This window comes from Pezoporus wallicus, unplaced genomic scaffold, assembly GCF_028554395.1.
Source record: "Pezoporus wallicus isolate ANWC-B61680 ecotype Strahan unplaced genomic scaffold, APGP_CSIRO_Pwel_v1 contig_2372, whole genome shotgun sequence".
NCBI classification, from domain to species: Eukaryota; Metazoa; Chordata; class Aves; order Psittaciformes; family Psittacidae; genus Pezoporus; species Pezoporus wallicus.
The window spans coordinates 1286036-1430214 of NW_026635198.1; the positions used below are offsets into that span (position 1 = coordinate 1286036).

At 38.3% G+C, this 144179-nt stretch overlaps 1 protein-coding gene across 1 annotated transcript; it reads right to left on the reverse strand.

Moving 5' to 3' along the window:
* Window positions 1-41561: 41561 nt before the first annotated feature.
* Window positions 41562-103008, reverse strand: PRKX (protein kinase cAMP-dependent X-linked catalytic subunit). Its single transcript, XM_057411953.1, has 9 exons — window positions 102569-103008; window positions 72240-72408; window positions 67756-68019; window positions 60802-60921; window positions 56185-56280; window positions 51175-51232; window positions 48825-48902; window positions 42756-42903; window positions 41562-42249 (listed from the first exon to the last, which is right to left on the reverse strand). Exons 1-8 carry the CDS (start codon window positions 102750-102752, stop codon window positions 42778-42780), a joined length of 1095 nt encoding a protein of 364 aa, XP_057267936.1. The 5' UTR covers window positions 102753-103008; the 3' UTR covers window positions 41562-42249; window positions 42756-42777.
* Window positions 103009-144179: the final 41171 nt, after the last annotated feature.

Below are 144179 nucleotides of genomic sequence, written 5' to 3' on the forward strand. Positions count from 1 at the left end.
ATCCTTCCACTGTGGCTAAGAACATGCCCTAAATGTAAGAATTTTGAGAATGTAAACCCCAGTACTCTCTACAGAATATTCCAAATGGAAACAAGAAAAAGAAAAGAAAAAACCCCAACTTTAGGTGGAATCTGAATTCTAGTATCTTATATTAGAAATTTGCTAATATAGCTTTAAATTTCCCATATGAAACCCATAAAAAAATGTAAAGGTAACCATGAATCTTACTGGCTCTGCTGTAAGAACCTATACAGATAGTTTTGCTGGGTCCAAACGAATCCTATCATTGACACATATATGGACTGAACATCTGCCCAAGTGCCCAAATAGTTGCATGTGTAAATATATATATCTTATGAATCTAGATAAATATAGCTAAATATAGACATATATATATATATATCTTATGAATCTAAATGGTCCACTGTTTAAAAAAAAATCAAACAACAATCTCCACTCAGGATTTCAGGATTCTGACACTAACAAAGGACTCAATATTACAGGATGCTCTGTATTGTCAATTAATATTCAGCTGGGATTCATGTGTGGATAAAGAGAAGGGGTGGAGATGGAAAATTATGTATATGCAGCCTCTGCCACAGAAAAAACTTTTCTAAATTTTTTTTTTTTTACTGCGATTCCTGCAGGAATTGTTTGTATTATAAGTAGTTAGCTAAGTGACTGAACAGAACATTTTCCTTGAAAATCCTAAAGACCTGAAGTGAAGAGCTAGCTCCAATGAAAGTAATTGCAATACATCATAACTTCAATTACTCCTTGGGCATTAATGATTTTTTGTTAAAATTGTATGTCTTCTCTCAGAAGGCACATATTTGGAAACACAAAGCAGACTACTTTGCTGTTTCTATTATTTTTAAAACTAACATTAAACACAGTTCACTTTATATAGTTAACAGGGAAAGAACCTTTCATGTAGTGAGATCATCATTTAATACTTACCAACCTTTCATTTGTTGTCATGAACATGTGCACAACTGTGTCAATGAAAAGAAAACCTATTTTCAAGAAAACACTTTCTTTGCAAATTTTGAAAAAAATATTTCATGAGAAAGTGATGTACAAATGGAATGTGGTTTAGATTTTCCCCTGGGAAAGAAATCCAATTTTTCTGAAGTGTATGGTGGCCCCTTGTGGCTCCTGCCTTTAGACAAAAATATGACAGGTGCCATATTTTAAAAAGTACTTCTTGGAATGGTTTATTTCAAACATATTATGTTAAGCTAAATGACATATTTATTAGCTCTGTATGTTTATAACTGTACTTAGGTGCCAGACGTTAATCTTCTGGAAGGAAAGTTGCCTAAAATAGAAATACATAATTACATATATGTAAGATATATAGTTATACATATATTTGTATACATGCAGTATATGTAAGATACCTATAAAACAAAGATAGGCTTGAATCCAACCCCTTAATTTAAACATCATTATAAAAAGATTAGATTGGGTTCACCTTCAAATTAGCTCCAAAAAGTCTGCACCTCAAATAGCCATGTGATATTCCTTCATCTTAACTTATTATTGCAATGTAAACAACAGTTGAAGAGAAAAAGATTGCGGATGATGGGCCTCCAAGACCAAAGTATAAATTCTCAACATTTTTGCTTCAGTCTCATCTAATCCAAGAGGTGCATAAAGCTTGTGGGAGCCTTGTGTCTTTTCTATTACATATCCTAAAGATCTTCACAGTTCTGATTTGGGGCACACAAACAGTCACCTGAGTCCTTCAGTGCTGAGCAGTGTAAGAGTATCATATGTTGAGTCAGGACACATAAACTAGGTATGGATTTGCCTTGCTTACCTCAAGGGAAAAGAGGTTTTCTTCACAGAGTACCACTTGGCAAAATAATCTTTATGCAACATGCAGTGGGAACTACCTCTTTACTTTTCATTTCCTCCTTTTATTTCTTATTTCAGTTGGAAGGTCTCACCAAAAGTAAACTCCTTGGTAAATATGGGAAGTCAAAGAAGCAAGTAGGACACCATTGGGCACCTTCCTGCTCTGCATGAAAGGATTCAGACTGATCCCTTAGCTCCCACAAATGGCCAAGTATCCACATTCTTCTGTGGTAGTGTAGAATTGTTCCCCATACTTACTGATGAATCTGACAGTTACTGAAATTCACCTTGGATGCCAGAATTGGTGTCAGAAAAGCAGCCAAAGCAATGCTGACTCTCATAGCCCCTAAACCCATTGTGGACTTAGGACATGATGCAGTCATGCAGTTTTAAAGCCCTATCAGCACCATAACACAGCTAGGTCAAAGTGCCTGAATCACAAAACCACTAACATTTTTAGTATTGTTGGAATATAAATGTTTCTCTAAAACTGGGATTAAACCTTACTGGGCATTTAAGATATGTATGGCAGAGTCTTTGAGTGGAGCCAATCACTTGGGGACCCACAGTCATCAACAGAGGGAATGGGTGCTCCTAGGGAATGGTTCATCCAACTGGTTAGAGAACTTCTTAGGGGTAATCTGAATAGGACACCAGTGCAACTGCTCAATTAATTGTACTATTATTCAGAAATTTTCATAATTCACAAACAGGATTTGAGCCCTGCAGGAGCAGAGTATGGAGGCAGTTAAGTCTATGGACATATTAATAAATTCCCACAAACTTTTTATTGGTGTGAAGTTGGTGCCTTGGTAGGCTGAAAAGTAATAGATCAATTATTTATATATCCCTGTGGAATCCAATGGAAAAAAAAGTAATTAATCTGAAATAAATATATTCAGTTTTCTCCTTCTGGGTGCAAATAATTTTTTTTTTTTTAAATCTGAGAATACTGAATCATACAAGTCATACAACTCTCTCCTTTACCTCTTCTGCCAGCCTAAGTAGTATTTTATGCAGTTCTGTCTGGATGAGCACTGCTGGACACGTTACAGAACATCTCCTCATATGGAGATTTTTATCTCAAAAGCAGAGGCAGCAAAAGCTATCATTCTCATCCCTTGGCTGTTTCTGTGCTCAGCACTATACATTGATGAATGTCTGAGCATATATCTTCTCCTTCAATCATGCTAACATATTGGCCATACCTCTCTGTCTACAACAGAGGTCTTTCACATTTTATTCACTCTGAACTAAAAAAAAAATCATAGGCAATTCCCAGTAGATCAGGGGAATATATGTGCCCAGGAATGAGTTGAGAATGAACTGGGATCTTCAGTGGTAAATATTTTGACCTTTACTTCTAGAAAACAAAAGACAAAACAAGTGACATCTGCACCTTTGAACTTCAACAGACCTTGCCATACTGACAAAACTTAGCCCCTAGTAAGTGTGTGAGGGCTGTGTCTTTCACAGTGGTTGCATATCCGATGGAGCTCTTTACCTTAAGACACAAGTGTCCTAACTTGCCTCTGGAAGCCCACCACTGGTAGTGCCCTGCCAGGCAGCTGCTTGCTTTGCTCCTGGTCCAAGGCAGAAGAGAGGTCCCAGTGCCATGCCGTGAGCTTAGCTACCTGCAGAGCCCCAGACAGAGATCTGTGGCCACATCTCTTCTGCCATCCCCTGTTCTCCTTCCCACCTCCCCCCCATGCAAGTGGGCAAATGGGTCATGAGTATTTTGGGAAAAGAAATTTAACAAGTCTATTTACATCTGCTCAATTACATCCCTTACTTACAAGAGGAAATCTCTTCCCTTTTGAGATTTCTTTGGTATGTATACAATCAATTATCATTGTAGGTTAATATTCCCATAGAATCAGCCCAACATCAGTCCATACTCTGTATCGACTTCTCCATAAAACTATTTTCCCCAAGAAATTCACAAACTCCTAAGCCCTGAACACTCTGTGATGATAATCAATTGGCTGTTAAAGCAGAGAAATTCTACAGTTATTCTGAAATATGTGTTTTCTGCATATAAATATCTTTCAGATTAATACATACATTATGTCACCCCATATCACATCATGAGGAAAGTCAGTAAACTATGTAATAATTTCAAAACACTAGGGGTAGCACCACATTTCCTGGTGTAGCTACTTAGGAGTGTTTACAGAAACAGTTCCAGGGATAGTATCCAAACTTTTTAAAGGAATGCAAGAAGACAGGTTTTGGATATGCCTTGTATGAAATTAATACCACTTCTTGCATTTGAACCTCATATCCGCATAAAAAAATTAAATTGATATGGGAAAAGCTCAGATTTATAAACTTCCTGGTAAAATAGATTTCTGCTGCATACTGAGGCATCTAATTCAAAACTGGTCTCTTACAGTATTTAGGAAATGTGGAATGTGTTTCTGGCATCCTTGAATGGTAATTCAATCATTTCTAGTGAGCTTGCTCAGAAAAATTGCTCCCTCCAAAGTGTTTGGGTGTGCCTGCTCATACATGAATTCTGTACTTGCAAGTGTCCACATGTAAGTGTCCAGTAACACAGACCTATAAATCCTGTTATGACATGTTTAAAAATAGAACCTATAGAAAATACTTATCAAAAAAAGCCTTTGTTTTTGACAAATTTTCCCAGTTTCTGCGGGGAAATCCATGACTAGGATTTGTAACTTCCACAGCCAGCCCCCTGCAACTATTGTTTGGTCATCTAAAAAAGAAAAAACAGTGGCTGAAGAGCAGGAAAAAAAAAAAAAAGAAAAGTGGGAAATATAACTTAAGCATATATGTTGAGGTTGTGATGGCTTATATCTATTCTAGTGGAGACATTTTGGTTTAGTTTTGTTTTTTTTTTCTTTGAAAATGCTCTTCAGTCTTCCATAATGATATTAGTAAATATCACACAAAGCCTGTTTCTTCCCTGCTTTTCACCTTATGGAACCATGACATAAAATGAATAAGCAGAAGGTGTCAGACACCACTTAATCACAATGGGAGCACAGTGACCTTCCTGCTGAGTGGTGTAATGACTATTCCAGGTGTGCATTAATGGTGAATTAAATTAACATCTTTTCAACATGCTTATTTGAAATATCTCCAGAGGGATTTTCTATTAGCTATTTCTTTGTCATTTTCTCAAATATCATTAACACTTATGCTGTATTAGTGTACAGTTTATACCTATAAATCTTTATCAGGAATATTAAGAGAACTCGTGCCAGGTCCATATCTGAGACAACACCATTTCACCTCCTTTTAACAGAGAAGCATTGTCTCAGGTAGCTGTTGGTCATGGCCCACACAGCTAGCACCAAATCACAGTCTGTGTTAAATAATTTGTGATACAAATGGTGCTGGGAAGAAAATGATGATCAGTATTGTCCACCACCAGTTGGAGTGCAAGGAAAATCACATGGACACTATTCTTACGTATGCTGGATACATCACCTTCACAATTACTGAAGTAGTAAAATAGACTATTGCTGCACATGGTCAGCTTCATGAGTTCTGACAACCATATGCTGGCCAAATGCCAGTAGGTGCTGCCTCAGGCAAACAGTATCCATGACAACCCACTTTTGTGTATTATCATACTTCGCAGCTAAAGATCTTATTTCATAAACAGTCGACATGCCCACCGCCACCCCACCCCCAATATGATATCTTCAGTAATAAGTTTTTTCAATACTGCCACTGTGAGCCTGGGAGGATTGTGCTGATGAAATTTTTAATTCATCATCCCTAAAATGAAACTGGAATGTCAGTATATAACTGAAGGAGGAACTCTGATTTGGCATTATTTAAAATGTTCAGTAGAATTCAATTTAGAAGAAAACCCTTAGACAGTTACAGACTTCTGTGTATGTATGTAGATAGATATCATTTATATATATATGTGAAATTAAATTAATTCAACATCTACTTCTGCTATGATAAATGCACACAGTTGGGGTTTCAATTATGCTGGTAGATAAAACAGACCTGTTTTCCTACAAGCCTTGACTACTCAAAAGATATCTATGTTTTCACTCTGTGTTCATCATCTTGCAACCTAAGCAACTGTATATTTCATTTAAATATAATATTTTGAGTGTTAGCACTAAGGAGAACAGAAAAATTTCTTCCCAAAAGCTTTTATGACCTTTAGGGGGCTCAGGTCCTTCTCTCATCTCTTCCTTTGCTCTTCCTTTGCTCTTGTGTAGCTCTTGTATAGCAGCGTAGAGTTTCTTAAAAAAGAAAATGAAAATAAAGCCTCTCCTGAGATATTAGAGTCTGCAAGCTGCAAATGATTTTATGAATCTTCATATGTCACAATTGCTGCTACACAGCATCTCCACAAGTAGCAATAACTTGTTTCTATCACTGTGGGAGGATAAAGGACAACAATGAAAAAACACTTTCTTCTCAAAACACATTATGAAGTATTTCTGAAATCTCTTCTATTGAAAGCATGTGTATTTAACGTCTACTCTTTTTGAAGGTAATCTTATTATTCCTGTTTAGTCATTTTTCTGCTGCACAGTCTGTGAGATCTAATGTGCCAAATATGTCAGATGGTTGTATAACAACAAGGAAATCTGAAAATACAAGCCAGTTCTGAAGAATTGACACCATCTTTCTAAGCTTTCTTCTAAGTTAAATCTCACCCAAGTGCTGCATAGCCTAATCTAGCCTGAGTCATGAGTTTGCACAATGCACATCTCCGGCATTTCCTGACAGATATCTTTATCTGCAGGGAAGTGGAAGTCCTGCTTCCAGGGTGTTCTTTTTTTTTGTTAAATTTAATCCAGGTTCATCAAGATCAGCATTTTGTGAACTGACAGACTATCCTAAAAATGTGCTTTGTTCTCATGGCAAAAGCCAGTCTCGGATATATTTAGCATGCTGTCATATTGCAAGATATATCATGGAAGAATAATAGGCAATGCTGGAGAGAGTTTCAAGTTATACCTGGATACATTTGCCTCCTCAAGCTGCTCTACTTCACTGTCACATCTAACTTGTTTTTAAAAACTACAACTCCTTAACCTTCCTCAGTGACCTACTCCAGTGCTACAAAAGCTCATCTGTTTACTATTCATGTAGCCTACAGAGGCATGGGAGTGATCTGAAATAATCATTGGCAGGTACAAAAAGTAGCAGGAAAACTGAAAAAAGCAGGTAGAGCCAAGTGCTCCAGTAGTACACTCATAGCTTGGAAACCCCCTGCCTGTTCTCGGACCTTCTCCTTTGCCTTTCCATATAGACACAGCTGAAAAAGCCAGCTGGAGCAGCTTGCACTTTTTATGCAAAAGATCAGCTTACAAAATACGGATCGGCCAGATGTCTGCCAGCAAGGGTCCCTGTGTTCCAAGCACTTATCACATAAAAGATTTCAGAGAAAACAGAAGTTTTTAAAGCATAAATGCATTTTTCTTTCTTCCAGAAAAATGCTGAATGAAAATAATGAAATAATTAATTATGATTAACTGCCAGAATCTGAGGCAAAATAACTTAGGCCTTCTGAAGTACAAAGTAAAAACAACCACCAGAAAGTTCATAAATAAAGACTAAGTAAGACTTAGGGAAACTAAAAGAAAAAGGTTAATTAAATCAAGTAATTCATTTGTCCCTTTGAAACAATTAGCCCTGTGCTTACAGCTGCAGTAGAGAGGTGAATGATCACAAATAAAAAGGAGGAACAATTAAAAATACATAAATGAATGACTTCTGCTGCTGTAATTTTCCTCGGTCCAGGCACTGAATCCAGACCTGAATTCATAATGGAAAAGAAATCAGTAAGCCAACAGATCATTAAAAGGAAGAAAAATTAAATCCATGCTGCTCATTAAACATTAACTGCTTCACACTCATACCAGATATGCTTTGAGCTATGAAAGTAACCCTGCTGTTTGCAGATGGAGATCTACACCAATCAACTCTGCAAAGGGTGTTTATTGAACATTTTCAACAGATTTGGACTTGGTCCTGAGACTGAAGGAGAAGAGTATTGGAAAAGACAGTGTGAGTGCTGGTTTCTGGTGTTTTCTTTTTCTTTCCTTCTATTTCTTTATTTTGCAAGGTTTCAAAGAGTTTCTGAGTTTCCGTATTTCTCCTGATTATGTCTATGGAGTTGCTATTCAAAAATTGAGTTAAAGGACAGAATTTTCCTGAGAAGTATTCTTCTTTTTTTCTCTCTATTTTCTTTTTTTCCTCTCTGTTTTCTTTTTTTCTTTACTTCTTTTCTTTTTTCTCCAAGTAAAACCTGTTTAAAATATGTTTACTGTCCTAGAAAACAAAATACCCTTTTTTTTTTGCCCACAAGTCAAGATCATTACATCACCTTGTCACAGAAATGGGCCTGAGTTACAAACATAAGCACAGATCCCAAATCCCAAATTTCTGGATATTTTTTCTTCCTGAATGTTCTGTTTTATCCTTTTTTTTTCATATAGATGCCAAATCCGTATGGAAATGTTTCCAGAGATTCTCACTCTAAATGCAAAACTAAGTCATTCAGCTCCTTGCTGTGTTTTGGCTGCTAGTGATGTCTTCTTTTACTACAGAAAAACCCAAGAATCCTAAGCTCAAATCTTAGCCAAGAAGAGGACAACAATATCACTTTAATATATTGCCTTCCACTTGCAAATCACCTTTTCAATCTGTAGATCATGTAAATTTGGGCTTTAAAATCCTGTCCTGTTTCTATCTTTTGTTTTTCAGTAAAAATAAAAGAAGTCCCACTACTGTTATTTATTAGAAAAAAAGGTAGGATTGTCCTGGGTTCAGCAGTAGCAGTCATTTTTCTCCTTCTTAGTAGCTGGTACTGTGCTGAGTTTTTTACTTTCAGCCTGGGAGCAGTGCTAATAACACCGATGTTTTAGTTGTTGCTCAGTAATTTTTAGTCTGACCAAGGACTTTGTGAGCCTCATGCTCTACCAGGGAGGAGGGGAAGCCGGGAGGAAGCAGAGACAGGACACCTGACCTGAACTAACCAAAGAGGTATTCCATACTACAGCACATCATGCCCACTATATAAACTGGGGGCAGTTACCCGGAAGGGCTAGATTACTGCTTGGGTTGGGCTGGGTATCTGTCAGCAGGTGGCGAACGGTTGTATTCTCTTCCCCTGTTATTTCCCTTGTCATTATTACTATTGGTGGTAGCAGTAGTGGTTTGTGATACACCTTAGTTATTGGAATGTTCTTATTTCAACCCATGGGAGTTACATTCTTTCGATTCTTCTCCAAATACCCCCAGGAGCAGGGAGAGGAAGAGGGGAGAGTGATCAAGCAGCTGCATGGTTCTGGGTTGCTGGCTGGGCTTAGACCACGACAAGGATCTAGCAGGAAAAAGAAAAAAAAAAAAGAGTGGAAAAAAATTGATTATATAAAACTATAAAAGAAACATGAAAGCAACTGACAGAGAAGTATTCTCTTGGTCATTTAGAATTTGTGGAGGAAAATTGCTAGAAAGATGCTGTGCATCCAATAAAACTTCAACCTCAACACTGGTGATAAAATAAGGCTATCATTTTACGTCTTAGTTTTCTCTTACTTCCCAGACAGATCTCTTTAAGTGTAGACTCACACAAAGAACTGTTGAAACAGGCCAGCCTCACTGAGAAGAATGATCTGTGTGAGTTCTCTGTTTTTATAAGGGTTTGATTTTCATATATCAGCTGTGTATATGGACAAGCGTTCCCACAGTTTTACGGCTCAATCCACTCGGCAAAACTTGCAGTCGGTGGTTTAATGGGTGTTACCATTTCTCCATATTTAGCAAACCATTTCATGTGAAAATATTTGAAACTGTAAAAAGAAAGACTGCTTAATTTTTATAAAAGTCAATGGTGATGTCTTTTCCAGACAAATAACTCATCAGCAGGCCTAAGTCTTCCAGGAAAATTTATACTGTCCAGGTTAAGATCAAATCAGGTGCCTTCACTTTTTCCAGAAAATTCTGGGTGTTTTTGAACACCTTTCAAAAGATAACACATCATCTACTTTTACTGTACTCACTGTATTTGTCACGGAACAACCTACAGTAGTCATGCATTTACAGGATACAGGAAAGGAGGCAAAAACCAGTCCATGTGACAGTCAGAAGATGATATTATATTAAGAGGTTAAAACTATCATTTGCCAATGAAAGATTTATTTGTTCAAATACTAAAACAAACAGAACAACCAAGTTGTGTGTAAACCAAAAATGTTTAGACTCACACATCTGTAGCAAGTTCTGCATCCTTACTGAAATTATTATGTCAAAAGATTTTTTTAATAAAATACCTCATATAAGTTTTAATTGTGTCTTAAAGATTTTAGCTGAAGTGTATGTCATGATTCATACAGCTCTACCCAGAAGAGGCAACAACTTATGACCTTTAGATTGCTAAAATATTCAAAACCATTTCATGTAGACATATGAAAAACAGCCTTTTTGGTTTTATACCCTCAATTTTCAGGAAAGGAAGATTACTAATATCCAGTTATACATTGCTGTGTCGCTGGGATAAATGGTAACCAATGTCTTTGTCTCTTTCCCTTTGACTTTAGGACTTTGGAATTATATCTGTGAAGAATTACTGAGAAACCTAGAGACATCAGTTGTATGTTCTCATCTTGTCTTCTATTTATTTTCCTTCCAAAGTGCTACTTCTGAATCATACCTATTTTCTCACACTGCTCTGGTGGTCCTGAGCTAGTAGGGAAAAAAAGAAAAAGAGGTAATCTTTGTTATCATTTCATTTTGGCCTACTACCATACTCGTAGCAATAAGTTAAGAAAAAACTCCAACATCTATATCCTTTATCCTTTCTCCAATATACTTTCTGAGATACTGATCTTTCTAAAAATACAAACAGAAAAGCCTTAGTTCAAATTTTTTTAGAATAAAACCACCACACTTCTGCTTCCTGTAATAAACCGTTTCAATACAAAATACTTCTTTGGGAAATCAAAGCATGTGATGCTGAAAAAAAGTCAATATAGAAACACCCTAAGAAGCAGTCTAAAAACCAAGATGTTACGTCGACTGAGCATTACTCTCAGTAAAAATAAACAAAGTCAGTACCAAATGGCAAAACTGGCATAAAGTCTTTTTAAGCCTGGAATACAAAACTTTGGTTTTTCCCAAAGAATAAAAATATCAGTACAGGGTTTTTTTTATCTGATATAAGTAGAGGTACTTAACCACACACATGGTGAGAGCAGCTGAAACTGTAATACAACTTTGCAAAGAAAAGCACTAGTGTTTCTATATTTCCATGAACATCTACCCTGAGTCCTACCAAATGTAGGCCTACAGAGCTGGCAGTGGTCTATAATTTTTGGAAAACAGTTATTCAGGATGTACTATTGGAACATGGTGTGCTTTCAGGAGAAGCTAAGGTAGACATGGGATTGCTAGGGTCTGTCTGCTCAAATATCCTAATATTCCATCACTACAGGTAACCTGGATAATACAAAAAGACAAGTAATACAAAGCAAATATACAAAACAAATATACAGAACAAATGTCATCTGGTCTAGAACAGGGAAAGAAATAAGACATAGGTGGTTTCATCAGCCGTGGTGTGAAGAAACTCTGAGCTGGAGATAGCCTGGGAGGTGGAATCCACACACCACAGCAGTTCTCTGAAGGCTGTATTCTTTCATGTAGGCATATGAAGTGAAAGCTCTCTGCATGAATAATGCAAACCCCATATGAACCATATGTAATGCAGACTTGACTATAATATTCTCAATGATCATGGGCTTAATGATGGATTTACTTCAGGGTATCTCAGAAAGCTCTCAAGTTGAATTATCCTGGAACAGTGCTCTTAATCTTATTTTCTTCCCTAAAAATGTGGTTTTCAGAAAAGCTTAATTTTGAGTGAGTATAACTAGGAGCACTTCAGTGTCTTCAATGAAGTTCAGCACATTTAGATGATCAGAGAACTTGGTCATCAAACAGTCATCGACTCTTGAGCAAATGGAAAATAGTTTTCACTGGTATTATTTTTTTTTTTAATGTAGTAGCCTTCCCCACCTCTTATTTATGTAGCTGCAACTGAACTCACAAGGAGTAAGAAAGCTAAGACAATTAGAAAATGAAGATTCCTTTTCCAGAAAGATGGTAATAAATAAAAGAGGAGAACTACTGGTTGGACAGAACCTTGGGAGACATGGTTTAGTGTAGTGTCCCTGCCCATGTTCAGAGATCCTGGCTGGAAGTGCTTAGAGCAAATCAACAAGGAAACCTCTCAGAAAATCAACAGAACCACTAATCCTCAGAGGTGACTGTATGAAAGTCATTGGATTTGAAGATTGTTAAGGCTTTCACTCCGCTTGTTATTATTCTGAAGGCCTTGTTTCCTTTCCCATTTCCCAAGTTACAAGGAAGGGACATTGGAAGATAAAACAGTACACTGCATTCTACTAGAACACTGTTTTCTGGAAGGCTTCATATAAAACAGGCAAGAGCATATTGCTGGCAATAAAATCCTACAATAGACACCATTGTATGTTCATTCCCCTAGCTTTCCTCTTCATAGAGCCATGCTCAGCTGCCAGCCAGCTATTCAAAAGAGAAAATTCATTAGAATATGCTTTATAATGTATCCACTGAGATCACATCCATTACTATACTTGGTAGCTATTTCAGCAATATAAAGCAGACATCATACTGACTTGCCCTTCTCCATTATGCTTGGGGGTCTATTGTATTATTAAAGCAGTGGAATGTAATAAAACCACACCTATTTTAAAGTTCATATAAAATACTGATCTCTGTTGGGTAAAGCCTTTCATTTTTAATGTCTTACACAACATTCCCGACTTTAGTGGCAGAGGTTACAGTTTAGGTTATTTGAATTTATTTACAGTTTTCATATGAAAAGGGATTTTTCTCTTTGGTTTCTGCAAAAGCAAGCAAAACTGTTGAGATGCCTGCATCTTCTGGGCTCAAAGAGCCAAAATGTTTGCTTAATAACAAATTCAGTTTTCATTTCTTAACTGGCATATTGGTAAGTGAAATTTTCCTCTGTTCTCAGGTATAGGAGGTACCTTAGCTTCATTCAGGAAAAAGATACAGGCATGCAACATTTCCCAGGAGTCTGATTTCTGTAGGAAAGTACATCAGCATCTTCAAGAGATCCCCAGGATCAGGGGATCAAGCCTATGCCAATATGGTCATAGCCTCACTCAAGTATAACTCTCATTAAAAGTGTATCCAGGGAGACTTTAGCCCTTTCTAACAGTTTCCTTCTCTGATTTTTTCTGACCTTTTTTTTTCTCCTTTCATATTTTACTTTTTGATCTAGACCTGGTACTTGATACATGTTAAGGACAGACCTTGTTTAAAACAGGCAAAGGTGGGAAAACTGAAGGGAAGGCAAGGCAGGGAAAGGTGAGGAGAGGCAAGGCAAGGCAGGAAAGGAGAAGAAATTGAAAGTGAAAGAGAATGGGAAAGTGAAAGGGAAAAGGAAAGGGAAAGAGAAAGAAGGGAAAAGGAAAGGGAAAGGGGAATGAAGAAAGAAAGAAAGGAAAAGGAAAAGAAAAGGGAAAAGGAAAGGGAAGGGAAGGAGAAAGGCAAAGAAGGGAAAAGGAAAGTAACTTTTTATAATGTTGTCAGCAGTCCTTGAGTCAAGGCACATCAAACCAGGTTATTTGCTGACCACTGATTTTATTAAGCTTTGTAACTTTTTTTTTTTTAATCATTTCTTTCTCACAATTCTAAACTACTGCTTTTCTGTTTTGTTTTGGTTTTTTAGGCAATCTTCCTTTTCTCTCTCCTGGTATTACCAAAGCTCATTTTTTTTCTCGTATGTTGCCTAAAGCAGGCTCTAGCCAGAGAACTACTCAATAAATTAGGTGAAATGTCTGTAGGTATTTCCTGAATCAGTGTAAAACAAATTATCAGAGTCAGCAATGTACAGAAGAAATACAAGCTAGATCAAGAGGAACTTGGGACAAGTTTTGGAGAAAAACTGTATACAACGCTACAGTTAATAGCTATTTTGGAGCAGGAGGAATTACAAGATGCAGATAGTTTGGTGTGCTTTGAAATTCAAATTGTCAGAAAGACTATGCAATTTTTTTTCCAGTTCAGAAATGTTGCTTAGAGGAATGTCAGTAAGACACTATTGCACCTTCACACAAATTCTTGGTGGCTGTGTGTAGAGAAATCTGGTGAAGTACTATGAGTGACAGGTAATCTGTGTAGTAATAGAAACAGGCTTTCCAGGGAAGTGAAAGTATCACTGTCCCTGGAAGTGTTCAAAAAAAGTGTAGATGAGGCCCTCAGTGACATGGTTTAGTGGTGGCCTTGGCAGTGCTGGGGTAATGACTGGACTTAATGACCTTAAAGGTCTTTTCCAACCCACTTGATTCTATGATTCTGTGATTCTAATGTTATATTTTTGACTAAACCAGAAATTCAGACCTTGGTCAGGGCCAGAGCTCAGCTTTTCTGAGCACGGGGCAAGTACATAAGCAAGAAGCCCATGTTTTTCTGTGCTCGCAGCTGAGGACACCTGTATTGCTTGCTTCTCCCACATAGCTTAAGGATGGAATGAGTTAAGTAATCCCACTTGGCAAATGGACCACAGATGCAAAGAATCTAGTGAAGGAAAGGCTAAAAAAACTCATACTGTAAAGTATGTACCCCTTGTAACTCATTCCCAATAACCTGATCAAGCTTTTAGAGCTTTTATGTGTTGCAGGTTCCCATTCAGTGAACGCTGGACAAACATCAGGAATCAAATTATAAAAACGTCAAAAATTACTGGTTTGTAATCCCTGATTGATTCCATTGATAATAAATAATGACAAACAAGGACTTGAAGATAATGCTTGTGGAAAATTGGCCTCCCATGTGTATTGTTTGTTTTCTCCATTAGTTTTTCTGTATTTATGTTCTCCCTTTATGTGGCTGGCTCATCTGTGCATTAGGGTTGGAGTGTTGGCTGTGGGTTCTCTAGAGTGAGGCCACTTTTATGTGAAACAGAAGAGCAGAGTCTAATCAGGCATTGTAGCTGTACTGCAAGGAAAGTAAATATGATTAATAAAAAGATTTAATTTTAGTAAATTTTTCCAACTTAAAAAACAAGAAAGTTATTTAATAGGCTATTCTACTGAAAGTAGTATAACCACAAATATGTATATATTTTTCTCTTCTGACAAGTATATTCCTCCATATGCCAGGATTCTAGAAATACTACAATAAAGGACAGGCATTTTGGATTTTTTCATGTTATTTAATGCATTCAATCCAATGGGATAAAAGGATTTTTAAAATCCTGCAGTATATCTCTGGTTCTTTACATAGACTAAACCCCATATAACTACATCTAAGGAATTTACAAGGTAAGTGGGAATTTCAAAAACTTGTTCTGATATAAAGCTGTCATGTTCGGAGAGGAAGACAGTTCAGTGCACACATGTGGTTAAAATGGGACAGTACATCTGGAATATGTCCTCATGCTTATTACAATATGAAATACCATTTTTGTGTTTACTGTGAAAAACCCTATAACTTCAAAATATGCTTTGGAAGAAGATCATCTCTAGAAAGAATAGCTTACTGAATATGGATTTTAAGTCCTAGAAAAAAATGGCAAGATGAGAAAGGAAATTCACAGTACCTTATAACATACTTAGATCACCTAAACATTTCTTCTGTTCCCCCTCTGAATAGGCTTGATTTGCCATACTGATTCCCTTTATTCCTATTCACTGTACATTTATCATAATCATAATTTCTATTTTTGAAAAATCCTGGCATGGTGAAAGTATGTTTAATTTGCATTTCATATCTTTTACAGTGCCCTTCTTGCAGAACATGATTTTGGAAAAGAGGCTAGTGAAGAGCAGGTCTAAAAAGCTTTGAGACAGGCCTGTGTAACTCTAGTGCAATGGGGTCTCCTTGGGGGTGATGGTAATACAAATAATAATAAAATGCTAAAAATTCTTCCTGTCCGATTTCCTTCTTCAGGATATTACTATAGTGCATCTGAATGCGCTTTGACCTGGCCAATCCTTTTTATTTCCCTATTATGGGAACTGTTTATTCCTTCCTACACATTTGTGACTTTCCATTAAGAGAGACGTTAATGATTGAACAGATTTAACCTTATTTTGGCCAGAAAAAGTCAATGAATTGCTGAAGATTCCTTTTTAATTCTTGGTTTCACAGAAGCTTCAGAGCTGCCAAAGGAAATACTACACAAAATATTTCTTCTGAAATCTTGGGAAAGCCATACCTTTAGTCATTTAGCTAAGTGTTAAGAAACCATTCAGATGCGGTCACTGTAAAATTTATAACCAGAACCTACCTTTAATTGAAACCTTACTGCAGAGGAACAGTGGGCTTTTCCACCCAGCCAAGTGCAATCTGCACATTCTGGTTTATAATTCAATTTTTACAGTGCCTTTTAGAGGAGACTCTCTTCTCCTTCCTGTCTGTCTTTGATTATTGCTGGGCTGGTGCCACTATCATGGTCTGTGCACCGCAAGACCAAATTTGAGTTTACGCAACACAAAAGAGCTGGTCCAGCTCCTCAGTCACTCCAGACTTCCATCTGACAGCACTCTGGAAGCACAGACCTTGCACAAACTGCCAATAAAAGCTAACCTTCCCAACTGCGTTCTTTTAAAAGCCACTATTGTTCTCATTCATGACTGAACAGCTCAGCCTTCATTCCAAATGAAAAAAAGAAGTCCAGGCTGCACTGAACAACTTCCAGACTTTTCCTCCACCCTCAGAGAATTTGAGTCCTATCACAAGGCTTTTGTGTGTGCAGTACCCCTGAAATGGGTATGGTTGTTACTATTCTCTCCGACAAGACAAAATCTCCCTAGTTAATGCCAGCTCAATATTTCTTTAATATTTTAAAGAAAGTTTCTGTATGTATGACCATGCAGAACTGGAAGGACTGAATAGTAAATACATGCAAGGCATAGTTTTACTGGCAGACAAGTAGGCAATGGATTAAACATGGCGGTACTTCAGCTTCTTCAGTAATAAGCCATTTTCATTGTGATCCCAAATTATTTGTCTAAGTCACATTCTGGACTTCAAAACAATGCAAGCAATTGTAATTTATTTTCATTTTGCTCAGTGTTATGATAGAAAAACAATGAGACCCAGGAAGATGTCATGAGCTGAAGTGCTTTAAACACAAAGACATCTAGATAACAGTTTTCATCTATTTCTTATGTTTCTAAATTTATCCCTTTATTATAATTACTATCTAAAAATATGCTACCAACTTCCAGTATGCTAGAAACCAAAGACAGAACATGCTTTTTACCCAGGAGACTTAGCAATGTAAAATGCAATGTAATTAGGCAATTAAAAAAAACCTGCCAATATATCCATTTAAAATAAGCAGTTGTATTTTACTTCATCTGTTTTCTTTTTTTTGACACATTACATTAGTAAAAGAAAAATGGTGATATAGATTATTTCTATTGCTTGACAAAAGTTTAGATTCAATACATATAAAAAAAACCCAAACAACTGGTTTCTCTGTAGTGAACCAGCAAGGATGGAACAGGTCAGACAGGATCTGGTGCTTTTCTTCCCATTGGAACAGGAACCAAAACACTGAGGCCTCCCCTCCATAACACAGGGGAAACACTAGGTAGATTCAAATACCATTATTTAAAAAATCCAACCCTGTCAGTAGGAAAGCACTTACGGGAATATGCAAAGTAGAAAGGCATTCAGTCCTGCGTTCTGGTGCTTAAGTGCCTTTTACTATGAGGAAAACCACCTTAAAAACCAGAAGCCTCTGCTAAAGGTGAGTCCTGGCACAGGTTTTCTTTAAGCACGGCCCATGGAGGATATAAGGAAAGAAAGCTTCTGTTGAGCACACTCCTGGACAGAATTAAATCCTTGGTGTGGGAACACTGAAAGTCTCCTTCCACTTGGAGGGATTCAGGCCCAAAGTTCTGATGAAGCTGGGAAGGGAGCATGCCTCAGAACCCCCAGTGAAGCTGTGCGTAATAACCACTTAAAGCTCACTGTAAGAGGAAGCATGGAGACATAGAGCGAAAGCGTATTACACTTTTTGCATGAGCTTGCAAAGCCAAATCCATATCCCCAGCAAAGACCACTCCTATGAACTGCACGGACACCTAAGCAGGAGATCTGTACAGCCCTGTGGAGAACTACTTGAGCTACCTAGTAATAAATGCCAACATTAAGGAGCTGTCCCATGTCATTGCGACATCATGTTGTCCCAGATCACCAGTGTTTGTCCTCATGAGCTGGGCACCAGCTATCTCTGGGATCCTCCCCAAGCAACTGTCATCTCTAACAGCTAATGGTCAAGTTGTTCAGTGTTTACATTGAAAATCATAAAGAAGGATAACCTGGCAGACCAGTTTTCCCTCACAAAAGCAGATAAGTTGGGTTCCATGCTCTATATGGTTGAGTATCAAAGAATTTTTTATGTAGTATAAGTAGCAGTAATTAGCCATCAGGAAAGGACTTTTCCCAGTGCTATGCCTACTGGACAAGAGGTGACATTTCAAATCCTGACAAGCAAAGAAGAAACTGAACTGGATCCTGCACAAACTGGATTAATTTTCTCTCCACTTACATAGCAGGAAATCCAGAAGCCACTACTTTGGGCACAATCTTATTTAGTCCAAATGCTCAGAATGTATCTATAAAACGAGTCCCCTGGACAGCATTAACTAAACCATACTGATTACTGTGTCTTGCTGGGACATTGATGGACTAAATATACCTACGCTGGTCTGGCAGTGGAAGGTACATGCCTGTGAGATAAAGTGGCAGATGAAGGAGAGTTTTGTGCATCTCATGAACACACAATGCTGGTGTAAATTCCTTCATACTAAAGAGATGCACGTTGGCTGGGAAAATAAAGTACGTAATGGGATGAATAAGGTCTGCTATCCTAATCTCTCAAGAAGAATAATATAGTAAAGCATTGTCTACCTACACCTAAATTTAACATAAGGGAACCCTATTGTCTTTATTTAGTGGATTAATAGTTACCTTATCCAAACATCCTTTTCCCTCTCACTGTTTCCTTCCCTTTTCTACAGCTGGAAGGAAGCACCACTTGGTCCTGCAGGACTGTCCATTGGGTCACACTGCACTTGGCCAGTGCCCCTCACCCCAATTTGAGCTGAACACACATATCTTAGAAGTTCCATAAGCCTAAAATAGAGGGACAATGGTAAATAAAGATTAGACACCAGGAACTGGGGAGAGAGGAAGTTTGTCATGAAATAGTGGGTTGAGAAGTTATACCCTCCATTCCTCTCCTTGCTGTCAGGAAGGAGAGATGCTCAGGAAGGTTTCTCATTTAACACAAGTCTCTCAGCCCTTGTATTGCTGGAAATGGGTATCTGATGAATGCAGAGCTTAATTTCCCTTCCCTGCCACCCATACCCAGCTCCCCCCTAGCTGCTAGAAAGGAAGGAAATCTCCCTTTCTCCCTGCTTCTCTTCCTCCTCAAACAGATGTCCCCTGGCCACTCTCCCATTACAGCACCTTTCAGCAGCTCTGACTGGTGCTCCCAGGTCACTGGCATGTTTGAGAGACTGTTCTCTTTCAGGAAAACTCAGTGACATGGGGCCAGACATTCTGCACACAAAACCCTGGAAGGTCCTAATGTGTTCAGCATGTGCAACTTGATTAACTTCTGACTACAGGGAAACATATAATCACCTGCATATAGTTGGAGGTAGTAAGAAGAGAAGTTATTAAACATGGTATAAGGGAGTTTATTACAAGTAATAGGATGAAATTGAGAAAGCAAATCGCTGAACATATGGAAAAACTGCCTGACAATGAGATCAACTCTAAGTATGAAAGGTTAGTGTAAGGAAGTGGTAGAAACCACATTCAGAATTAGGCTTAACACTAGAAAATGCACTGTGGGGAACACGCCTGCCCTGACAGAGAGATGTGCAGCTTGATGGAGTATATCTTTTTTCTCTGCACCTAGCATTTCCTGCTCTGAAAACAGGCCAAATCACAACAAAACCAGACTATATTTTGAGGCTTCATTCCATGTCTGCTATGGTCAGGAGAAAAATGTTATCTTTGTAATATATGGTAGGAACTACTTGAAATTGTAGCCGAGCTGAAAGTCACAAAGATGATGGGGAAAATAAACAAGGGGGATGAAGCCATCCTTGCACTTGCAATGGCCAAAAAAAAAATCTTACAGGACTGTAATAGTTACTTATTTCCAGATTTGCCAGCTGTGCTTTGTCTAAAGATTTTATTATGCATCCAGTATTTTCTAGATGGAGAGGGGAGTGAAAGGAAACTGCGATATGCAAGACTAAAAATGAAATTCCTTAAAATTATGTCCAGGCTCTAGGAAGCTTGTTTTGCCTTTGTACATTTGTAGGAAATACGTTTTGTCTTTCTTGCTTTCAGCATTAGGAGAAGAGAGCTGTCAGGAAAGTCTGGCTTGGTTATTTTTACAGCTATATGTCTATTGCTAAACAGAGCATGTAGACACCGCCAACTGGAAATACACACACACACACACACACACCCCCCCACGTGTTTATTGTGAAACCAAGGCAATAGCAGAAGGCACTGGTGCTGCTGTTATTAAGTCAGCTGGGAATACCAGCAATTCCCCCACCCTCTCAGCAGCCATGCTATTCTGCAGCTCCAGCTAGGTAGTAAAATCTTGTTTCTCAGCTGATAGAAGTGTATATACGGGTCTAAGAAGGCTTGAATTAACTTCCAGACATTGCCTCAGGACACAAAGATGCATAGATTTTTCCAGTCTCCTTTTTTGCAATCTCCCTGCTTAATCCCACACAGCAGTTTCAGTGAAACCTGATAGGTCAGTGGTGGGTTGCTTCCTACAGCTCCTGCTTTCTTCCTCTGCAGACAATCCCAAATGAAGCAGCTAAATCAGGTTTAAGTGTCTGGCATGCAAATACCAGAAAAGAGCAGAGGTTTGAGTGGATATATTAATTGGCATACAGATTTTAATGGATGAATAGTGCTTTTTAGGAGGTAAATACAGAAATAGCTAAAATTATTGTGCAATATGGTATTTTTGGAGGACATTCTGGTTTTAGGACTAGAGATTTATAGTTTTGAAAACAATCTCTTGCTCTATTTTATGCTATGTTCAGTTTTACATCATCGTTTATGGGCTTTGGGGGTGCCTTTGTCCTCTTTTGTACAAATTTTTATGTACAAATCAAGAGTATTCCACTGTACAAACACACACTCAAATGAGGCAAATTGCACTGTTTCTGTTCCCAACTACCTGCTTTATTTTGGAGTCCCCACAAAACAATTACATGGCTAAATATAATATCTGTAGAATTTGATGCTTTTTCAGTACAAAATATTGGCTAAGAAATTCTGACTTTATATTTAACATCGTTACTGCTGAAGACTTCAACAGCATTACATAAGGAAATCAAGTAATGTCAGTTTCGTTATTTTATCCAAATGATATACGTTTTCATAAGTGTGGTTTTTAGAAAATATTGTCAATAAAATGCCATGGGGAGTCGACGGAGTACTTCCTCATCAATATATCCCAAAAACAATAGCAGGTGGATGCTAAAAAAAGACCTTTCAGAAAATGGTCAAAAGATTTCTGTAGCTGTGTAAATTCACTGATGTTGGAAAAAAACCAATATTTATATTAAAACTCATACATGTTTTTTCTTGATAATACTTCTGTTCAGATGCATACATAGCCAAAAGAACATCAGGAAATACTACAAGTTTGTGTTTGCTCTTCTGTAAGTGAGAGAAAAGACCAGTGTGTGTTTACATAACTTTTCTGAATTACATTTTCAGCTGGCCTGTAAATGCAATGAATCTGTCTTCACTTCTATGTAATCTGAAAAACTTTTCCCCATCTAGGTTCCAGATCTGGCCTCTGACATAGGTGACAGGATGGGAAACGGGTTCCTCTTAACAACTGCAGAACACGTTCTTAAAAGGTTGTCAAGAGTTATCTCAACTGTCCTGAAGTCTTTGGTAACTCAACTCCATCATACTTCTTACTTTTCATTTAGAGTAGATGCATGTGAACAGAAGCTACACGGTGCCTTTTTTCCTGCTGTGCTCTTGTGTCATGTGGTATTACCAAGTGACTGATTAGAGAGAAACAGGCTTTGGAGGTTAGGAGTCCTGGATGGCAGGCTGAATTTAAACATTTAATTGAATGACCCTCAGCAAGTCATTTCGTTCTGCACATCAGTTTTCCCTCACGGCTGTCATTTGTAATACCCAGGACACAGATTTCTGGGTGGGTGGCAGTGTTATTAATTATTTGCCTGACTCACATCCAAGAGCTCTGGTCACAGAGTAAACCCATCTGCAATGAACACAGTACAAAACTGACAAATGCATATACACAGATTGTAAAATCGGTGCTAAGAACAAAGTAACAATAATCCATAATGCAAACAACATTAACATTAGCTGTCTTTCATGACTCTTGCAATAGAAATCCCAAAGGAAGCAGAGTTTTGAAAATGAGACAAATAGATGAAGCATCCACTAAAAATGAGTTGATCACAAGTTCCCTGATCACCAGCAGATTGTTTTGAGAAGCTGCTATCTGGAATATTTAAGGCAAAGCAGCTGTTCCAAGCCACCCTGCTCCACAGTAAAGTCCGCATAGAAGGCTATGGCAAGGATACATGGAGGCAGCCAGTGACTATATGATGTCACCATGAAATAATCAGACATGAGTTTTGTTTTATTTCATAACGCTTTTTTCATTAACAAAGCCAAAGGTCATATTCTGTTATCCTAATCCTTAGCACAAAAGGATTATAGCTGTCTAGTTTATCAGAGTTCATTTTTTGCTAATGATGCCCATGTTTCCTTCTCTTTACAGTATGGCAAGACATTAATCTTTATTTTCTACTCATCGGTCCAAGGGTTTTAATACTTTATGCATGGAAAGCAAAGAACTGTCAGCATGATCTAATTAAATTCTCTTTCACTGACCCTTACAATGTTTAACAGCACTTCTTGCAGTCACATAATTACAGTAAATTGCAAGAATAGCTTCCAAATTCAGTCATATCTCCTGACTAACAACGGCATTCTGCATTCCTGAACCCACATCTGTTAGCACTGCTGTCAAGAAGCATTTGAAGAACCTTGAGAGAGTAACAACTATATAGTCACAGAAATACTACATAGAAAATCCTACTTACGTCATGGGAGATTTGTCAGATATCAGAGATCTCATTGGAAAACATTTGATTTTCCATTCAGAACACAGTACCTAGGATTTAATCGAAACAATTTACTGGATGTTGTCTCTCTGCTCTAGTTACTCAGTAACCAAATGTACACAAACAGAAATCAATTACAAACACTTCTGATTAGAGATACTCAAGGAAGTATCAATGAGTTTCAGAAGAAATGACTACCATCTTAGGGCCTTTAGAGGTAAGACTCAAGAACAGGTATATGAAAAACGAAATATCAAAGAAAACTTTAAGACTGTTTGTCAGTCTCACAGACATGGAAAGGAAGCCAGGGTACCAACTGTCCTAATCCTGGGAGAGCCTTCCCTTCATGTTCAAGAGAGTGCCACCTGATAATACAGTTCCAGACATCCTAAATGAAGACTTTTTCTTTTTGCTGTTTCTTAAGATTGCTAACCCTCATTTTGATTCTCTACATGTACTGTATGGGTAGGATTGCACAGACAATTTTGAATTGAAAAAAGCAAGGTTTTTCTTTATTCAAATGTTCTCTTTCACAATTCAGAACTTCCATGCAGTGACAGCTGGGATCATCATACATACCACCCTCCCCCCACCCCCTACAAACATTGTCATTTAAATAACTCTGAGAAGACATTGGTTTGCCATTTGCATTTTCTGCAGGTCCATTTCTTGGCTATTGATTTACCAGAAATTCCTTCCCTCTCCGAATTCTCCACACAGGACTGACCATTCACAACTTCACTGAGCAAGTGAAGCAGAGGACCTGTATTTCAAGGGACATCACTGCTGAGCGAGAGCAGCCATCCTTCTGATTCACACCAGCAAAGCTCTGTTCTCCATAAATCTGATTTCCCTAGACTTTTCCTGCTGATCAAAGTATTGCCCAGTGATAATGTGGAGCAGAAGTGGAAGTTTCTTGGCTGCTAGATGCAGACACGACAGCATTCAAGGTTAACAGATGTTTTTGCTTTATCAGAAAATGATCTCAGCTTCCACCTCCTAAATTTCTCATGCTAGGGGAAAATCAGACCAAATCAATGGAGCAGGTATTTGAGGAGTGGGAGAAAAGCTATGCTTCCTTTAAACTAGGCACCACAAAGAGCCCCAGCCAGCTCTGGCACATCTATCCTCTAAATGCTGTGAGCTTTTAGGATGGGCAAAAGCTGTTTTCCTCTATCTTACTCCACAGCATGTTCAGGGCAGTTTTCAAGGCTGTTATATGTTTCCCCAGCCAGACATAACAGTTGGGTCTGGGGCCAGGAGTCCAGCTCATGATCCAGAAATGTGATTCTGATTTGGACTTTGCAACGGGTGAGGGAGCTGTGCTGAACTTCCTTGGGGAAGAAAGGAGCTTGGCCAAAGCCTTTGTAACACAATGCAAGTGTAAACCCCAGAACTGAAAAAGGCATAGTGATAGAAGCAGTTTAGGCCAGCCTCATTTATATCACTTGCAGCACTACTATGACTTGCAGATGTACCACAATTTTATTGGACATAAATGCTAATACGTCAACACTGTGTTCACAACCATGAAAGGGCACAGGAACCCTTTGACTTATGAACCAGAGTAAATGCTTCACACTGACCTCACAGCTGTTTGCCCCTACTTTGGAAGAGGATTAAAAACACAGAAAGCAAGGAAAGGGGCTCCATGCTGGTATCCTGCTTGTGCAGGGCTCTCCCCCTTGAAAACTGTAAATGTGGGAGAGGAGAGATGCAGGCAAGTACCACTTCCATGAGTACTGGCTCTTTGCACATTCAATGGGGTGTTAGGTGGATGGGGACAGAGAAATTCCATAAGTCAGGCTGCAGAGGCTTGGTGGCACAGTTGTAATTATTTGAGCTGTTTGCATTTTGTTCATTTTCTTGATTGTTATATGATTATATAAGTAATCTGTTCTTCATTATTTATTCCTTATCCTTCCAGTTTCCTCAGGAAAGAAAGGAACAAGAGAAATTTAATAAGCAGAAAAAGGAACCTGATGTATTTCCAAAGTCTTCTGTCCTGCAGGCTCAGGACTAGAAAAAGAAAGAAAGTTCCTGAATGTATAAGTACAAACTACAATGACTGAAAAAGTAGTTAGGATGCTGAGAAAGCAGGGATATGTGTCTCCCAGTTACACTGGTTTATACGGCATAGAAATAATCTCTGGTGCAGGGATGGAGCCCAAAAATCCCTACCAGGGATGTAAACCCCTGAGGTTTTCTCTCTTCCTTATTCATTTGTACTAGAACCTTGCCCCTCTAATATCACCTAGTTTGAAGAAAAAGCATGGTCATAGCTGAGAAAGTAAATGGCAGTCTCTAAACTTCTGTTTTCATCTTTTGGGATAAGTAATCACTCCATTTTACAAAAGATGGCAGCAGCAACATCTCCTTGGGAGACTGGGTTTTCATGGTGATTTGTGCCAACCTGTATGATGGGATATGAGGCTTTCACTCAGTCAGACTGAGGCACCTTGTGAGTGTGCCTCTGTGTGCTGCCTAAGCTCAAAAAAGGAGAAGAAACTCATCCCCACGACAGAAGTATGCCTATTGTTTCTAGCGAGAGCACTTACGTGCTTTCTCAGATACACACCCAGCTTTTACCAGTTTGCCATTCCTTCAGTAATTCTATGTGAGTAACCATGTGCTTCCATTTTAGCACTTCTCCTAAGATGTGAAAGTTTAACTGTGTTGGGATGGTGAGCAGGCAGAGTGGAATTTTGGAAAACCAGCACTCTTTCCTCAGTCACAATCTCTAGGAAATTCATGGCTCCACATCTGCAGGTAGTCTTTTACCAGAATTATCCTGTCAGGAATCACACTTCTCACACCAGTGGGATCTTGTTTGACTTTGTAGGGTTCTAAAAAAGGAACGGATCTTTCTTTTTAATTTGTGGGGATCAGACAGGACCTGGTTATAGCTCTAGGTAGGATATGACGTTTCATGCTTTAAAAAATAAGACCTTTATGTAGAGCAAGTACCAGGTCTGGATTCATTCACACAATAAGACTTTACATCATTCTCTTTTTAAGCTTATCCCATTGGATTTTTGAATCCCATTTGAAAATCTTTCAAATAATTACCCTATACTTTATGCTGAACTTAACTCCTGACCTGTACTGTTACCACCAGACTATCATACTGCAAACAAGTGGGCACAGCAGTTCTCCTGTAGAAAGGCCAGAAAAGGGATAGACAGACACGGGAGTTAAAAAACAGAGCAGAAACTGCTTCAGGACTCCCGGGGAGGTTTTGTTTAGCCAACAGCAAAAGTTAGTTATTAGTAATTAGCCTTCAAACCCAGCTGCCTGCTTACCCGGTACTGTAATTCTTCTGGTGTTTTCTTCATCTCTGGCAACAGAAAAATATTCAGCATTCCTGTCTCTAAATAATTTTATCTTCTCTACCACTATAGTCTTTCTGTATATGTTTATCTCAAGAGTACTGAAAAATATAAATTCTCACATGGCAGTCAAAGCTTATATACTTTGTACTGCTAGGCAAAGGTACCAGGCAGATACACTTACCCGTAGGATATCTAGCACGGGTAGCACTAATATAGGGTCTTACTACAAAAACTACTACAGCTAACGAGGTTAAGCCATCTATTTATACTAGGAAGCAAGCTGTAATTTAAAGTTCTGGTACTGCACTATGGATAACAGATACCTAATAAGGAAGCTCCCTTCTTACCGTAAAATCTGTGGGAGTGAAGGAGAGGAGCCTGTATTATATATATTAACTATATATATATATATATATTAACTATATATATATAAATATATATATTAACTATATATAAAAAATAAATATTTATATATAGTTAATATATATTAATATAGTATTATATGTTATATATTATAATTATATTTAACATATATTTATGTATAAAATAGTATATTAATGTATACATTAATATATATAATATATATTAACTATATATATAAATATATATATGTAACTACAGTAATATATATGTTTATTTAAGTTACCCACAAGATAATGAAACAGTATTCATCAAAAGCCACCAAAAGAGAGAGCCCTGCAGGGAGAATGCAAACCGCACATTTACAGCCTCCAGATCCAAAGAAGCCAGGGGTTCCCAGCACAACAATCAGCTTTGCTAAAGGAGCAGCAGCAGCCGCCAGAAACAGGAGCCTTGCCTGCTGAAGTGAATGGGACTACACCACTGTGAAGCTAGGTGGGGTGAGGCAGGCCTGGCTTCCTCCGCAGCTCCCCTCAGAAGGGGATTTTTCTGCAGAGCAGCCTATGCCGTAAGAAAAGGCCTACTCTGAGGGAGCAATGTGTTAAAACCACTTTAAACATATTTTTCCTTTCTAGGGAAGTTGCTGCTTCATTCAAGAAGAGGCAAATGAAACCTCTCCATTCAAGTCCTTTCAGCCTTGTTCCTTCTTATTTCATTTTGGCTCTGTGACAGCTTCCCTTTCCTACCCTGTTGCTCTAAGATCCTGCCTCTTCCCCCAGCTAGCTGTCAGAGCTCCACTTTCTGGCTGCTGTTTAACATCTTTGTTCATACCCTAGACCACAGGTTCTACCCCACAAGTCTTTTTCTTTTCTTTCCCTTGGACTGTGCTTGCAGACTCCTGTCTTACTGAAACACAATGGAAAAAAAACACTCCTGACTTTGGCTCTGATATTTATGCTACCGTTATAGAAACAGTCTGCTGAAAGACAGAAGAGGTGTGCGGGTGTTTGGCTTTGCACATTGCCCAGCAGAATGCTTCGACACCTTCACCACAAGCACACTTACTAAAAAAGCCCTTCCCGGCTGTGTGCCTGCTGACAGGTGGAGGCAACCGCTCTGCTGTCCCTGTTCCTCTGGTCTGCACTATGCTACTGCCAGCAGGCTTTTACCCTCCCCAGCACTAGCTCATCCACCTCCTTCCACTTCATATGCTGACATGTCCTTGTAGAGATAAAAGTTAGCAAGGAATCTTAAGTTCTAATTTCACTCCAGAAGGACATTTACAACAACTGCTGATAGCAAATGCTGGGTAACCACCTGGAAAATGCTAAACCTGGAGTCCAGCTGAAATATGTGACTCAAGGTGCAAAGGCTCTCTTCTGGCATTCCAGCAGCATGAAAAAGTCTATTGTACACAGTCCTTCAAGAGAATTTTTACCCACTACTTGGATGTATTGTGGAAAACTCAGATTGAAAAAGGTTTGCAGAAGCTCTTTGTTGAATCAAGGCACTGTCATTGTACCCAAGGATGATGCACTTCCAGCCTGCTGAATCATACGTTTTAATGATTGCCTATGGGACCTGGATATGAAAATATTTTGCTATATTAGTAAAAGTTTCTCTCATCTATGAAATCATGTGTTGAAGCATTCTTATGAGTCACAAAATCACTTTGCCCTTAATTTATCTCTCAGCTGTTTCTCTGGACACTATTTAAAGTAAAAAAAAACGAAAAAACCAGAAATTTTTATTCAGATTTTGATTTTTTTTATTTGTTTTTCTTCACAGTATTCTGGTGCTAGCCCAAGTACCACACATTTTTCCCTTCAAAATGCCCGATTTATACATACAAAGTTGATAACCATTGTTTTATTCAGTTAAAAAAGAAACATTATGATGTTAACTCACCATGACTGGTTTAAGGGAGATAGACTCACAGAGAGGGGAAGAAATTTATCCTGTTTTTGTGAAGTGCTTTGAAACTCCTGAACTATCAAGGAAGAAATAATCTTTTTAATCAAATTACCATGTTAAAGTATAAGCCAAATTTACAGGTGCCATTAATGTGATGATAAATACATTTTCAGTGAGTAAAGGAAAACTAAAAGGATAGCAGAACATATCCACATCACAGGCTTGTTAAAACACTTGCCATCTGCACGGCCTTGACTTAGCTTGAATAGGGAGTCTTTAATAATTACTCAGTTAAACAACTGCACAGTTTTAATATGAATAAACCTATAATTGCCACTTCTCAGATGATATCAGAAAAACAAATAAACAAAATTACCTTTGATTTTGAAAGTGCTCCTACTAAATGGACTGTTTCTTGAGTGTTGTCTACCACACTTACTGATCCCAGTGATGCTGTTACTTTCAGAATCACTAGAATTTGCAGACATAAATACCACAAAATATATATTTCAAGTTCGGCATACTCAAATCTTGTGACTGAAGTCAAAAAACCCTTCAGCCTCCTTATAATCTAAGTCCACACTTTATGTCTCAAAGAAATCCTTGATGCCCCATGAGAACAGAGACACAGCCCCTCCAGAGGTCACTGCAGTCTCCTTTTGTCTAAGGTCATTCTGAAGCTTCTTGGCCATTTACTTCAATTGTTGGGGCAGAGTTTTCATCTCCTGGCTCATTTATATCACTCTTTTTTGAATCAGGACCATTAGGAGGAATCGGAGCACTTGGCGCATGATAGTTAATGCTATCTCACTCTGCCTTGCTGCGCTTTTACACTATGGATTATACTTTAAAGGTAGTGACTGACAGCATTAGAAGGCAATATATAATGCGTTCAAAATACCACAAGCTGAAAGTGGAATAATTTCTGTACACAGTATGAGCCCATTAAGATGTTTCTAACAGTGGTGTGGCTCTTTTTAAAGAAAAAAAAAAACAAAACAACCAAAACAAAACCCAAACAGCTTTTTTACAACACACACTGGATTATAAATTCATGCTTTTAATGTGAGTACATTCTGTGATCCTTGACTAAACAGGACAGTTCATGGGGGAGTAATGTTTGCCAAGTTAATTAAAGAGGACCCCAAAGTCTCATCAATTCACACAGGAAACGAGAGAGGAAGAGTGTTTTGCTTTCCTGCACACAAATTAATTCTCTAACTCCAAATTTAGAACTGTTTGGAACTATGCCTGGTTGAAACAATTGAATGATTTACTATTGTTTAAAAATAAATATGATGACTCTGGCATATACTATAAAAGCACTTCTGTGGTTATTTTATTACTGAACTCATTTGGGGGGGGCTTGGTTTGTTTTCTGTCTGGTTTTCTTAGAGGGAGAACAATTCTTCTCTATCTTCCTGTCACCAAAAGGACAAATACCATTCAGGTTCAGTTAATCAACAGTGGTCAAACGTTTCTCGACTTTGATTTTTTGTTTTATTATTATTTCAAAAGAGGGGGATTAAAGAAATAGATGGTGTTATTATTATATGAACATAAAATGATTGCCAAGTAAGCAAGCAGTATATCAGAAGAAAGGCATTACTTGGAAATGGCATCAGCCTTCCTCTGTTTTCAATTAAATATATTCCAGGCCAATTCCCATGGCACTGGAGGAGGAAGGAGATGAACTCTCTGTATTAGTAAATCCCAAAATATTAAATGGAATTATTTTGTTGACACACGGCACCCTGCATGAGCAATAAAGTAGTTACACATTTGGGGTGCTTGAACAAAGCTGGGTGGATGCAGACAGGCCTATGTCTTCACACCTATCACACAACTCTGTCACCTAGCCCAAGGAACAGACACAAAGCTGCTCCAGCCTTTGCCTTTAATGCTTTTCCTGCCCGAGGTAATGTCTTCTTTTTTTGAGAGATTGTGCTGTCCTGTCTGCCTATGATGAAAGAGTGGGCTGGCAAGCTGAACACAATCATGCTTGCGCTTATGGTTCCTGGAAGGGCTTTTTTGTGGTGATGCATTCTGTTTCCACACTCCAGCTAGCTGTATGGGAGATCTTCAGCCTTTATGAGTCATCCAGACAATCATGTCTGGTTTAAATGCAAGCACAACATTACAAGACTTCATTATTTGCCAGCTTGTTTCATCACCATAGGAAGAATGGGATGGAAATCAGTTTCTGGTGAAACTTCTTCATCTGACAGAGGTGTATTCTGAACAGCATCCAGTACTCTTTGGACTCAGTGGACATCCAGCAGCATGTAAGCACACCAGCCTTCTGTCCCACAGTTTGCAAAGAGCTGGATTCTGCACTTACTTCATCCAGCCAATGAGGTAGCATTATTTCTACCATGAGCTGATTCACGTTAAAATAAATAATTTTTCTTCGAAATGAAAATCCAAAGCTGTTTATAGAGATGGCAAATCAGCACTAACTTCAAACAGGACTTGCTTGTCATGAGCAACTAGCATGCAGCAGTTCACAACCACACATAGTCCATTTCATGACTTTAGAACTCAGTTAAGCACAGAGGGGTTAAACAGTCCTTCCACAGCATTTGAGAAAACAAGCAACTTAGCTCATTATTTCAACTTTGGTAAAGTTCTGAGAACAATTAATTTATTACTTCAGTGTCTGGAAAACTTTAAAAAAGAACAAACAATCTAAAAATAAATGCTTTATTTTTTAGTGAAATAAAACCAAGCATTTTATATATATATTTCTTTTTTTTTGTTTACTTTTGAGGAAAGTGCCAAAAATGTCATTTGGGATGAATGTGAATACTGGTTTATTATTTTGACTCTACGTGGTCCTCTATGAGCAAAGGGCATGAACCAGATGACATCTGGATGACCCTTCCAACCTCAACCAATCGATGCTTCTGTGAAATGGTCAAGTGAATGTCAAAACTATGTCTAGTGAATTTCTTTCCTACCCTCCAAATCAATTTACCTAACTTGATTTTTGAAGTCCTGAGTACCTCTGGTGTAACATAAGGCACAGAGTATGAAATTCAGACAGAACCGAGGAAATAACATTTCCATTCCTGAGATGCTGCTATTCTCTAGTTTCAAGTACTCCCTCCACCCCTCGAAGCTGCATCTGCCTTAAATCAACTACTTCATGGGTGGTGGAGTTTTTTTAGTTGGTTTTGGTTTTCTTCTTATAGACTTAAGAGGATACAGTACCAAAAGAAGTAAGTGTTAAAGACTTTTAGTTTGCATAGTCTCTTTTCCAATTCTAAAAAATAAAAACTCCAACCAAAGAAAGGAGCACTGCCTGAATAGGAAGAAACAAATACAATGTAGACATACCCACCCTCCCCCCCCCCCCCCACTGCTCACCACAGGTAAACATTTGTTATTCAGGGTTACATTTTATGTGAACAGTTTGTAGAAAATAATTTTTTCACTTATTCCCAGATGCACTTACTCCCTTATCTTGAGACCTTCTTTTTTTTCCAGCCAATTACTCGCACCCCTATTTACTGACTTGCCCCTGTTCAAAACATGCAATATGAGATAGCTTGGGTAGAGGGAACAATTGACATTTGCAGGAGAAATTGTCTTTGATCCTTAAACTTTGTATCTCAAGAGCTTGTTTTAAGAGGAGTTTTAACATAATCATACTAAGGGAAATCCTTTTAAAGACTCTGGCATGATTGACAGGGCTTTTTCTCTCTTCTGTTTGTCTACTCCTCATTCGTAGTCTTTCATGTGACTCACAATAGTGCATTGCTTCAATCTGTAGTTTATTGCTGCTATCTTCCATTACACCTTGAGAAGAAACAGGATCAGAGATTTTTTTGATAGAATTAACAGAAGTGAACTCCACTGAACATCACCCTCAGGGCAGGAGTGAAACAAGCTTGGACATGAAGCAAGCACTTCCAAAACAATACAGGAAAATACAGCTCTGGATGTCTTTAAAGGGAACTAGCTAAAAGAAGCCAGTAAAATGCAACAACTTTTTGGCAATATATGAAACTATATTGTAACTCAGACCTGATTTCCAAGGTGGGTTGTATTTTTTCCTTCCAATACATCATGTATTATGGCCCTATGTAGAGGTTAAAAACCCCAAAACAAATCAAAACCCAACCAAACACATGTTCGGATAACATAAGTTCTAAAAGTCATTGACTGTTCCTATAACCTTCCTGCAGTTTTTCTCTGCTTAGCTGCTCGAAGCTATGCCAATCTAGTATCAACTAAAAAGATTTAGAGAGAAAAAAGTTATGGACTGAATTATTTCGAGTAGGATGAGATCTCCACTCGCTGTAGGGAATAAACTAGAAGCTTAAAGACAATACAAGGTAAACTTCTACTCTTTTGAATTTTTATTGTCTTAAATGCTATTATTATTGAGTGTTAGAAATTAGAAAAAAAACACAGACTCATAACAAAGTTAAATAAGGAGGATATGTTTCAGCACTGCTCATGATTTCTGCACTCATATGATAAGGAAATCTATGTTTTCATTTTTAATTACAATGACAAAATAATCACTCCACTGATCACTGAATCTTCTTATTTTATACTTGGAAATTTGAAAAATCTTTTGCAATTCTTGTCTACCACCACAAGCCCAATGAAGTTTGTTTCCTATGCTGATAGGTTATTAATGGAGGCTATTTCACTCCACAAATCCTATTTTTAGAGTAAATTTATTACATAGAAAAAGCTATCTTTTCTGCAGAAAACCTAGAAGCTGAAAACTTGCTTGTATTGGCAACTTAACTCCCCCTTTGACATCCATATGTACTGTTTAATAAACATATAGCAACAAAACCAGTGAACAAGCTCCATATTCTAAAGCTGCAATGCCTCCTTCGCTTAAAAAATGTGACATCACATAATGAACTTCAAGCTGTTTACTGTTTCATGTAAATACTTAGCAATTATGTATGCAAAAAAAAAAAAAATGGTTAAGGCTATTAAATCAGCTACTCCTTCTCCATCCAGGTAAACACTGCTTTTGGGGCAATACTTTAGATTTTGCACTTCTATCAAAGACTTAGACTTTAAATTCATATAAAAGGCATTTAGAGTATCAATAAATGACAACAAACAACAATATGTTTTCAGAGGTAAACGACTGTCGTGGTTTAAACCCAGTCAGGTAATTCGTTCGCTCACTTCCCCCCCTTTCTTGCCCTCCCCCTGCTCTCGGAGGGACGGAGAGGAGAATCAAAAGAATGCAACTCCCACGGGTTGAGATAAGAACAGTTTAGTAACTAAGGTATAACACAAATCACTACTGCTACCACCAATGATAATAATGATAAAAGAAATAACAAGGGAAGAGAATACAACACCTCACCACCCGCTGACCGATAACTCGCCCCCCAAGCCCGACCAAGCTCCAACCGATACCTCCTCCAACCCTGCAGTCTCCCAGCCCTTCCGGCTAACTCCCAGTTACATCCTGGGCATGATGTGCTGTGGTATGGAATACCTCTTTGGTCCGTTTGGGTCAGGTGTCCTGTCTCTGCTTCCTCCCAGCTTCCCCTCCTCCCTGGCAGAGCATGAGGCTCACAAAGTCCTTGGCCAAACCAAAACATCCTTGTTATCAGCTCTGTTCCTGAGCTGAAAGTCAAAACACTGCACTGCACCAGCTACCAAGGAGGAGAAACATGACTGCTACTGCTGAACCCAGGACAACGACTCCCAACATGTCTCATATCATCAATTTTACAATGAAAACACCCTAATAAAATCTAACACAAAACAGAGAAGCTGTGGAGCATTCACCATGACTTGGACTACAGTTTTGAGAAATGCCCGAGATAGTTAAGATTAACTCTTTTAACACTACCTATTGCTGTAGCTACATCTTTTTCTACTACATAATTTCTGACATGTGAGTAGAAGAGAGGAATGGGTACCAACTTCCTCTTTTCATTCCTTATTCAATAGCTTCCAGTTTTAATCCCCAGCTGAAACATGGAAATCAGCTCACCTTCCTGACATCAGATTATTCAGACATTACTCTAATTTCCAATTTTAAAATATTTTACTTTAAAAGCTTTGATATATTTAAATAACTTGTTCTTAAATTGGATTCACAGATTTTCTTTGACTGCCAAGTCAGTGTATTAAAGTATTAACATTTTAAATGAATTTATTAGTTTCAAACCTGTCATATTTTGCATGTAAGTAATCACCAGCTGCATAAATAAAATTTAAAATAATTACTGGCAGAATCCACAGTACCTAAACAGACTTTACAGACATTTTCACTATCCAAAAATTCATTATCTCATAAGCAAGGGTCCACATAAAAACCTGACAAGTAATGGTTACTCATGTACTAATGACCTGCTAAACAAAAAAAAACACAAACCACCCCCCCCCCCCCCCCCCCCCCCCCCCCAAAAACAGCCGAAAAAACAAAACCCCAAGAAATTCCATTTCCTCAGTGGCTGCACAAAGAAGTTAAAGAACAGACTCAGTCTAACAACACCTGCTTAAATGACCCATGTCCACACTCTCTTTCTTGCATCACCAAGATTTTGTTGGGGGTTACATGAGTCACAGGAGCTTATGTAAATACTTTTAAATGGGTTTGGAATATGCTGTTTGAGTTTTGTGTTACTTTAGAACAAATTGCAATAGTCTTGCTCCCTGGTGGCAAATACCTGCAGGGAGAATAGAAGGCCTTCCACTACATTCAATTATTGAAAATCCCTTTTCAAACCAAGTAAGTGGAAGTAGTGCTTTTGATCCAAAGTTCATTTCACAGCAGGGCAGTATTTTTCATAGATCACTTGAGTTAATGGGCTCACTCGTTGCTACGTGGTTAATGGCAGACTGGCAGGAGGAAGTAAGCATCATGACACGAATGCTCCTAGCCTAAGAGAGAGGCTAGTAAGAAAGATCCTAAGTCTGAATACACTCAAACATAAATGCATTCATCTGGAACAAACTTCGCTGTTTGATAATGTATTTAAAAGTATCTTTCCCAGGTCATGTTTGTTAACATAAAGACAAATATTTTACCTACTTCTGTTTACTCAGCTGTGCTTACTTTTTGCAAAATATGTTGCCAGAATAGGCAGAAGCTTGACCAAGAACTAAGAGGAGAATGTTGAGTAATTTAGTCAACATGCCTCAAAGGAAATTGTTAATCCATAGAAACAAGACATACCACTTGTGAGAGTTTTAATATATTAACGCCATGTACCAGCCCTGCTTCAACTAATTATTTTTACAAGCATCTTGATTACACAAGGGTCCAAAATTAACATAAAATTTCTTTTTAACTGAAAAATTAAGACCAGGTCAGGTAGGTATCACACACACAATTTGAATCACTCTATATTTATGGCATTAGTTCATCCAACTTCAGAAGACCAAACAATTTTCGTACCCTAAATCAAAGATTGAACTGTCTAATGCTTAACTCCTGAAGAAATATGGACTTACAGAGAGCTGCCACAGGACAGCTCAAGAGTTTTTCTAAGGCTAGGTCTTAATACTTGCTAAGCTGTGCAGCTAAACTCTCACACAGCTCCTGAAAGAAAAAGACTTTGTTCTTCAAGGTGGGAAGACTTATGTTTATGCTCTGAAGGACGCCTGGCATTCTGCATACTAGAGCAAGCTGCTGTTTCCTTCAAGTGATTTACAACAATAGCAGCATTAAAGCACAGCCCCCTACTCTGCACAGCTTACATTTGTGCAGAACTGAAAATTAAGAGGATGCTGACTATGAAGAACTTTTCCCCTTTTCCAACCATAAGGTTTTTAGTCTCAAGGATTCTCTAAACTAGACTAATTTACTAAAACTGAAATAAACTCTGTCTTGCACAACTCTTTTCTATGCAGTACTGGGAAGAGCAGCAGTTTATAGCTTAGAAGCCAGCATAAAGCTAGAATAGGCAGCATTTTCTCTACAACCTTTAGAGCAAGTACATGTACAAGTACGTACTGTTCAGGCATACCAAGTTATTTATTGGCTTAAAGTCCAGTTCAAGCTTATTTGGTTTCTCTCTTCCATTTGCCTTCATTACCACAGTCCAGAATGTGGACAATATGCTGGAGACAAAAAGGAATAAATAAAAACCTGATAGGCTAGTTGTTTAAGATGAAATGGACGACAATTTTCAAGGTATCTATGACTTACTCTGATAAACTAAGTAAAAATTGGTGCAGTGGAGACAGCACCTGTGCAGCGCCTTAGAGTTTCACATTCTAGAGGTAAGATAGGCCTGCATTTGAGGTGTTACAGGTTACATTATCAGTTTTAAGATTTCCCTTAGAAACTTCAGTGGCCTGTGTCCAAAACTACAGATGCAGCAGAAGGTGCTTGGCTGTCAGCTGCCCCAACAACTCACTCTTACTGGCACTTAAACAAGTGCAGCAAATCAGATATAATTGTTACATATATCCAAGCTGGTATAATAATAGGTCTACTTACTACTGAAATTTTCTGTTTTCACAGTTTGGAATATTCCTACACACGACTAGAAAAATATCTGGATATATTTAAAGAAATTCTAACAATTCAGCTGGTTTCAAGGATAAATATGAAGTTTGACATACATGCAGCACGTATGGCTTTTTTTTTTTTTTTTTAATAGTACCTGGAAGGAGGAGCAGAAGAGAGAAAGAAAAGCTAGGTTTTTCTACTGAAGCCAGTAAAAAAGCCTTTTACTTTCCCTCTGTGAAAAGCTGTGTAAACTCTGAAGCTGAGATTGTAGTGCCTAGCAGGAGTTCGCACAAGGAAATACTCAGTATGTGAATTAGATACAAGTTCAGAGCACTGGGCAAGATCCAGAGTTGTAACTCTGTGCCAGTTGCTTTCAACCATTTCTTATAGTATACTGTTACTGGTTAACAACAGGGTTAACTGGGTTCTTGTCAAATGCTGTTTAAACAGTGCTAGGACTAACGAACCATGGAAGTAAGACAGATTTGGGAGTAGCGAGTAAAGCTATGTGAGTGCAATTCAGTTATACAGCAGCACAACTTACCTGCCCGGCGTGAGTGAAAAAGCATATTTAAAATGTGCCTTTGCTGGATAAGATCTGGAGTTATATGTACAGTCAAAAAAGATAAGAGTATGCACGTTAGAACAAGTGAACAAAACCTCTACGACATGGCAAAAGGCTGAGGTAAGAACAAGATGCCAAACCAAATTCTTTACAAACATCCTGGACACTTGCTAACATTCAAGAATTTGGTATGTTTTAACTGAGCAGTTCTTTTGATTCATGTCAAAGACATGACTAAAAGCTTGCCAGGGCTCATTGCAGTGTTCTCTCACTTTCCATTAGCACATGACATAGTGGTTTACAGGAGAAAAACGTCTATGCACAAAATCTAGAATTAAGCCAGGCAGGAAGCTAGCACAAAGTTCTGTGCTAAACCCCCCCAAAACTTACCTATTCCAAACATAAGGATATTTTCTTATGCTTAAAGAAACAGACTGAGTGTTCCAGACAGTGTTCAGGTCATTAAGTTGTGAAAATGTCAAAGCAATTAGGATCATATAATAAAAGTTTAATGAGAAGTCTGAGTTAACACTCTTCATTATTGGTGTACTGAAATGAATTCGAAAATACACTTTCTGGTTCTTCTTCCATGCCAACTGAAATATGTTCTACCACTTGGGTCTTGCTCTGGAAAGACTTAACGCCTGAAAAGAACAAACACAGTTGTTTTACTGCTCCTCTCCCCTTCACCAATATTTTTGATGAATAACCTCTACCTCCTCCCAACACAAATGGAAACAGACTCAGTTTAAGCATTTAAAAAGATAGAAAGGTTTATTAAATGAATCCAAATTTGACAGATATTACATAAATTAAACAGCAATAAAATCTTACTAGGGTTTATGTACAGATCACAGTGATTTTCATTGTGCAATGAGGGCTGACTTTGTAACTTTGAACAGTACTTATACATGTGAGCTACAAGCAATCAGTAACATACAACGTTAGTCCAAGTTAACCTTGCAAGTCTAGCAGTTCAAACTTATTATGCAGTACACAGATGCCTGCTACCACTATCACTACTTACTATGCAACATAGTATTTATAAAGCAGTCAAAGTTTGCGATAAAAAAGTGCAAAACATGGGAAGTCTGTACACAGTACAGTACAAAAAGGAATCATGCTACAGTCATTTAAAGCTGAAAAATAATTCTATAGCATAGAAAACACTGCATCACAACTCTTCTCAATAGCAAGCAGATGGGCTGTGGAACAGCCAGATCTTAATTGCTTTCAAAACTGCAAAATCCCTGTTCATCCATTTAAACATAGTTTAGTACCTATATTTGATCCCTTAACAATGACTTTCTACGGTGGAAGATCACATTAGTTAAAGCTCAGTAGCGGACATATTCATTGATCAAGCTAATTTACAGAAAAATCTACAGCATATTCTCCATTGAAATCATGAAGCATTTATATTCATTTGGTTACAAGGCAATTTAATTTATAATGCATGTTTATCACTTAAATCCTCCAATTGGGTAATTAAAAATATATATATATATAAAACTCAAAAATAAACGTTGCTTTTTAATGTTTAACATTCTTGTTCATCAAAGCAGAATACCAAAGGCCTATGGGCTCTTGCAAGAAAACAGTCCTTATGCAACAGTTTATACGCAAAAACACATTAACAGATGCAACCAGAATAAAATGAACTTCAGAGAATACCATATTTGAACAGAAAACAAAGAAGTGTTCTAGTCTGTTAAAAAAAAAAAAGAAAAACCAACCAAAACAAAACCCAAAACAAACCATAAATCTTGAGTCCTTAGTGCAGTGTCCATCTGGGAATTTCTGTGTGAGTGCTCAGACAGAACTACATTAGTGGGCCACGATGTCCCAGCAAAGACTTAAAACTTAAAATAAACTCACTTGTGCAAATAAATAAAATGGGCTGCTTTAGCAGCAGTTTAAGACTGCTGAGAAAATAACTGATCACTTAATGCTTCAAGAACGTTTTGGGTTGGTTATTTCTTTTAAGTAAGGATAAAAAACGTGAAAGCAGTTTTGTACTAGAAAGCATGTTGACGAGGTCAGTAGTTAGGCATATGTAAACATGGCTCTGGAAACAATGTAAAGTCAATGGATTAGCATTATTAATAAGATTGTACTGGTTCCTTTAGTCGCTGTCATAATGAGTGTCAGTGCATCCACTGCCAGCAATGGATAAGATTCATGAAAAAAAAAAAAATCCACTATCTCTGTTGTTCAAGCATTGAAAGCTTAGCTCATGCAGCACGTAAGTTAAATGCAACTTAATTTCCTCGGCTTTGAAGACTTAAACACAGTGTAGATTTTAAACTTGAAAAAAAAATATTTAGCCCATTTGCTTGTTGCAGTAAGTACATTTTTAAACAAGAAACTGGTTTTGTAGTACTCAGAATCCATAAAAGTTAAAGCTCACACACACACACAAAAAAAAAAAAAAGAGCTGAACTGTGGCTGCTCCCATTAGATAAATTCAGTTGTTTCCTGTGCTTCATTTTTTTCTGATGGATATGGAGTAACTCACTCCACAGATACAAAAACAGTGGACTGGATTAATTTTTTTCAGGAGAGCAAGGTATTTTTACCAGGTTGAAATGATCACTTTCTATGGATTTTCCTGTATTTCATTATACATTCCTACACTGATTTTACTGAGCAGCAGGTGGGGTCATTAATCTGTGGCACTTGCATAACATCGAGATGACTTTGTGACATTCCAGAATTACCACTTTGAAGTATCCTCATTTTGCCACATGTTGTGCATTTCTGCAATCTCTTCAAGGTAAGACTTGCTTTACTAAGAAATAGATCTAGTAACCTAGAAATTGCAAGATCTCAACAGCATTTCTGTACTCTTTAGAGTTACCTAGAAGAAAATGGAAGTCACTCTTCCACGAGGAGACTCCAGATGCAGATCTGTCACAATATTATGGTAATTTAATTAGAGATTAATAGAATGTCTACTTCATAAGCATTCAGGCTTTAGTTCAGAAAAAAGATTTTTAGCCTATGTTTCTTGTAGCATTTCAGATAAATGTGGAGAGCAATTTGTTGGAGAAGCTTTATGTATGGTCTACTTACACAGTTTTATGTAGAGCTATCGTAGTGGAACTTCAGTGAGCTGACATGCTTTGGAAAAAAAATTTGGTATAAATATAATGATTTCACTAAAAGTTATCAAAATCCACAACATCTGAAAGAATATCATTACTTTTTGAAATCCAAGCACTTCAAAACCAGTTCCCCTATATTAACACAAGTATCACAATATGTAACATAAAAAAAATCCTAAAAAAATATCCTGACTTTTACACAATCTACCTTCATATTTATGTGTATTCATATACATAGGTACATATATATGCACATACTCATATTTGGTGCTACTTAAAATGAAGCAGTATTGAAAATACTTCCTAAATACAGTGTACGCAAGCTGCTAGAAGGACGTTAGTACAAGATGAAAATAAGAGACTCCTTACATTTGAGGTTTGAATTCTGCACATATGGAATTCCTGTCAGCAGAGATTTTAGGACATTTCCAAAAGCAGGAGCAGAAGAATCAGGCTCTAATATATTTTCAGTCTTCCCTCTGATATTCTGAACTGCCAAGCACTCAAAAACATCTATTTCAATAATGGAAGAAGTCTTTTATGGCTCATACTTTACATTTGGAGAAGACAACAAGCTTGAGAGACAACAACTCCGGTAAGAGCCAGTTAGAGCCCTTTTATCAGTATGCACTGAACTGCATGTTTACAGAGAGTCTTCATGTGAGGAATCTCATTTCAGACAATACATAAACACTCAATATCTTGGTTTGTAGAGACATCGCTGCAATAGAACTTTATAAATCAGCCATTAAGATGATTAAGATGCATCTTAAACAGCAATAAAACATGCCCTTGTCTTTCTGCTTTCAAGTACTATGGTTGCAATTGTGAGGCATTGGAAATTTTAGGTACAAATATTTTTTAAAACTTAATTATTTTTATTTTTTACAAAGAATTATAAAATGTATATAGGAAGATGAAAACCTCATTTATCCTTTTAAGATTTTTATTCCTAGAGAACTTCTTGAAAAACACTATTTGAAAAATAAAAATCATAGACTCTGCAAAGTACAAAAATTTACATCTTTGCACAGTTCCTGTGCTTTAGTTGTACTGTATTCATTATATACATACATACTAATTTGTGCTTTTAATTACACAAGTTTAGTATAAACTTATAAAATTAAGTCTATGAATTAACTATGCAAAAAGGATCTGGGAATAGCAGGAAACTTAACCATAAGTTAAAAAAAAAAAAACAACAACCCACCTAAAATACACCATTTTAGCAAGTCTACTTCAGAATAGACTATCAATATTACAATTCACTAATATCAAATGTTTACAGCAAAAAATTATTCTTGCCTGCCTCCAACTCTTTAGATATTTACTATACACTGATATGCATATTTAAATGCAGTATCATTCTTATCCACAAAAATTCTTCATTTACATATGAACTCCATTTTTCTTCTGACTTGCTGTTAGCACTTCAACTTCCTTCCAGTTTCTAAGACAAAATATAATGAAAAAGGAACACAAAATACAAAGAGGAGCATGTGAATTGAATGACGAATATCAGCCTAGCACAGTTGTAAGACAGAACTTAGCGTACAGAATTAATCTGACAATCTTATTTCTCTAACTAGAGTCTTCACTCTTATTAGGAAAATTCTGTGATCAAAACCAATTACATTTCCTTATCTGTCAAATCAATCTAGATATTTGCTTTTAACACCATTTTAAAAGTTTTAAGGACAGAGGCACTTAAATATCTGTACACAAATAACTCCTTATCACAGAACACCAAAGCCTGTGAGATAAATTACCTTTGTCATTCTGTAGACCTGTTTACCAGTATTTTATTTCAACAGTATTACTGTGATTCATGTTTTTTTTTTACGAGGTGTAAGGAAGTATTAATCAGTGTTATGGAGCAGATGATGTAATTTCTGCATACAGCTCTCACTCACAGATCTTCAATGTTTTGAGAGGACTCCCAATATTTGGACATACCTCATCAGTGCAGATGTCACATTCAGAAGTTCTTGAAAATTTCTAGATCTTTAGGGGGTACTGGAGGTATCTTGTTCCAGTCATCTTCAGGGTAAGCTTCAAAATTGGAAGTATCCCCATCATTGGATACTTTTGGCACTATGGGAGGCTAGTCAGAACAAGCACAACAAAAATGTTAGCACAGTTTCCTCAAGTTTCCTCAGTAAGTCCCTCTCCATCATATTAAAGCAGAAATTCTGTAAAAGACTGATAAGCATATTTATAGAAGTTCACCTTTTATACTAATAATAAATGGCATGAGAGAAGGAAGCCTGCAGCAAGAGAGACATGTTCCAATGCTTTGTCTATATCATGGTTATGACACTTATAATACAGATACCTATTTTATTTAGCACCCAAGTTCTAGCTGTTTTGCAGACTGAATGTAACTACTGAAAAAGGTTACTACAACTAAGTTTCCAGGCACCTGACATTACAGCAAGATCTACCACTCTCCTTCCTCACTGCTCTTCTGTAGCCTATAAGCAAAAAGGTGTGTAATCACATCAGGTTCCTTTCAGCTAAGAAAGAGTCTTGATAACAGTGGGGGAAATTGCTTTCTAATTGCAGAGAAAAAGCCTCATCTTCACTACTTTCAAACTGATTGCTTTTATAGGTGCAAATGACTAATTTGTGTCTACCTACTATGCTTTTTCCTTTTGGCTAAGAAAACTTTAAGGACAATAACAAAGCTGGCTACTGTAAGTCATGCCACAGACAGAACTATCAAATACAGCAAACCCTAATTCTGCATCTTCTCAAAAAGTGAGTCTGGCTTCTTCTAGCTCTGAGAACTTACCTGATCTTTTGGGCTTAGTTTTTAAACAATGCCATCAGCAGGTTTTCAATGGGAAAGAAAGGGTCCCTTAAAGATGGTACTTTTAAGCTTCAGCCAAAAGCAAAGTCCTACTTCTACAGTCACAGTATACTGTAATGTTTTAGAAGATGCAAACAAACAAGAGGAACTAGAGATGTGTGCACGCCTACAGGGGTATGATATAATAGGCATCGCAGAAACATGGTGGGATGGCTCCTATGACTGGAGTGTTGGAATGGAAGGTTACAGGCTTTTTAGAAAAGACAGGCCTGGCAGACGGGGAGGGGGAATTGCCCTTTTATGTTAGGGATAGGCTGGAGAGTATGGAACTCTGTCTGGGGACAGGTGAGCAGTCAGAGAGTTTGTGGGTCAGGGTTAAACGGAGAACAGCGATGGGAGACATTACTGTGGGGATCTGTTACAGACCACCTGATCAAGGAGAACCTGCGGATGAAGCACTCTATAGAGAGGAAAAACCTTATGCTCACAGGCCCTTGTTCTCATGGGGGACTTCAACCACCCTGACATCTGTTGGAAGGAAGGTACAGCCCAGCACAAGCAATCCAAGAGGTTCCTCGACTGTGTGGAAGACAACTTCCTTCTGCAAGTAATAGAGGAGCTGACAAGGAAAGGTGCCATGCTTGACCTCGTGCTCACCAACAGGGAAGGGCTCGTTGGAAATGTGACACTCCAGGGCAGTCATGGATGCAGCGATTATGAGATACTCCAATTTGAGATCCTCAGGACAGTGAGAAGAGTGTGCAGCAAGTTCACTGCCCTGGACTTCAAAAGAGCAGAATTTGGCCTCTTCAGGAACCTGCTTAGTAAGGCTCCATGGGATATAGCCCTAGAGGGCAGGGAGGCCCAAGACTCTTGGTTGATACTCAAGGATCACCTGCTACAAGCTCAGGAGTGTTGCATCCCAACTAGAAGGAAGTGCAGCAGTAGGGCCAGGAGACCTCCTTGGATGGATAAGGAGCTGCTGAGGAAAATTCAAATGAAAAAAGAGGCTTATAATAAGTGGAAGCAAGGACAGGCGGCATGGGAAGAGTACAGGGATGTTGTCTGGGAAGCTAGGGACCAGGTTAGGAAAGCTAAGGCCCAGTTAGAGTTAAACTTGGCTAGGGATATTAAGGATAACAGGAAGGGATTCCACAGGTACATAGCAAATAAAAAACAAACTAGGGAAAATGAAGACCCCGTCAGGAAGCTCTCAGGCGAACTAGCTACACAGGATTTGGAGAAGGCTGAGGTTCTGAATGACTTCTTTGCCTCAGTCTTCACTGGCAAAGGCTCTGACCACACCACCCAAGTCTTGGAAGGCAGACTCCAGGACTGTGAGAATGAAGACCTTGCGCCCAATGCAGGAGAGGATCTGGTTCGAGACCACCTTAAAAACCTGAACGTGTACAAGTCCGTGGATCCTGATGAAATCCATCCGCAGGTCCTGAAGGAGCTGGCAAATGAAGTTGCTAAGGCACTGGCCATCGTATTTGAGAAATCATGGCAGTCAGGTGAAGTTCCCGATGACTGGAAATAGGGAAATACAACCCCCATTTTCAAGAAGGGGAAAATGGATGACCCGAGGAATTGCAGACCAGTCAGTCTCACCTCTGTGCCTGGCAGATTCACCTGGAAGGCATGCTAAGGCACATGAAAAACAACAAGGTGCTTGTTGACAGCCAGCATGGCTTCACTAAGGGGAAATCCTGCCTGAGCAATTTAGTGCCCTTCTACGATGGGGTGTCGTGGTTTAAACCCAGTCGGGTAACTTGTTCACTCACTGCCCCCCTTCTTTCCCTCCCCCTACTCCCAGGGGGACAGAGAGAAGAACCGAAAAGAATGCAACCCCCACGGGTTGAGATAAAACCAGTTTAGTAACTAAGGTATAACACAAATAACTACTGCTACTACCAATAATAACAATGATAAAGGAAATAACAAGGGAAGAGAATACATCACCTCACCACCAGCCAACCGATAACTCGCCCCCCAAGCCCGAGCAAGCACTGACCCATACCTCCTCCAACTCTGCAGTCCATCAGCCCTTCCGGCTAACTCCCAGTCACATCCCCGGCATGATGTGCTGTGGTATGGAATATCTCTTTGGTCAGTTTGGGTCAGGTGTCCTGTCTCTGCTTCCTCCCGGCTTCCCCTCCTCCCTAGCAGAGCATGAGGCTCACAAAGTCCTTGGCCAAGGCAAAACGTCCTTGTTATCAGCTCTGTTCCCAAGCCGAAAGTCAAAACACTGCACTGCACCAGCTACCAAGAAGGAGAAAAATGACTGCTACTGCTGAACCCAGGACATGGGGCTACAGAACTGATGGACAGGGGTCCATCCAGAGCAGTTGATGTCATCTACCTGGACTTGCGTAAAGCGTTCGACACTGACCCACACAACATCCTTGCCTCTAAAGTGGAGAGACATCAATTTGATAGGTGGACCACTTAGTGGATAAAGAACTGACTGGATGGCCACACACAAAGAGTTGTGGTCAATGGCTCAATGTCCAGCTGGAGACCAGCAAGGAGTGGTGTCCCTCAGGGATTGTTGTTGGGACCGGTCTTGTTCAACATCTTCGTCGCTGACATGGACTGTGGGATTCAGTGCGCCCTCAGCAAATTTGCCGATGACACCAAGCTGTGTGGTTCGGTTGATATGCTGCAGGGAAGGAATGCCATCCAGAGGGACCTCGACACGCTTGTGAGGTGGGCTGATGCCAACCTCATGAAGTTTAACCAAGACAAGTGCAAGGTCCTACAGCTGGGTCGGAGCAATCCCAGGCACAGCTACAGGTTGGGCAGAGATTCAGAGCAGCCCTGCGGAGAAAGACCTGGGAGTGCTGGTTGATGAGAAAGTGAATACGAGCTGCCTTCAGTGTGTACTTGCAGCCCAGAAAGCCAACCGTATCCTGGGCTGCATCAAAAGAAGTGTGACCAGCAGGTTGAAGGAGGTGATCCTGCCCCTCTACTCTGCTCTTGTTGAGACCTCACCTGGAGTATTGTGTGCAGTTCTGGGGTCCTCAACATAAAAAGGACATGGAACTGTTGGAACAAAACCAGAGAAGGGCCACGAGGATGATCAGGGGACTGGACCACCTCCCGTATGAAGACAGGCTGAGAAAGTTGGGGCTGTTCATCCTGGAGAAGAGAAGGCTGCGTGGAGACCTCATAGCAGCCTTCCAGTATCTGAAGGGGGCCTATGGGGATGCTGGGGAGGGACTCTTCATTAGAGACTGCAGTGATAGGACAAGGGGTAACGGGTTAAAACTTAAGCAGGGGAAGTTTAGACTGGATATAAGGAGGAAATTCTTTCCTGTTAGGGTGGTGAGGCACTGGAATAGGTTGCCCAGGGAGGTTGTGAATGTCCATCCCTGGGAGCGTTCAAGACCAGGTTGGACAAGGCCTTGGGTGAGATGGTTTAGTGTGAGGTGTCCCTGCCCACAGCAGGGGGGTTGGAACTAGATGATCTTAAGGTCCTTTCCAACCCTAACTATTCTATGATTCTATGCTTAAGAAAACATACTGCATCTAGTCTGCTTTAGAGGACTATCTACTCCACTGTGGACAATGCCTGATACTCCCACCCCCTGTAAGTAGTCGTGCAGGAAAGCCCCACACCCACCCTCCCCCTCCTCCCCAAAAAAGGCAAAAAAAGGAAAATCCTCTATTTTAGATTAAGAGAAGTATTTTCTCTCTTTCAGCCAATAGTATCATTTATGTAATACTAACATTTAAGATCTCATCAGGACAGTGAATCAATACATCACATACAGTAGACAAATTCACAGATTTTGCAAGGAAAATGGAGCACTGTACCCATTATTTCATATTTTTAATCTCTTCTTCAGTATAATATATAGCCATATTGTGAAAATTAATTCTGAAGAATATAGCTGCCTCTAGAAATAATGAAGTAAACTTCTGACCCAATTAACATCTTCGCTCTGAGGTATAATTAAGCAGCATCTCACCGTTTAAGAGCTTACTGTAACCATCACAAAAATTAAGAAACAGGCTTTGGATTCATAATAGTCTAAAAGCCATGGTGACTTTTTTTTTTTTTACATGAAAATGCAACACACAGGATGTTTTGACCCGAGACTCTCCATTTGTACCTCTAATATTCAGTGTTTAATATTATGGGTTTGTTATTTATTTGGTAATACAGTATGTTGTCATAAACTTCAGAGTTTAAAAACTTACAAAACATGTTATTATTCAGTTTGTGTTTTTTTTTTATTTTTGTGACCAAAATTTACAGTAAATAACTTGAAAAATGTGACTTCATTACAAAAGATCTACATAAAACTAATAACTAAAAATAAAAAAAAAATCCATGCATTTAAAGAAAATGTGGATTTAAGGAAAAAAGTTACCTATAACTTTGTATTAGGATGTCTACAAGAACACATCAAGATCATTTTCATATCTATGTTGCAAGAACTCAATTTATGATATCTAGCCAGAAATTCATTGTAAGAAACTAATGCAAAGGAGAATCAAACATTTAATTCATATTTGATTGACTGCATATAACAACCTATGCTACCAAAAAACACTAGTAAGAAGTTGTACTATAGCTTTTAAGGAAGGAAAGAAAGAAGTTTTAAAACTTTAAAAAGCATTTTACAGTGTTGATAGCTTTTGCAAACATCTACCCTCACATAGTACTAGAATTTGATGCTGTTATAAAGTATGTCAGAAACACATTCATAAATCCTTCTCTCTCACCTTCTCTATTCCTCCTACTCCCATATGCTTTACATTTTATTAAAGAATTTACCTGAATTGAACTTGGCACAAAAATGTAAAGCCCAGAGTAAAACATTTGCACAGATATAAGGGCAAAGAAAAAAATCAAAACAAAAATCAAACCAACAAGTCACCAATCCCCTCACACGAAACAACCACCTATAACAAATAAATTACAAAATTCTAAAACTGAGAATTAAATGTTGTGTTAACTAAGCTTGAGCAAAACAAGGCAGGGAGTTTTTACAGACATTTTGCATATAGACAAAAATGCAAGCGGACAATCCTATAATTCTGCAGTGTAAAAGGGAAAAAAATGCATATAATTATTGATGTGTTCATATGCACACATACCCATACACACATCTGAGCACACAGATGCAACAGGAAACAAAAACCACTTAAAAGAACAATGATTTCTGGTTGCAATATCCTATACAGTATTTTGCATAATATACCTTTAGTCTCCTTTGAGGTACAGCATCCCAATCTATAGACCTGAACCACCGATGTCTCTTCACATCATCTGCTCCATTCTTTAAAGAAAAAAATAAAAATAAATATTTAGTAAGTTGTATGTATACTAAACCATGTAGTTCATCATAAGAACTGTGGTATAAAGGTAGACTACTGGTCCGTGCAACCTTTTTTAATTTTCTTAGGTAATAATCATTAAAAGATTCTACAGGACAAATTTGTATTTCCCTAGCAGGCCCCTAATTCCAGGAAAAAGATCCACATTTCTCTCTCTTCTTTTTTGTGTTTTTTTAAAGCAGCATTCTTCTGACTCAAGGAAGATCGCAAAACCATTCACTGCAGTTCTATCCACTTCTTTCTTCTCCAACATTTTAGAGAATGCCTCTAATTCTTACACAAATTAAAAGAAATATAACTGAAGTTGATGGTGTCTAAAATAAAAATCACATCTGGCAAGCACACAGTTGTATCCAATATTACTGACATTTAGTGGTGACAAGAAGAGGTTTTCAGTACTGTTACAAAAGTATACATATAAAAGCATTTGTTTTCATTTTAGATATATGGTTAAAAGCATATCTGTCTTGTAATGGTAATTCTCTCTGGGATGCCTATTTTGATTATGCACATAAGGAACAAAAATGTTTTGCTTTTGTTTTGTTTCCCTTTTTCCTTTCCTTCCCCTCCCCAGGACAAAGCTTGATTCAAGCACAGGTTCATTTCTGAGGCATTAAACACTGGAGAAAATCAGATGGCTCTCTGTCTCAGGCCTGATCACAGCACTATTTTAATGCACATCCAAAGCTCATAAGACATGTAGCTCCATGAAATGAAGTGTACCATAGCTCTGGTGTTTGGTTGTTTTTTTTTTCAGATTTATATGGAGTGGGACTATCCATATGCACATCCAAAGATTCAACAAAGAGAGTATAATTTCTCACCTAGTTCCCCCTCAAAAGCAGATCTCATTGAATGGTTCACCAGAAAATGTCCAATAGGTTTTAAGTCTTTTTAAACCAACTGTGATTAAGGAAAAGGATCAGACTTGAGACTGACCTACTGCCCCAACCCCATATTCTGCTTCTAATTAGAACTGTCTTTGATTCTAACATTTTAGCCAATTGTAGGGAAAAACTTCCAGTAAATCAAACATTCACAGACTTAAAAAAGGCAAAAAATCCAAACCAAAGCACAAAACCAAAAAATCCCAAAGAAAACCAGAACTCAACAAAAAACCCCAGCCAAACACATTGCCCAAAATCCATGTTTGAATAAATCAAAGTTTGGTTTTGTTTTTCTTCAAAAGATACAAAAAGTTTTCTGGCTAATATCTTTCTAAATTTTTAGCTTTGGGCTTGGGTTTAATCTCCCTGCTGACTCCCCAAAACACTGCAAAGGATTCTGAAAGATAAGAAAAACATTGATTTCCTAGCTTTTCTTACCAGTCTAAGTTTGTGCCATAAAAGGCTCTGAAAAGGACCTCTGGGCAGCAGGTTCTAGCATCTATGCTTATATATTGTACAAAAAAGCAAAGCTGTAACCTCCTGCCCAAGGAAATGGAAGTTTTAGCTGTCTCTAAAGAATTAAAACATTACACAGGTTAATTTAGGCATCTGCAACACTCTAACAAAGCTAACAAGTCAATGAATAAAGGATTAATGTGTGGTTTAGCTACCCTGTTAAAGCACCTGAGTTAGTTCACATGCAGCTAACTTCCCACTGCATTACCAACCACAGCTACTGCACAGCTGCAAAATCAACTAAGTTTCTAACACAGCTGTCATCTTCTGTGCCTTACAAGTAGTACCAGATCAGGCCATCTTGCAGAATTCACCAGATTGCTTTGTGTTTCATCATGACATATCACAGACATAGCTGTATTTCTCGGGTAGGTTGGAATGCTACCTGAGATGCGAGCAGACTTCTTACTAGTAAACTATTGCCTTCAGATGGCTATTTGGAATAGGATTCTTCTTGGTGCAAGACTACTTGACTGTGCTTAATCAGCCCCATCACCAAACTACCAGGACAATGACCAAACATCATGGTACAACAACCCTTATTCATCTTAAAGTAATTTTTAAGCCTGAAATTTTATTAGTGCTCCTTCTGGGATTAAACAGCTCCAAAGGAAGAATCAAATAAGCTATGGGATTTAGCACCAAGTCTTGAAATTAATCAGTAAACAAGTAGGGTTTCTGAGTAATGTATGGGAAAATGTGTCTCAATTTCATGATTATAAAAACAAAAGCCATAGAAGAGTTGTTCTAAATCTTTCCTACAGAATTCTTTCAAACTTGTGCTTTGTTCTGTGTTACATTTTATACTGACCTTCATATTTCCTAATCGTCTTGTCCTGTCAACTACAAGCAGCTTCTTAATAAGGTCTCTGCAGTAAAGAAAAAATGTTCTCTGTTAAACAAAGGTAACTGATATTTTACTGTCGCACAAAATGCTACAGAATATAAGCATACTTCCCTTTGACTAGCCAATACTGTTCATAATTTACCCATTCATTTCCTTCATATTTTAGATATTTAAGAATGAATAATAAAAAGGAATAGCTTGTTCTAAAAGGGTCTTGCAGAATTTTGGAAGTTCCTTTTAAACTCTTTCAAGAAACAAAGGAGAAACACTCTCTCTCCCCCCTCAAATAGCACCATATTTTTCTTTGTATTTTTGTGTTTTGCTGGGCATTCAGAATCTCAAAATTTATCTCAAGCCTACCTGGCAGAACACAACTGTAACATATATAGCATTCTGTGGCTGCTAAATATTCAAAAGAAGCATGGAAGAGCCAGTCATTTGCTTAAAAGTAGTAACATCTATAAGCTTTAACTTAATTGAAAATCAAAAGCCTCCCCGGAAATTCTAGTTTATTGAACAGTTCTACATAAAGCTAAATAAACATTTTAAAAGATGAATGTAAGTTTAGAGACATAAAGGGTTTCAATTTTAAATAGCAAAGAGCTTTAAATATTAAGCACCAAAAAACACTAACATAAATCAAAGCGAGTATCACACAGTTAGCTTGGTTACTTACGAGTTGAGAGAAAAATCTGGCCTCACATTTCTATGAACAGTTATTTTTATCTCAGAGATTACTTTGCTACTCACTTTTAGAACAACAGCATTCTGGCTTCATTGCATAGAGTACCAATGACAGAAATGAACAAAAGTTTAGCCATCTTTCTTCTTTCTACAGCCTCAAATAGACCTGAGAGATGTAATATTTCAGAAAATGCTGGAGATCTACAAAGCACAGCTAATTCCAATTTTTAATTTGCAGGAGGTTAAAAAAAAAACCCAGCACCTTTATTTACAGAAAATGTAAATGTATTAATGAGACACCTGCATCTCTCCATCCGTAAATATAACATCTACTAACCCGAAAAAAAACAAGTATTCTGTCACCTAACCTTGAAATCACAAAAGTATATACACAAAGAATGTACGAATTGAGATTGAATGTGCTAAACTGTTTTAAAAGCTGTTGTATTTGGCAGAAATGTAGTTCTAAAATTCAACTGGAAAAATATTCAATTGGCAGATAAAAGGAGAATAAAAAAGTCAAGATAGAAAGCAATTTTTAAAACTCTCATGATCATTCCAACCAATCAATGTTTGGATTACATTAAATCATATGACTGACTCCTTTTACAGTCACCTTCACAGAAATATCTCTTTTCAGATATCTCTCTCAGCAGAGAAGTCTATTCCTTATGGAGAAGGCTACCAGAATGGCTATAAGCAGACTTTAAAACAGATGCAGGACTAAAAAGAAATCCAGAAACCCAGAACTAGATTCACAGGCTCTATGACCAAAGGTAAATCATGGAGTTTCCTGTTCCTATATAACCAGAAAACATACAATGGATCATTCATTCTTGGCTTCCTTCAAAATTTTATCTTAGAAAATAACAATTAGGAAAATAAAAGGATGACCTTGATCAGTGATACTGTGTTGTCACCAGAGATTAATACATTTGCTGCATTCAGAAGAATGAATGTCCATTTAATTGAAAGAACTAACAGTTTAGTCATTCTTTACTACGTAGTTTCTAAAGAATAATTTAGAAATGATCAGGTTAAAAGTCCATCCGACAGATACACTGCACTTTGTATTTGGAGACTGAAATTCTACATTAAGGCCTTTCTAGACCAGTTATCATTAAAGTGCTGTAGCGCTCATGTTTGACTTGGTATTTTCCAAAACTGTCTTTGCTAAGAAAAGCTCACAAAAAGCAAAAAAAAACCCAACAACCCAAAAACCAAAGCAACAAAACAAAAAAATACAAACAAAAAATCCCTGAAATTACTTATAAACTCATTAGCGGTCAAAGAAATACGTGGAGCATAATAATTATGTATTACGTATAATGAAGTAACACAAAACTCCACCAACACTTTTATTTTTTAATTTCTAGTTGATTAATTTATCATCATCATCATGGCAGAAGCTGCTTTTCAGAAGAGACCTGACATAATGGTCAAATATGCAAGGACTTCATGTATACAGGACAAAAGCCTTAGAGAAAACATCTGATCATATTGCAAGGCAGCTAAAAAAAGGGCCACAGTAGTGAAAAATGTGAGGAGATGCTGGTTCAGTCTAGAAAGAGCAGCACTTACACAAGACACATAGCAGCATGCAGCAGGAGGGAAAGCAAAAGTTCGAAAGGTTAAAAGTGTGGAAGGGTGATGGAGGCAGGCAGGTAGAAAAATATCAGGTTTATGTAGTACATATAGGTAGAAAAGTTTTCTCAGAGTCCGAAAAGGAAAATACTTCTGCTGTGCGAGACCAGAGTATTAAACTTCAGTTATTATAAACACTATATAGTACTAATACTTCAGACCCAGGGAGGTTGTGAATGCTCCATCCCTGGCAGCGTTCAAGACCAGGTTGGACAAGGCCTTGGGTGAGATGTTTTAGTGTGAGGTGTCCCTGCCCACAGCAGGGGGGTTGGAACTAGATGATCTTAAGGTCCTTTCCAACTCTAACTATTCTGTGATTCTATGATTCTATAACATAGCCTGAATGGATAGTCTTCAACCTTGTTGAGATACCAACTGATAGCAAGAAGAGAGAAAGCAAATAGGATACAAACAAGCTAAGAAGTAGACTGTCTTCTTAGGACAAAATAATCTTGGCACTTGCTTTAAGCCAGTGGTGCAGAGATGTCAAGACTATCCAGTTCTGCTTTTGATTTTAAAAGAGGGGTTGATGTAACAAGAGAGATACATTATGCTAACAACTCACTGCATAAAGCAGGTGAAACAATGCAAATGAATGAGATCACCCAAAACCGAAGTGTGAAATGCGGAAAGCCAAAGCTAGAATCTCATGAGACGCCTTAGAGGCAGGATGCAGTGGGAATGAGCTGCAACGCACACACTGAAAGAACAACTGAATAAGAAAAGCTGGGAAAGAAGTGCATCAACAATTTTGTTGACTAACGTATCCTACAGTTCATTGGCAGTCACATCTAGAGTGAAGAGCAAAACCTACATATGCATGCTTACTACCATAAGTAGCAAACTTCACAGCACCAGACATCCTCTGGATAATAGAAATTAGCGTTGGTCTGTGAAAGTTGAGTGCACATAGAAGCTAACAGCTTCTTTACTTCTAAATGTTTTCTCCATGTTAGACAGGCTGCTAATGATAATAACCTAATTTGAGGTGTTCATCTTCCGGGCACACTCTTGCACTTTAGTGCACAAATGTTATGTGAGGTACTCAATTTTCTTCCCAACACAGACTGGGTTAGGAAGATCAGACAATGAGACTACACTAAATTGAAAATAGTCTCAAGATTGTAAGGGAAAACTCTGTTAAGAGCAGACACAAATATGAAACAGTAATCAGCATATGGTGATGTAGATGTGCTTCATTCAGCGCACCTGATGATTCCGTGGAGGCTTAAAAAATTCTCCCCAAATGATTATTTTTGTAAAAGAATTCATAAAAGGCCAGCATAAGTTGGACATATCTCATCAGGTTTGCTGCACAACATTTTACCTATTATCTTGTGGTGACAGTAAGCGCATGCCATCTCTAAGGTCGCTTCATCAAAACACCTTCAATGATTAACCTGGGAATGTAAGAATAATTTTCTGTCTTGACTCAATCACCTCTGCTTCTGATTACACTTCCTCTATTCTAATGGTTACTAAAAAATTTCAATTCTGGATTTTTTAAATGGGAGAAAAAGCATCTTATCTGCAATACGCCCATAACAATTGCAAAATACGATGACTAAAATACACATATGAATATTTAATACTGCATACTGAACTGGGGCTCTGCTATCAGAAGTGGAAGTTGATTTTACACTGGAACTTGTGAAGTATCAAGAGTTTATTCAGGTAGTTATGTTGAGAGTGCTTTAACTGGTACATATGCATACAAAGGAACAGTTTAGTGTTCACTTCCTGCTCTCAAAATTATTACTCATATTAAATTACCTATCTCCTCATATTTCTCCTCTTTTCTTTCTGCCAGGCACTAACCTGATACCAATAAGCTCTGTAAAAGGTGAACAACACTTAATATTCTAAAATATGCAGAAAAGTAAGAAGTGCAGATACAATCTTAGAACCATATCTCCAGTCTGAAGTCTACCAAAGACATAGTTTTACTTGGACTGCAAGAATAAATGTAATCTAAAATATTTTCCAACATGGTGTTCGTCGTGGTTTAAGCCGAGCCAGTAACTTGGAAACATGCAGCTGCTTGATCACTCTCACCCCTTCTTTCGCCCTCCGCTCCCAGAGGGATGGGGAGGAGAATCAGAAGAATGTAACTCCCACAGGTTGAGATAACAGTCCTGTAACTAAAGGACAATACAAAAATAGTACTGCTACCACCAATAATAATAATGATAAGTGGAATAACAAGGGAAGAGAATACAACCACTCACCACTCACTGACCAATACCCAGCCCAACCCAAGCAGCAATCTAGCTCTGGGTAACTGCCCCCAGTTTATATACTGGGCATGATATGCTGTGGTATGGAATACCTCTCTGGTTAGTTTGGGTCAGGTGTCCTGTCTCTGCTTCCTCCCGGCCTCCCCTCCTCCCTGGGAGAGCATAAGACTCAGAAAGTCCCTGGTCAGAGTAAACATTACTGAGCAACAACTAAAAACATCGCTGTTATCAGCGTTGCTCCCAGGCTGAAAGTCAAAACCACACCACTGCACCAGCTACTAAGAAGGGGAAAAATGACTGCTACTGCTGAAGCCAGGACAGTGTTTTATAAAACCTTCTACAAAGAATCTTTAGAAACAGTACTAAGGAGATGTATAGAATATAAAAGTGTTGGGAGTCATGGACTTACTTTACATATAAATCCAAATGCCTTGGGAAATCTATTTTGCCAGCAAGAATCTTCTGATATATACCAAATGGATTGTCATCAAAAAATGGAGGAAACCTATTTTAATACAGCAAAATTTTAGAGGTTAGAAAAAGAATTTCAGAAAACCTTATAAACAGTATTATGCTAGAGTAATTCCCCTCAGAAATCACTGATTACATAGTTATTTTTGGTATGACATCATTAATCAAATACTAGCTTGAAGAATAACCCAAATCTGCTATTGCAAAATAGAAAAAAAAAAAAAATAAATGCAATATATTGAATACAGAATTAAAACTGAAGTATTACGAGAGAGGATTTTGTTACATTAGCACAGTAATTAATCAACTATGAAACATATTTCAATGTTAAAATGTTTTGCCTTTATCTGTAAAAACCAATGGTACACTTTCCAAAACAACATTGCCATTTTTGATCTTGTCCTATAACTGCAGACATACCCTTACATACCCTTATTCACTAGTTTCTAAAGCATCCTCATATGAATAGATTGTTCAGTTCAGTTCATAATTCTGCTTCTTGAATTCCTGTATATATCTTGTTAGAGAAGCTTTGAAAGAGACAGACCTGAAATTCTCTCAAAGTGTAGCTGTCTTTCTGTGTGGGACAGATAAAGTACTTATTTCATAATCTTCCCAAGATGATCAAGATGCAATTAAAAATCTAAACTTAGAATTGTCTAGAACATTCATGAAGTTATGAGCAAAAAGTACTTATTTTAAAGCTCCAATAAGAATCAAGTATTTTCTGTTGTGCTTCCTTTACTAATGTAACACATCTCCTAATAACTGCAAGAGGATCAGAATATTACAGTTGGTATAAGCAGCTTAGCCCAAGTGCCAAAGGTTTTTCAAAGTGGCAGTCACCTTTTTAGAAATTACCACCGGAAACCTGTTAGGGGAATGAAAAAACTAACTACTAATCTCAGTCCCACCTTAACTTCTATAACATGACCAAAGCATCCCTTTCACTATGCTTCTGTCTCAAAAAAACCCCTACAGAATAAAGGCATTTTGAGTATCAACTATATTAAGATATTAAAATCCAATGTTTAAAGTATTTTCACATCTCCATCAGTATAGTTAAGAAAAGCTGTCTGTGTGTATAAGGATAAAAAAGTACTACTACATTCTGTACACTACTGTGGTGTAAAATCAAGAACAAGTATGTATATTTACACGTGGTTAAATTGCTTTTTCCTTTCCCACTTTGAAAAACTGAAATTAATATGTCTAGAATTCCTGCAAGAAATTTAAATCACATCTGGCTCTATATTAGCTTAATGGCAAGACCGCTTAAAGTGCATTTGAACGTATGCAAAATGAGAACAGCTTTGAAAGATGACAGATTTTTTACAGACAAACCAACTTGACTTTGAAACTACTTGTAAACATCTATTTTCAACACAGCATGGATTTTAGACAAAAAAAAGTACTGTGATGGAAGCTACCTAATAAATCAACAAGTTTGTTTAGGTTAACTCTCCTAATTTGGTACTACTCATCTGTGCTGTAAAGATTTCTTCTCACCCATGGTTCTCCCCTGCTCTTCTATATTTTATGCTTTTTATTCTTCTTATATTTTATTATCTTAAACCTAAACAGACCTTGCCTTAAATATAGTGTGTGCAGATTTAGAATTCTATGGGCCTCCAGAGATTAAGTCAGAGAAATAAGACACTGCAGAACAGGAAAGTGTGGTTTTGTTTGTTTGTTTTTAGAGAGACCATTTCCTTACACACACATCTATCAATTATTTTCAATTGCTTTTGGGGTTCAGAGAGTAACTTCAGCAAATAGCTGCCAAATGTCTTCAGTAACTTGCAGATAACAATTTAGTCTTGAAGTCAGGTTTTGTTCACCTTCAAATAATTTTCAAATCTTTGAATTCCGAGGGATTAAGTTACGAAGGACTGGTTTTGCATTTAAAGTCTTGATAGTAAATATCAAGCCACATCTTGAGTTGGTGAAGAAGAGTCATAAAACACTACTGCCACCTATAGAAAAAAGCTGATAAAATGCTAAAAGCATATGCCTGATGTCACAACCTGCCCTCCTAAAGAAATCACACATAAGCCGCAGTCCCTATTCTTCTCAACCTCCCAAACCCCGTAATCTTGAAAATCCTAAGCAAGTAGTATCAATCTCCATCCCCCACAAAAATGAAATAAAATAAAATAAAATAAAACAAAACAAACTGAACCAAAAAAAACCAAGCAAACTTAGATGGAGTCCCTCTCCCAGCTTTGGATAAGGACTCCACCTGAGCACTAAAAAGTAAAAAGGAGCATCCAATCATTATGAAGAACATGTCTGCACAGATACTGTAGCAAAAAAACATTACAAAATCAGTGCAGCAGACAGCTGCTCTGTCAATCAGCCCATATAAGAACTCGGTTGCCTTTTAGAAATACGTAGTTTATTTCTATTTATTAAGAGTCTCTATAACCAAACCATTTATGTTAAGCTGGGGTTAATCCAAATCTTATCCCTTGAGCCAGACAGCATCAGGACACAAAGAATCTCACATAGAAATGACTGCGCCTGCTCCCTATTTTTATGAAGAATATACGCCAGTCATATTTCAGTAGAATATATATAGCAGTCATACTTCAGCGCCCTGCAGTCTTGAGGTCTCAATGACTCCAGAGACCAGATCTTGCTTGACTAACACCTGTAGTCAGTATGTTAACTTTGGAAACTACGTTTCTATTACTGCTCTAGCAGGGAAAATTTCATCAACAGCTCTGTAAGGTGCAGAAAGGAAAAATGAAAAATATCCACTTACACCGAGACTACACAGACCAAACAGAGAGTGGTCCCACCAAAACCGGTGGCAGGAACATAAATCACTCAGATTATAGCTGGGAGACTGCAGCACCTGCAATCATGGTACAGCATCAGACACTTTTATCTACAGTCCTCATGGTGTCTGGGACTAAGATTAGTGGTAAAAGGGCTGCTGGGAATCTTTTGCTCCTTTCATCCGTGAGTTGCCCCTTGACCAGCTTGGGCCATTCACCCTTACAGGGACAGGAGACAGAAATGTGAAGCCTGGCTTCTGCATAGATCAGCCTACGTAAATAATGACTTTTTGTTAGACAAGGCAGCCAACCCTGCCTTGGTCAGTAGGGAACTAATATATTTTTATGCCTTTTCTGCCTAGAAATCACCTTGAGATTCAGTCAATGGATATGCAAGCCTTCAGGATATTAAGAAAGCAAACAGTGGGCAGCACTGCTGTCTTGGGATCAAGTTTTGATGCTATTGGGTGGAATTCTTCAGAGCAAACACACGCAATGGATTGGAGCTCTGAAGTGATTGTCCACCAGGGGAACTGTCTGCCTGGGCAACTTGACAAGCTTGTCCAAACACCAGAAGTCCCCAGAGTTACCCTGAACTGACAGTACTGTACAGAGAAAAGAAAGAATAAATCCATGCAAAGATGTTTTTATTCCAGCCACTCAGTGGGGTTGCAGATCCATAATGGAAGGCCACAGAGGCAACTGGACACACTCTGAGGGAGCAAGAAAATACAGGGACCTAATACTGAAAACATTCTAACAACTATGAAACTAAAATGATGTTACTGATACTGATGATACTGATACTGTGTTTCTTTCAAAGCCATACAAAACTTGCTTTCACCAGCATCTGTTCTGCTGCATTGACCAGCTCAAAATAGATTTCTTTCAAAATTCCCCCTCTTTGTCTAAGTACCTTCAAATGATATAGCCAAGATGAAAAAAGAAAAACATGCAGATGCCTTGTTTAGTACACAAGCAAAATTACATGTTCTCCCTACCTAAACCAGTCATTTAAATATTATTCAAAATAGCATTTCTTTTTTGAAATCAGAGCGAATTTACAGTAATTTTATCTACCCAACACTTCAAGTCAGGAGCAGTAAATTATATTAATGCCAGAAAGTCTCTATACAGTTTGAATTTGTATCTTTCAGAAACACTGCTTATCAAGCAAATTCCAAAACATGAGAATTACAAGTTTGAGCAAACTGACTTCCAAATAGACATTTTTCCCTGTTCCTTTTTCTTTAGCTGTACTAGTAAATTTTCCTACTTGCCACAATGCATTTTGGATGACTATAGCTCTCACTGCAAATATGATTTCACTATACTAGAAACTAATTACAGAAGTTTCAAAGAAAACTGGTTAGTCCTCTTCTTCATCCTTTAAATATAAAGGATGTGGTACATAAAAATCTAAACTTCAACAAAACCTGGATTTCCAGAACAGATAAGGAAAAGAGCAGCTGTTAAAAGTCTTAGATTAAAAAACCCCAACAACAAAAAACCCCAACAAAAAAAACCCAAAAGCAAAATTGACCATCAAACTAAATTAAAAAAAAAATGCGTAAAAAAAAAAACCGTAACAGTAATGATACATGTTCTTTTGTACACCTTCCCAATTCCTTTCTTCAGGAAATGAAACTCTTGTATCAATAATAAATTGAACCCAAATTTGCTATTCTGAGTATCATAAACACAACAAGCAAAGAACCCTGTATTACTTTATTATATAATATTGCTGTAATATAGTAATCATTATCACTTACCCTGACAGCATCTCAAATACAAGAATTCCTAGAGCCCACCAATCCACAGCTCTTCCATGGCCTTTGCTTTGTATAACTTCTGGTGCAAGGTACTCTGGAGTGCCACAGAGCGTCCATGTCCTGGGAGGAAAAGAAGACAGAAAAAAAATTAAACAAACAAACACAGACTAACCTAAAACTGAAACAGTAGTAATAGAAAAAAAAATAAAATAAAAAACAAAACAAAACAAAACCAAAACAAAATAAACAAGCCAACCAACCAACCAAAGAAAAAACAAACAAACAAAAAGACTTTTACAAGACCTAAAAAGGATTGCTTCGATGAGGATCTCCAATTCTCCCATAACTGAGATATAAAGAAATCAAGAAACTTCCTGCCTGCAGGAAGTACATGTGCAGTTTGCTGACTGTTGGTATGGTACTTTATCCATTAGGCTATCACACTGCCTTGACGTTATTAACAGCTGTTGTCACCCTGGGAACTGCAGACCCTGGGATTTCATGCAGTACTTCTGACAGGCTCAGCAGAAAGCAAGCTTATTAGCATATTCCAGCAACAATAAATTTTTTTTGTTTGGAAAAAACAAAGGCAAGAGGAGGAGACAAAAAAGTAGCAGCTTTAATCAGTAAATAGCTACAGACATATGCAGGATTCCTTTCACAATTTAAGCGACATTCTTCAAATGGTATTGAAATGTTGCCTGTTATCACTTTAAAAAGAAAACGTTTTATATATTCAATTGTTTAAAATATTTACAAGGTGTAAAATTTTTTGACATAGCTTTCTTAATATAAGCTCAGGATAGAAAACTGTCCTATTGCTACCTAACTGAAATGTGTATTTCAAGTTCTATAAATTCAAGAAATAAATTGAAACTAAGCAGTTAATGTTTACAAAGACCAAGTTACATTTTGAAACAAAGAATATTCTGAAAACATTTCTTTCAGAATTGTGAACTCTTCTTTGTAAAAAATACCCATGAAGAATTTGCCTGGCATCACTACCTTATGTTTAATATGCACTAGAGAAAAAAAAAAGTGCTTTCATTCTGAATAAATTACACTTCCTAGGTAGACAGTCAGAAGATGAAACTATGATAAAGTACAGTTCAAGAGAGAATGAAACAAGAGCACAGAACAAGAAAGAAAAAAGCATACTGCATTTTAAGAAGAATTCTAGTAAGACAGGACAAAGAATATAGTGACAAAATTAATTATCACTGCATATAATTTCTAACTTGCAGCAAAAAAACCCTCTAATTGTTTTATTTGTGAGTGCAGGTAGAATCTTCTCCAATCAAACTGGTTATATGGTGCTAGAAAAATGCATTAGATTGAAAAGCAATCACTCTTAGAAGTCACACATATTCAAGATCTGATTTTTCCTACCACTGTTCTGCTAAACGTAACAAATCATTTTCCTAACCCTAAATAGATAATCAAGATGCACCTTATGGAATCTCAGACTGTCAACATTTTTTTTTCTTTTTTATTGTTTTCTCTTTTGTCTGTTTGGTTTTTCACAACTTAACCCTGACTCATAAAAACACTTAACATCAAGAAAGAGGAGCTATACAGTCAGTCAAGACTTTAAATGAAGGTTTATGATGCACAGAGTTGAATTTCTTTAACCTTGGTTTTAATATGATTTTAATATGGAAAACCTTGGTTTTAATAAGCTAAATCACTCCAGGTAAACTGTCAGAATGTGTTGGACAACACTATACACGGTTCTTGAAAATACATTCATTGGTGTAAATAATACATATTTAATTTTCATCATAAAAAGGTGGCATATTTTTTATTGCTAGAAAATAGAAACTTTTTGCAATTCAAGCATGCTGAAGAAAATCCTTATGTACAGCACTGATTTACACACTACTGCCATCTAGCGGTTGTCCAGATAAGGACTAGGTGATCAGGAAAAGCAGCAATGCTTTGTTACCTCTTAAAACGAAACAACCCCTTTATTACAGGGTTTTACATGGCTGCATTACAGTCCATTGTCTTAATTTTTTTTTATACTAATTTAGCCAGCTCTGCAAATAAAGCAGCTGGAGTTTTACTCTATTTGGGAAGAAGGGGCATACAAATGAAGCAAATAGAACAGGCGCATGTTTTAATGGACAAGCTAGATGGTTTACAAAGCAATGTCCCACAGTGGTCGCTCTTTCCTCCCCCAAAATTGCCACAACTATGAAACCCCAAATTCAGCAAAAGTGCAGTCCTTGGTGGTTTTTATCCCTTATCAAAGTCATTTACATACAGAAAAAAAAAAAAATAGTCTAAGATTTGACCATGACTTCCAGGACCTCCATAATTTGCTGGTAACAATGTGTCTAAAATGATACTCAATTCATGGCTTGACTTTATGAACGAAGATTTGGGAAGGGCTTTACCCATGCTTACTACAAGCCCGCTGATGACTAAAAAGGCCAATGTGGGATAGGCGAATCTGGTTGCAAAAAGCACAACGAAAAGTCTCCTTGGGTGGTATAGGTGGGGCACAATTCTTTCTATGTTGTCTTTTCTCCTTGAGACTAGTTCTGCATGTATTCTCAAAGGAGACAACGGCATTATGTATGGTGTCTCCAAGTCTCCCGATTGGAGGCCAAGGTGGACCACTGATGGTTGTCAATATGGCCAAGGCTAAGGTATTGTTTCGGGGAGTCCTTATATCTCTTCTTTGGGGCACTTTTCTTGCGGCAACCAGTGGCAAGTTCACCGTAAAACACGATATTAGGGAGGCGGTGATCCTTCATCCTAGAGACGTGCCCTGCCAGCGCAGCTGCAATTTCAGCAATATGGCCTCAATACTGGTGACCCCTGCCTGTTCAAGGACAGTAACATTTAACACAGAGTCAGTCCAATGGATATTTAGAATTGTACGGAGGCAGCACTGACGAAAGCGTCCGAGGAGTCACAGGTGATGACAGTCGACAACCCATGATTCAGACCCATATAAAAGAGTAGACAGTACAATGGCTCTATAGACACTAATCTTTATACTTCTCTTCAGGTGTTTATTGCACCAGACTCTTTTACGGAGTTTTCCAAAGGCTCTATACACCTTCGCTGTTCTGTTATCTACTTCTTTGTCGATCATGGCATCCAAGGAAATAATGCTTCCCAAATAGCTGAACTGCTGAACTGACTTAAGCTCTGACTCACCAATGGTATTGTGGGGATGGTGATAATCTTGTGGTGCAGGTTCATAGAGAACTACTGTCTTCTTCAAGCTGACTTCCAGCCCAAAAAGCTGAGCCGCCTCCACAAAGCAAGATGTTAAAAGCTACAGAGCTGCTTCTGTGTGGGCAACAAGGGCAGCATCGTCAGCAAAAAGCAGTTCACGGACAAGATGATTTAAAGTCTTAGTGTGGGCCTTCAGTCGCCTTAGATTGAATAGGTTACCATCAGCATTATATCAAATATAAATGCTGTTTTGTTTGTAGAGGTCTACCCTAGCCCTTTGGAGCATCATGCTGAAGAAGACTGTGAATAAAGCCGGTGTGAGAACACAGCCTTGTTTCACGGCATTGGTTATTGGGAAGGGCTCAGAGAGTGCATCGCCGTATCTGACTTGGCCTTGCTCTTGTAACAGTATAGATTAATAACAAGATCTTTCCTTTCAAGCAAAAGGAAAACACAAATTAAGGAAATGCCAACATATCTTGAAGACCCCTAGCTGCACTAGGAAATACAATTTATTACCACCAGTAGGTCATCTACTTAATTTCAATCAATAAATTTATGTTTACTAACTACTCAAAAACTTGGGGGAAGCTCAAATTCTTTGTAAAGTTGTGTATTTGTGCTGTAAGATCATGACTTCCTCATTTTTTAGTCATTAAACAAGCTAATATTTTTTAAAATTAATCAAGAAAGATGACTTCATCTTTTTATAGCATTTAAGTTTTTTGGGGTTTGTATTTTTTTTTCTGGTTTGTTTTTGTTTGGTTGTTTTTTTTGATTTGGTTTGTTTGGGTTTTTTATCATTACTATTTCATGACTGTTGCATATTCATCAGAAATTCCAGATAATCTTTTTGAAGATAAATTAGGAAGCACAAAAATAAGAATAAACCGTGTCATTCAAACTACTACAAAAATAAGTCCATTGCCCTGGGTTTTCAAGATAAAAGCTGAAGGTAAGCAATAGTTAGTAAGTTTGAACATTTAATTTTAAAACATGAAAATAAACCAAAGAATTTACTCTGGTCACTAAGATAAGCTATAAATAGTATTTGCAGGACTTGTTAACAGTATTATTTGAAGAAGTTAACTCTTTATGTTTAACGTATTTCAGCACTCTACACCATTCAGCTTCCACCTCTGCAGTCCCTGACAGGCTTCTCACATACAAGCTGGAGATTAACAACAATGTACTTGTTGGCATTCTTGCCTGGAAGTTTCTCTGTAATTATATTCAGTGGAGATTGCTTTGTGACAAACAATACACTTTGCAAACAAGACTTGCTGTGTCCTGTTTTGTTGTTTTGTTTTTTATTTTGTTTTGTTTTCTCTCTTCAGTCCACTCCACAGACCAGTCACGAGGCACAACCATTTTCAGTAACAGTGCAGAAGTGTCCCCAATGTCTTTATGGTTAATCACTTCTCAAGTTTCTAGGAAGACTTGCACAGTTTAACAACTAAGGGATGTTTTTAGGAATTTAAATTCAACAAACTAAATTTAACACTCCTAAAAATAAAAAAATAAAAGTCCTAACTTTACCTAAAACTTTCACAACATTCTCAGGGAAGTCTATGCATAAAAAACATAAAATTCCATGAACTTTAGTTTCATATGTCTCTGAAACAATTCAGGAATTAAAACAAAAACTAATTTAGAAGGCCCACAAGTGAGAAAGATCAGAAACATGTTTAATGGATATACATTTATTCATGGTGGATTATGTGGTATGTGTTTTCCAGAAAAAGAAAACTCTGAACATGTACTGGCTATAAAGTTTAAAGCAAATTCTTTCTACATTCTTCAGGTAACAATCACAAACATCTCCTCCCCATCTTTTTTTCTTGACTGCCCTTTTTTAAAAGTAGTGGCACATCTATTTTATGTGAATATACTTACAAGAAACTGAAAAGTCTCCAGTTAAGCAACACCAAGGTAGAAGAAATAAACAGCAGCTGAGCAAAGACACTGTTTTGAAGAAAAACTTAGAATTTTTAAGAGTACACTATGACTGAATAGGGAGGAACAAGGATAAACAAAAGGACAAATCAATAAGGAACAGGAGGAAACAAGAAAACTTCCTGGATTTCCTCGTTCTCTAGGTTAAAAATTGGAGCCTAGCCCTTCAGAAAATGTAGTAAACAGGTAAATGTGCAGGCTACTTCCCACATGGGGACACAAGCTATGAGCCAGCCACTCTCTATGAAGAGCTGCTTAACTGTAGATGGATATGGTGAACACCCTTTCTCACACATTAATGGGAAGAAAAACATGTACAGAAAAATCTCAATTAAGCAACTACAGAATCATTCATGGGACGCATTCTGTATCAAGATTGTAACTGTATTTTTGAAGGTCTTCTGCAGACCATGCTTTATTTTACATATCATGTCTTGTCTTCCCTTCCCTAGGAATACATTTGCTGGTCCTAAGTGGCGTGCTTCCTCACAGTTGTTTGAAAACCATATAGACTGTGCTTCATTTTCACAATTCATATATAGTATATATATATGTATACAGATAGAAACATTCACGAAACATTCACATACTTCCATATAAGATTCATGTGTACAGACATCTGCTGTGCATAAAGATGACAAAACATGTCTTTGTACTTCTCATCAAACAGTCTATGAAACAAAGTAAGTGGATAAATTGCTGACAATTGTGTACCTTTACAGAGAAAAAAAAACCAGTGTTACGAAAATGACTACAGCTAGGGTGGAGAATACAGCCCAAACCCAAGAAAACCCAAACCAAAACAACCCAAATAAACCAGATTTGCATAGGTAACTGCTTGTACTCTAACTGGTTAAGCCCTTGCTCCTTTCAATTTTATGTTCTTTATTACCTGTTGTACAGTTAAAAGTAAATCAGCTATAAATACAAGACTATTTCATTGTTCTATGTGATCTATGATTCAACTCTGAACAAACTGCTCAAGTTCACTGCTCCCCCCCAAGCAATGTAGGACACACAAAACCCCCACCCAGTTAAAAGAAGCAGTTATAGCTTCTTTTGATGTCCTAAAATACATTTGAACAAATTTACTTTAATAGATTCATCTCCTGGATTGAAAACTATACTCTGAAGTGAACTATCACTTTATTTAATGAAGAGCTACATCTGTTGTGTCTTAAACCCACAGAAATCCAAATTAAGAATAACCACTAAGTGGCAGTATCTACATGTAAAAAGGAAGTGTAAGAATTTGTATGAAAATATCTTATAAAAAGATCATCCTGCTTTCCTACATGGAAGTAGCTTCACCTCCTCCCACAAAAAGTAGTTTTCATTTAAAAACAAAATAGCAAAAAATAAAACAAACCCACATTTTTACACCTATCTGCTTGACCATTGGAAACTAAATTCAGTCAAACATGTTGATATTAAAACATGGTTTTAAAACAGACACTTAGACCTCAAAGGTGAATAGAACCAGTGTACTTATTAGTTGCCTACCATTCATCTGTGCCAAGGCAACTCAGCACTGTAAGAATGTAATCCATAGGGAAGCAACCTTTACGACCTCTGTAAGGTGATTTGATCCCTCAGATCCATCTTCACTTTAAACTGATTTTGTAGAATTTCACATAGACACTGAGATGTTGCAAAAGCAGCATTAAACAGGAAAACAGATAGAGGACTGAAGAGGATGAGCACCTATGTAACACCTAACTCACATATGGCCTCCTTCAAGAGGTAGCCCAAGGGCGTAATACCAAAACTTGTCACACCACTTTTCTATAACAAAAACTTACTTACCTATCCACCAGCTTTTTAGCAAATCCAAAATCAGTAAGCTTGATATGTCCTTCTTTGTCTAGTAATATATTTTCAGGTTTTAAGTCTCTGTAAACTATTTCTTTGGAGTGCAGGTATTCTATTGCACAAATAATTTCTGCAGAATAAAACAGTCCTGTGCTGTTGTTGAAACGCCCCATGTTGCGCAGGTAACTAAAAAGTTCTCCTCCTGGCACATACTCCATTAACATATATAGAAAACGTTCATCGTGGCTGGTCCAAAATCTGTAATAAAAACATTATTTTATTGAATAAATTATCTGTCCAATTTGCTTTAGAAGTATATTTCTGTAAAATTATCTCTGCTCTATGTACATAATCAATTTATGCTTCCTAGTCCACAAATATTAAAACCCCAAGAATCTAAGTAACAGATATTCAATTAGCTGACTTAACCTGAAAAATAAAGCAGATAGTTCAGGATGCACAGGCTAAGAAAGAAAAATCTAACTGACAGACTTTGCTGCATCATACAAAAACAGGCCTGATAAGCAGCTAGTAACTGACTTGGTACACTGCCAGTCTGCTAAGAACAGACAATTCTTACACACCTTACCTTTAATTTATCAAATATTGCCAAAGTGATGGTGTGTAAGCAGAGCTTTTGTAAAGATGTTTATGACAGTGTGTTCAAAAACAAGACACCAGAGAGTTCTCCTTCCCCTCTCCAATCCCCTTCTCCCTAGAAATATACAACCTCGACTAAACTATCAAATCGCAATGCCTGCTCTCCTACAATATCTTTAACAAAAGTAATAGAAACCCCAAAATTATCGCAAAACAAGATTCCTTTCTATACTTCAAAATTAGCCTAATGATAAGTATCTTCCATCACTCAGAGTATTAACTTTAATTTAAGAACTATGATTGTGGTACTCATTATTACAGTGCACTGAAGAGCAGCTAAGGAACAAGGAAAATCATTCCACATGGCTTTCAAATGCTTCATTACAGAATACAGGAATCTTCTTTCCTACATTCCCCAAAACAGCTTAGTTTTTCTTTCTATCCACATTGAACAACTCATACACCACACACCCAAATATAACTTGATACTTAAGAAGAAAATAAGTATCCAGTAACATCTTGGAAGAATATTCTACCATTTTAAAACAAACAGCTATCCCTATTACTAAGTTAACAGATAAAGAACAGCGTATCCCTACCTAGCTTATTGATATAAGAATAGAAGTTACTTTAGCCTCTAGTAACTGTTTCTGCAGTATCTTAAGAATGGAAAGATAAAGTATCTTTTTGTTTGGGGTTTTGTTTTTTTTTTCCTTCATTATCTGGTTCATAATCAAGGCACAGAGTCTCAAGAAAGATAAGCAGTGCAAACTAAGCTCCAAAACTTATGAGTGACTTTTTTCAGTAATATTTGCTTTCTTGATATCAGCACTGAAGCAACCAAGAAAATGAGACATCTAACCATCAGGAACAGCTCCCCCATTCCTTCGAAGTGATAAAGAAAGTAGAACACAAGCTTTTTGCTTTTATGGCACTACTTCCCTATCATAGTCATCAGCATCATCAACTGGCTGTTGATGATGTTCATGGTATCTTTACTGACTGTGTAAAAAGAAAAAAAAAAAAAAACACTCTTGAAATGTATTTTAAGTAGGCAAAATTGCACCTACAATAAACAGAGGAATCAGAATGGGCAAAACAAAGCAAACCACATATTAAAACAAAACGAACCAAAAACCCTGAAACATGTACAGGGGAGAGAAAGGGCAAAATCTGGCAAAGAATACAGAGGATGAAAGTGGAAAACCTAGACCATTAAAGACAGCAGTTCTACTGCAATTAATTTCTTCAAGAACTGACTCTTAAAGGTTTCTCTATCCACAGAAAATTTAATGCATTATTTGGCATACATTAAAAACCAGCAATAACAAAGAACAGCATAATAAAAATTCAGTATTTGCAATACGGATTGCTTTAAGTGGTATTTGACTACAAAACCCAAAAATATTACAGAAGCTGTGATGAGCAACATTATAATGCAACATTATGATTCAGCTATTTTACCTTACAGAACTGTAAGACATAGTTGATTTTATTAATTCCTATCCTCTTGAGAAAAAAAAAAAATAAAATCAAAGAGACATGCTGAAATTACAGCACAGTATGAACTGCTGCACCCATAGAGGTATGACACATCACTCAAACATGTCAGCAAAATTGCACCGAAGAGTCTTCAGTGACCAGCTGTTGCAGAAAGCACCAAGAAAGCATTTCCAAAAAACAGTTAAAAAAAAATGTAGACAAATAACTTCAGTATCTCACAAAAACCAGGACCTCATATGCAGCAAAGCCATTTCTCGAAAGTAACAGGTAAAGGAAAAAAAGAAAATCTTGTCTAAAAGTCTTTACATGTAGGAAGGTACAGGGAAGATGAACACCAGAAATAAATTACATGCAGTCTTACTTTAAAATTCTCTACCATAAAGTGCTAAAAAACCCCAGTATTACTATGCACAGACACATATTCATTATTTTGCAACAAAAGGAAGATACTATCCATGTTTAAGATGGTGATGCCAATTGAAAATATAAAAAACAGACCATGGAGATAACACAGTTAAAAGGCATCGAAGCAGAACTATATAGGATATTTTTCCCCTTTTTGTTAATCAATTATAAGCAAAACATCTCTTAGGGACGGGAAGAGGTGCCTGAAAAAAACCTGTTAGCAACATAAAAAGCCAGACGAAGTTTTATTCGTCATACAGTCAGTGATAATTGGCCATCAATCCTTGTTTAACCTAAAGCATGCAAATATTAACATGATTTATATTTTAACTAACTCATTACAGCTAGGTTGCTTTGAGTCTCCTTTGCCAAGGAACAAAGGCATCACATAGACAACTACATGAGCATAGATGATGCAGCATCTCATTGAACACATGAACAGAAAATGCAAAGAGCTAGAAGACATGAAGAATGTTTGCCTTGCTCAGAAGTGAGCTTCTAGTCAGATTGTGTCCTTTGGTTATTTTTAAAATCTGACACTGAAATCTGACAACGGAATCCAAGAAAACGTATCAGTTTGGAATTTTGGTCACTTCTGTATAGACGTGAACCCCCAACATCCCTGTCTCTCTTCTCACCTGTTTCTCTGCTCCCACACTTACTGCGCTGTTCCAGATGCACAGATGTACTGGGTTGAGGGTTTTTCTTGTTTGTTGATTTAGGTAGTTTTTCGTTTTGGTTTGTTTTTTTTTTTGCTTCTTTTAAAGAATTTATGTATGATATACATATCATATGTGATATATGCGAATGTACATATAAAACCTTGTTCCCCCTGTTCCATCCAGTCTAAACAGATGTACTCAGACCCTTTATCTTGCCTTCCTGTATGCATATGAAACTGCACATACCCTACAACTCATCTTAGAGACACTATGCCACACAGGATTTCTGAACACTGGTGGGAAACTAATGTGATACTGGAAAAGCAACAGCACACCAATGTAAAAGCCTCCTTCTGCAGGTCTCTTCTCATCTTTCAGATGACTACCATGCTTTTGCCTTTTCCTTTTTCTTCTCATAGTTTCTTAGCCCTGGGAAGAGGTTGCACTCCCTGCAGCCAGAGATTAACTAAAGCTAATTTTGTCTAATTTTATGTAAAGGTGATTAAAGCAGGTAAATGCAAAACAAATTTTAGTCAATGGCTCTGTATCCATGCACGAGAAAATATAAATGCAAGTTAACTGTGCAATTACCCAGAGGTTTAGCTATCCCATTAATAGACATGGACTCATATTTTTGTTGTGGTGCTATGAACAGTAAAATCTGATGCCTTCTTTCCTTAAAAAAGAAATCACTGGGATCATATGAATCACCGTAATTCCACTAAAAAAAAAGTATTATTCATGAAATGTGTTTAAATCCTATTTCTCAACAGGTTCCATCACTTAACCTCAAATATAGGAACCACAAAGCCCAAGAAATGATGCAGTACTTAAACTCTAAAAATAAAAGTTTTCAAAATAAGAATTTGTACAAGGTTTCAAAAAACAGATACTTAAATGTAATTATAACTTTATCTAGGACATATATATGCAGAAATACTTCTTTTCTCACCATTCTAACATCAAGAATGATTCTAGAAGTCATTTTGATGAGACAATACTAACATTTCTTCATTAGCATTTTCCTCTTACTTAAGAAAGTATCTTCTGCAGCACGAAAACAAGAGACAGAGTAAAGCTTATAATAAATCATTGCTTAAATGTTTAAATTATGCTTCTTGATTTTAAATTCTTGATTCTTCTGTAATAAATAAATTCAGACTGAAGTCTACTTTAGTCTAGATTACATAATAGAAATTAAATGCTTGGTGGTGTTTAAGTACCTAAGAACTTGCAATGAAGTTCTGGAACACTTTATCTGCACTTTCTACATAAGTTAAATGAATTTAAAAAAATAGAACAACTCACAATCTGATCAAAAAGGGGTGGTTGACTTCTTTCAAGACTGACTTTTCATTGTGCACATGTTGCTCTTGCTTCAGTCGAATGACATCAGGAATGCTCATTACTTTTAGTGCAAAGTAACGTTTGGCCATTTTTTCCTTCACCAGATGAACACGCCCAAAGGTACCCGTGCCTGAAAAGTTGAAGAAGAAATGTCAACTTACTGTAAAAAAAAAAAAGAAAAAAGAAAAGGTAATTTACTATATTAAAATCTACAGGAACTCATTCCTGGTTTGGGTTTTTTTCCTCATCAATACATCAGTATCACATTTTAACTGTTTTCACACAATGTTTTTCTCAGGATTTCTCAACTTTTAATAATAATGATTTACTAAAAATAATGGTATTGTGATACTGCTTTTCGTTGAATAGGTACTGGAGACATTTCTTGCAAAGAGAAGTGGTCCTGAGAAAGCGTAAAGGAGATGTATAAACAAAGTAAGTATGTAAAATTCAAACATAACCAATGAAATGTAACAAGCAAAACTGCTCTCAAGTGCAGACAAAAGGCTAGGAAACACTCTCTTCAATTTCAGAGATCAGTTTTAATTTAGATCAGATGGCGAGGTGCATGATAAACTCAAAAGCATTCAGCTGGTTATATTCACAGCATGTGGCATAAAAGTGAAAAAAAAAACAAAACACCAATAACCAACCAACCAAAAAAATTAAAAGAAAAATATGACCAAGGATATATGCCAGGGATTTAACAACTCCTCTGCACAAAAAAAAACCCTACTTAACTTTCCATACATTATTTATTAAAGCAAGGTAGCTAAAAAGTCAAAATGTAGGAACTCAGAACACTATGAGCACAGAATATATAAAAATGATGACAATAAAAAAAAAAAATTAAATATTCATCTACCAAGGTTCTGTGCACAGTTCTGGTGTTCTCAACATAGAGAAGGACACAGAACTTTTAGAACAAGTCCAGAGGAGGGCCACAAGGATGATCAGGGGACTGGAACACCTCCTGTATGAAGATAGGCTGAGAAAGCTGGGGCTGTTCAGCCTGGAGAAGAGAAGGCTGCGGGGAGACCTCATAGCAGCCTTCCAGTAACTGAAGCGGGGCTATAGGGATGCTGGGGAGGGACTCTTCATTAGGGACTGCAGTGACAGGAAAAGGGGTAATGGGTTAAAACTTAAACAGGGGGAAGTTTAGACTGGATATAAGGAAGAAGTTCTTTACTGTGAGGGTGGTGAGACACTGGGATGGGTTGCCCAAGGAACTTGTGATTGCTCTCCATCCCTGGTGGTGTTCAAGGCTGGGTTGGACAGAGCCTCGGGTGACATGGTTTAATGGGAGGTGTCCCTGCCCATGGTATGGGGGTTGGAACTAGATGATCCTAAGGTCCTTTCCAATCTTAACTATTCTATGATTGTGTGATTCTGTGACTGAGAATAGATGTTTGCAGTGACTCAGGTGAGGAGATTATTCCCTTAAATGTGCACAGAGAGGTGAAGTCATTCAGTAGGATAAGAGTGATGGGAAAAAATACTTTGCTGACCCTTCTGAAAGCAAATTAAAAAACCTGCTTACAGTTTTGCATTATTGTATTACATGGAAACAGCAGATCTGAGCCACCCTTTTTTTTGTAGTTAATGTATTCATTTTTGCAATTCACTCTTCAAAATATAAAAGGAAAATAAAAGCATACTGCCTTTTAAGTAATGTATTATGTATTTCTCTGTTCAATACAGTAGTCATTAAAGTTCCTTATAAGCACATTGCACTCAAGGCAATTACACATGACTATTTCTTTTAGTTTGAAGTGAAAGTTAAAACTAGCACATTTAGCCACACTGGTATTTGTACTGCAGCACCACGTTATGCATTTGAAGACACACAGGTCAACTTGTTGGATGGGTGCTTATTGTTTTTTCATTCATTAAGCAACACCATGTAGGTTCCTTTAGAACAATAAAATAGATACTAGGATGCTTGGCATTCAAACCAATTTCCTGACTTGTAAGAAGTCACCATCTTGTTGAGAAGACTTGGTTCAGTATTATTAACTAGTATGTCAACTGATTTCTGATCACTCTGGCCAGTTATATATGATCAATCTATACTACAAGACAATTTACTAAGATGTGTAGTGGGTACAGAAAGATGACTAATTAGGTGAAAGGAAACAGATTTTTGAGGAGGGGCAGGGGGTTTTGAGGAGGGGCGGAGGGGTGGGGAGAAAGTAAGGGGAAGATGGCAGTGGAATGCAGACCAGAAAATTACGTGGGGAGGGGAGGAAAAACAAGTGAGTTTTTGCTTCCAGTAGGTTGAATAAACTGGAGAAATTTTTTTTTTAAAAGTTTGTTTTCCATATGTGCATTCTTACCTAAACCATTTAATTAAGTTATTCTTTCCAGTCACTTGTAATACTGTTTAAGAGCATGCCCTTTACTAACAAACAAAACACTCATATTACAAACTCAAAACTAAAAACTTCAGTGATGCAATTTGATGGAACTTGCAGTTTCATTACCAATACAGCTTTCAAAACCAGCTTTCGAGATAAAACTTCTCACCACACAACCCTACCGAGGATTACAATTGTCCAAGCACAAAAGATTCTATCAAAACAGTTTTACGTTCCCACCCGTCCTGAATTACAGTTCTTTAAGCATGAAAACAGTACACAGGTCTTAGATAAAGCCTGCTGTTACAGTGAAGCAAGCCATCAGGTTACCCTGGGAAATTTACCATGCAATTAAATCTTTTAGCAATGCAGCCACATTACATAACTATACATTATTTGCACATGACAACCTTATTTGCACAGGTATGAGCTTTTAAAAAAAAAAAGGAAAGAAAAAAAAATAAAGAAAAAAAAAGGAAAAAAAAGGCCCAAAAGCTTGCAAGCACAGACACCTGTTAAAGCTATTTAAAATACTGATTATTTACATCTGAATTGAATGCATACACAAAAGAAATTACTTAGGTTAATTCAGAATTAGGAGTTGAAATTTCTGAGTAAAAGCACTGTCAAGAATAAATAGTCGTACTGCACACTGAAAGTAAAAATCATCTTACATTTTGAAGACTTGAAAATGTGGACTCAGGGAAATTAACAGCACCAACCCACAAAGTAAATGCTGGGTTTATACACATTTTGATACTTGTATGAACAAAGTGCTTCCATAGACATATTTAACAGGAAAATCAGAAGGGAACACATACCTAATTGCTCCTAAGTCTCCAGTGATCTCATATTTTATGCCTTGTTCTACGTGTCCTAGAAATTTTTATTTTAGAATGCTTTAATTTTTCCTTATGTTATTGGTCTAACTTTACAAACGGTGCTGCTCAGAAATAACAGTAATAATAATAGCAACCACAAGTTCTATCCATTTTCAAAGAAGGACCTGTAAGGGACTTATTTAGCAAGAGTTCTAAATTTGGAAACACAGCCTCTTTAAAAATGTCTCTGCCAGGAACAGCAAAGCCTGGCAGGCTATTCCAGAATAGTGGCAAGCATCTAATCTAGAGAGCCTCTGGGAAAACCAGAAGACCACACAGACAGGCAAGAACACACAACCTCCCTAACCAGTTTTATTGTTGAACTGATTGCAGGCAAGTCTTTTTCAAATGCCTTTAGCCCAGTTTCAAGTAACTATGGAAATCAAGATGACAATACAGACCAAGAAGCCACCTAACATGTTTTCAGACATCTCATAATATGAAGTTTTTTCCCATTCAAGTCTTCCCAGAAAACCCATTAGGTCTGCATCAGTTGGTAGTGACAGTATTCAGACATACAAACACACCCTCCCAGCACTGCTGACAAAAAAATATGCTCTCTAAAAGCCCTAAAGGAAAATAGCAGCAATGTTCTGGAAAGATATCTGGAATTTACTTATATCATTTAAACTGTTCAGTCAAACTTCTCTCACTGCAAAGAGCAAACATAGTGAGCACTATGTATTTCTTTGAACACGACAAAAAAGACTTGAACCATGTGGGGGCCATTAACAACAGGGAGCAAGGGAACCTGCTGAAACTTAAACACAGTTGTATGAAGTATGGAAATGGGATTTAATAGCCACATACAGGACTAATTCTTAAGCTTTTTTTTATCGTTATGCTTTTAGCCAGTCTTCACATAACCAGGTAAAGTTTGCATATAAAGATGACTACAGTTCAAGTATCTCACTTGAAACTTTTGATGTGGATCTTCTGCTCCTGTTTTTTTTGCCATTTCTGCAAAGATTTTAAAATTTCTATTCCTTGAAAATAAATGCAGGAGGCAGAGAAGGACACAACGGTCAAGGTGGGAGGCTGCATGAAGGTGTTGTTATGGTTGTTTAGCACAGTCAAGAAAATCTTGCTGTTTTATACATAAGTCTTACTGCTGGGACCAGGTGGAAATTCTGCCCCTCACATTCATGGGAAGAAAACTAAAAAAAAATTAAAGCAGCAACTTGGCAGTAAGATGGAACCCCAGCTCCATAAATTTGAAATAAGGTTTTTGGAAGCAGAAAAAGGCAGGGTAATGAGTCTTCTATCAAGGTATTGCTGACTTCTGCTCTCCAGAAAGCAGACACTAAACTCATGGAACAGCTTCTGCTAATCCCCAAGAAAGAAGTGTTTTGTTTTGTTTTTTTTTTTCTTTTGCCCACATCACCTCAGGGCTCAGCTAAATTTGACCTTCTGTGACAGGCAAGTAAACATTCCTTAGGTCTACCTTAAAATAGAAATATTCTGTACTTGTCCATCTTGCACATAATAATGAAAGGAAATAGTGTTTACAGATTTGCACAATACTCGACTAACATTTATTTAATGTTTAGTTCAAACCAAGAGAACTGTGGGAAACTGTGTACAGTTCTGTATGAGTGCTAGCCTGCTGAAAAAAGAGCAATGACTACACACACACATAAACCTACCTGTCTCTTATTACAGCATGCTTTAGAGAAAACAAGAAATGTACTTAGATCAGAAAATCATACCTCATGAAAAGTCATTAGAAGGTTTGAAGGAGCATTTGTAGTTGACTTGCACAGTCCCTTTCTCCCTGCTAAGGCAAATAGCAAATGAAAGTTTCTGGCTACCAGTAAAAAAGTAAGTAAAGTGTGGCTGTGCTATTTGCAAACTGCAACACAACTCAAGATTTTCAGGACAAAATGGGCAAACAGAATAAAGCATACAAAATGCTAACCACTAATCCAGTATAATCTGTTTACAACAGAAACAATAAAATTTGGGGATCCCTCTGCAAATTTAATATGGTTGCAGAACTTGAAGGAATGCCAGCAATCTTCTCAATTAGGTAATCTTCTCAGGTTAAACACACACAAAGGGAGGAGACCAAAAACTGCGGAGGACCAGCTTGGCCTAGGTATCAAACACAAGAAGGGCATTCTCAGTCTTACAAAACAAGCTGGATTCCCTAATGCCATGCCAAAATACCTTAGCCAGTTTCCAGGATTTTACTCTCTTTGAAGCCTGGTAGAAAAGACTGGGAATATTTCTGATGCACATTTGGATACTTTTGACACTAGGAAAACCAATCCTGCAACTTCCAATTGGCTAAAACAATTGAGTGAGTAGTCATGTAGTGACTGTTTTGTTAATGATGCAGGTGACTAACTTAATACTCTGCCTCCTTATTTGCTCCTACTAATTAGGGCCAGCTGTTCCAGCTTCCCATCCTTTCAGTACCCAGCTCTTTCTTCAAACCAAGTTTGCCTTGTCAGATGGCTACTATCTGTTTTAGTGAAGAATAAACTAGGTCATGTGAGATCCATGACCCTGAGGCCTGTTTTCTGAGTCCCAAAAGGGTTGGCCCTGACTTCCACAAGATGCCCAGAAAAAGCATTGTATGTATTTGCTTTTATTTAGTTAGAAGAAACGTTTGCTATCTTGTCACGTTAGTCTATATTGGTAGCCACAGGCACAAGAGACTTAATTATGTTGAATATCAAGAGATAAACTATGTGAATTGTATCACTACTGAATGTCAAATTTGTCTGCCATTTAATCTCTGTCTCACCTTCGAATGCAACTTGAACAGCCTAGCAATACATGTCTTCAACAGGGGAGCAGGGCTTATCAGTAACTCTTGACAAAGAAGGGGAAGAAATGGCACAGCAAAGGAAACCAGCCTGCTCAAATAGACTGGTAATCAGAAGATTAACAATTGAGAGAAATATATGGGGAAACCACTTGACAAGAGCAACTATGGGCTCCTACAACAGAAAACGTGGCTGGCATATGAAGAGGGCAACACTGAACAAGGATAATAATTTTGGTCATCATAGTAGCCAAGTTTACCTTTTCTTTTTTGTTATTTTTCAACCAATAGACGCCCGGGTGTCAACTGAACATCCCTTGCAGACTGCCACTCAACCTTCTCAAATTCATTGTCTTCAGTGGTCCACAAACCAGCTGTGGATTGCCCACCATAACTCTTAGACCACTACTTCCATGCTTCTGTACCACTCTAGAGGGTTCTGATCTAAACATGAAAAACACACCAGAGAAATAAAGAAATTTAAGGGAAGTTTCACAGGCTGCCCACTGTTCTGTCTAGAGCTGTACCTCATGTTATTTGAAGAAGTAAATGCCAGACAATACTTTTAGCAAAGCTTTTTTATATCCTTTAATATTCATGTCTGAGGAAACAGTCTGATTAAATGAGCTTAAAAGCACAGAAAGTAGAGATGCCTTGTGTAGTGTTCACCCTGAGCAACATCCATCATATGCAGCTGTGCCAGAGCAGCTTGCTTCTGTGACTTTATTCATTTATCCATTATGCTATAACTCAGTTTACACTAGGAACTCCTTGCACAGAGAAAATGTCTTTCTACTTAGCAGTAATGTGAGATACTACACAACAAGAAATATGCCAGCTACATTCCAGGCAAGACCATTACTCCTCAGTCTACGTGCCCCAGAAACTTTATTGCCACTAGCATACTAGTGGTTATCTCTTACTTCTATTTTGGATTCTAGACTTATCTGTCATTAACCCATTTCTCAACAAAAAACTCAGCATCATTAATTCTTTATCCCAGCTCATGTGAAGCTGAAAAGTAGCATGTCAGAAGCACAGCCTAGCTTTTGACTCAAAAGATGTTGCTGGAAAAAACATCCAAACTCTTTGCCGCTTCCAGATTCCAAACATCTGACATTTTCAGGTTCCTTCTTACTTGCTATACAGTGAACCTACAACGCAACACTAAAACTACATGTAACAATCTAGAATTTGGCGTAGCGTCTTTCCAACTGTGCACAGGATTTGGTATGTCAGAAGAATACCAAACAATTGTGTCAACAACTCCAGTGGTTGACCCGCCCATTTAAATCTTTCTAAATTACAATCCTTAAGAATTGAAAAGGCGGGAATCAACAAGCTAATTAATACCTATCAGTGAAGCTTCCTGCTTTTCACAAACCTCAGAGACAGTTCCCAATTTCCAAAAAGTGCCATTCAACAGAACACCCATGATGAGAGTTCTTTTTCTATTTCTACATTATTTTTTTTTCTGGCTCACAACTTACTGGGTGTCTACAAAACTACTACAAATACCAGCATGCCTTTAAACAAAATAAGCAGAATCCTTGAAAGTTTCTCCTTTTTATTTTGAAATACCAGGAACCAATAAATAAATGAGACCAGAAAGTCACCAGCCTGCTGGTGATAAGATGACCTTTAACCCTTTACATTTCTAAACAGCTCTTAGAACATGGAATTTAAATGCATGTCCATGTCCCTTCACAAAACTTTAGCATTCATAATCTTCAGAACAATTCTTATAAAACTAGTATCTACCCCCTTGGCTCTTCTGCGGTATTTCTGCACCTCCTCCCATGCTTTCCACTATTTGTGATTTGTGCCACATTGATATAAAGATTATGAACAGACAAATGGATGAAAAGTTTTTCCTCTGTATTGAAAACAGTACATTACAAACCCATTATTATTCATACTTTTACCTACTTAAATACCACACATGAAGTGTTGGAAGGCCTCAACTGCAAAACTGTTGGTTTTTTTTAATTAAAATAGCTCAGTAGAAACCTTTAAAGATATACTCTTTTTTTTTACCGAGAAACTAAGCACTATACCACTTTGGCTGAAGTACATTTATGAGGCCTGTTAAATTATATCAAATCCCCTGCTAAAAGTAAAATGTATCAATCTGTATTGACCTGAATGAAAAAGACATTGGTCTATCACGTTTTCAGAAGACGAGCACAGTTAAGCTAAGAATCATTTATCTATCTGGCTAGCAATAGAATCCAAGTTAAAACAACACAGAGTATTATCTATTTCATCTGATAATTAATTAAAGCATTATCAAAACCTGACACTTTTTAATAGCTGGAAAAGAACCCAGAAATTAGAAAGTATACTAGAAAGAGAAGCTATTTTTGAACTTTTCAGAATTATAAAAAGTCACTAAAATCCTTTTCACAGAATTGCTTCTTTCTGGTAGGGAGAGATTAAAATAAGCACATTAACTGAGATCTTTTTGGAATGTAAATATTAAAGAAAATATTCTCATCTAAGAAAAGTAAAAATAAAATTGATGACTAATAAAACAAACACAAATGCAATAAGCCATCAAAGTTTTAAAGAGACACTTTGTTCCGTAGAAGTTCAAGTTGCATGGAGTTCTGACGCCGATCAGATACTACATCAAGCAGCACAGACTAACCTTAAAAGCAGCCCCCTCTGAACTATGTGTGCCTAAATAGGGGTAGGTATCTAATACCTGATTAGCCACTTTCCTTTTCAACCCAGAAATATGTGTCTCTATACATGTCTAGGATTTTTACATAAATCAGCCTATTTTTGTCTCGAGACTCTTGATGCAAGTCAATCCCATATTACTGCAAAGAAAGTATAAGGCTTAATATTCTGACTCTGTCCTTTTAAAAAGCAAACAAGAAAATCTTGTTAAAGTACAAAGGTTTATTATTGCTGAACGAATGTAATAAAAGCCACATTGTTTGCACTTGACCGACTTCCTCCTTCACCAGTACTGAAGAGAAGCCTTTGAGGGACTGGTACTTCTTACAATACATTCCTTTCAATTACATTTCACTTCTATCTTCATCTAAAGTAGTGCTAAAGAAGAAATAAATCGAGGGGGACATTTCACATGCAGTGTACAAAACCTGTAATTATTTTTTGACACAGATTATCCATTTACTTCTTAACATGGTGTTTCTACAATGCTTTTAAAGTATGAGGTTGAGGAGTAAATTATGCTGAAGAGCACCTGGATGAGATAGATCAAAGATTTTGACCTAATTTAAATGTATCCAAGCATGTTTTAGTACTCTTGTATGTTTCAGGAAATCATTAAATAGGCAACTAACAGAAAACTGTTCAAGATTACCTATTCCCTGCCATGTGTTATCTACAATTCCAGCAGGAGTTTTGTACATGAAGATTGCTGAATTCAAAGGTCATTTATAAGCCTATTTGTACTGTTCTCCAAGATTTCTAGAAAAAAAACAAAACAAACCTTGCACTTGCACTTTAGTATTAGTATTGTGGGAATAGGTTGCCCAGGGAGGTTGTGAATATTCCATCCCTGGCAGTGTTCAAGACCAGGTTGGATGAAGCCTTGGGTGAGATGGTTTAGTGTGAGGTGCCCCTGCCTATGGCAGGGGGGTTGGAACTTGATAATCTTAAAGTCCTTTCCAACCCTAACTATTCTATGATTTTGCATGTTACTGCAGAATTACACACAGAAGGCCCTAGCCCAGAAATATATTTGCACATTTACGTACAAGTATACCAGCAAAACTGAGATTTAGCTAGGACAGGTTGAAATCCAGATACTAATCTTCAGAAAGCAAATTCTATCAAATTAACAGTGAAATTAAAGTCCAGTGGCAGCCAATACCTACTTCTCAATTTCTTTTTTAAAGTGTAACCTTTTTTCAGTCAGACTTTTAATTTTAAAATTTCACTGACCTAGTGCTACCAGGAGGGAGGCACAAAAACCTACCAAGCAACACAAAACAAACCAGTCAACCTAACACACACAAACACAAACCCCTTGGACACTGACATTGAACACAAAGCCTGTCCACTGAGTAGTAGTTAAAGGCCTTAAAGCATCAGAAAGTTTGTTCTTCACATTATACCTTTAAACCTTATTCTTTCAAAGATCAAAAATTGCCATAGATGGCCATGCAGCCCTATATCATCTCTTTATGGTTGGACATTAAAAGATACAATGGATATCTGTCCCAAAAGGCTGCCATTGCTCTCAGCGTGTTGTTATTTATGGTGGGAACTTATAAAAAGTCTTTTTACAATACTTTTTTTTTTGTAAAAGTAGTAAAATGCAGGCTAATAGTGTACAAACAGTAACTGACCAGCTTGACTGGACCCCAAACACAAGGCAAGAGACAGAATTCCTCCATTATTTCGGCAAACAACAGCCTCCCCAGACACCTTGAGTTGGAGCTCCCTCACTTATTAAACAGCTTACATTTGGAACAACCAGATGAAGTCCTTGTTTACCTTGCACTTGAACTGTTATGCAGGCAAAACCAGAAAAGGATTCCTGAAATAACTAAACCCTATTTTGAAAATTTTATTTAGTTTGGTCTTTGTTTTGAATGGGTTTTACTGAATACTAGAGGCTTTATTCTAATATTCACAAAGAACTTACGAGTTGTAACTATAACAAAATGAATACCTTCCCAAAAGACTCAAATAATTCCTTTGCATCTCTAAGCTATGATCAGTGTGCTGGGTCACTGAGACCCTGTATTCTGTCTTCTGTAAATTAAGTTTTACCAAAAAAAAAAAAAAAAAAAAAATCAAGCTACAGTCCAGTAAGAACCTTCTCTTAAAACACTACTTTGATCTGGAGCAAGCACTGCAACTAGATCTATTTTTGGTTAAGGGTTAATACACTGAGAATTCATGAGTGGAACAAAGTACTTCCCAAAGGGAAGGCTTTGTTTATATTCATATGATATTCCCGAGAGACTATAGAGTAAAGATGCATTATAGAAGCCTTCCAGTATCTGAAGGGGGCCTATAAGGATGCTGGGGAGGGACTCTTCATTAGGGACTGTAGTGATAGGACAAGGGGTAATGGGTTAAAACTTAAACAGGAGAAGTTTAGATTGGATATAAGGAGGAAATTCTTTAAGGGTGGTGAAGCACTGGAATGGCTTGCCCAAGGAACTTGTGAATGCTTCATCCCTGGCGGTGCTCAAGGGCAGGCTGGACAGTGCCTTGGGTGACATGGTTTAGTGGGAGGAGTCCCTGCCCATGGCAGCGGGTTGGAACTAGATGATCTTAAGGTCCTTTCCAACCCTAACTATTCTATGATTCTATGTATCTAGAATTTACCTCACATATTCATTACTCTTCCAAATACTCTCATACTATAATATACAAAAAATAGTGTGGCACTGTCCAGGATAAGGTGATGAAGTCACTGTTGTTTGGCACTAGAATGGACATAATATTCTCCACATAAAGAGGTATTATGATAGAAAGAGGAAGCAAGTCTAGAATATCCAAATCAAGTTATATCTGATACGGAAGTAGAGCAAATACACATACAAATATCAGGTTTCAAAATCCCAGTCTCCAAATTCACTCTCAAGTATCAATTAAACATTTCAGAAGAATATCTCTATAGCGCCCTGACATTACATCACCAGTAGAAGACCGAAAATATTCTCTGTATTAATACACAATGTAACTGAAGATATGGCAATGTTAATTTAACACTTATGTTTAGTGTAAAAACTTGAATACTCTAACAGAAAGGGACTGTGGTCTTTAAACTTTTTCATGCTATTCAGGATTGTATGGACCACTCCACTGGTTTTGGTTTATTTTTTTTTAACTCTAGAATGCAGAAAATTTTGTCAAAACTCAACTACAATCCTGCTGTTTTCTAACTTCAGCCTACAAAACTGCTGAATCATAGAATATTCTCCCCCCCCCCTTTTTCTTTTTTACAATACAGCTTCTTAAACAGAAAGAAAAGACACTCTACCAAGTTTCCACAGTTAGAAATAAATTGCCCTCGTTAGTTTCATGTAAACACTTTCTTTCCCCCCCATCTTCCAAACTGGGATCTATTCTCTCACCAACATATACCTCTGCAGAGGTAAGAAACCCAATCAAGACAACAAATAAGACTTCAAATAGAACATTGTACGTAACTGACAATTATTTAAATGGGTAAAGGTGAACAAGGATGAGAGAATTTGAGAATTTATGGCAGTGTACACCCAAACAGCCTACAAAAATTGCTTTCATAAAATAACCTTCATTTTCAAAATGACTCTCCAGAAACAAACTGTACAAGAAAACATAAATCAAGAGGTGACTGGGTCACTACAGTCAATACTAAAGTAAGTTTCAGAGTCTGACACAAATCATAATAATCATAACAATGATTAATTATGCAACAGTAAGTATAGACATTTTGGCTGATACCAGCTGGCATTTTTGTGCTGGAAATATTTTCTGCACGATTTTTACCCTTTTTTTTTTAGCATATAATCATCTAAGGTAAAATATTTAATCCCTATTTGCATGAGATATACATTGCCGATTTCCTACATCTGAAAACACAGGTGGGAAGATGCAGTATGTCACAAACAGACAAGGATACAGGAAAATCTAAACAGATTTTCCCCATCCAAAAGCAAGATTGTTGCACAAGTTTATAGACATAACTCTCATTTGCAAGGACTATTAGCTGCTCCTGAACAAAATATTTAAGGAATAAACATATACAGGTATAAGAAAGGACTTCTCAGATTTGAAATTATCCATGAGTCACAATATGAAACAGAGAATTCTTTATACAGTCACATGAAGAGCAAAGGACAAAGTTCAAAATTAAACACTAGTGAAAAAGAGAAATAAAATACCATACAGAGCATATGCTTCAATCATACATTGGCCAAGGCTTTTAAGATTCCTCAAAGGATATTTTGTTGGACAGGTGAGCACAATTTAGCATCCTTTGATATAAGCTTATCAAGCTGCAGTATTCACTCCTAAATTTCCAAGCTAATATAAACCATGGAGAAGAGTTAAGCTAGTTACTTCTTGGAATATTATATCAAAATGCAGATAAGTGATTTCAAACCCATTTTATACTTACAGCATTTTATATGCTTCTTTAAATTTTATACAATCTTTCAAAACACAGACCTCAAGTGTCATTTCTGATGGCAACTCTCAAATTTGTGTTCAAACTTGATTTCTAAATTGCTTAAGAGTAGGCCTTTCTTAAACATTATCTGTCAAGAATTATCTCCATTAAAATAAAATATTAGGAAGTCACCTCATCCTTACACCGTAGGATTTGAACAGCACAAACTAAAACCCATATAAATCCAAAAGGAGGGAAAGAGTAGGCACATACGTGAATGAGCACATACCCTACATAAATCTGCATAAGACCTGAGAACTTGCCATGAAATCTGAAAGCCCTTCAAAAACCATCAAATTTAGTTCCATTTCTAAATGCTTTGAGAAAAAACAAACAAACAAACAAAACAAAGATTACACAACTCTTCAAATGTATCTGAGTTTGGCCTGATAAAATCTCATCCTTACTAAGAACCAGTGCTCAAGACTGACATCAAATTACAGAATCTCAGCTTAACGATTCATTGCATTCATCCGCTTAACTTGATGGTGACTAAGCTCAAAGTAGTACATTGGCAAATCACTTAAGATGTGTAGACAAGTCAATGGAGAAGTTAAAAACTGTATTTCAGGACAACCATTTGGACAATACACTGACTCAGTACACATGGACAGCTCTCTACCCTATGTGGGCTGGTTAATGTAAAGAATGCCTCAAATGGAAAGCAAAGCTTTAAAAAGGAAACAAAACAAAAATCCCCAAGCCCCCTCTGCATTTTCTGTGACAATCAAAAGCATCAGGAGATCAGAATTTCGTGATCTAAAAATGACCTATCCATGCTTAGTGCTACATGGTTACGTCCATTCTCACAAGCCCCTAGTCTAGACGGAAGACTTTAACTCTTACACGTAGTGTATTTAGAACACTGCATGGAAAACAATTCTCAGCATTAAAGATTTCATCAATTGCTCTATTCCACAGGCCATGAGGACTTATTTCTCACATCTTAACTCATACACCCATTTACCCAACCACAGGTTATTTTGTTTACTGCCACAGTTGCTTCTCACTTCCACTCTCTCACATTCTCTCACCCCATAAAATCTCAGAATTAATTATCTGAACCTGGTCGGATATCTTTTAAAACAGGATAATAGTCTGCAGTAAAGATTAATGAATAGCAAAGCCAACACCACTTTGATAGGATAGATTACATTACAGCTAACTGAATTCATGAGCTGTATAGTTCACATGCCAAGAATATGTGACATGCCCTTGTAGACTGTTTCTCCAAAATCGTAGCACCATTGCTTACTAAGAGGTTCACTCGCTATAATAATTGAATTAGCACACCTTCTAACAGATATGTTTTGAATTATTCATTTTAAAGAATCATCTTTTCAATATAATCTATAATTCAGGACTTACTCTTATAGGGCACAAGCACAAATGTGCTAAAATTAGAAGGCAAGGCAGGATATAAGTACCAGAAATTAAAGCAAAGCCAACCGATCTGGTCAGTTCAACAATTCATATATAACCCAAATCAGTTGTAACTGAAAGTTATTGGTATCCAACAGTTATTAGTTTATCATCAATTGACAGTTTTTACAGAAGATGAAACATGTTAGGTTTTCAGCAACAACAATAAAAGGTATACTTCTGTCCTGAAGAGAGATGAAATATGCCAAACAAGAAAATTAGGCGTATTAGATATTTACTGCTTTATGACCTGAACCGCAATTTGTTTCAGATGCTTACATGCTTCCTGTGAACAAGTAACAGTCCCAGAAGACCAGGCAGAGATTGACGAAATTATTATTTCATACATAAGAGATCCTCCTAAACCAATCAAGGGAGAGGAAACTAGCATTGCACTATCCAAAAACATACGTCTTCAGGAGGTATCAGAAGGAAGCTGTGCCAACGACTAATGCAAATACCTTCTTGACGTAAAAATTAAATGTTACCCTTAATAGGATTTGCCAGTACACAAGTTAAGCACCATCAATGTTTAAACAGTCCCTAAGCACCTGTTTTCACTGTACTGCCTTTTTTAGTCAAGTTTACTAAGTTCCTCAGTCTTTAAAATGAGATCTGTGTTCAACATGCAACACTCTTTAGAGGTGTCTGTACTTTAAGGTACAGTAATATACACCAAAAAAATAAAATAAAAAAATTGTCTTGGTTATAAAACTAAACCAACTATGCAACGAAAGGCTCTCCAAAGCAAAGTGATCAAACAGCATGTTTTTTTTCCTGCTCTCCGCTCTCTCTGCCCTCCCTGTGTCCTAGCATTTCTAGGTTGGGTGGGTGGGTGGTTGTTTGGGGTTTTTTCCCTCTTTTTTTTTTTCTTTCCTATTACTACAATCATTGTTTAATTTTACATCAAGAATCATATTTCAGAGAATCAAGGGAGGTCAAGCAAGAAAGTTGTGTTTGTTCTCAAGCAATGCAGCTCTTTAGCAAAAATTAAAGCAAATTAAGCCAGAAATCACAACTAGTCTAGGAACATCTGGAGTTCTGAATCTCTCCCTAGCCATTACATCCAATTGTCAGCAGATTATTTTTTTTTCCTTCTACAAATACTTTAAATGCCCAAACACATGAAAATTAAGAGAGGTTTATGCGTGTATTTTATTACAGAAGATAAACTGGCAATATTAAATCAAGAGTTCACAACTTCAGGATATCAGTGAATCCATAACTGGCTTACTTCTACATAAAGCTGCTGGCATCACACACTCAATATTAATCAGCAACAACTACAAGTCCAGGTATAACAACAAAGCCAAGCACTAGTAACATTTGTTTCTTCACATACAATCATTTAGAATACCCAATCATGCTCCTAGCCAGGCTTTGCCTCTTTTAGACTTGCTTTGCTCTGAAAAGAAACATTATCATGGAAACACAAACCTACCTAAACAAAATGCAAGGGCATCTTAAACACAGCATTAAGTCCCCTTGTCCTACTCTCTTTTTTCAACACCATTTTTAGGTAGGAATTCCAACATTCTGAAGTAAAGGTAAAGCCTCACCTATGCATTCATCTCAGTTACTGCCTGACAGCCATGTCTGACTATTCACTTTGGTAGTGCCCATTTCAGTAGGAGCCCTCTTTATTAAAAAAGTGAGTAAAAATCAAAAAGAATATTTAAAATTAACACAGAGGTATGAACCCATGCCTCCAAATACATAGTGTCAAAGCATTTCACTTGCAATTAGACATTTAAGATAAAGAGTCAAATACAAAATTTATGTATTGCAGGCTTTTACCACCAAAGTACACTCCTAAGAGGAAACTCCGCAAAGCAATATGAAACTAGCATATGTTAAGCCAAGAAATCAATAACTATGCAACCAACTCCTGCTTCAGCTTTAAGTTATATGGGTTTATCTGCAGACCATCAGAAATAAAATAGATTCCTGAGGGACTGGCTAATTAGCCATAAAGCCAGCTGCCTTTCACATTTCCCATTTCAGTGTTGCTTCTCTATTCACTGTGTATCGCAAGCTTTTCTCAACAGATAAAGAAATCCTCAATAAGTAACATCACCTGCAGTAAGGTACAATTCATACATACTTCATGTTAAAGAATATTAAAAATCCTTGCTACACAGGATTTTTGAGATTAAGTTTCTCAACCTGCCTCTGATGTCAGTCAGGGTGAATATTTATGGAATTACACCCCAGCAACATCTTAGCCTTAACTTCTGCTCACAAAATTAAATCATGTACACTTCCCTCCCCACCCCCCCAGGGAAGGAAGGGAGAAGCATAATTCCAAAATATCCTTTAGATTTCAGGTCTCAAATACTGTTATTTCACAAAATACGTATAATCCACTCAAACTGTCCTATCACAGATTTCCAGAGCATTGTTTTCCCAGAATTATCTCAAATCAAGTCAACAAGGCTGTATGCTGCCTTAACCCACATGCAACAGCGCAGCAGGAGCACTGAAAAATTTAGGCCTACCTAACAACAAAGGCAGAAAAATCATCCCCACTGCCACCAAAATAAATCTTTTAACATTAATAGTGTTGCAGATGAAGAGCTGAGATAATTCTGGAAACTCTCTTCATTTAGCATGAAGGATACAGATGATTTTATTAAACACTTAAAAGGGATAGCTTTCATAGGCTTTATAGCATCAGTGATGGATGTTCCCCAATTTGTTTTCACTTTCCAGCTGATGAAGGATGTAATGCATACAACTGAAATTAAAAAAAAAAACAAAACCAAAAACTTAAAAGAAACATCTTTCTTCCCCCAGAAGAAATGTATTTCCAAGTCTTTTAAAATATTTTGCAATAACACTGGTGTTCTTTTTTTTTTTTCCAGATTCTTTCCAAATCTCTTCTCAGTTACTTTGTTTTCCTTCTAATGGTTCTGTGTTGTAGGACACTCTTTCTTTCTAGCAGCTTCTTTCCAACTGCCTTTTCCAGAAGGAAAAACAAACAAACAAACAAAAAACCCAAAACAAAAAAAATCAAACTTATCTAAACCAACTTTAATTAAGTAAAATTTTCCACTAACAGATCCAAGGAATCTATGTCAATCACTTAAAAAGGAGGAAGAACAATGTTGTTGATTCAGTATACTTTCCATATCCATCACTTATGAGTGTGACAACTGGGTGGGTTAAATAAGGACGTACTGCAGAAGCCTTCATCGGCCTTTGAAAGTCACAGAATTCAGGAAGAGTTAAGCATCTTCAGAACTCAAATTGAGAGTACCAACATGCAAACTGAAACATTCTGACAAAAGAAGGGCCAAATTTAGAAACAGACTGAGGAACAGCTGTCCTCATTGTTCATTCTCCAGGGACGGACTAGGAGTTACCCACTGATTTTCCTGAAAACAAACTAAAATTTTTCAATGCATATTCTTTAAGTTATTTTTGGCAGACCATGCAAATTAAAACTGTACAAGCTATCCTCTCCTGCACCCAAGGAGCTGTAATGGTAAGAAGCCAATAGCAAGCTGCAGGTTAAGAGGTCTGAGGCTAGAAGCCTGTCATCAGTTTTGGGGGAGATGGCTAGAAGAGTCTGCTATTATAGCACCCAGAAGTTTCACATAAACACAGTCAGCTCCCAGTCTCTTGATTTTTATGCATGCCATCTTTATACCTATTACAGTGCATTCTAATTAGTAGATCAGCAAAGTAAAAATCTTACACCTAGTTCAGCTTGCTCTTGAAGAGTCTATGGAGAGCTCTCTTAGCATCTACCGAAACAATTCTGGAGCATTTAATTTACTGACTGGAGCGATACCTGAGAAGCATACAAAGCAGTACTAATTAAACGTTTGTTTTTTTTTTTTTAATCCAGAGAGCTCCCTGCACCTTCAAAAATAATGTCAGTGTCATTACCGTAAATATTTCAGATTGCTCAGAGTCTCCATATTCCCCGAGAAAAACAGAACAACATTAAGCAAATGCCAGAATGCTGTTTAGGAAGTTACATTTTAATGAAGAACCATAACAAAACTCATGAGAAATACTGCATACTGGGCATCTTAAATCGTCACTTTTAATTATTCTGGTAACAAGCCATTAACTCCTTGCAAGAAACAGGTTAGGAAAAAAATCCCATACCTTGTTAGCCCTACATGCTTTCCTCTTGTATTAGACAATGTCAGATATTAATAGTCACATTTTCCATGCAAAATAATGTATTGCAGTGATAGCCTCAGTACTTTTCAAAAGTATGCATAATACAATGCCAAATGTACATAAGAAAAACAAATGCATGTCCACATCACAGGTTACAACTGCTAATAAAAGTTTGTATTATATATCTCTTCTGCCTGGATTTGTCTTTTTGAATAAATGCAAATCATTACACCTGAGTTCTTGCAAATTGCATGGTAGAATCAAATTAACAAATACCAGATATATGATCTTTCATAAAAGAACTAGCTCAGAATCAGCCCTTTAAGGAAGTAAAAAAAATACCCTAAGGAAAACAAATAATTGCTACACATTCTAGATACTGTACGAATAGTTTGTAGAAACAAAAAACTGCTAAGTGCAATACATAGCCAGTTAAAAAGCGTTGCATCCCAATGAGAAGGAAGCATAGCAGGAGGGCCAGGAGATGTCCTTGGATGGATAAGAAGATGCTGAGGAAATTTCAAAGGAAAGAAGAAAGAGGTTTATAAAAAGGTGGAAGCGAGGACAGATGGCCTCAGAAGAATATAGGGATGTTGTCCGGGAAGCTAGGGACCAAGTTAGGAAAGCTAAGGCCTGGTTAGAATTAAACATGGCTAGGGATGTTAAAGATAACAGGAAGGGATTCTATAGGTACATCGCAAATAAAAGACAGACTAGGGACAACATGGGTCCTCTCCGGAAGCTATCAGGAGAACTGGCTACACAGGATTTGGAGAAGGCTAAGGTTCTGAATGACTTCTTTGCCTCAGTTTTCACTGGCAAAGGCTCTGACCACACCACCCAAGGCCTGGAAGGCAGACAAAGGGACTGAGAGAATGAAGACCTTGCGCCCACTGTAGGAGAGGAGCTGGTTCGAGACCATCTTAAGAACCTGAACGTACACAAGTCCATGGGACCTGATGAGATCCATCCGCGGGTCCTGAAGGAGCTGGCAAATGAAGTTGCTAAGGCACTGGCCATCATATTTGAGAAATCATGGCAGTCAGCTGAAGTTCCTCACAACAGGAAAAAAGGGAAATATAACCCCCATTTTCAAGAAGGGGAAAATGGATGACCCGGGGAATTACAGACCAGTCAGCCTCACCTCTGTGCCTGGCAAAATCTTGGAGCAGATTCTCCTGGAAGGCATGCTAAGGCACATGAAAAACAACAAGGTGCTTGGTGACAGCCAGCATGGCTTCACTAAGGGGAAATCCTGCCTGACCAATTTGGTGGCCTTCTATGATGGGGCTACTGAACTGATGGAGAGCAGTAGAGCAGTTGATGTCATCTGCGTGGACTTGTGTAAAGCGTTTGACACTGTCCCACACGACATCCTTGTCTCTAAATTGGAGAGACATCAATTTGACAGGTGGACCACTCGGTGGATAAAGAACTGGCTGGATGGCCACACACAAAGAGTTGTCATCAATGGCTCAATGTCCGGCTGGAGACCAGTAATGAGTGGTGTCCCTCAGGGATCGGTGTTGGGACCAGTCTTGTTCAACATCTTTGTTGCTGACGTGGACAGTGGGATTGAGTGCGCCCTCAGCAAGTTTGCAGATGACACCAAGCTGTGTGGTTCAGTTGGGAAGGAATGCCATCCAGAGGAACCTCGACACACTTGTGAGGTGGGCTGATGCCAGCCTTATGGAGTTTAACTAAGAGAAGTACAAGGTCCTACACCTGGGTCCCAGCAATTGCAGGCACAGTTGCAGGTTCGGCAGAGAAGAGATTCAGAGCAACCCTGTGGAGAAGGACTTGACGGGGCTGGTCGATGAGAAAAACGAACATGATTCAGCAGTGTGTGCTCACAGCCCAGAAAGCCAACCGTACCCTGGGTTGCATCAAAAGGAGTGTGACCAGCAGGTCAAAAAAAGTGATCCTGCCCCTCCACTCTGCTCTTGTGAGAGCTCACTTGAAGTACTGTGTGCAGTTCTGGTGTCCTCAACACAAAAAGGACATGGAACTTTCAGAACAAGTCCAGAGGAGGGCCACAAGGATGATCAGGGGACTGGAGCACCTCCTGTATGAAGATAGGCTGAGAAAGCTGGGGCTGTTCAGCCTGGAGAAGAGAAGGCTGCAGGGAGACCTCATAGCAGCCTTCCAGTAACTGAAGCAGGGCTATAGGGATGCTGGGGAGGGACTCTTCATTACGCACTGTAGTGAAAGGACAAGGGGTAATGGGTTAAAACTTAAACAGGGGAAGTATAGATTGGATATAAGGACGAAGTTCTTTAAGGGTAGTGAGGCACTGGAATGGGTTGCCCAGGGAAGTTGTGAATGCTCTCCATCCCTGGTGTTGTTCAAGGCCAGGTTGGACAGAGCCTTGGGTGACATGGTGTCATGGTTTAAACCCAGTCAGGCAATTCGTTCGCTCACTTCCCCCCCTTTCTTGCCCTCCCCCTGCTCCCGGAGGGACAGGGAGGAGAATCGAAAAGAATGCAACTCCCACAGGTTGAGATAAGAACAGTTTAGTAACTAAGGTATAACACAGATCACTACTGCTACCACCAATGATAATAATGATAAAGGAAATAACAAGGGAAGAGAATACAACACCTCAGCATCAGCCGACCGATAACTCGCCCCCCTCAGCCCGACCAAGCACCGACCGATACCTCCTCCAACCCTGCAGTCTCCCAGCCCTTCCGGCTAACTCCCAGTTACATCCTGGGCATGACGTGCTGTGGTATGGAATACCTCTTTGGTCCATTTGGGTCAGGTGTCCTGTCTCTGCTTCCTCCCAGCTTCCCCTCCTCCCTGGCAGAGCATGAGGCTCACAAAGTCCTTGGCCAAACCAAAACATCGTTATCAGCTCTGTTCCCGAGCTGAAAGTCAAAACACTGCACTACACCAGCTACCAAGAAGGAGAAAAATGACTGCTACTGCTGAACCCAGGACACATGGTTTAGTGGGAGTGTCCCTGCCCATGGCAGGGGGGTTGGAACTAGAGATGATCTTAAGGTCCTTTCCAACCCTAACTATTCTATGATTCTGTAAGCCCTATATATGCTAACAGAAAATTATCAGAAGACTTTTCCATATTCTTACTCTTCCTACAACAAGCTGTACAAGCATAGAACTTTGAGTTCATATAAATTTAAATATATATGCATATATATGCAAAATTTTAATCCAATAAAGAGAGCTGTAGGTGATACCCAATCTGAATATCCAGGACAGAAATAAGAGCAAAGAAGATTTTACATAAAAATTACTGTTTTATACACCATCACCTGTTGGCATAAGGCCTATGAAATAAACTGCACACCAAATAAAGAACATAACCATTCTACTTATCCTTTGGTATCAAATAAACATTTTCCAACAAATAGAGAAAAAAACTAAAAATCCAGATATTTCACAACATACTCAAATTGGGGTGCAATTTGGATTTACTTAACTACAATGTAGATCAAATTGAGCTGGACTTCACTGCTCCCTCAACAAACTAACAAAGCTGAGCGTGAAAGCAAGACTTTGGGAATGACTCCACTGACCAGATAATTCAACAGACTCGACATTCCATCACCACTGGTATTACATAGACATATGTTATACCATGCAGTTTAGTGACACGGAAATGATGCTTCCTTCATTAATTTTAATGTGTTTCAGTTGCAAATAAATAAATAAAATGCATACACTAGCAATTTGTCTGAGGTGAAGCAGATCGAAGCAGACCAATTGATTCCCTGGAGAAAAAACGGAAACACATTTACAAAGAAGTTACTGTTAATGAATTAACAGACCCGCAGATAGAGTGCTCCAAGCTGGGATGAGAATGAAGAAAGAGGGCAGAAGAAAAAAGGCAGCTAAGTGGAAAGTTTTCATGAACAAATGACACAGATCATCATAATTTAAGACTGGATAGAGCAGCTGCCAGAATTCACCAAAAGAAAATTTGAGCATCTACACGTTAGACGAGCAGCTCTGCAACACGAACATCCTCAAACTGTCTTAAAACAGGTATAGGTATTAATACAAATCCTACAGCATGAGCATTACACAGCAGCTGAGGCAGGCTTAGTTTATTAACTCAAAAGCACAGCACTTTAGCAATAAAACTAGCAGTTGTACCGAAATGAACTAACAACAGTTTAAGTCTACTTTAGGTATGTCTAAAAAGAAGAAATGTAATCGTATATTCTACAATGTAGATATGTCCAGGAGAGCACATTCTGAATATTTCTAGCGTGCCAGGATTTGCAGTTTCAACACTATTTTCCCTGTTCCAGTCATCTTGGGCCTTTCAGTGAAAGAGCTTAGGTATTTAAGTAGAACAGTTATGCTGCTTAAATTAAACTTCAAAACCATAAAATTCAGAGTTCAGTAAGACCGTGGCACTTAAAAACATCTAAAAACAAAAACATAAATTAATCCTCATAATGCGATTGCTATTTTAGTATTTTCAGAATGCTCTTTAGAGTAGAACAAGATGTTTTCTTTAAGTTCAAAGAATCTTTCCAAAATGTTGTCTGCATTATTTTCAGAACATTTTAATTTAATTTTTTTAATATGTATCATCAATGGGTTCAGGACAAAACTGCTCACAGAAAGACTTTATTTTACACCCTGTTCCTCTAAACCTTTAGAAGAAAACAAACATGACTCACTGCTTCAGAGGTAACATCTTCTCAAACACCACCCCCTGAAGATCCTCATGAAACAAGTCTTTTATTTGCCAACTTATAGTCTTACTATCACAACTGAAATTATTTCAACACCCTTGAAAAATATATTCTTACATGAAATAAAATGGTAAACATGACACAAAGGACAATAATTTGAACATTTCTTTTACCAAAATTAACAAAGCGAGGCTACAATTATCCACAGAAATACAATAACAAAACCGACAGTGTTTTTTTAATATTCTCTCATTCTGTAACATCCCACTCACTTTTCAAATATAACGTGTTTTGTTAACTGATGTCACAATTTATTCACCTGTTTCCCAGGTGAATTTCCTTAGCACTTTAAATGTACAGTCTCTATAGTAAAGAGGAGCCTGTACGAAGGAAAAATCTCTGATCCACCTTCACTACTTAAAAATAACAATAAAGCAATATGTATTCAAAATAAAAGCTGAACCACTGTTATAATGTGAAGTGCAAACAGCGGTTAAAAGAATGCTGTATCATATACCTCTCCCCCCTCTTTTTTTTTTTTCTAAAAAGGGACGTATTTGTTAATTCATTTGAAAGATAGTCTTCTGATGTGAAAACAGAAATACAGTCTAATTTTGAGAATTGCTCATCCCTAATACCTGAATATCCCAGGTGCACACTAACACACAGCGCTTCAGAAAATTTTACTTACCAACATCTTTGAAGCTGAAGCTGCTAAAAAATCTCTAAAACTGTGTAGAAATGGGAGAATGCTTTCCAAAGTAAAGACATTGCGTTAAACTACTCCCAAGTAGTACAAGCTAATGCTGAAGATGTCTTACACTGATAACTATCAACAGTAAGGGAATTCTATTTTTTAACCTAAATTGATTTGCTTAAGAACAGTTTAACACAAGCCCTTGCAAGGTAAACACAAAGTTTCCATCTTTTACTTCTCAACTTTTACTCTTCTTTGCTGTATACATGTCTATGTACCACTTTTGTTTGTTATGAGAAACAAACTCCATCACCCTTTTCTTTCTTACAATATCTGTATATTGCATAATGCCCTTAAAGCGGACAAAACCAGAATTAAATACACTTTAGCCTGGGATTTGTTTACCTAAATTTTCAAAATGTAAAAGCCAAACCATAAAGACATCGATCTTCCAAATGCTGCTCTCCCTGTCCATTATAAACAGTCCAGACATGACAACTCAGGAACTTAAACACAGAAAAGGTGAGTCAAGCCCTAATAACCTACCTGTTGTCAACCATGGGTACTTTTAAGTTCATATTTCCTCTCTTTCAAGAAGCGGAAAGAAAAACAAGCAAACAAACAAAAAAAAACACAGATACTTATTTCTCTTCAAGTTTTCTATCTTTTTCAGTTTGGGCCGACACATGATGCTTTATGGAAGAATTTTTCAACACTATCTTCACCTGGAACATTACTTTTATTTAAGTATAAAGTTGGCACGGGGAAGGTGTGGTGTTAGGTGCTTTTGAGTTTGTGAGAGAGGAGTTTTGCATGCTTCTTATTTCTGAAATATCAGCACTAACTGGGTTCCAGATTATTTGCATTGCAACAGGCAATTCTGAGCATCTCTGGCTATTTATAGGACTTAAATAATTTATCTTCCAAAAGTATATTCAAGAGTCAAAGCTCATTCTGTAACATGCCATTCAAGATCAAAACATAAGAGAAAGAACAGTCAATTTCTTTCTTCAATGAGTTAAGTATCTAAATAAGATTAAGACAAAACAGGCAAAAAAAGCAGGTGTCAGGCAAACACTAGCTATTCACCTCAACACTGGTTTTAAACACTGAAGACAGAAAAGCAGAAATGCGAACTTCCAATTTTCACATGTTCAGACTTCTTTCATATACTCTTACTTTTTCTGACCTTTCTGAAATATAAAAGAGAATATTTGTTCCAACCCATTTTCTTCTAGGCTAATGAGAACAAGAACTTATGGGAAAGGACCTGTTGCTGCCTACTCATAAACATGCTACTGAAATTCACCTCAGCAATGGGTAACAGGAAGAACAAGAGAAGAAAGCTGAATCACACCTGGTCATTTTCTCTCTAGAACATCAGCTATAACAATACTAACGATTTATTTTGGGACAAGTATGATCTTGTGGGAAGGAAAAATGAAGCAAGAAAGGCTGAAAACAAAATCCAAGTCATTTGGCTTTATGACTAAAGTCTCAAGGATGTACAAAAGTAATGGTGAATTCAGGACACCATTACAGTCACAACATTCAGACTATGTTTTCTTTCAAAACTTGTGGTATTTAAGGACACTGCCAAGTAAAATCGTTATTAGTTATCATTTCAGTATCAAAAAAAGGTAACAAAACAGACAAAACAGGAAAAAATGCTCACATGCCCCTTAGAATATAATATTGTAAATAGGTGAGGACTTAAGTAGTGAAACCAAAAATAACACTTGGTAAGAAACAGAACTAATCCGAGTCTGAAAAAAAAAGAAAAAGAAAAAGCCAACAGTGTTCCTTGCTAGTAAAGAAGCACTTGGCCATTCTGGTGCAGATTTTTTTTTTTTACTTGGACTATACACAGGGAAAAGTGTCTGTAATGTCCTATACAGGATCAGTTTCCTTCTTACAGCATTAGACTGCAGCTCTGTACCTACTGTCCTGCTGATATAATGCCATTTGAAATATATTTGGCTAGCATATTTTGTATGCGAACCCAGTGAAATTATGTATTTAAAAATATGTTGTGCCTCATTTTTCCCATGCACTTTTTAAAATTTTCCCATGCTCATAAAGATTAAAATACTGGTTTGCCCAATTTTCTATTCTGCATTAGTTTAGTGTAAAGCACTTCATGGGAACAGCTGTTTAAAAGAATCTTTTCACATGAAAACACTATTATTAAAATATTTCAATCAATTGAACAGATTTACAAAACACAATTTGCTTTTATAAAGCCTGCTGTGGACTTTGAAAAATGCGCAAGAAACAGGTCTCACAGGAGAGGCAGCGAGAATAAGTTTGTCATCTTTCCCCTCCTGGAGCTCTCTTCCTTCCCCTTTCCCTATTACCAAATATTTAATTTAGGAATGTAACAACTGTTCTCCCAACTTCATCTACTCAAAACTGAAGAATGATCTTCTGTTTTTCTTGTACTTACTTATTCTGTTTACCTGAATTACTTCTTCATGACAGCTTAATTAAAAATTTAGTATCTCACTTTCTGGATATATGACAGGAGTCTGACTGCAGCCTCTCTGGCTACTGGAACAGGAAGGCTGCTCTTGTTAAATGTTCATCAGAAATAAAATAAAATTAAATTTAATTTAAAAAAAGAAAAAAAGGATGACTCAAACTATGCCACTAGCGTTTACAGTCTCTCTCTCCCACAAACCAGATCTACAAAGAATTTGAAATAGGTTCAGATAAGTATGGCTGGGCCATGAACTTTCAGCAGTTAAGCTTCAATGAACATGTGGTCATGACATAAATTTTTGCTTCTGTGCAGCACAGAACTACCTCAGTATTGGCACAGCTGAGTATCTAAATTCAACTGAGATTCACAGAATATTTCTGAGCTGCAGTTTCTGAGCGTGCCACACAAGCATTCGTACTTCAACTTCCTTTGAAAGGAAAATTAATTCAAAAAGAGAAGTGGACAACCAGGCACCTTCAATAGCTCTATTCCTGTTCAACCTCTCCTAGAGCTGGAAACCAGCAGGCACCCTGCTCCCGTGCCCTCCTCAAACCTGTAACTGCACTTCATCAACTAAATATTAGGATACTTCCCCCAAATGCATACCTGCACCCTAGTCTCTGCTCACAGTTCTTTTAATTAAAGGGCCTACAAACACCAAAACAAAGGTTAAGTCCAGGGATTCTGGGGGGAAGTAAATGTCCTATCAATCCTCATGACACACTGTTCTCTCCTTTTTGCTTCTTCTTTCCTCACAGTGAGTTCTTAGCTAAACAAGGCAGAGTGTCCAACACAAATCAGAGATGACACATGCAATCCAGCCTGCATTATGGTGGTTGGGCTAGTCCTCTTCGCCTATGAAGGATATTTAAAACAGTAAAACCAGGTACTGCTTCCAATTATTTTTTTATTATTATTTTTACATTAACTTTATTCCATCCTCCAAGAGGAGGGGCCTGAAGTCAGGGATGACCACAATCTCACAGACACCAATGTAAGTTTGTTACCTTAAATATTACCCATGAACAGCTGTAACAGAATGGAGCTCACCTCCCTATTTTGCCACTTTCTCAAGTTCACAGTTTCCAGGGCCATACTGTCTCTAAACCTGGGTGCATCTATAAGCAGCAATGATCCTCTAGTAGAGAAGACACCAGAACTTCCTGTCCTGTATTTCTGGGTATCCCTGTCTCCACCACAAACATCTCCATGTATCTCAGAGCACATAACTTTTGAGAACAAGAGCAGAAAGAAAGCATCTATTCTTATCACAGCAATCAAGCTGCAGACGACTCTAAACTGCTGTAGTGAAATTGATGACAATACATTAATCTCACCTATCTGTGCAGGAAGATCAAAATGGATGATAGGGTTATACTGACTTAAACCACTGCTAAAAAAAAAACCCTGTAGATATACTCCTTCAGTACATGTGTTATAAACCTAAACTGCATTTAACTAGCTTAATTTAAAAAGGTTTAAGACAAGCAAAAATGAGTTTTCCATGCTAAACTAAACATTTACATACTATTCTGCACTGATTTAACTTAAAGCCCATTTAACTCAGGAATGCAATGCAGCATGTTAGTAGGTGCATACAGAGCAGTCCAACCTCACAGTTACTGGCTCAGATCTCAGATGCTCTACAGAGAGATCAGCAGGGCACTAGATCTTTTATACACTGCCACTCAGAGGTAGGCATACATGTGTTCAGTTTCAGTATCACTCTGGGGCTCCTGTATTGCTTCCTGGTCAGGAGCTAAATTCCTTTCCTCCTCATAGCCTTCTACTGAGGTGCACAAGCATCTCATAAATTCATTTTAAAACCAACTTATAAGAAGTCACCTCAGTTTCTTTGATACGGTGAGGCCTTGTGTACGTTTTGTGCACATTTTTATACCCTCCAAGTTTTGCATTTTGTCTTCCTTCTCCCTACAAAACAATCAGCTACATTTCATAGGGGATGGGAAGAACAGTCACCTTCTCAGAGTTACTCAAGAAAAGTAGAAACAAAAAAATCAAGCTGGGGAAGAGAGATGGAAGGGAGATATTCTTTAAGTATTCTGTCAGTGCCCTGATAGACAGCTATCTGTTCCTTTTACATTCTTTTTCCTCCTCTGTGTCTTCATATGGAGTAGTCGCACTTTTTTACAGTCTCTTTTTACACCTTGCGGATTCACAACTTTCCTCTTCCTTAATATTTAAGAAGCACCTCAAAGAACACTCAAAAAAGATATTCTGTAGAAAACTTGACACCAAGATTACTTCCACATTTCTTCACTGGCCTCAGAAATATGCCCATTACTATTATGCTTTCTTTAAAAATTACTACTTTTCTGCAGCCCGTGCTTCTCTTGAAGTCATAACCATCTGTGATGACAATTGTATCCACAGCAATTAGTCATGATGCAGCAAACACTCCTAGCGAAAAAAGGACTGCCTTCCAAGCAGTCTCTTCATAATCTCAGTTAATTTATCAATAGAATGCCTGTTCACATGATCTCAAAAAAACAGTGCACCTCAAGAGAAGATAACACAGTCTTCAGTGATCATAACATTCTCAGGCCTTTCCAACTCCATTTTTAAAGGCCTATTAAAACCCACAACTTCACTTGCAAAAGGGTTCAAATCGCACCTTTCTGGCTGAAGAGATCTTAGGGAAATTAAGAATTACAGCACTTACTGAAATAAACCTACCCAAAATAATTTCACAAGCATAAAGAAAAAAAAAATAAAACTTCATAGAGTTGAACATAAAAGCCTTCAAACCAGGTGCAAAAATATATGCAACTAAATGCCCCTATGTTCAAACACAGTGCACAGACAGAGTGGATATGAACAAATGCACATCGTCACCAGTGTCTGAAATGACAATTTATTAAACACATGCATTTACTCTGGTTAGAGGCAGCTTTGGTAAGTGTGGCAGATGGAAGATGCAAACCTTGCCTTGTACCAAAATTCTATGCAAGCAAAGCATCTTTGCTTCAAGACTGAGGGCAACGGCATGTTGGGGATGTTAAAGATACTTAGCTGTATTCAGTTAACTTGTTTGATCTCCTCACTGGCCTAACAACTACATTTAAATGATGAACATTTTATCGTGATGCAGGTAAATGAAGTTAAACCAGATGAATCAGATCTTTAGGCTTCAGTCGCGACTGTCCTCGTCTCACAGACAGGCCAAACCCGGTTACCGGCTTGCTCGGCTACAGATCAAAAACACGACCTTGCAGCCGGCGACGCCGACACCGGCCCCGCTCCCGCACAGCACCGCCGGGTAGACAATGCCCCCAGCCTCCGCAACCTCCAGGCACTGCTCCACAACTGCAAGGGGGCTGCGGCGGGTCTTCCCTGGCCGCGCACCGCCACCACGGGCAGCCCCGCGGCCCGCAACACCTACCGGCCCCTTCCCCAGCGCCGCTGCTGCGTGTGTGAGGAGAGGGATAGCCCCCAACAGCACCTGCCGCCTGCTCAACAGCCGACGGTCCAACCCCGCTGCTTCAGAAAGGGCCCACAGCGCCCAGCAGCTACGGCTCCGGGGCGCGGCGGGGGAAAAAAAAAGGGAAGACGGGGAGCGCCCAAAGAGCGCTGGGGAAGAGGAAGGAGACAGGCAGACGTGGGGGTATCCCCTCCCGCCCGGCACAGCGCAGGCAGACACCTAAGCAGCTCCTTTGTTCCTTCCCGGTCCCGCCGCCTCCCGCCTTCCCGCACTCACCCACGGTGGCCAGGGTCTCCAGGTCCTCCAGCTTGTAGGCAGCGGGCTCGGGCGCGGCAGGCAAGCCGTGACCGGCGGGGCTGGGGGCCGGCGCGGCGGGCTGAGGAGCGGCCAGCCCCGCTGCCGCCGTCTCGCCGCCGCTCTTCGCCCCCATTTTGGCTTTGGCGGCGCTGAAGGCGTCCATGGGGCCCCCGGCCGCTCAGCACATGGAGAAGGGCAAGCGGGGTCGGCGAAAGGAAGGGGGAAGAGAGGAAGCCGCGGGGACGTAAAGTTTCAGTCTTCAGCAGGGGGGGTGGCTGCTCCCCAGGGCTGGAGCCCGTTCCCGCTGCCGCCTCTGAGGGGGCGCGGAGCCCTTCAGCATCGCAGTCAGCCGCCGCGCCGCCCGCAACTCGTAGCAGGGACCGCCACGCTCACAGACAATGGCGAGGGTGAGGCCAGCCGAGCCGAGCCGTGCAGGGCCGAGCCGCTCGGCGCCACACGCGGACCAGAGGGGCGGGGTTTGCCTTCCTGCCGCTGCGGCACAGTCCCGCAGAGGGCTGGTGGGGCGGGGACAGGGTGGGGAGGGGAGCGGCACTGCTGCACGGCGGGAGCGTGGAGCCTCATCCCACCGCCGCCGGGGGTACAGTACGCCAGAGAGGGTCTGGTAATGCTGGTGGCGCTTGGCTTCCCTTCTTCACCACTGCGTCCCGCCGGAGAGGAAGCTGCGGTGCGGGGTGGCTGGGGTGGGGTGGGTGGGGAGGCTGCCCCCAGCCTCCCTCGGGGGGGGAGGGTCCCGTCTGCTACCTGCAGAAAGTTACTATCCCTTACAGAGCCAGTTCCTGGCCCACCTGGCTTCCCGCGGATATCTCACAAGTTATTTTACTCCCTGTTTTCAAGCAGGTGTGGATGTCTCGGCCCCTCAGTGTACTCTGCTTCAGGTAGCAAGGTATTTCGGCGACAGGAGCTGACTGACGGGTGCGCTAAGCTGAACTGAGGAGGCACCTAACGTGGCAGCAGTCAAGCACCCAGTATAGCTCCTTCCACAGCGGCCAAGAAACTGCTGACGATTATGCTGTACAGGGAAAAGTGGTGTGTGGGCCAAGTCTCTTGGAAGCCTTCATGTCAAAATTGGGAAGGAAATCCTAATTTTTTCTGTGCCTTGTTCTGTCCCAGTTTTACACTGTTCACAGCTCCCACCCTATGCTCCAGTCAGCAGGATATCTGTAAAGCTTACGTGTAAATCAAGCCACACAGGTGACATTTTGCATCTCCTTTTTATTAAATGTGAAAACAATAAAGTGTAAGGCCTACTAGTTTCTGTGTGGAGTAGGTATTTCTCATAGTAATGAGAAAATACATAAAATGTAAAAATATTAAAATAAGTGTGTATACAAAAATGTAGGTATATAAAAATGAGTGTAAGTACATAAATTATATATAAAAAATAAAATTTTATGTTCATCTTGCACAACTTTTAAGAGCTCCATACAGTCTTATTTACAGCCACGATGATCAAGGGTTATAACATGTATTTTTATCTGTTAGCTTGTTGACATGAAGAGTGATGACTAATTCAGAAAAATGCTAGGTCATTTCTGTTTCCTGTCAGCCTGTGAAAAGAATCGCCAGCTGGGGAGGATGACGTCGCTTTTGCTACAAAATTTCAAATTTCACTTGTGTTCTCTTCGGAATGCAGTTTGGCACTTCTAGTTTGATTTACCACTTAATTTCCTTTTGCATTATGTTTCGTACGTTATATACAAAAAATTATTGTGATTCATGCCTTGAATTGAGTATTATAAAGATTCCTTAAATTGTAAATTATAAATGTTTTGTCAGGCTGTGAATTTAGTTCCTGTTTCATCAAAACCAAGCAAGCCAACAAACCTCTCAACAATAACAGTTTGAAAAATAAATGTTGATGGAGTGAGGAAATCTCAGTGTATATAAATTGTAGCTTTGTTTTTTTAGCTAAATAGCTGCAAATTGAGATGATTTTTTAGGAAAAGGTACAAGCTAATTGTGATCATCATTTTCAAGACACGTTCCCTTAACATCAGTTTACCCAAGAAGATCAATATGTGATCTTCCTGAAATCTTTTTTCTTTTTCATGAAAACTAAGAAATCAGTCAGATTCAGAAGAAATTGCTCAAATGTTAAAAAGGACATAAAATACTTCACAGGAGGTATGAGTTGATTTCAACTGATATTTCTTATGCTACAAACTTTACTTGATGATTAGATTACTTGCATTCAAGAATTTAGAACTTTCTTTAAAGGGCCTCCTACTGAAGTGCTTTGGCAATTGGTGGCCTGTATGACAGCTTACATTCAAAAATGCATCAGGTTTTGTGAGCACAATGTTAGCACCCTTCAATGCCATGTCTCTTTTCTTACGATTAAAGTTTGCTTCTTACCTTGGTAGACAGGCATTCGCTGGTTGTAGTTGTAGTAATATAATTGCATATATTTAGAACATCAATGTATTATTAGTGGGCTTTACCACCTCTGTATCCTACTTAGAATTTATCTTGCAGATACTGATAATTAATCACAGTAATTCAGGGAAAGAAAATGTTGTTCTTTCTAAATACAATGAGATTGAGAATCGAATCATAACTTCATAAATTGCATGTGGAAGTAGAGCTGGCCACTGGGTTGCAACAGTGGATATGAAACTTGGTTTCTTGCCCAATTTGGCCACACTTCATAGGAAAGTCTGCTGCCCCATCCTTTTTTCTTTCTCTGAGAAAGGAATCGGTCATTTAAATATCTTCATGACAGCAGACAGGAGAGTCTCCCCTGTGGTCTGAACAGGTTTGCATTTGTCTACCTGAAAGCATGTTTTTTTTTTCTTCCCTGCAAATATGTAATTTTCCTTATAAATCTTGTTAGAGCATACCTTTACCATCACAGTAAAACTACTACAACAAGTTTGCTAGAGAACCTGTTCAAACCTGCAGGGAGGAAATGGAGAAGTCCTTCACTGGTGCTTATTAATAATAAACAGCTCCATATCTTCTCCTTTTGTCACATTATGCACAGTGCCTAAAAACGTGGGACTGCTCTGAGAAGGAAGAATAACTAGTAAAGATAATTAGTACTGGTATGTATTTTTCATTTGCTTTGTTTTGCTAAAGAAGTTCATGATCAGGCAAGTTCTATGAAGTAAACCAGCATCCTTTCGTGCAAGAAATCCCTGCCTGTGACAAAGGAAGAGGGAAATTGTTCCACCCATCTGAAGTAGTTCCTCCACCGCATGGAAATAAGATTGTTTGTATAATGAACAGTCACACATCATGCGAATGGATCTACACATTCATAAAACAGCTATCACACTTATAATATGATTATGTTTAATCTTCTTTTTAAAAGCATTTAAATGATTATGACTATAGTGTCTGAATCCAAATGGGAATTTAAGCACCAGGAATATAATGTGGATGCCTACGTCCAAAGCCATGATTCTGTCAAGTCTTACCGAGTTGATGTATTGCTTCGGAAGTTCACCAACTTAGCCAGTTCAAACATGGAAATGCTGTTACTAGGGTGTCTAGACTTCTGCCCAGTCTGAGCAAGTTTGGGCCTAGCTTCTGCCGAAACTAGATTGAGATCTGGAAACAAGGCATTGCTTTGCCTGCGTTTGCTGAGGAACTTGTTCTGTTAAGCATTCGGAAAGCATATCTCACATACATGCAAAGCAGCTCCTCTCACAAAATTAAGTTGTGGCCACCTTTTTAGAAAAAAAACGTTGGAGGAATGCTGCGTTACCCAGTAAGAGACACTAGCATACCAGTGTGCTGTGCAAGCTCTTCAAGACAGATGGTGGAATTTTCTTCAGATGGAAGGCAGAGTGAAGTAACAATGCACTAAGACATCATTTTGTTCATTCTTTTCTCCAAAGAACTAGTTATATATATTCATACTAGCAAATCTCGTTTTGAATACTCAGGATAGCGTGCTGCCTACAGTCACTCAGCAAATGGAATATCCAGCATTTTTGATCTTAATTGTATGAAAAAAATTCTCATTCCAGCCTCCTTCTTTAAATTACTGAAGGCAACTGCAGACAGGTTCTCTCATATTTTGTATTTCTACTTCACAAACACTCCTTTTTTCCTGTGCCCATGATATGAAGTGTTTGGTTCACTACTCTGCGCAATGCTGCAAAAGTTGTAGAAATTAAATATAGTACAAGTAATTTATTTATAGAATTTATGGTGTATAACTGTGGTGTGTTTTTTACAAATTATTGTAAAATAAAAAAAGTCCCACAAATTATTAAATTGGTATGAGTTTTATCCTTTTTTTTTTTTTTTTAGCAAGACATGCATTATGTGAACTTTATAACATTCAGTGTACTTAAACAGAATAGTAAAGCCCACGTGTTGCTACCAACTTCAGGGAGCTAAACTGTTTCATCAAGGAGTCTTCAGGTAAATGTAATATTTCTGTGCCAATACTTAGAATAATTAAAGGACTTTTAAAGTGGAGTTGTATAGAATGTCTTTTCTAAGGTACAGACATCTAGTACGTGAACAGCATAAATCTTTTAATTAAACATTTTTTAAAATTCTATTTGGTTTCTTGTTGGAATCTTCATATCAAGACCGGGGACTTGTGTAAGGAAAATGATGTAGCTAGAATTTTCCTGTAGTCACAGGCATCAAAGTGAAAAGGATGCCAGGCTTAAGAGTCCATCGTATCTTTATCTCTTTAGTGTCAAGTTTTCCTCATGTCACAACATATGCAGGCTTCAGGCTCTAGAAAGGTGTGGTTCATTTTAAGCCTATCCAAATCCAAGTTGCCACAATCCTGTCCTCCTCCTCCCTTTCTCCTATCAGCAGTCCCACCCACACTCTTGCTTTTGCATTTGACATTTATGTAGCTCCCTGGTAAGCAAGTTCAGGAATTAGTTCAGGAATGTATTTATAAAGTTGTTGTGATTTTTAGCCAGATCAGTTCGTCAAACTGTTGCCACTCATAGTGTTTTAGGACATTCAGGCCTAATCACTCAGCCGTGGGGATTTCCGAGACAGACTTCATTTCCATCAGTTTGGTTCAGCTTTATCCTCATCTTCCTTCTCCTTATGCCTTTGCTGTCCCTCCTGTTGCCCCTCAAAAGAAAAAAATCAGCATTTGAATACTGCATGGGTGTACATCGCTGCAGCTGAGGTCAGTTATTCCCACTAATGTTTTTTAAAGAGATCTTCATTCAGCGTTCTAGATGAATAAATTGCTTCACAGTGGCATTGGGGCTGGTGGTGGATTTTATTTTTCCTTGTATATTGCTTTTGTGTAGTATAAAATCTGCAAACCAGTCAACATGAGAAGTATACAGTGCAGTGAGTGCTGGACAACACAGAATGTAAATGTAGATGAGTTCAGCAACATACAAGCAAAATACCTAATGACGTAACACACCTACTATACTTAGCAGCTGATCTCTGGTCTTTGAGCTGATCCTGTTTCTAGTCTTTGTGTTTGCTGGGAGGAAATGGATCATTTCTATGGACAGATGGAGTGGATCATTTGTTCATAGTTCTGTTAAGGATGAGAACTTTCAGAAGGCCAAGGTTTGGTGCAGAGTCATGCTGTTATCCAGGTGTCAAACTGATGTAATTTTACAAACTTTATAGAGATTAAATTAGGATTATTTTATTGAATGTAAAATCCAACAGCTGGAATTCAGGCTAATAGCATTTTATAAGATGGATTCAGCTGGCACACTGGCAATCAATTTACTGGAAGTCCGAGGAGAATGAGGAAGACAGTGGCTTGAATCAGAGAACAAATTCATTTAGGGAAAAGTGATGCTTTAAGTCATGGAAGCATTCTTTGCCAGGTTTGAGCATAGTATATTTAGGAATCAGATCATGTCCATCATGAGGCAGAGAAGTTATTCTTATCATTAACAAATTCACTTTATTAAGACTTGCACCAAGTGTTTTGGAGAGTTTCTCAACATATTTATCTCTTTTTGCCATGATTATTTTTCTTCATCTATACATCTACTCCTCATAGGCACAAGGATATTTCTGTGATGACAGAGGCTTTGTAACATGTATAATCTATACACACTTAGAGTTGGTGGTTGGTTTGTTTGTTTGCTGTGATTAGTTAATAATGACGCACTTGAAGTATTAAAAGCTAGTTGTTCAGATACTGCTTCAAACCTAGTACAAATTAATGTGAATCTTACACTTACTGATGTACAAGATTAGTTAATAACATGATTTTGTAAAAGAAGAAATTATGGTTGGGAGTCTCAGTTTACAGGAAAAGGATCTTTAGTTCTGATGTTTCCTTCTCTAGGTTTTAGTAAATTTCTCAAAATGCACTTATTCACATTTCCTATGATGTCTATATATATAAAAAAATATTACAACTTTACTTTGTTTTAAAAATTGTTTCAATTACCATAACTTGTATTCCAATTTTAGACATTACAATTTAAATGTACCAAATGTTTTCCTTGCCATTAATACTAATAATGTTTTCCTTACTTTTTAGATGTTTTCTTTGCCATTAATACATTAATATTTGTAATACTTTTTGTATGAAATGCTGGGGATGCCATTTTGCATGCATGTGGGCATTCATCTTGTGCAAAAGTCTTTCACTGGTTTTGACTGTAGCTTTTTTCCTATTTTGTTATATTTGCAGGTAAAGGAAACTGCAGGAAGAAGAGATGTTTAGGAGATTGTGCTGGAACTGTGGATAACCCTTTGTAGCTGCTGCTATCCTTTAGAAATGTGATGGGCAATCCTCCTCATGCTAAAAACAAGAAGAGTTTTGCCACTGATTTTATTGGGCTGACCACTGAGAGCATGGAGCTGACTGCTCATCAGCACACCACAGAGCAAGAGAGACCTCTCATGAGTTTTCTATTGAAATGGATTATGAGGTTTTGTTTTCAGCAATGGCTTCTCTCTTCACAGTCCCCAGCTGCTCCAGATGGGCTTCACAAGACAAGCACTTGTGTCCACAGCCTCTGTTGAACATCCTGCTTCTCCATTTCTAGCCATGCTTGAGAAAGGGACACAGTAATCCCCTAGAACTCCTCCTTTTAGTCTGATACTGCCATGCATAAACAGATACAGAAGAATAAGGCAATGATCTTTCACTTAGGTATGGTAGAGTGTATAACATTTCTTTAATTTGTGCACACTTAATATTATGTATTATTTTGAATATATTTTGCATAATGTATCTGTAGTCTATTTTATCTAATACATCTGTGCTCACTTTTTTTCCACATATAAGTTTAGTTCTTGTTGCTATTCTGCTCTCAGATGTCTCATGTCTGCAAACCAGAAGTAGAAGGGGTAAAAATAGAATTTGAGGTGGGGAAGAGGACAAAAACTATAATAATGCTCTTTCTGCACTTATTTCAGAAAGATTTTTTTTCATTTAATTGAATTATTTTCTTTTTGAACAGTTTTGTTTCCCTTCTATCTCTTTCTTGTATGTTACATGTGTCGTGAAAGCATCGCAGATACATATACTCTACTAAATAACCTATGACTATATATAATTTAATACTTTTTGTTTGTTGGTTAACTTTTTTTTTAACTTGGGCTACGTTTAACTACTTGGTAGGTTCTGTAGCATGGGGATGAGATTTTGTTCTCTATTTGGTTACTCCTTTTTTGTGACTGTTATTCTTCAGATACTTCACTGCCTTGATCACTTTATCAGTAGTGCTGCTTTCATGTTATAAGCTGTTTATATACTATGGGTTTCTTATCTGCTTCTGTTTTTACACGCCCTTTCATCAGGCAGCCAGGCAGTCTCCTTGCTTAGAACAGGGTTCATATCTCCCAATAACACTTGCACAGCTGAGGTTACTACTCAAAACTGAATAGAAAACTGTTCCAGATGGTTTCATCTTTTTCACATCTTCTCCATCAAAAAGGATACCCAAATTCAATGTACAAAAGCACAGCATGTGAAAAATGACAAATGTAAATAATAAATAATAGCAGACATATAGGCCAAAGAGGAAGAGTGTACCTGTTTGACAACTGAGTGACATGCAGGATGGGTAGGGTAGTGGGAATCATGGCAGTACTTCCAGGTGGCATGACCAAGGAAGAGGGCTGCCAACCATTTGTTTTCAGTATCTGAATTTGAACAGCTGGAACTTGGGGAATATAGAATAAAAATAAAAATAAAAAAAAAAGGAAGAAAACCCCCAAAGAAATGTAGATAAGAGGATACAGGGATTTCAGAAAGAAACAGTACTGAAGAGACAGAAGCATAAATGAAGAGCTGACCAGGGGAATGCCTGGCATGGCGTTTCTGAATGAGCATATTCTCTTTAGGCTGGACAGATGCCCACCTCAGTTTTCTGTTAGTGGTAATATCTGGCTGTGCCACCCTAGCTCACCAGAGGATGTCACACAGGATGAGAGAGGATCTTAAGAAAGGGGCATGCAGTCTGATTTTTACAAGTTAAGAAATCAAGAGCTGAATATGTGAAAATCATATTATGATGGCGTTACAGATAATAGAGTAACAAGGCTAGACTGGAAGATGGAGACATCAAGCATTTCTTCAAGTTTATTCACTACTCTTCTGCTCTGTTTTGTAGGATGGAATAACTTTTACCTTGCCATTGATATCCTGTTCACGATAAATATTCAAGACTTTCAACAATATAGTCTGCTATTCTACTAAAATTATTTCATTTATAGTATTTGGTAAAAAAAAAAAGGGACAGAACAAAGATGATTTGCACATTTGACAGAGATGTGAAAATAATTGGTGATATTTTTTCTGAGATTCAGTGAGAAATGAAAAGCACTACTAACATTTATTTGGCAATATTACAAATATTGCATATCTTAATCTCATTAAAACATGGGTTATTTTTATTTCTTAAAAGTCAGTAGTTATTTGTTGAACATAATTTGACAACTTTGACACTTCTTTAAAGTTTTTTGACAGAAAGTTTTTATCTTTAGATAAGGTTTCCCCAGCTATACTCAGGGATTTTTAGCAGGATAAAATCTTTAACGGATTTTAATGGAATAAGATGACAGCTTGAAGGTTTTATTGGATAAAACCATTTAAAATTTAGTTCTCAGTTAGGCCTTGTTTCATGAGAGCAAATAGGTGTGTGTTTCAGTTTAAGTTGGTATATGATTTGAAGTCAGTAGGAACTAAAGAAATATTTAAATGCTTTGTTGACTAAAAAAAACCTAAGCACATACTTAACAGCAAGTGCTTTACTAGATTGAAACTCTTGCAGTTTAAATGTTTTCTCCAGTTGTGGTGAGAGTAGAGTGAAAGAGTTAAAAATTACCTTTGATCTCACTGAACCATTTAAATTACAGGCACGGCTCTTTAGGAACCGAATCAGGCCAATTTAGCAGAATGAATCTTCAAACTATTCTTCTTACATGTAACACTAATTTCAGTGGGTGTGAAATTGTTTTCTCCTAATCCAAAGGCATGAAATAAGAACAGAACAAGGAATACCTCATAAAAAAATAAAGCGCCCCACTGATGGTTTATTACAGTGGGTAGAGATATGGCAGAGGGAAAAGGTGTGCTGGTTACACAGGTTTGCTGGAAACTCAAAAATTCACTTTCAAGTATTTCTTTAGCATCTTTTGCAAAAGTGTACTAAATTTTAGTTTCACAAATGAAATTATTGAAAGTGGAAATATTGATGCAAAGAAAATATATTAAGAATGTACATTTTTGTGGTTTTATACATTTGCTGAAAATATGAACTCATTTTTTGCCGAATGAACCCTCCAGGGCAGTGCAGCAATAAAAGCTATGCTAGCCTATACTAGCAAATGATTAATCATTGACACATGTAAACCTCTGTGATAAGGCCTTCCAAAGAATTAAAGTATTTTCTGTTAGTCCACACATGTTAATATAAAGAACTGAGTTCCCCCATATTACAGACATACGATAAGTTGTCATTAGAAGTGATAGTGTGTTAGACATGTCAAAAAAATACCCTGCAGTGATATAAATATCCTGAAAAGATTATTCATTGCACAAGAGGAAGGTCTGCCTCTGTTCTTAGAAGTGCTCTGTTGAAGGTATGACAACCATTCAAGACCACTCCTTTGCAGTGTATTCTGGTGAGTTCTAAGTAGAGAGTTGTTTTAAGATGGGGAAAATTATATGACCTCTGGAGCCCCTCAAGACCAATTGCTACAGAACAATTTCTGGTGGTATCTGTTTGTCCTTACTTAGAAAGTTTTACATCATTACAATAAGGAAGTGTTCATATCAAAGCTTTTAAGAGAATTTTATATGTTGACTCCAAAAAACAACTCAAATTATTAACTCACTGGCTTATTATTTAGGTTTTGCATTTTTAACTTGTAAACATTAAGATAAAGTAGTCTATCTCTTATTTAAGTCTATTTCGGTGTTCCTGTTTTAATCTCTCCTACAAAGACAAGTTGAGTGAGTTGGGATTGTTCAGCTTGCAGAAATAAAGGCTCCAGTGAGACCTTAACAGCAGCCTTCCAATACCTGAGGGGACCTACAAGAAATCTGGAGAGGGACTTTTGACAAGGGCATGTAGAGATAGGACAAGGGGGAATGGCTTTAAACTGAGAGAGGGGAGATTTAGATTAGATTTTAGGAAGAAATTCTTCATTATGAGGGTGATGAGACACTGGAACAGGCTGCCCAGAGAAGCTGTGACTGTCTTACCCCTGGAAGTATTCAAGGCCAGGTGGGGTGGGGCTTTGAGCAATGTGGTCTAATGGAAGTTTTCCCTGAAGGACTAGAATTTTTCTGTGGCACAAAAAAAAAGCAAGAATGAGCAGCACTAACTACACTAACATAGTACTGAAACCAGAGTTGCAGAGCGCAGTGCACTGAGTGAGAAACTAATAGTCAGCCATGAGTGAGTGGAGCTTAAGAGGAGACAAGGGCTAGTGTGGTGTGGGTAAAGCTAAGTCTTTACCTTTGACATGCAGATTAGTAGTATATAAAATCAAGATGGAAGTGCAGGTGCCTTATCACCTCAGCTTTTGGGGCAAAATGAGATTTAGGCCACGATAAGCCCTCAGCTGATTCTTTTTCCCCTATCCCCTCCCACTTCCCTCAGTTCCAGAACCTCCCAATGGTCTGGCAAAGTCATTAGGCTGAAAACTGAAGTAATAGAGTTTTTTTCAGCTTCGCCATTTCCTTGGTTTGGGTCATTCTTTACTGCTGTAGAAACAGCTCTTCCAGAAAAACATAAGAGGCAGTCAGGAGCAGAGGATGTATGTGAGACATATGCGATGGTGCTGCAGCTGTAGAAACCCACATAAGATGATGATGATCTCACAGACATATTTTTCTCAACCTGTTTCTTGCCATTGACTCACTTCAGAATATAGTGGTGTCACACCACCTGTGTTTCCTACTGAATCTACGTAGCATCTAAAGCTGTTTTATAAGACTGCTGTTCTTAGAAACAAAAAAAAACTCAAAACTTCCCCCCCCCAAAAAAACAAACAAAAACAAACCTCAAAAAAACAAACCAACCAACCAACAAAAAAAACAAAACAAAACAAAACCCCACCAAAAAAACAGCTTAGAGTTGCTTATCTCTATTTAATTACGAAATTGGCTGTTGGACCTAAGAAATAATCTAGTTCATCAAAATTAGTGAGAATAGTCAATAAAGACACAGTGAAACCTGTCTTTAGTGATTTGTAATATTCTTTGAACTGCTGAATTTTAAACTGTAGTGCTTGACAATATACTCCATAAATTGATTCCAAATGAAGCGATTTCATTTGTATTCCTATTTCTTTTGCATTTCTACAGAGCATTATTTACCTTTTATAACAGACATGTCTTTTTTGTTGTCTTTTTTTTCCTTATTTTGGACTTACCTTCGCAAGTATTTGAGAACCCATCTTCATGCACTTGAAAAAGAAGTCTGACATTCTAATTTATTTTGTTCTAATTCTATTTATTTTGTTCTAATCTTATCACTGCATTCTCTCATCAGAGCCAAACTCAACCCAAGATTTTGCAAATCTTGAATTCTTTCTATCATTCATAGTTATTTATTATCTTCCTTTGAAACATATTGCCACAAATATTGGACAGGTCCCCATATGAATTTCTCAACATTTATTATCAAGGTGCTATTATCTTTTCTGATTTTTGTCATTTTTTTCTTTTCTTTTTCCATTATTTCATGTCTCTGTTATTCCTGTCTAGGGCAATCTCTTTTCTTCTGTAATTGCATCTCACCACTTAAGACATAAAATATGTGAAATCTGTCAATGGATGTTAGTTTGAAGACCGGACCCTTTGCTGCTGTAAAATACATCGTAATTTACCTGAGTTAGGTTTTGTTCTTCTTAATGATGTATTTAACATTTCTGCGTCTCCATATTTCTCCCTGTCTTTCATGTATTTCATCATTCTGGAATGCAAACAGTATGTTTTGGAGCTCTTGCTGTTTTTTGTTGTTTAGTAGACTACTAATCTACTTACCCTTCATTCTGTCATATTTTTATAATTGTTACACATAACGTGTAACAATTTCAGGCATATTTCACTCATTCTCATTCACAACTGTCTTCCCTTCTGCTATTTTAGCTTTATTTTACGTGCTGTAGTGGTATTTCTATCTGTTTATGTTTTGCCTGTGTGTCTGTAATGATTCAATGTTTTTAATTATTCTGGAGGAATGTACATATTTAGCAGATTTCCTATGCCATTGACCTTCTCTGTCCTTCTCATCCGTTTCATATATATTTATTTTATCAGCTGAAACTTTTTTTTTCTTTATCAGAAACTTCCCTTTGAGGGGATTAATGGGTTGGTTGATTATTGCTATGACATATGAGCATAAGGTAAATACAGCAATAGAATTTCTCTAAAAAGGATAGGAAATCAGGAAAAAGTTAGCATTTGTTTTCACTGTGGAGTGAAAGGTAAAACAGAGTCCATAATTATCCAACTTGGGATCTGGAAGCAGTGAAGTCATGCAAGTACCCTGCTGACAGGGCTTTTTAACTCATGTGCAATGATGGCTAACATGGCAATGCTGCTTCTATGATGAACCAGGTGAATATTAATGCTATTGGGACCTGTAGTTGTGGCCTTAGTGTGGGAACATTTTTAAGAAAACGTCAGTGAAGACCATATGGAAATAAAAATTCAGCTGAAGAAGAGAAACATGCTGACAGAGTATGATATAAGCTATATATGATTTTATAGTCTGCTGCTTTAAGTGCCTCTCTCAGCCCAAGGTATCCATTTCCACTTTTGGCCTCACTGTGCTCTTCACAGCAACACCAGAGTCACTTCACTGCTAAGCTTTGTCTGTCAGAAGGCCCTGGAAAAAGCCCTCAGAGAAAGTGTAAAATAGTGCAAAATTAAAAGAAATAGCTTCAGGCTTCCTAATATTTTTTTTCAGGTTGTGAACAGCCCTGGTTTTGATCCCTGCATCACTAGCTCCAGAAAATGGGCTACTCAATAACCATTTCTTCTTCTCTGTGTGATTCATGACATCTCTGTACCAGCTTAAGGAGGCTGGATGATGTCAGAGAGACAATCAAGCCAGTCTTCTGCGCTACAGGGGAAGCACTGGGAAGAACTGTACATGCAGGGTCTCCTCACAAGCTGCCTTTCAGAAAAAATCAGGCAGTTCTAGAGTTTCAGAAATAATTCCTGCCTGGAGTAATGGAAGATTCACAGATCAAATGTCCTGATTTTATAAGCGCTCTTCACAGTTTATGAGAACTGCTAATTGATAAGCAGAATTTAGCCTTTGTGTAAGAAAGACTTTCTGCAGCATCTTCCTTAGGGCTAAGAAGCACTGGACACTTTAATGTTCTCCAGCATATTCCCAGGTCCTTATTAATATGGGAATGAAGCATGCTGTGTCAAATTGTTCATTTGAGAGCAAGTCCTTTGATCTTGTTTAACATTTGACTAGAGCTTAAAAGTCAAGCTGGTTTAGGCAGCTACAAGAGCATGGTCCACACTCTTTTCATATTATTTCTCATTAGATATTCTTTCTCCCACACTTTATTCTTTTAACTAGCGTTTAACTTTTCCAGTCTTCTAATTACATTCTGCTGAGTGTATGCTGTGTTCCATTACCTCTCTTGCTCTCTTTTCATGCTTGTTACAGACTCTCTATTGATTTTAAAGATTATTGGTTTGGATTGCAGTAGAAAGCAGACATTGATTATATGAAGGAGTGGATATGGCAGTGAATATTCTCGTTTATTGCTCGGAGACTAACCACTCTACTGGCTTTTCCAGAAAATAAGTTGTTTTAAAATAATTATACTTAAATAGTGCTTTATGGTAACTTCTTCTGAGAATTGTTTTTAAGAATGTCTGAACTTAAGACTGAAAGTTCACTTTTGGCTCCTAAATTAAGATCTGAGTTTCATTAATGCTCACACTCTGGTAATTTAACCCAAGACAGTTGCTGCATACTCTACCAAATCAGAAAATCATATTTTGGTGTCCTTATGTAGACATAGGAAGCCAGGTTTACATTTGGTTGAATTTGAACATCTCATGAATTTTAGCTTTACATTTTCAGGAAGAATTCACATTGGGTTTAAGTTCTTAAGTTTGTGCTCTTATCTGAAAGGACGGAGATTATCCTGTATGTTGCTCACTGGAATTAATTAGGAGTAACAATCACAAAAATACCATGATGGTCCATCATACTTCTTAGGTGAAACTGATACAGCTATTTTTATGCTCATGGACATTCAATAAATCATGAATAATATTTTCTACTGAATCTTGTACTGATAATCTTACTTGTAGTTTCTCAAAAATATTATTTTTTCATTATTTTAGATGAATAATGAAAAATATTTTGTTATATTTATGTCCATGTTTGATCATGTATACAATTCTAGGACATGCTACACCTTTAATTTATGTACTTTTTTTGCCAGATGATTCCATGGTCATTAGCATGCCTTCAGATTGCTACTGTAATTAGTCACCATGTAATCTAGAGCCTAATAATCATACATAAATTCCCTACTAATTACCCTATAATTTACTATTTGTTGATTAGAAGAGCAGGGGTTGAGTATTTCTACTATTATTAATCTCAATTTACATGATAATTATAGGTCTATTACAAATTTTTCTTGTTTACTAGCTTGGCTGTGTTGTATGATATTTTGTTGTGCTAATAAAATACTGCTTTTTTACGTTCATCCATTTTAATCCCTACTCAGCCAGCTTCTTACTTGCACTTCTAAACTGCATTGTTTTTGGGCTGGTACACATGCAGGTCATTACAATAGGTCATCCTTTGTTGTCTCTGAAAAGTGCCCTGGCAAGTTTTGAGGCTTCAGGATATAAGTCAACATTTATGTGAAATAGTTACAATGCTCTTGTCTAGTTTAAATATAAGGCGAAACCCTGCCTGTGCTGAAGGAAAAACATAGGGAGCAGCTGGTCTGTGGATCAAGAATGTACACATACCTGCTCTGAAGTTCAGGAGGAAGCAGTGTGGTTGGATACTTGGGTGAAGATGAAAGGGGAAAAGAATAAGGTTAATTTAATGGTAAGGCTTTTCTATAAACTGCCAAACAGAAGGAGTAGGTGGATGAGGCTATTTTTGTGTAGCTATGCAATGCATTTAAATAGAAGGGTTGTAGTAGATGGGTTTAATTAAATTTGTGTCTTTGAAAGAGTAATTTTGCTTTTCACACACGTAATAAGAATGCCAGATGGACACAATATTTTTATTTGAATAAATGATTAGTGCTAGCAGTTTTAGATGTGATTCTAACGAGCCAGATAATACCACTTGAAAATCTAAAGACAGAAGATACGGTGATGTAAGTGATTATGAGGTGTATGGGGTATAAGAATGCAGGGATGGAAGAGGAGGAGGATAAAGACTATAGAAGTATATTTCAACAAAGGAGACAGCAAATTCAAAATGCTATTAGGTAGGGTTTCTTGAGACGATGGAATGAAACAACAATAACTATCAGGGTGGAAAGCTGTAACTCAGAGAATCAAATTTTGCAACAACAAAATACCTCAATATAAAAAAAAAAGAAAAAAGGGAGAATTTAACAAATCTGATAATTAGAGTAATTATATGAAGTCAGTAGATAAAATCCAATAAAGAAAAATGCATATTAAGGCACTTAGGAATAAAAACAAACAAACAAAACAAATAAAAATGGAGAGTCGTTCCTCAGGCAGAAGAATTACAGAAAAGGATTTTGAAGATATTGCATACAACCGCATAATAAATGTAAGTCAACAGTGTGATGTGGTTAAAAGAAGAAATCAAATTTCAGTCTAGGGTGTATTAGTGGCTATGCATAACACAGGTAGTAATTACTCTGCTTCTTCCAGATCTAGTGACGCCTCGGCTAAGAAGTGTCTAATTTTAGAAATTACTCCCTAAGATAGAATCATAGAATTGTTAGGGTTGGCAAGGACCTTAAGATCATCTAGTTCCAACCCCCCTGCCGTGGGCAGGGACACCTTACGCTAAATCATATCAAGGCCTCGTCCTTGAACACTGCCAGGGATGGAGCATTCACAACCTCCCTGGGCAACCCATTCCAATGCCTCACCACCCTAACAGGAAAGGGTTTCCTCCTTATATCCAACCTAAACTTACCCTGTTAAAGTTTTAACCCGTTACCCCTTGTCCTGTCATTACAGTCTCTAATGAAGAGTCCCTCTCCAGCATCCCTATAGGCCCCCTTCAGATACTGGAAGGCTGCTATGAGGTCTCCACGCAGCCTTCTCTTCTCCAGGATGAACAGCCCCAACTTCCTCAGCCTGTCTTCATACGGGAGGTGCTCCAGTCCCCTGATCATCCTCGTGGCCCTTCTCTGGATTTGTTCCAACAGTTCCATGTCCTTTTTATGTTGAGGACACCAGAACTGCACACAATACTCCAGGTGAGGTCTCACAAGAGCAGAGTGGAGGGGCAGGATCACCTCCTTCGACCTGCTGGTCACGCTCCTTTTGATGCAGCCCAGGATACGGATGGCTTTCTGGGCTTCAAGCACACACTGCCAGATCATGTTCATTTTCTCATCGACCAACACCCCCAAGTCCTTCTCTGCAGGGCTGCTCTGAATCTCTTCTCTGCCCAACCTGTAGCTGTGCCTGGGATTGCTCTGACCCAGCTGTAGGACCTTGCACTTGGCATGGTTAAACTTCATGAGGTTGGCATCAGCCCACCTCACAAGCATGTCAAGGTCCCTCTGGATGGCGTTCCTTCCCTCCAGCCTATCAACCGAACCACACAGCTTGGTGTCATCGGCAAACTTGCTGAGGATGCACTCAATCCCACTGCCCGTGTCACCAACAAAGATGTTGAACAAGACTGGTCCCAACACCGATCCCTGAGGGACACCACTCATTACTGGTCTCCAGCCGGACACTGAGCCATTGACCACAACTCTTTGCGTGCGGCCATCCAGCCAGTTCTTTATCCACCGAGTGGTCCATCCATCAAATTGATGTCTCTCCAATTTAGAGACAAGGATGTTGTGTGGGACAGTGTGGAATGCTTTGCACAAGTCCAGGTAGCTGACATCAACTGCTCTACCCCTGTCCATCAGTTCTGTAGCCCCATCATAGAAAGCTACCAAATTGATCAGGCAGGATTTCCCCTTAGTGAAGCCATGCTGGCTGTCACCAAGCACCTTGTTGTTTCTCATGTGCCTTAGCATGCCTTCCAGGAGAATCTGCTCCAAGATTTTGCCAGGCACAGAGGTGAGGCTGACTGGTCTGTAATTCCCCGGGTCATCCGTTTCCCCCTTCTTGAAAATGGGGGTTATATTTCCCTTTTTCCAGTCATCGGGAACTTCACCTGATTTCTGCCATGATTTCTCAAATATGATGGCCAGCGGCTTAGCAACTTCATTTGCCAGCTCCTTCAGGACCCATGGATGGATCTCATCAGGACCCATGGACTTGTGAACATTCAGATTTTTAAGATGGTCTCGAACCAGTTCCTCTCCTCCAGTGGGCCCAAGGTCTTCATTCTCACAGTCCCTGCATCTGCCTTCCAAGACTTGGGTGGTTTGGTCAGAGCCTTTGCCAGTGAAGACTGAGGCAAAGAAGTCATTCAGAACCTCAGCCTTCTCCAAATCCTGTGTAGCCAGTTCTCCTGAGAGCTTCCTGAGGGGGCCTACATTCTCCCTAGTCTGTTTTTTATTTGCTAAGTACCTGTAGAATCCCTTCCTCTTATCTTTAATACCTCTAGCTAAGTTTAATTCTAACCGAGCCTTAGCTTTCCTAACCTGGTCCCTAGCTTTTCGGACAACATCCCTGTACTCTTCCCATGCCGCCTGTCCCTGCTTCCACTTATTATAAGCCTCTTTTTTCAATTGAATTTTCCTCAGCAGCTCCTTATCCATCCAAGGAGGTCTCCTGGCCCTACTGCTGCACTTCCTTCTGGTTGGGATGCAACACTCCTGAGCTTGTAGCAGGTGATCCTTGAATATCAACCAACAGTCTTGGGCCCCCCTGCTCTCTAGGGCTGTATCCCATGGAACCTTCCGAAGCAGGTTCCTGAAGAGGCCAAAGTCTGCTCTTTTGAAGTCCAGGGAAGTGAGCTTGCTGCACACTCTTCTCACTGTCCTGAGGATCTCAAATTCGAGCATCTCGTAATCGCTGCATCCATGGCTGCCTTGGAGTGTCACATTTCCAACGAGTCCTTCCCTGTTGGTAAGCATGAGGTCAAGCATGGCACCTTTCCTTGTCGGCTCCTCTATTACCTGCAGAAGGAAGTTGTCTTCTACACAATCAAGGAACCTCCTGGATTGCTTGTGCTGGGCCATACCGTCCTTCCAACAGATGTCAGGGTGGTTGAAGTCCCCCATGAGAACAAGGGCCTGTGAGCATGAGGCTTTTCCTATCTGTCTATGGAGTGCTTCATCCGCAGGTTCTCCTTGATCAGGTGGTCTGTAACAGATCCCCACAGTAATGTCTCCCGTAGCTATATTCCCTTTAACCCTGACCCACAAACTCTCTGTGAGCTGCTCACCTGTCCCCAGACAAAGTTCCATATTCTCCAGGCTATCCCTAACATAAAGGGCAACTTAGAATGAGTTCAGAGGCAAGTTAGAATGAGTTCAGAGTAGAACTAAAAATGGTAAAAGATTTTGACAATGTGTCAATTTGACAATGAGGACAATTTGAAAACTCTGAGTTAACTTAGTCTAGAAAAATAAGATTGCTAAAGGATATATCCTCCAGTATATGCAGGCTGTTACACAGTGATGCTCAGTTATCTTCCATGTCCACTGGAGGACAACATTAGCTGAATTTGCAGTAAGAGAGGTGTAAGTCAAATGGGAAAAGATAATATTCAAAACATAATGATTAGTAATGCAAACAAACTGCCTAATATAAAAATATGTGTATTTCTATTAATGGAGGCTTTGAAAGAGAGAGTAGGTGAACATCTATTAAGAATGGTCTATCCTGCTTCCGTAGAGGGAGATGAACTCAATAACTTTTTTGTTCTTATGCCATTCTGACATTGCCAAGGTTCTTTTAAATTAATGGAAGTAACACCTTGGACTTTTGAGAGGATTTTACCCCTTGAATGAGTTGGATGTGGCTAAGCATGGAGCTATAAATGGGTAAAAAGTTAAACCCCATGGAGACTAGGAAGCTAAGGATTTAATTCAAGACACAGAAAATGCAATGGCAGAATACATGAGTGAGCTTTATGCCTCCTTAATTCTTACCAGTTTTTATTCTGGATCAGTGGACCACATAACTTAGGGTATGTTCCCCAGAAACTAGGCAATTAGATGGAAAATACACTGAGTCTGCAGTATGAAATCACATACCTCAGCTACACCATATTATTTGAAATTTTTTGTAATTATAGTTCATATTGATGCTCACAATCTTAAAAGAATTACCTTTATTTGCATGATCACAGGACCTGGTCTCATAGGCCTGCATCACAGCACCTTAAGTTTCATTTTCACTGCAGATAAAGGCTTTGAAAAATCAGTGTCTCACATCCTATAAAATAAACACCATCTACTCTGTGTACTGCAATTATTCACTGAATGTAGAAAAAGAGTAATGAACATGTAATAACACCTAGGCTAATGCAGGTGATGTAGTGGGAGCTTGAATCAAGGTGGCATACGTGACCTTAATTTAGTTGCTTGATTTTTTTCTGAGAGCTTGATTTTGTCCATTGAGTTCTTCTAGTCTGAGCTGTTCTTTGCCATGACCTTAGCTTTAGCACTCCAAAATTGCCTGTGAAAAGCATGACTTATCATGGGTAAATATCTCTGCAATCTAACTGGTTTTTGTTTATTGCAAAGGGGAAAATTTGCTTTTAAAAGCTGCTTTCTCATCCATTGGAGCTTGTTATTCTCATTTCTAGGCAGTTTTATACTGATATTTCTCATCTATTTGTAATTTTTTTTTTTATGTTCATGTTCATTCCTGCTTGATAGTAGATGGTTCTAGACAGTTCCATTTTTATGATATATGTATTTTATTCAGTCAGGATTTCAGATTTCTTTTTCAGTGCATTGTCTCCTTGGCATTGTGACAAAAGAATATTTTTCTCCAAATAAAAAGTTTTTTTTTTATTTCTCTTTTGATATTTTTAGCTATTTCCCTTCTTTCTATTCCAAACCAACCTAAAATAAAGCTTTTCAAGTAAGCTATAAACACTTTGTCTGACAGAGTCATCTTGCCTTGCTGCCAGGTTTGTGTTGTTCTTGAAGCTTTATTGCTGTGGTCATGGAGTTTTTCTGCTGGCACTTGGTATGTGCATCTTGATTGTAACTAAACAATAAGTGGCATTATTTTATTCTTATAAAATGTTCATGAATGCAAAGCAGAATTTTGATTCAGTTGTATTCTGTATCCTTTCTATTTTTTTTTTTAACTCCTCTCCTTCTAATATAAGGGGAGTGAGAAAAAATATCTATTTGTACATTTAGGGAAAAAAGTCCTCATATTTCTCCTCCCCCCCTCCTCAATTTGAAAAAACTATCATTGATTAAAGGAAGATGCAGCATAATTGAATGAAACTTCTATTAAAATGTAAGAACAAGTAAAAAGTAAGTGTGTAGGTGAAGAAAAAGAGATGGAAGAAACCTGGTGAAAAGATTAAGATGTCTCACAGGGAAGTGAGAAGAAGGGAAAAGAAGAGTTTAAAGGACTCTGTCTCAATGTCTGGAGGCCTCCACATTTGCAGTGCGCAACTTTACCCTTCCTGAGCATTTCTTCTGTACACAAGTTGGGGGAAATCTGTCATGATGTGTCCTTGGAGCTGCTGTGACACTACAGGTAAACCAGAAACACAGCCTAACAAAAAGGAACTGGTCTCTGGAAGTTGTATAAAGCAATCCTGTCCAAGACTAATCACCCTTCTCTAGCAACTGAATGTCTCTCTGCCCTTTGGGAATGCTGTTGCCCCGGGATTGTAACTATAATCCCAGAAGTCTGATCCTGGCATGAGCTAGCCCTTCATTTAGTGGTGCCTATGCCTAGGCACAAAAACTGTGTCATTCAACTCAATCCCCACAAATATAAGAGTTGCAAAGGATGTGACAGGGCAAATGTTCAAAAATGCACTGTGTAATGCAATTTCACTCATGTTACAAAAATAGGTAAATGTAAACCCTGCAGACAAAACATTAATTTAAATAGTGCCATAATTCATCTACTGGTAGATTTTCTTTGTGGGAAGAAAAAAGATGACTGGAACTACTGAGATAGCAAAACACAACTGAAAAGGAGACAGGCAAACAGAAAAAAGCTGACTTGCTAATTATCACTATTAAGAAACTGTTAGTGTGTTCTCTGCGTGCAAAATGCTGCTTTCAGTGGGTAGGATACAGTTTATTCTTCATTGCTTGCTCCTTCCTTTTCCCCCTTTTTGCTTAAGCAAACCAAACAAAACCAAATGATCTCCAAGAAAAAGGCAGCATATGTTTTAATAAATAAAAACGTTTCTGGCTTTGTTTTCTCTCACGGACATGGTAGCACATTGTGGAGTAATCTATTCAACAGTTGTTGAGGAAAGCATGGTCAAAAATCTGTCAGAAAACAGAAAGGTGACTGTGGCATATTCACTGCATGCTGCAGTACTTGCTGCATATTAGAAAGCTGGAAAGTTTTCTATGGTGGTGAAGAAGGTTTAGATGGTGTGTCTGTGGACCTAGCAATAACCTCTCCCTGAAGCATTATCTATCTACTGATATCACTGAAAGTTTAGATACAATAGGTAAACAATGGCTTCTGACACACATTAGGTTTGAAATATATGGTAGGCACTGTGAAATTAAATATCAGGGTCACTCGGTGTGCTTTCTTTCTTGTTTTCCACCTTCTTGCACTGCCCTGTTGAACAGGTATTTGTTCATCTATTATTACATTTATATAAAATGTCATTTAACTAGATTCAGCAGCACAGTCGCATTTGAGAAGCTAAAAGAAGACTGAAGGTTGGCAGTTAGAGAAAGGATAAATGGGTCCTCAGACACCTAAACCAGCATAAGGCAATGTTGGGTTTTTAGTATTGAGGGACCAGATTCAGAAGAGAGATTATTTTTTCATTCCCAGACTTTGCTGGCCAGGTAGGGACTTACTTTAAACATTGAGTAAAAAAATGTGAATGTCTTTAACCTCACACAGCAAACGTTTGCCAAAAGCTGTAGGTACATCCAGTGTGGGTTATCACCTAGTAGTGATCTAGCAGAATCAGTAGTGGAGTGATTGAGGTTAAGAGAATTGTCACCAGAATTCAACAATAACATCCTGACAGGACATACAAGTCAATTTATGTCATTTCAAGCCATTGTTCAAGACTGTAAACTCAGAGAGACATGGCTGCATTGACTACACACTCATTTTATGTTTTAAAGGATTGGGACTAGAGATGTTTTAAATATAAATGATGAATGTGGGAGATGGCAGTATAAAGAAGCACCTGACATAGCACAGCAGCGTGCCCAGGTCTGTAATCATGCTATACTCATTCCCTGACAGTAAGACATAGGCAAAGTGGATGGGATATATCTGGCAATCATTACCCTTGGCTTTATGTGAGCAATAGAAAAAATAATATCTTTGTGACTATTCTATGATTCTATGATTCTGTGACCAACCTCTCTGGTCCTAATGACATTGTGGATCTTGTGGCTAATTATTGTCAGGCCACTGATGACTTTTTAATAAACAATGTTAAAAAACAATGTTTTAAAGAACTTCCTCACATTTGGACAGCATTCTGTTGTCCAGAAACCAAATCTGCAAAGTCAGACGTTTGGCTCAGTGAAGGTCCTGTGACCTTAGTAACTGGTGATTAAAACTGGTGATTAGAACAGGTTTGTTACCTGTCTGAGCATGGATTTAAATCACTATTGTTAGATGCATAAGCTTGACATTTTAGAGCTGCAGGTGTTTTGTTTTTTTTTTCCTGACTTTGTGTTGCACTATGGTATATTTTGCTCTGGTGGGTCAGAACTATAGTATTGGACAAATACCAAGTGACTTTTTCATTCCATTAATTTTCTGCAACTGGGAGTGAGCAGGCCAGTGTACCAAAACTTATCACCTCTGACTACTCCTAAAATTATCTGGTTTGTAGAAAGATTTAATGGATAGACTTACACTATTAAACAACATTTCATAGTTATATATAAATCATGCTGAATCTTGTATTGAGATCTGTTGCTTTCAAGTAGAGGAAGAGACAGCATGTACCAAGCTGGAAGGCGTTTCGGATTAGATGCTCCTTAAGTGTTTTGTGCACCTGCAGGCCTGGAACAAAGTAAAATCAAGTCTGATCGCGGGTACCAAAGAACAGGAGGCACTGTGTTTTGATGCATGCCACATGTCAGTGTCACACTTTTTAGCCCTTTGAACACAAAGTGAGATGCTGAGCATCTTTGTTGGCCTGGTTCTTCTGGCAGAGGCATAAGCAGGCAGAGACAGGATCCTGACCTTTATTTTTATGTGTTTCTTTGTGAGAAGGCTCTGGCTGTTTTCAATATTAGCTTTAAACACACTTCTTGCGGTGAAGTGCCTTGTATTTTGACCTCTATGTCCTTTATAGGATTGTTGCAACTCAAGAGATGGTGTTCAATTTATTACTTAAACCAGGAAAGACTGGCAAACTCAGAAGCTCATGTCAGAATTTAGAGTGAAGATATGCTATTATTAGACATTTTTGTATTCTCTTAGCTACGAGTATGTTGTCTTTCAAAGCTGATGTTTACATTCAAACTCTTATCGGTGCCAACAAAAGCAACCTTGCCTCTTTTAACAATAGGAACCCTGTTATTACATCTTGACGAGTGCCAGAAGAATGTCTTTCTGCTGCCATTGCTCAATTGGGCAGGAACAAGCAGCATGAAAGGAAAACGTGACCCATCACAGCTTATCTCTGAATGTGACTGTATCAAGAAAAGGGATGTTTTTGCAGCCTGACACACAAAAATACTCCAGCTCGCTGCCTATTGTTAAGGAGCTGTCAGCACCATGGCAGCCTAGCTCTGCTAGACTGCTGCCCAAAGAACGTTATCTTTAAGGGGATAATGCAAAATGAAAGAGGTGGAAAACAAGATGAAAGAAATGAAAGTAATTAGTCAGAACAAATGATGCTGAGCCCTTTTCCAAAAATAGCGACTTTAATATTTCTTATTAGCAAGAGCAGAGGTATCTCAGTGACAGTGGCTTTGTGGTAGGAGAAATATAAATAGAAGCAGGCAGTTATGAAAGCTGTTGAAAGGAGAACTAGAAAACACATGAAAGACCTTGAAATCATGTAATCTGATTACAAAGAAGTAAGAACCTCAACATGAAAGCTAATGTTAATATTCTCAAAATTAATTAACAAGTTAAAAATAATTGAGATGGAATAGGAAGCAGGGAGACTCACTAGTCTGCTAACCTAATTTGGTTAGAAGAGCTGTTTATTGTTTTTTTTTAGGTTTTTTTTTTCTTTTTTTTTTTTTTTAAGTGAAAGAGTTATAAAAGGCAGAAGGATAAATGGACTTGACTTATTTTCTTTCTTCCTTTGTCTGATATGGACTGTAAACCAGATGTCTGAGGACCCTGTCTCATTTGGATCACCTATCTGTTCAGTGGGAAATGGTTCTAAAAACTTCATTTTCATTCTGTTTCTTGATGAAGTGTATCACTGCAGTTTTCTTGGGAACAGGGAGGAAGATAGTGGACAGAATGCAGTCTTATTTTTAGGTCACTGGTTTGTTTTGGCACAGTTCAAAAGTGACAGTCAGATCCTTGGTTGTCAACCAGCCCTTTGAAACTTTTACTGAGGTTTGAATCTGATGAATCCCACCCTTAACCACTACCCACCCTGTGCCCATATTTCTCATATCTTGAGGCAAGATCCAGCAACTTCCTAGGAAGAACAGAGGCTTGCACAGAGCAGGGAGCTTCCCCACTGTGTGAAAAGGTAATGCATTTTTATCAGCCCTTTTTGAATGTCTGAGTTTTGAAAAAACATTTAACTTCAGATGCAAAGCAACAAAAACACTTGGAGTTGACATGCTTTTGGCTGAATCTTTGGCTGTAGATTACTCTGGCACAAAAGCAAATGGCTCAGATGTACCAATTAGGTTGTAGGGAGAGTGTTCAACTGATTGGCATTTGTGGATGTGGTGTGGTTATGTTCACAGGAGGAATGAATTCAGGTTTTTAAGGTACTTGTGGGGTTTGCACTAATAAATTATTCAAATGAAAGGATGTTGAACACATCAGTTTTTTATGCAATAAATCCAACGTCTTTTGCCAACAATAAGCTTACTTGTAATATAACAAGTAATAATGTGATATTACAACATTATGTTAAAGAAAAAAAAGACAACCGAATACATGACATGAAAGAACCTACATAAAAATGGGGGAAAAGTATACACACCCCAAAGCCCATTGTAGAAAGAAGTATTAAAACAAGTAGCAGAACGAAGAATGCATAGGTGTCCAATGGATGGAAAGTCACTATAGAGAAACAGTTCTGGTTTTCTCCAGTGACGAAGGACTGGCAGACACATGAAACCTTAGACAGGAATAGAACCTAATGTGAGGGGTGTGCTCTATCTATTGTGTTGCTGAGAAGCCACAATGTTTTACCACAGCCTAGATTTACTGAGAGTCAAGCAACAGTCAGCCTAAGGTCATGTAAGGACTCCTGCATTCACTAAACCGCCTCAGACTACAGCCAGCCAGCTAGCTCCTGAAGACAACTTCTCCTAGCTAGAAATCTGAGGAAAATGAAAATGTTTACATTGCAGAGAGCTTGAAATAATTAAATATTGATTAATGAAAATTATCAAGCATTTGCTAGTTCACTATAGTAAGAAGATCCATGAAAAGTTCCAAGATTTTCTGCTAAAAGTGCTGTTTGTGATCGACAGCAGGAAGCAGGCACATATGGGCTCTATATGCTTCTCCTCAGGTAATCCTTATACTGCATCTTATTCTGGATTTGCAGTATCTTCTGATTGCTCTGACTAGAAAGGAGTTCACACCTTGTGCTGGGTGACTGAGGCAGTTAAAACTTGCTGCTGGGATAGGCCCATGTGTTCAAAAGGCAAAACTTTTAGGGTTTGTGTTCTGCTTCCTGTCTTTCATAGCAAACTCAGGAAAAAATATAGGTGACAGGAAAATCTGTGCAACAAGCTGATATTTAATAAATTGCTGTTCACTTGAATGAAATGGAACAATTACCCTCATTAGTGTGATTTGAATTTCATTTCATTCATCCTGTAAAGCATTTCAGCTGCTTAGATAAAATTAGTTCTGCTAAATTAACATAGAATTTAGTTCTGCTAAATTGAACAGTGCTGCTAGGATATAATACTTTAAATTTTCATATATAGCTAATAAGCATTTTTCAGCTGCAAATATTACAAATTTTGTTATACTATGATTGCACTTTCAGAAGGAAGTAAATGATGCTTGTGGGCATCTTTGGCTGTTGTTGCCTTCTAATAGCGCTGCAGTACCCGGCAATGTAGATTACAAAGGACACAGCTAATTTACAGTAAATATTTTGCTGATCATAGTATGTCCACTGTATTCAAATAGATGTTTCTTCTCAGAGAAATGTTTGGGATATGACCTCCAACCTGAGTGATAAACGCTTTACAGGCTGAACGCTTAAAAAAGAAAAAGGGAAACAAAATTTGTTTTGGACTTTTGTCTCACATTTCCATTGGTAGAAACACTGATTCAGCATCAGTACATGAAAAGCCACCTTTGCATTCAAGGGATTACCAATTGAAATCCAATTGCAAGTTTCTAAGTCATTTTCCTGTTAAAAACTATTGTGGCCATGTAATCACATTAGTCGTTGACTGACTTCTATCTGGGAAAGGCAGAATGTCATGGTTGGTGCAGAAACTTGGCACATGCTAGCTCAGGCCAAAGAGCATTTTTAAATGGATTATCCACAGAACAGCTCTTGGTACAGGATCACAGAGGAATCCACAACTGTGTTCACCCATCTCTACACCTAATGCATTTTCATGGCTATTCAGTGGAGAATTACTGAAAAGCATTTTGTAGAGCTGTTCTCTGTCTCTTGTGTATGTTTTTTGGCTTTAGGCTTTCTTTGCAGATATACAGTGGATCTGCTATACCACCAGATACTCTCTTTTTGGTCTATCATTGCACAGCTGGAGGCAGGAAGAGCTAAGAAGCTGTATATTTAAAGTATGTAAACATTTATGCAAAATATGTATTCACAAAATAGAGGAAAAGTTGAATTCACCATGCTGTGTACAGTACTGTCTAGAAAACAGATGCATGGTTTAGGCTAACACAGATCAAACATACAGAACAGATTGATTCATGGTCATGCTGTTAAGATATGAGAGTGACTGTTTATTTACATACATATTTCCATCCATTAATCCAAACCAGCTTAGTACCAAAACCAACTCTACTATCATATATTAGCATATTCTAATACACCTCACACCAACCTAGCTCTAGCATTCCTTTGTAATATCAACTCTTCCAGGGTACTGAATCCTGGTGGCATCAGTCACATTCTCTGATTTTTATGGTGGTGGTTTACATCTGAGGTCATCTCCAAGCTCCTTTCTCCTTTTCTGGGTCTGTATTAGTATAGTTTTATCTGTGGTCTTCATGTGTGTTAGCCTAAATTACATATTTTCATCCTGGCAGCGCCAGATACATTCACTTCCCAGGCCACACCTGTAGACCTGGAACTATAATGAGAGAGCTTCACCAGTCCAAAATTGTCTGCATATGACTTATACTCCAGAAGTGTGGTATGAGAAGAGTCCTTTTATTCAAAGGAGCTCTAACAGGAATTGGGATGCAGCCTGTCAGAATGTTTTTTCTCCAAGGCATGGAAGGAGAAGAGCAAAATTACACAGGAGACACATACAAAAAAGAAAAATGCAGGAGAACATAGGGAGCAGAGTAGCAAGCATACAGAACATAGCAGGCACACATAAGGCCAGTGTGCTGGCAGAGTTTTGGTATTGCATCTGTGCTTCAAAAGAAGTGTGTGAGAAGGGCATTTTTAGTTCCTTTAGCAGTTTACTTGTTGAAAGATCCTTTATTATGGTAACTCTGTGATCGCTCCCTTCTGAAAAATTACCCAAAGAATGTGCTGGTGAACTTTGTTCTGTGTCACCAGCATATTTTGTTTGAACTTCATGCATGGACATGCCCATTTCTCAATATAACACTCTCAATTTTCTTTCTCTTCTCATATAATTCTGCAGCCGCTTGAGAGAAAAAGCAGAAAGAGCCATTTGGTCTTGACACTTACGAATGCCTTGCTCAGTCACAAGGAGAAAAAAAATCAGTAATGCGAACTCAGGCTGTGTTTAAGTCATCCAAGTCTTTAACTAGATCTTGTTCTAAAAATAGCTTCAAAACTAGTGTGCATTTATGTGAATAATTTACATTGTGTGTGTATAAAAGGAAACACTGAAATCACTGACTTTACAAAATAGAAATCTTATGTTCTGTCCAACATTGCACTAACTCTAAATATTTCCAAATTTATATCTTTGGCATAAAAATCAGAACAAAATTAGGTGAAAGGATGAGAGAAACTTGACTCATGCAGTAGTGTAATTTTTCAAGGTTCAGCATGTGGATGCTCTGGCAGACAGAATTGGATTAGGTTTGCCTTTTGAAATGCTCTCTAAAATATTTTTAAAACGTTTATGTTACAGTAGAATACAAATCCAAATAATTCAGAATTACATGATAAACATGATTAACTTTGTAGTGGAAGCTATTCAGAATGTTTTAGGCAAAAACTGGTGCCATGCTGCTGAATTAATCACTGTAATGGATACTTTTGTGTTAGTGTAAGTCATAATACTTTGTAATTAAACAGTCTATGATGAAATTGCATGTGCCTGTTTTGACAATATGCTGTTTTAAAAATGAACTCCCTTTCATCATTATCTTTAGACACCTACACACTGATAATCTGTAGATAACTTTCCTCTCTGCACCTGCAAAAAGACCATGCAAAAAACATGTTTTCCTCTATCTCCTGAGTTAAGACTGTATTTTGTTCCCTAAAATACCTTTCACATATCTGGGGGTTCTTGTTTGGTTTGTTTGATTTGGTTTTGGGTTTGGTTTCCGAATTATTTCTGTTTTCTTTTAATATGCACACAGACAGATGGGCAACTTGATCAAAGATAGCCTCCATCTAAACTGTGAATATGAATCAGAATCAGATTATCCCAGACCTTTTTTTTATTCCTGTATATATGTGTATAGATATGTATATCTGAACTACTATTACAGAATGCAGATAGTAAACTGCAGTGACTTCTTTGCCCCAGAAGAACATGGATTTAAGGTGTCCTTCTGAGACTGGAGACCAATCTTGCAATGAATGTGATATTATTTATTGCTAATAAAAAGCTGATTATGAGCTTTCATTTGTGTGTCAGTAACACTGGGAAAAAAACAGTACAACCTCATGTGGTCAAGTCCTTCTGCTCTTAACTGCAGAAAGGTTTTCCCTTATAGCACCTCTTAGTTTCTTCAGTTTATATCACAGGGAGTTAGGTACCCTCTGTAAAAACACCCAAGCAGAATAAAGCAAATGCCAGTGATGAGTGTGACTGGGTTTCTTTGCCGTGAGGGTATCATTCTTCAGTAACAGAAGAATAACGAGTATATGACCACGGATTCCAAGTGGTTAGGAACGTGAGGCTGGATCAGCTACCCAGAGAGGCTCTGGAGTCTTAGACTGTACAGCTGTTCTAACCTGGACTTGACGAAGCCAGAGCAACTTCACCTGCCTCAGAAGTTCACTGATTTGGGACTTCCAGAGTTCCCTTTCATTCTAAGTACACTTATGCTACTATCTGTGTATGCACATGCATTTCTTAAATGTTCATCTTGGCAAAATCAGAAGTCTAATTATCGGACTTAGCACATTTCCTTTTTTCAATGATGTATACATCTGTAAGTTTGTAATGAATACAGTATTTGATAATTTTTATGAACCATTTGTGATCACTTTTTTCTTTCTTTTTTTCTCTACTAGTGTATTTGCTCCTCTCTGGTGTCCAACTAGCATTCTGTGCTAGCAAATAGAAGCTATTTAACATATAAATAAATAAATGCTAAATAAAAACTATATAACAAATAATAGCCTAAAGTTATTCCTACAGCTTTAAGAATGGTGCTGTCTGTGTTCAGTAATGGAAGAACAGACAGGGACATTTTGGCCATGAAGTTCAAAAGACTATTTCAAAGAATTTATAGTTGGGTACTTAAATGTGTAGCAGAGGTGTTCCTCTTACAAAATTCTGGAATTAGGCATTGTTACTATCACTCCTGAGCTCTATAACAGGAGTACCATAGGACCATCTTCAAATGGTTTGTCTCAAAACTTGTGTGTTTAACAGGAATTATCCCAAGATATTCAACAGCTTTTGTATATGACTTACACCAAGTGGGTAATGTATCTCTTTGTTCTCATTCTGTTTCCATGAAAGGTGCCAGAATTATGGCAGTCATGCCTGGCTTTTTGCATGACAAAATATTAGCCTGCTGACTTGGCCATCACAGAGAAAGACATTCAAAGGGAAGAACTAATTCTTGTGCAGTAATGTGAAATCCTTGGGTAGAAGAAGACTGCTTCATTATTATGTCACCACTCATGAGATGATGTTTGATTTATGCTACTTCTCTAAGCTGTTTTTGGTGCAGAGTATACTGGATGCAGTACTCTATGCTGTTGCAAAACAATTTTGGAAAAAAAATTTCTTGACAGTAACAGATGAGTATAAGGCACAAAAGTAGAAAAGGCAGTGATGAAGGTAGCTTGTTATTTCAATTTTCTACTTACATGTACAATATGTTGCATTCTTTAATGAAAAAAAACACAGAGAACAAGATTTCTTAACAACGCAAATCTTAATTCTGTTTTATTACAAATACGAAGTTCAATGCAGAAGTCTTCTTCACTCCCTTCCTCCTTTTTCCCTCCTTTCCTCTGTCCTGCTCTCCTGTGGTCCTTTAGGCCCATGCCTGTGTCCCTCATTGAGGACTCGACTTTGCTGCCTCCCTACAGGGCTGGTGTCTCCAACACTGTTCCTGAGCTCCCCAGGCCACTCGTGGATTCCCTGAGGGGCTACTCTGTCTCCTTGGCAGGGTCTGTCCTCCTCACTGGCCCCCCTACCTAACCCAACTGCCCAGCATCCCTCATGGCCTGAGGTGTGACCACAGCCACCTCTCACTCTGTCCCTCAAGCCAGCAGCCTCACCAGGCCTCCTGGTGGGTCTCCACCTTGCCCTCTGGGCAGGGTCTGTCTTGCCTGTCATCCCCTTCTCTCATCAGGAGCAATTTTTGCAATGGGTTAATAACTAAGTAGTGCTAATAACTAAGTAGTGCTAGTCAAATGAGACTTTCTGACAAATTACTACTTATAGTGACCTAGATATGCATAAACTGGGTGGAAAAAAAGCAGTTATAGATATCAAAGTTTTACCTACCAAATAAGCACACTTTTTTATAGTGAAGGCATTGAAAAACAGCATTACAGCTTAAAACCAGCTTCTTTAATGAAATAAAAGACCGAATTTAAGACTGGGACAATTGATTCTCTCTGACAAGTGAAAGAATGTAGTTGTTGGGCTTACTATCCTTCATCACCAGTCTGAACCTCCATAGACAGGTGTTGGCTGATGCTGCATAAACGATGTTGCATTATTTTGGATACTGCATTGAAAAAAAAAAGATGGCCTCAGTCTAATATTTAAGGATGAATATTCATGTTCTTTGCAATTTAAGCTAAAATTACATGTATTGCTGCATTCAGTAGAGGACAGTTATATCCCAGTTGGATATTTCAGTTACAGTGATATAGTGATACTGATTATTTGGTGCCATAATTCATGCATCCTTACTTTGTCTTTCTCTGGAAGTATTTAAGAGAAATAAATCATACTGCTATCCTTTAGCAGCAAAATCTGATGCCAGACAATTTTCAGTTCAGCAGTTCTTCAGACTGCTTTGAGATATTCTGACCTCTAAAGATAAAAAGAAAAACCAACCAGCCAAACAAACAAATTATATTTGGAGTTGTTCAGGAGGGAATTACCTTCTCATAAGTACTGAAAATGAATCTCACAGTCTGACCACCCATCCCTAACCTTGTGGTAGCCTTCTGGCTAGCCTGGTAGCATACAGCTAGCAATATTAGTTTAGTGAGTATGGACTGCACAAATATGAAATTTAGAAACTTGACCCTTGCCAAGAGACCAAAAGGCAATAATCTGTGATCACTGTGTTAAATCAGGCTGGTGGCAAAGCAGGACTATCACTTTTCATCTTAATCAGAAGAAATTTTTCAGAGGAAAAGACAATAAAAGTTCATCATCTTTCCTGCTGTTGTGAATGGGCATATGCATGTTTTAGTAATTTTGTAGGAAATGAATATTCTTACTTGTAAATCTACCTCTACTTTACTATTTCTTCTTTCCACTACTTCAGAAATTTAATTCTGTGAAATTTGTATGAAGCAACAGGAAAAATTCATTTGACCAATCCAAGTATGCAATATGATGCTTGGTGCATGCTCAAGCCTGCTTTGTTTTCTAGTCTTCTTTGCCTTGAAAAAGGTTTTGTTCATTTCATTGGCACAACAGACAGCAGAACTCCTCACCGCTGCTACAGTATTTTCATGGCAATGCATATTATTATGGACCCATAACCTGTACCTTATAATGCATGACATTTTTTTAAAAATCCTCAATCAATAGTATTTTATCTAGTTTATACAAAAGAGCACCTCTAATCCATGTATCGTAGGTATAAACATACCTAACATTTTAATGAAAAATGGTCTCTGCACAGTGATTTTATTGTTTCTTTTAAACATCAAGTTGGATTTTTATTCATGTTCCAAAAAATTTTGCATTCTATTCTGCTGGCTCTCTGTTTCTTTCTTTCACATAATTTAATATGGAGTTGCATTCTTTATTATAGGATTTTTAAATCATCTCACAAAATTTTCTGACTGAAACAGTTATCAACTAAACCTTAACTGATTTAATAGCTGCTACAGAATATACTTAGTATTAACAGAAACAAACATACTTAATTTCTAATACATTTTATCAGGTTTTGCTGTAAGGCACAGCACACAAGGGAATAAATAAACAAATTATTGGTTTATTTATAAACAATAAGTCTAATACAAACACCTAAATGAAACACTGAATAATTATTTCCTTCCACGTGTTCTTCCATAGGAATATATGCAGCTATGAGGCATTTCTGAATAGAGACATGCAAATTATTGTTTGCATTTTCTGTTTATTTGTTTGCTTTGGAGTCAAAAATCTCATTTCAGCCTCTGCTCTACTCCAGTGCAACCTTCTGTGTTTCTTTATTATTAATGGAAGCAAAATGGTGGCCTTCATATTTTAAAACACTTTTCAACTAACCTATTCCTAAAAAAAATCTGTTCTTAATCTATTTAGCTGTTCTTCTGAAAATATGTTAATTAATTTTGTTAAGAGATGCTTTAAAATAGTTGATACATCCTGTTTATGACTGGATCTGTATTTCAGGAATTATAAAAGCACACAAAAAAACATCTAAGCAAAACCAACTTCACAGTTATAGTACCTTTATTTTGGCTTATTGGATATTAATTCAAATACTTTGCCTTGTGCATGCTGTAATAATTGGACACACAAAAACAATGAAGATTTCAACAGCAGAAATATGTATCTATACTGCTGTCTGACACAATATTTGTTATGAACTATATCTTTTATAGGACTCATTTGACAAATCGTAAGCAAGTTTTCTCTGATTGCTTAAAAGCATTTCAGAATGCATTTGATGAAGAAAAAACAAAGAATAAAAGTCGATGGACTAGTAGATTTAGTCAATTATAGATTATCAGTGTGCTTGTAATACAATTTTTATTATTAGCAATAGTAGAGTGATCTAGAAGAAATATTTGTGAGAGAAAGTAACTACCCTTATCTCTTGGGTATAAAGTGGTCCAGCTACATCAACAGAGGTGAAGTATGTTGCCTCTTAGTCAACCCTAAATTAAGATGGCTGGATCCTTTCTTAGAAGAAGAATTAACTAATAAAATACAAGAATTTCACACCTTATCTGAATACCTTAACTACTAGGGTATTAGAAAAGTGGGATGGTGACATGCCTAGCTAAATTACATCTTCCTTACCCCTGCTAATCTGGGGGCAAAGGTTTGGATTCCCCACAAGGGATGGGCTAAATATCTCCTATCATGCAGCTTCATACAGTTTCCTTGTTAGTGTGCACAAATGCTGAAATGCCCGATTAGAGATATTTAGCTTTTCCTATGTATTGTGTATTCAAACTATGAAGTCTTAACTATATGTGTGGATACATATTCAGTCTATTTCGTCCGTTCTCTGGAGTGTATGGACACACATGGGGACAGGCCCATGTCTAAGCTGGTAGTCTGCTTTTCTTCTGACTAACTCAGAATGGAAGTAGAGGAGCAATTAGGATGATTTGTAACGTTAAAAAAAGAATATATCAAAAAGTCCTGCATGTTTAACAGTATTAGAGCTTACCTTGCTAAGGACAGATGTCCTTGTTTTAAGTACTACAATAGTTGTCTGCTGCCTAATGCAGTCAGTTAAATGTTGGCCCACCACTGAAACAGGTCTGAGCGAATCTTTTTAATACATGAAGTTGAATTGAGACTTCTGAGGGACCTTGTTAATGTGTATGTATGAAGGGAGTTTATAAAGAAGACAGAATCAGGCTCTTTTCAGTGGTGCCCAGTGACAGAGCAAGAGCGACGGGCACAGCCTTAAACACAGGCAGTTCTCTCTGAACATCAGGAAACACTTTTTCACCAAGTAGGACTGAGCACTGGCATAGGCTGCCAAGAGAGTTATGCAGTCTCTGTCACTGGAGATAGTCAAAAGCAACCTGGATGTAGTCCTGGGCAACTAACTCGAGGTTTCTCTGAGCAAGAGGGGTAGGCACAGGTGGTCACAAGATGTCCCTTCCAACCTCAACAATTCAGTGATTCTGTGATGGTATAATGTGTGCTTTTTCAACAGGATTTTAGAGGTATAGCTTGTTTCACTGGATCATTGTGAAAGAGATTGGTATCTCTTATACTACGGGGTAGGAAGAAATACTACCCAAAAATATGCATGTGGCACTATTTTTAAATAAAGATATAATCTCAACACTTGGCTGGGTTTCTTGGGCAAGAATGTATCTAAGTAGTGCAATCATTGGAACTAAATATGCTGTGCAAGTTGGAACATGGATTGGGAAATGGGATGGGGTTTTCTGCTTCTGAAGGTGTGGCAAAGAAATGGTTTTCCTACCAGTTAATTCCAAATTCATGAGATTTTCCAGTCAATATTATTTTCATTCAATATTTTAAAAAAATTACATTAAATTCTTAGACATATTTGTGTTGTATGACCAACTTGAGCTTTACATTAACTGCACTTCATTGGTGGAAATCTTTTACTGCTAATCCATTGGAACATCATTAGAAGAGGCATACAGTGAAGCTGGTATTTGGTTGAGTTGTAAACATGCAACATCATCTCTACATTGCAAATGTCTTTTTTTTTGCATACAAGTATTTGGCACTTAAATTGTACTGCATTTTTCCATCCTTTAACATGCTCACTGTTTTGCTTTTTTTTTGTAAGTGTTTTTCATTGCTGAAAGTTCTGATCTCAAATACTCCCAGCAGTTTCTTTGAAATGTCTTTACTGCTAAGTTGCTTGCATGTATTCTGAGACCTAATTATTTCTTTGCCATTAAAGTCAATGGATTATGACTGTTTTCTTCAACAAAGATCAATTGCATAGTATTTTCTTAAAAATACCAGTAAACATCACACAACTTTCAGAACCAGTCTGTGGCTGACAGACCAGTAATCTAACACACCGAAGGCAGAGACAGACCCTGCTAAGCAAAGGACATGGCCAAGGTAGAAAATGTCATTCCACATATAAGTTACCTTTTTTTTTTGGTAAATATACCAATTTTATTAATGTGTATCACAGTTTCTTCCTAACCATAATTTTCCATTACTGTGTTTTGTAATTTTATGTTTTGTGAATACTACTATATTCTAAGAGAGCATTTGTCTCTCTAGGCAGTGCTTACTGGCTTTAGAGAAGTTTTTACAACTCTGCAACATGACCACAAACTGAGTGATTCATGATATCTCTGCTTGGGTAGCATTTAGCATCCTATTCCACCTGCTTCAAAGAAGCATAAGTGATCACATAGGAACAGACTTACAGGTACTGGCGAATTAAGAAAATCACAGAATATTCAACGCTTAGGGTGGGTTTTTTTACTTAAATAAGCCTAATACCAAACAGGTGGAAAGGAAAATTAAAGCCACTGTAACATAAAAAAATTTTCCATGTGCAATTTAGCACTAATAATTGTGCAATGGTGATATAAATAGTATTAGGGCAGATTATCACTGTGCACTCCTCACATACATATACTCCCAAACATACACATGTACACCTGTCTGGGAATCGGAGGAAACACTGGCTATAACAGCGTGCACTGGTCACATCACAGAGGCTCAGAGAATCAGAGAATCTTAGAATGGTTAGGATTGGAAAGGACCTTAAGATCATCTAGTTCCAACACCCCTGCCGTGGGCAGGGACACCTCACGCTAAACCATATCACCCAAGGCCTCATCCAGCCTGGTCTTGAACACTGCCAGGGATGGAACATTCACAACCTCCCTGGGCAACCCATTCCAGTGCCTCACCACCCTAACAGGAAAGGGTTTCCTCCTTATATCCAATCTAAAATTCCCCTGTTTAAGTTTTAACCCATTACCCCTTGCCCTTTCACTACAGTCTCTAATGAAGAGTCCCTCCCCAGCATCCCCATAGTCCCCCTTCAGACACTGGAAGACTGCTATGAGGTCTCCACGCAGCCTTCTCTTCTCCAGGATGAACAGACCCAACTTCCTCAGCCTGTCTTCATACGGGAGGTGCTCCAGTCCCCTGATCATCCTCGTGGCCCTTCTCTGGACTTGTTCCAGCAGTTCCATGTCCTTTTTATGCTGAGGACACCAGAACTGCACACAATACTCCAGGTGAGGTCTCACGAGAGCAGAGTGGAGGGGCAGGATCACCTCCTTCAACCTGCTGGTCACGCTCCTTTTGATGCAGCCCAGGATACGGATGGCTTTCTGGGCTGCAAGCACACACTGCCAGATCATGTTCATTTTCTCATCGACCAACACCCCCAAGTCCTTCTCTGCAGGGCTGCTCTGAATCTCTTCTCTGCCCAACCTGTAGCTGTGCCTGGGATTGCTCTGACCCAGCTGTAGGACCTTGCACTTGGCATGGTTAAACTTCATGAGGTTGGCATCAGCCCACCTCACAAGCATGTCAAGGTCCCTCTGGATGGCGTTCCTTCCCTCCAGCCTATCAACCGAACCACACAGCTTGGTGTCATCGGCAAACTTGCTGAGGATGCACTCAATCCCACTGCCCGTGTCACCAACAAAGATGTTGAACAAGACTGGTCCCAACACCGATCCCTGAGGGACACCACTCATTACTGGTCTCCAGCCGGACACTGAGCCATTGACCACAACTCTTTGTGTGTGGCCATCCAGCCAGTTCTTTATCCATCGAGTGGTCCACCTATCAAATTGATGTCTCTCCAATTTAGAGACAAGGATGTCATGTGGGACAGTGTCAAACGCTTTACACAAGTCCACGTAGATGACATCAACTGCTCTACTGCTGTCCATCAGTTCTGTAGCCCCATCATAGAAGGCCACCAAATTGGTCAGGCAGGATTTCCCCTTAGTGAAGCCATGCTGGCTGTCACCAAGCACCTTGTTGTTTCTCATGTGCCTTAGCATGCCTTCCAGGAGAATCTGCTCCAAGATTTTGCCAGGCACAGAGGTGAGACTGACTGGTCTGTAATTCCCCGGGTCATCCATTTTCCCCTTCTTGAAAATGGGGGTTATATTTCCCTTTTTCCAGTCATCGGGAACTTCACCTGATTTCTGCCATGATTTCTCAAATATGATGGCCAGCGGCTTAGCAACTTCATTTGCCAGCTCCTTCAGGACCCATGGATGGATCTCATCAGGACCCATGGACTTGTGAACATTCAGATTTTTAAGATGGTCTCGAACCAGCTCCTCTCCTACAGTGGGCACAAGGTCTTCATTCTCACAGTCCCTGCATCTGCCTTCCAAGACTTGGGTGGTTTGGTCAGAGCATTTGCCAGTGAAGACTGAGGCAAGGAAATCATTCAGAACCTCAGCCTTCTCCAAATCCTGTGTAGCCAGTTCTCCCGAGAGCTTCCTGAGGGGGCCTACGTTCTCCCTTGTCTGTTTTTTATTTGCTATGTGCCTGTAGAATCCCTTCCTGTTATCCTTAATATCCCTAGCCAAGTTTAACTCTAACTGGGCCTTAGCTTTCCTAACCTGGTCCCTAGCTTCCTGGACAACATCCCTGTACTCTTCCCATGCCGCCTGTCCTTGCTTCCACTTATTATAAGCCTCTTTTTTCATTTGAATTTTCCTCAGCAGCTCCTTATCCATCCAAGGAGGTCTCCTGGCCCTACTGCTGCACTTCCTTCTAGTTGGGATGCAACACTCCTGAGCTTGTAGCAGGTGATCCTTGAATATCAACCAACAGTCTTGGGCCCCCCTGCCCTCTAGGGCTGTATCCCATGGAACCTTCCGAAGCAGGTTCCTGAAGAGGCCAAAGTCTGCTCTTTTGAAGTCCAGGGAAGTGAGCTTGCTGCATGCTCTTCTCACTGTCCTGAGGATCTCAAATTCAAACATCTCATGATCGCTGCATCCAAGGCTGCCCTGGAGTGTCACATTTCCAACGAGCCCTTCCCTGTTGGTGAGCACGAGGTCAAGCATGGCACCTTTCCTTGTCGGCTCCTCTATTACTTGCAGAAGGAAGTTGTCTTCTACACAATAGAGGAACCTCCTGGATTGCTTGTGCTGGGCCCGTCCTTCCAACAGATGTTAGGGTGGTTGAAGTCCCCCATGAGAACAAGGGCCTGTGAGCGTGAGACTGTTCCTGTCTGTCTATGGAGTGCTTCATCCGCAGGTTCTCCTTGATCAGGCAGTCTGTAACAGATCCCCACAGTAACGTCTCCCATCGCTGTTCTCCCTTTAACCCCGACCCACAAACTCTCTGTGGACTGCTCACCTGTCCCCAGACAGAGTTCCATACTCTCCAGCCTATCCCTAACATAAAGGGCAACTCCCCCTTCCCGCCTGCCAGGCCTATCTTTTCTAAAAGGCCTGTAACCTTCCATTCCAACACTCCAGTCATAGGAGCCATCCCACCATGTTTCTGTGATGCCTATTATATCATACTCCCGTAGATGTGCACACATCTCTAATTCCTCTTGTTTGTTCCCATGCTACGGTCATTTGTATAGAGGCATCTGAGCTGAGCTCCAAATGAAGCCGGCTCATTGGTTGGAGCGGCTGGGATATCTCTACATTGCTCCGAGCATTTATTATAGGTTCTGGCAACTGAATGGGTGTGTTGGAATGGAATGAAGCCCCCCTCCCCAGTACAACTAGCTGAAAGCATCCTTGACCAGTCTGGCAAGCCTCCTACCAAAACTGCTCTTTCCCTTCTTTTTCAGACCAGCTCCACCAGCCCCCACTAGACCTGGCCTACAAACTTGGGTCCCATGTTCAAGGCACCCAAACCCCTGACTATGACACCACCCTTTTAATCATTTATTAACCTGGCTAATCCTCCTAGCTTTTTTTAGGTCCTCCCCTTTATCCTGGAGAATTGACGAAATGACTATCTGAGCTCCAGAGCCCCTAACCACCTCCCCCAGGGCTCTGTAGTCCTTCTTTATGTTCCCCAGGCTACTACTATCTATATCCCTAGCACCCACATGTATCACCAGGAGTGGGTAATAGTCCATGGGACTTACTAGAGCAGGCAGCCTCTCCGCCACATCCCTGATCTGTGCCCCTGGTAGGCAACACACCTCCCTTGATGAGTGTTTCTGTCCCTTTCAGCATAGAGTCCCCTACTACTACGACCCGCCACTTTTTCCTAGCAGCACCAGTAGAGATCTTCTTTACCAGGGCATCAGCCTGCTGTTTTTGGCTCGAGTGCGTTTCCTCATTAGCCCCCTGCAGGGCAGCAAAGCGGTTCTTCGTGGGGACAACAGATTTAGGGGGAAGCCCCTTGCTTTTGGTTGTCCTTTTCCTCCTTTTTTTGTTGTTTTTTTTTTTTTTTTGTCACTAATTCCCAGCTTCCCAGGTTAACGGCCTCCTTCTTTCCTTCATGAGCTAGAGTGGACGCTTGAGGCCCCTGCACAGTTTGGGCCTGGCGCAAGCATTCCTGCTTCCTCTCAGCTTCCCTGACATCTCGCAGTCTATTAACAGCATCCCGCAGCTCAGCCCCTGCTGCAGGAGGACCCTCACCAGGGAGCACCGAGTGCAGCCCTGCCCATTGTGCACCCTCCCCTCACCAGACCAGTGCAGGCACTCTCTACACCCCGAGCTCTGCACTGCAGCCTCCCCTCTCATCGGCTCTGTCTGAGTGCCTACGCTGGCCACCGCCGGTGCAGCCAGAGCAGAGCTGCCGGACCGGGCCCTGGTCATACGACGAGTGCTCACCATCCCGCTCGCCTGCCCGCGGAAACTGCCGCGCAAACTGCCTCGACCCGCTCTGTTCGCTGCGCTCCCTGGGGCAGGTTTTTACCCAGTCAGGGCTGGTGCTGCTGATTCAGGCTTCGCCCCCGTGTGAGTCCCTGCTCGCTCTCGTCAGCTGAGCTGCCGGCTCCTGGGCAGGTCCTGTCGAGGACTTGAGGCTCCCTCGGTGGTTCTTGCCGCTCTGAGTTGAGGCTCCTGGACGCTGATCTCCCCCTCGCTCCGGAAACCGTTCTGTTGCTGCATGAGAATGCATAAGAAAACAATGTTCCATACTACTGTAAATCTGAAAAAGCATCAGACTCCCCTGAAATGATGCATTTTGTCCACATAGTATTCAGGGTTCGCTGAATTACTTCACAGTGAAGTTATTCATGAGCAGCTGGGCTTGTGTGTAAGTGTGGGGTGTGTGTGTGTATGTGTGTGTGATTTACACAAAATGT

Excerpts from the sequence above, each read along its gene's own strand:
- PRKX (XM_057411953.1), bottom strand. The coding sequence starts at position 102,752 with ATGGACGCCTTCAGCGCCGCCAAAGCCAAAATGGGGGCGAAGAGCGGC. Across the intron at positions 72,409-102,568 it reads GGAGACCCTGGCCACCGTGG|GCACGGGTACCTTTGGGCGT; the intron begins GTGAGTGCGGGA and ends TCAACTTTTCAG. Across the intron at positions 60,922-67,755 it reads GCTAAAAAGCTGGTGGATAG|GACATGGACGCTCTGTGGCA; the intron begins GTAAGTAAGTTT and ends TTTTCCTCCCAG.